Raw genomic sequence first — 128,600 nt, 5'->3', positions numbered from 1 at the left:
TCTCCAAATTCAGCAGGTACTATTTCCTTAGCCAATCTAATGGCAGCAGTCCCAAGCCGATCTTTACGAGAGGATATAGGGTCATAAAAAAATTCTTTTTACTTTTGAGTAGATAAAAGATTCATCATTTATTAAATAAGCTTATTAACTTATAAAAAAGCATATTTTAAAAAGGCATAACAAATCGTATATTAAATTTTATTTAATAGTGTATTTATGATTATTTTTTAAATAATTTTTCGTGTCAAAATACATATTAATAATATTTTATTATTTTTTAAAAATTATTTAAATCAGCACATCAAAATAATTTGAAAATACTAAAAACATATTAATTTGAAGTTAATAAAACAAAATTAATTTTTTTTAAAATAACTTTTTAAACGCAGAAACAAATAGGCCCTAAAGTAATATGATATTTAAAAGATATGATAATAATTATTTTTGAAAATATGTTTTTTAAAATATATTAAAATAATATTGTTTATTTTTTTAAAAAATTTAAGATGGCATATCATAACAATAAAAAAAATATTATAAAAAATAATTTTAAATAAAAAATTTTAAATATTTTAAAAAATATAATTTCAACAACTTTTCTAACTGCCAATAAATACGGTGAAGCATAGAAAGGACAGTCAACACGGACCCTTGTTGACAAAGATCATTCGAAATATCCAGTGTTCAGCAGTACAGCTTTTTTGTATCTAAAAAAATATATATATAATCATCACAACCCAGCAATCATAGCAAGAGCAGATGGAAAACAAATGACCTACCAGCGAACTGTTTCCAATTGGTTGAAGCGGATGGTTTGGGTAATAATTTATTGGTTTCCGACAAGGAAGAGGTAAGAAGACCCCGGTCAAGAGTGGTCATGGACATAAAACCCTAAAGTTCATGGATTTTTGAGAGGCTGGCCCGAATCAATTAGGTATCGTTTGCACACAGAAGAATTGAATATTCCCTAAAGCGCATGATGCAATCTATGGCTGTGGGCCTGTCTCCATGGGCAATACACTTCTACATTTCAACATGACCACTATTCTCCGGGTTGCCAAGTCGTCAAGAAATTTCTTTTAGATGATCGTTGGATACTTGAATGTATGGGATTCTATACATCCACTCATCCAGTTGATGTCGATCATCGTGTGGTAAATTCGTTCAAGAGTTTCGTGCTATGTGGCAAGATTCAAGAAAAAGTGTTAGATTCCCTGATGTTGTATCGAACCGAAGTACAGAGTATCTTCCATGCCTTCCCCATTCAAGCTTTTCGAGGCTTGAACTCAACTTTTACATGTTCTGAGGGGGGGAAGACATCGTTTCGGTGTGTATTCTTGTTTAACAACTAAAATCACCTGAAATTATTTCAAATGGCTTAAAATTGCATCCCTGTGTCATCTAAACGTGAAGCAGGAGAATAATGATGAAAACAAAAGATTGAGAAACCAATAACCTTATTTGGATAATAACTTTTGCAAAAAAAGAAACAACAATATTATTTTTTGCCTCGTAAAATTGTTCAAGGTGGGTGCACTTGAACCTCCGATTTATTTCAAATGTCAATGCTAGCTTTGATAATTACTATTTAAAAATCAATATAGAAGAGTTGAAACCTTCAAATTTAGGCGTGTTTTTTTTTTAATAGCTCTGTTCTCATTACCATAATGCCAGGTACCTTGGTAAAGCACAGCACAAGGCAGCCCACTTCGACATGAGTTCTCCCTTTCAAAACCAATGGCACTAACTGTGGTATCGGTACTGAAATGCAGGTTTGTGTCTTGTAGTGTGTGTCTATATATATATATATATATATATATTTGAAAATATATGACATGTCAGAATCAAGAAAAAACATTAATTTAATATATTTTTTAAATAAAAACATGCTCATAAAACACACGAATAAAAAAAACGATAACAATTCCAGACACTTGCGAAATTTCTCCCACGTTCGGTTCAGTGGTTACCATCTCTGTGGATTATATTAAAATAGCCCCACAGGCAGGTCCTTGTTAAAAATAAAACAAAATAAATATGAATGGGGACGGCGACGGCGACGGTCTCTCCCTCTCTCTCCAGCCAGAGCGTGGCCCTATATGCCCTGCACCGCAGCTGAAAACAATAATGTCTGTATGACAACTTGCAGCACCACCTGCCCCCTTTTGTCCAAAGCACCAATTTTTCCAACCATGCGTCTCTCAGCCTGATTCCATGATGCCTCTCTGGGGTTTGAAAAATAAATGCCTTGGTGGCAGTTACAAAAGTATCTGATTCCTTTCTATTTTTCACCGAGCATATGGTAAACAATCACTCTATATGTTAAATAAATAAATATATATATATATATAAACACTTTTTTAAAATATTTTAAGAAATTCTATTTGTAGTTTTGCTAAAAATCATCTATCACCTTTAGCCGGTACTGTATGTTTGCCTGCTGGTTTGGATATGATATTATAAAATGGCAGATGCACTCGCTGTCACAACAAGACCTCTGTCTTAGGATTCTGTGGATGTCATTACAAACTAGCCCCTGATGCGGACAAATATTTAGGAAAAATCTTTCTGGGCAAGAACCACAAGTTGTGTTATCTCTTGGATCTTGACATTCTAGCACAGTATAGCTTCGATTTGACATGAACGAGAAATCTGTTCTGGGACCAGGATGACGCCGTTTGCTATGTAGAGCTTCGAAGAACCAGCGAGTTCTTGGAGGAAGTCCTTGCAAAGGTAATCTAAAGTAGCCGTGTGAAATATTTTTTAGAAAATATTATATTGAGGTATTATTTAAGAGTTCGTGTTTTTAAATTTAGATAATTATTTTCCATAGTATTATAATTTTATTGATTAAATAATTATAAAAATATATTAAAAAATAATATAAATTATATTTATTATTGAAGTTTTATATAGTGGTTAATATCAAAATTTCAAGAATTATTCGAAATTTATGTGAGATACCCGAATATTCATGGTTAACAAATACATATATATATATATATATATATATATATATATATATAAGAAGAAGAAGAAGAAGCTAACCTCCCTTGAAACAAGATTAAAAAAAGCAGAAAAGAGTGGAAACTAGGCAGCAATCATAGAGAGATCTATTCCACGGTTACTGCCACCTGGTATGGGCATAAACAAGCATGCTTCTCCCTCTCATGCTACTCTCTTTTAAAATCGATTAGACACCAGACTCCAAAGCTCTATCCTCCAATGATCACTCATGTCAACCCAGTAGTCGTCGGGGACACAATAGTGATTTCACCTCCTTCCAGTGAAGTCCCTGTCCCCGTAAGTAAATTATCTGTATCTATTTGCTATAAAACATTAAAAATAATGTTCTTTAAAAAGATACATTTTAAACAAAGGCTGGAGACTGATTCATTAATCGTGCGTGTGCGTGAATCAACTGGGATTATAGCAGAGCATAAGCTTGCAAGATCATGAAGGCTGGAGACTGGTTCATGATTCATTTACCCGTAAAAAACAAAGACAGAGACACGTCCTTTTTGCTCCCTTAATTTCGTTTCCTGCTTCTCGTATCAGCAGCTAGCGTGGACTTTCTCTATCTTTTATTAATTTCCAGATCCACCAAAAGCCAAAGAAACAATACAAACCGAAACTAATTAACAAACTGGACACAAACAAACACGCGGAAAACAAAACTATAATCGAATGGCTGAAGATGAAAAGGAGCATCAGCAGCCATCTTCCCGCCCGATCACCATAACACTCCCTCCACGTTCCTTCACCGAAACTTTCCTGTCCAGTTGCCCTCCTGGTTCCATGGGATTCAGTCCAGGTCCTATGACTCTTCTCTCTGGGTTCTTCTCCGACTCCGACGACTGCAAGTCCTTCTCTCAGCTTCTTTCCGGCGCCACGGCCTCCCCTAATTTCAAACCGACCGATGACAAGAGCTCCGCCGGCGACTTTAGCAGGCCAGGAAACTTGTCGATCGTCCCTCCCTCGCCGATGTTCACGATGCCGCTGGGGCTCTGTCCGGTGGCTCTTCCTGATTCACCGGGGTTCGGGCTCTTCTCTCCTGAGGTAATCGAGTGCTTATATGATGGTTGCATCAGTTATATATTAACTCTTCTGTTTTCGTAGTTTACTTTAGCTTGAGAAAGTTTCGGTCTTTTTCTTGTTTTACACTATTTTTTATTTTCATTTTTATTTTTGATTATTAGAAAGAAATAAATCTTTTTGACATTTTAAGTTTATCTGACAAAGTCTTTCGTTGTCTTTAAGATAGACATTTTGTTTGCTTGGAGATTTTTTTTGTTTTCTTACCTTTGGTAATAGCTCAGGTGTTTATTAGTCACATGGATTAGTTTCCATGAGGATTCTTTGCAGAAGGAATATTAAATATTTTTCAGCTTCAAAGTGATTTATTTGCTCGCAGTTTCTATTATTAATGCTTTCAAGAATTAAGATTGCAATGTGGTAAAGGTTTGTATTTTATTAATTTATTTCCCCCCTCCATCATTAATACGCCACCGCTTGTAATTGAAAGCCTGTATTTTTATTGTCTAGCTTTACCTGTATTCTTACGATTTTTGAGATGTCTGCAGGGCTTTGGAATGATGCACCAGCAGGCACTAGCACAGGTCACGGCACAGGCTGCACAAGCCAATTCAAATATGCATGTTCAAAAGGAGTATTCGACACCGGCGATGTCTTCGACACAGTTTTTGACCTCTATCAATAATTCAGCGGCGCAGCAGCAGCAAATGGCAGGCTCAGTAACGGATTCTAGAGTGACATTGCAGGAACTGTCGGACACTCCTCACTCTGATCGGAGATCGGAATCTTCTTCTTTGGCTGTTGACAAGCCCACTGATGATGGATACAACTGGAGGAAATACGGGCAGAAACAGGTGAAAGGAAGCGAATTTCCTAGAAGTTATTATAAATGTACACATCCTAATTGTCCTGTCAAGAAAAAAGTTGAGCGATCACTTGATGGTCAAGTAACTGAAATTATCTACAAGGGGCAACACAATCATGAACCACCACAACCCAATAAGCGTGGAAAGGAAGGGATAAACGGCAATTCAAACAGTCAGGGGAATTTTGAAATAGCTACCCTTCAAAGTGGAAATGTCAGAAAAACGAGAGATATGAAGGATCAGGAATCCAGTCAAGCTACACCTGAACATGTATCTGGGATGAGTGATTCTGAGGAAGTTAGTGACACTGAAACTGGTGGTCAGATTGATGAAAAGAGAAGGTAATTTTGGGCATGCAAATTTAGTGTGCTTATACTTGGACGACTAGAGTATAACTAATTAATGAAATAGCTCATGTCATGTGCAGAAGAACTACAGAGGTTAGAGTGACAGAACCAGCTTCTTCACACAGGACTGTGACAGAGTCTAGAATCGTTGTGCAGACAACCAGTGAAGTTGATCTCTTAGATGATGGCTATAGATGGCGCAAGTATGGGCAGAAAGTTGTCAAGGGCAATCTTTATCCAAGGTGGTTCCTTAACTCCATAAGACTGTAGTTTGTATTGATAAAATCCTTGCCTTTGGTCATATTATTGGTTATTGTGCTTGTTTACTCATTCATTTTGGCCATTTGCTGTTTTTGGACTTGCACTTAAATGTTGTGCAGGCGCAAGCTCTTGGTTCTTGATAGAGCTCCTTTCAGTGTGGGGGAAAAAATAGGCACACGTATTTTATTCCTTGTTAACATCATTGCTGTGCACAGCTCTACTAGAGTTGGAAAGGGATATAGAGTTTGGAAAGGGGTAAAGAGTGTGTCTTGGGGTTACCATTGAAAAACGTTAAAATGTGAAACGTGCTCTAAAGCTGTTTATTCCTCGATAGCGATCCACAAGCTGCATCCTTAATAGCTTTGCTGGACAAAGGTAGTTCCTGTAGATTTGGTTTCAGAAATTTGTTAGAAGGGCCTGTATGTGCTATTTTGCTGCTAGTGTAATTGCTGAATTCTTAGGTTGTCGTTGTTGATTCTGCAAATGGAAAATGTATCTCCATTTTATAATGTATGGTTTCTATCTCTAAAATATGTGTGCGGCACTTGCACTTTGGATGTCTATGGAATATTTTTAACCCATCTTTGCCTTCGGTTTTCATTTCTGTACAATCTACAGGAGTTACTATAAATGCACAACCCCAGGATGCAAAGTCCGCAAACATGTCGAGAGGGCTGCAGCCGACCCTCGAGCCGTTATTACAACCTATGAGGGCAAACATAATCACGATGTACCAGCAGCTAAAAATAGCAGCCACGTCACAGTCAATGGTAATGCATCTCAGTTGAAACCACAAACTCTGGAGAAGCGTGCATCAAACAACAGCAACAATCAACAGCCTATAGCACGTCTGCCGTTAAAATAAGAGCAGATAACATAGCTCATCTGAGTCCGTATCATAGCAGGAAGATAACAACAAACGTTTGCTACGTACCGGGGAATGGTTGCAAGTTATCTTTTTCTCGGATTTTCATGCTTTGGCCTTTATTTTGATGAAGGCCGCCCCCATGTCACCCAGCTGCGAATATACAAAAGATATACATAGGGAGAAGTTAATATGAAGCGAGCTTTCTTATTATATGTAAAAAAAACAGTTCAACGGAAATATGAAAGAAATGTTTCATGTGATAGTTGACCACTTCAGCCTTTGGAATTTCATGTTTGACAGTCTCTCTTTCCCGCTTTTACGTTGATACACGAATTCCTATATCCACTCTGCATCTCTTACTGCTGGTTTAACTTGATGTTTTCCCCAAGTTTGGCGAAAAAGTTGTTCAGTTCTTAAAGGTTAAGACCGTTCTTGAAGTCAGTTCTGGTTAGCAGTAGCTTCGAATCCATGTCCACTCTGTTACATACGTTACTCGGTGAACAAAATGTTTCGATCCGGCTCAGCCCGTAACACGAGACCGCTTGCTCATGAATGTTTTATGGGATCCCTCTATTATTAACGATATTAAGAAGGTTCATACTTCAGTTGACGCATCATGGACGAGGCGTGTCCCCAAGAACATTAGTGAAGAAACAAATAATTTCAACTTCCCATTTAATACCCGTAAAGTTTGGTACAGATGTAGTTGTGATGATAGCACTCTTGAGCCCTTGGACATCATTAACTGTCATCAGATTTTGTCTGAAGTAAAAATCACTGAAGGCACGACCCCTGTTTCTTTCCCTCTTCCCCTCATCAAGTAGTGGGTCCATTAGAAAACTAGGGGCCCGGACCCCATGTTCTTACAGAGATTCCACTCTTCATGTTGTAAAGATGAAACGTCATGTCAGCAGAAACCCCCAAAGAAGCCTTTGCGGACTTTGTGTTAGTCGTAGATAAGCAGTGGGCTCGAGAAAGCAACTGATCCAAGCAAATGGCTTCTTATGCTTTCGTGTAATGGAGTGGGAAATCGAGCCCATGAAATGGACTCACATGTTTCCCGGATCATTGGTCTTGTCTCGGTCGAGCCCAGACCTGCAGGGTCAACCTGATTGCTTGGGTTGGTCAAGTTAGAGAGCAGATCCAGGAACCCGCTTGCGTCCCTGTTGTGGAGATATTGATTGATTCCTTTGGAAAGGTACTTCCACTTCTCAGTATGTTGCCGCATTGGATCAAGCATAGTACAAAATATTGACCGAGCTGGAGGGTATGTTTATTTTGTGCAAAAATAATTAAAAAAAAAAAGGAGTTTGAAGTTATTTTTTATTATTTAGATGCATACAAAAATATTTTTCTCTATAATAAATTATTTTTACATCCCTGGTTTTAAAATAATGGTTATTTTAATAAAATAAAATAAAAATAATAGTAGCGATGAGGCGAAACAGTTGCTGTTGATGTTGTATTAGCAGCAATATAGTGTTATGTTTAGATTGTAATAAAATGATGGTTTTATAGTTATAAAATATCCTCTCTCTTTTTTTTTCCCACGCAAAGTATTGTTTAAGGGTTGATTAAGGAATATTTTTCTTACTTGTTATTTACTCTCTTTATATATATATATATTTGTATTCAACTGATAAAAAGAAAGTTTGGTGTGAGATAAAAAGAGTCCAAGACCATGTCTTTTCGCTGTCGCTTCCAGGACCACCTTTGGGGAAAAGGCAGAGCTCCAGAAAGGAGAAGAAAGTAGGGATTGAACATGTACAGATGGTGGTGAAAGAAATAGCTCTTCTTTCTCCTCCTCCTCGCTCGGCCAGGGCCGGTAGGGATCGATGAACAAATACACTGTTAAATTTGTGACATCGTAAAGCAACCGAAAATGTGAGGTACAAGCTTCGCGCTTTCCTTCTTTCTTTCTTGTCCCAATTAACCTCCCCTCTTGCACCCAGATGAAGCAACTTCTTCTCCGTCGTTATCCTTTGGATTTGGATTGGGTCTTTTTCAACCGGAAGATCTATTTTACGTGCGAGAAAACACATTCAATGTAGATGCTGACTTGAGCCGGTGAAAATTTTTCTGTGAGACTTAAGTTTGTCTTGGAAACCGATGCCTGCTTGAGTCGACTAAAATGGCTGCATCGATCCCGGTAGAGAAACTTCAAAACAAAATGTCGCTGGAATAAATTAACAAAGAGAGACAGTGCTTTTCTTGAATTATAATTCGGGATTTGTGTTTGGTACCTTGATGTAATTTATTTTTTAAAAATGTTTTTTATTTTAAAATATTGTATTTATTTTCAATAGTAATATAGAAAAAAAATTATCAAAACAAAAAAATTTAATATCCTGTAAATTTCTCTTTTATGTGGCCATCGTTTTCAGCCCTTAATTGTGGCAAAATATTTTCATTCAGCCGCAGCCTTGTGTGAAAACAATCAACTCTGTGTTTATTTCATTTAAATAAAATTGGGATCAAATTTTATGAATAGAATATATTATTTCTGAGAAAATTTTATTTTAAATAAATTGATCCTGTCCGATTAATCAGAATTTAATAAAATCACGAATACCAGGATTTATTTTTTTAAAAAAAAGAGGTTTATGCAAAAGGAAAGCGAAAGCCCTTAGGTGGCACTTATATCCTCACCATGTCACGACGGATAGCGATCAGATCGTGCCCTAGAAAAGTTGGAAAATAAAGGAGAGAGAAAACATTAGAATGATCACTCACGGGCCACGTCCTTTTATTTTGTCACATTAAAGCGATGCTTGCCTTAATAAATTACGGTCAACATTACATTGGCACGATTGAATAAATCTCAGATCACGAGTCACAGCTTGCTGTGATTTAGTGGGAGGAAAATACATAAAGTTCCTTCGCAGTATTCGTTCCTCGTCTTTTCCCTCTCTTTTCTTCCAGCATACCACCCTCATATTCCTCTTCTCCACGGAATCAAAACAAACAATACGTCAAATATTCTATAATAATTAAAAAGCACCGGCGTTCAAATTGCTCCCAGATCTATGAAAGCGAATAGTGTCCACCTCAGCGTTGTTATTTTGAACGCCCAGCTACCCTCTGACAGTACTGTACCTACAAAACCTAATTTCGAAAAAAATAAAAAACAAAAACAAACTAGATAAAAACAAACAGAATATAAATCGGGTTAGCAATTTCATGAATTTATTACTCGCAATTTAATAATCTAATAAGAGGATTGAAATTAAAATCGCAATAGTCAAGAATGAAACATTAAATTTAAGTATCAGGGAGATAAATTATTTAATACAAACAGACTTGTGTTCTACATGTTACATGACGAAGAAACAATGTACAGATTTTAGCATGGAATCAATTTTCACGTGAGACAAGGAAGGCCCCACTGTACCTAACGCTCACCGCATTCATGTTTTCCTGATAAATATTAAATCGATAACAAAAGGTTCCACGACTCGCGTGTGAAGCACAGCCCTGCACCCAGTCCGGTTCCATCTTCCCCGGCGCGTGGCTCAAATATTATATACATGTCCTTGGCCTTCTAGGACTGGTTTGTAATTGTTTTTTAAATAGCATTTCATAGAAATTTAATTTTTAAAACATAATTTATTTATTTTTACGAAATGAACGCGCAGCCAGAGTTTGTTCACTCATGTTCATTCTTAACCGTCAGATCCTTTTTGGAACAAATATATCACCGTTATAGCGTTCTTTCAATATCATCTCGCCATTACCATCAAGTACTGTCAGCTGTGACCTGTCCTCCTGTTGAGTTGAATTAGAAAATTCTCTTCGGGGTCAACCTCGGGTTTTACAGTGGGTGGATACGGTACCGTATTTGTGGGGCGCTGTGCTGCGAAGAGGAGAGAGAGAGAGAGAGAGAGAGGTGTCTTTTGAGGAACGACAGATTGGATCCAAAGAAATTAACGCACTTGATCAACCCCTTCCTCTTCACTCCAACACACTGTCAATTAATTCAACGTAAACGCCCTTTTCAATTCCTTATTTTATTCTCTCTTTTTCATGATTTACGTGTTAATTATTAATGCTGCAAGAATAATTGTTTTTTTCTATCGAATTCTGATAGCATGCAGCTAGGATGTCCGTACGTGCTCATTGGACTCTGTTTCCTTGCCCCATAAATCTTCTTTCTTCCCTGCCCTACTCTTGCCTTTCCACTGTTCCCCAATCGTTCCGGCCTTTGTTCAGGTACATGGAAGGACTTTTGTCTCTGTCACGGTGGAGGCTGATAAAATCACAAAAACACTCAACGATCTCAGCTGTGGCGATCGATGAGGTATTCTCCGACGCTGTTCATCTTATGCTCAAGTTTATATGTTTAGGATTTTATCCATACGTATCTAGAATAACCTATATAGTTATTTATAATATTGTTTGAACTTAGCTCTATTTGTCGTCATGCGTGCAAAGCATTTTTACTCCGATCGAGTAATTCTTTTAAGAGGACTGTGCATTTAATTCAGTTAATTAATTGCAATGGACAATATTGAGATACAGCATGTGAGAAATCTGATAAAAGTTGATGTCTTGAATTGAAATATATATGAAAAATTGGATATAGAGGTGAGGATATAAAAAACCTTCATTAATTTCCATCTGCTTGGGATTCAAATCCCATAAAAAGATTTTTGTTTGATTTCTTTAATAAATATACAAGTTAGTAAATGAATGAATCTGTTTAATTTGGATGAAATTAAAAAAAAAAAATTATCCCGAGCAGAAAAAAACTCTTAACCTTGGATTATAATTATAACAGTATAAGTAATTATCCAAGCTTAATCTTATATCCAAGCAAGCATAAATATTATAGTGAATATCATCGAACAATCTTAAGATTGTGTTTAGCTTAAAAATATAGTTTTTTTTTCAAAAATAAAACATCATTTAAATACAAATCACGCTTTTAAAATCTAAAAAACATGTTTTTTATTAAAAAAACACAAACTAATTCCCATCCAAACACACACTTAATCAATGACTAGGATGTGAAAATTGACACGGAATACTCTTGCAATCCGAATATAAAAAAAGAAAATTGTGAAGGGAAATGTGGCCATGGACATGATTTTTTAAAATATGTGCGTGTAAATTCCACACATACGTGTTGTATGTGCACACTTTATGCAACAGTGCTGCCCATACACCCTGCACAGGATGCTCGGACCATCTTCCAAAAACACAATCAAGTAGCATCAGATTAAAGTTGACCCCTGATCCTACGTGGAGACAACAATGATGACTGTGATGATGACCATCACGAGCCCATTGTATCAATATCACACCAATATATATATATATCACACTAATCTTGCTGGTCACCACTGCGAGCCTCTTAATCACAGACCACAAAGTGTTCCAGTAGATAGAACTTGATATACTGTGTTTGTAACTGTATTTTTAAAATATTTTTTATTTTAAAACATATTAAAATAATATTTTTAAAAAAATTATTTTTAAACTTAATCCCCATTTGGACTATAATCCAAAATGAGAGCAGAGAATGCTGATAGTGCTTATATGTATGCTCGGCCACACAAAATAATCTTCTCTCCGTATTTAATTACCTGCGATTAGCCTATGTATATTTTACTTCGCTCATCAAGTCCAATACCTGACAAGAAAATGCCAATTGCATCTTCCAAGCTTTGCAGAACCCTAAAAATAATACCTGCTGTAAACACCATTCCCCACGAGCCTGTTCCGTTTAAATGTATATTAAGTGTTTTTAAAGTGTATTTTTATTTAAAAATTTATTAAAATAATATTTTCATTTTATAAATTTTATTTTTGATGTTAATATAGTAAAAAAATCTAAAATAAAAAAATAACTTGAAGGAAAAAAAAAATCTAAAGTAAAATAAACTGGCTATGTATCTCTCTCTGACTGTTGGGTCGCTCTCCTTCCTCTTTGCCATCGCTGGCTGGGAGCCCCACATTGTCTTCGCAAGTATTATTAATCATGAATTATTTTATTAAAAAACTAAAAGAGATAGTTGAAATACTGTAGCAATTTCTGCTGTAACTCAAGACACACATGTACTGAATTACAATTAAAAGGTGTTTAGGAGGATAGTGATTCTTGTTTTTGAAAGTATTTTTTATTTTAAAATATATTAAAATAATATATATTTTTTATTTTTAAAAAATTATTTTAGATATTAAAACATCAAAATATCCCAAAATATTAAAAATATATTAATTTTAAATAAAAAATTTTAATTTTTTTAAAAAGTACTTTCCAATCAACCACGGTATTAATCAGCCTGAAATCTACCACGTTATTTGTCTTTTCATTTTCATCATATTTTGTGTTTAGTTCGTTCATGATTGAACCTAATGGTTTTCTTCCATTCACTTTGCATGCGATTCTTGTAGTGCTGGAAAAGAAATTATGTCGCTTGGTTTAGAAAAAATAAATTCAATTTTACTAATTTAAAATAATTAAAGTTTTAAGAATTAAAACAAAACTTGCTAAATCAAGAATTGTTGTGCACAAAAATGAGAAATTTGGGAAAAAGTGGCCAATATGTGCAACACAAGTGTCGTCTTGTGGAAGGAGGTCGCCGCATTTGAGCGGGCATGTATAGCAGCCTTCAACGTCTGTTTCAGCCCTTTCTTGTTGTCGTTTGAATCGCCTCGTCATGCTCTATCTCCGCAAGCAGTGTGTAGGTGGCAGAGCTGCAGCTTGGCTTCCACAAATCACCTTTTTCTTACTTTAATCTATTTACCTTTTCTTTATCCTCACTAGATCTCTACGTCTAGCACTATATAAAAACCAAAGTGGGCTGCCAAATTGTTTTATTTTCAAATAAAATATATATTAGCTATCATGATTTTGGTTAATGTTTATACCAACCATTTTTTTCTACCATTTAGCCCTTTGATAATTTTTCTTTTTAAAGATTGATTTCATGATTTTTTTTTTTTTCTCGGAAGAAAAATTGACCCTGTTTTGTGAATTTATCGGGTTCTCACCAGTTTACTCTTGTATTATTGTTTTTTTTTAATATTATTTTTTTATTTTATTCTCTAATATTAAACTAATTAAAAATTATGGTTAATATTTTTTTTTTCTGATTTTTTATTTACAAGGTAATCTTGGTCTCGTGATACTGGTTGCAGTTTTGCAAGGCTTGGCTAGATTAACTTGGGTTTTTTTAAAAAAAATATATTTTTTAATTTCATCATTTAACACTACATTAGTTAAGTTTTAGATTTCATGATTTTTTTTTGTTTTCTACGAGGTCATCTTGATCCAATGACATGTGCTATGGGTTTGGTAGAATAATTTATGTTCATTCAAATCTTTTTTTTATCATTTTTATTTTAAATTATTATTTTTTTTCAACTTCACAGTCCAATAATAGGTTATCTAGAAACCGAGCCTTGTTAGTTTTTTAAAATTTGCTTTCCATAAGATTATCCCATTATTATGATCCATGTCGTGGGTTTGACGATATAACCCAATTTGATTTTGATTTTTTTGTAATGTTTTTAAAAGTAAAATGTTTTTTTTTTTCTCTTTAATTCTTCAACACAAGGCTAGTTTGAGTTGGACTTCTTTAATGTTTTTCAATTTGCCTATTGATTTGCTTTTTATAATGTTATCGTATTCTCACAACATGTAGGTTAATCCAAGTTAATTTAATATATCTTCGTGACAATATTTACATATCAAAATGTTATATAACATGTCATTGTCTATGTATTTAAAAAATATGTTGATAATATGTATTGGAGTTTTATCTCGTTTGAGCTGGTGGTGAATTGGACCTCGTAAATGCTCTTCAATTTGCTATTCAATTTGTTTTCTAAAAAATTATAATATTTTTATAACTTGGATTACAAATTTCATAACTTAATCAAAGATATCCACGTTCAATCTAGTATACTACTATTTTAATATTTTTATATATATATATATAATATCATTCAATAAAATAGCTATCTTCACATGTATAAAAATCATGTCATCGGATAAATATCACATTTTTACCTCATAATTGTTTTTTATCCGACCCAGAAAGCGGTGCGGAACAGGTATCCAGTTGCTTCGAAGTCCACGGGGCTGAAACGTGCTGCTGTTCATTATCTATTCTAATTTTTCTCTGGTCACAACTGTGAAGCAAAGCAACCATATCATATAGCCTTTTTGACTTTTTGCGCAGCGCTTTTCAATTAACCCTATACCATCCATCCCTCATATTCGACTGCTTCCATCTTTGTCCCACCCCTCTTACTGAATACTGAACATGATTGGTAGTTAAACTCTATCTTTCATGTCTCTTTTTTAATTGGAAGCGGTAGCTAACACAATAATCTTATTTTTTGTTCAATAATTGCTCCTTGCTAGGCGACACCGTAGAACAGAACAGAGAAAAGGGATAAAAAAACATCGCCACACTGGGATCTTGTCACTTGTAAAGCTCACCCACCCATGGCACATGCCACCTTCAAGCTTCGTTTTCCTCCAGGAATCAACCACTCCATTTATAGTGGTATGAAAAAAAGAACAAGGTCAATAAATACAGTAGGTATTTGTCTTAATTACTCCAGATGAGTTACCAGCCAAAAAGCATGCCAAGATGGCGATGATGGATACAGGAGCTTTAAAAGGAAGAAATGCCATTGAAGAAGTGGGGTTTGAGGGGAGGGTTCTCTGTTCCCTCCATTTGTCTCTCAACGTGCTATTCCTTTCCACGAAAGAAGTCTTTAATTAAGAAGGCGCAATTCTACGTCGATGTGGGCCTTCTTCCCTGCCAGTTTTTTTCCATAAAAAAAAAAAAAAAACTTGTATAAGTTCACAAGTAAATACAAAAAAAATCCATAACAGAGAAAATATTAGTAAATAGCTACAAGAAGATAAGGTGCAATGGGGTGTTACTGTTCAATACTGGAAAGGGAAGAGAGGTTGGTGGCAATTACAAAAGTGAAACCAAACAACTGTCTGTTGCACTGGCCTGTTACACATGATTCGGCCAGAGAAAAGGTAACGCTAGAAACAGGGAAAAAGTAAAAGGGAGGTTGCAAGGTAATTATGGCACGAAAAGAAATCCAGACCCCAATGTTGTTTCTTTCTCTCTCCCCTACAGTCACATGTCTTCTTTTTTTTTTTGCCCAAAGTGAAAAGCTTTGCTTCAATATACAAAACAAACAAAGAAAAACCCAAATCCTAAGCCAGGCCAAGCCACACTCTTTTTCTCTCTTCTCTTCTTAATTTTTCTTATACATCTCTTTCAATTCCATGACCTTAGGCCATGAATGATTGAGTGAACTTGACAAAGGTTTCCTCCCTGTCTATCGACTCTATCCCTCTCCACCACCCAGCACACCATACTAGTCATATCTCCAACCTCCAGCTCCTTTTCTGGTTTCCTTTTCTCTCCGCATTTCCTCTCTTTGTTTGGCTAGTCTCATGAGAATGATGGCCATGTGTTAACCTTTGCTCTGGTAGGTAATGCAGTGGAATGAGAGATTTTAAAGTAGCCTTTTTTACCAGGATAATGAGGGAAAGTGAAAGAAAATAAGTAAAACTTAAGCCACTGCCCCTGCTTTCTCGTTCATTTTTACTCTTTTATCTTGAATAGATATATTTTTGTGTTGGGCTGCTTCAGTTGGCTAGAAAATGAGAAAACATGGATGGCAGCTTCCTTATCACCCTCTTCAGGTACTATTTTTTTTTTTAATTATTTTTCTTTTTATTGTGTTATTTTTCAGTGTTCTGCATCTTTATTGGTTGAAAGTTTTGATCTTGAGTGGTGGATGTGAAGGTGGTGGCTGTTGCTGTATTTCTGGCACTGGGGTTTGCTTTTTATGTGTTCTTTGCTCCCTTTGTGGGGAGGAAGTTATTTCAATACATAGCGATGGGAATCTACACTCCTCTTGTAAGCGAATTCACACTTTTCCGTACAGTATTTTTTTTTCTCCTTGCATATTTTAGCGGGTACTTTCATTATTTTTAGCGGGTTTAACAACCGAGATCTGTTTTCCTCTTCTTGGTTCAAAAGCTCCCAGCTTTATTTTCTCTAATTCGATTTCCTTATGCGTTTCTGTTTTCAGGGATTCTTCTATCTATAGATCCTTTCAAACATACTGTCACTTTAGTTGATAAATGTGATTGAGTTGATTGTTGTCTGGTCCCTGTGTTTGTTACCTAAAACCATAACAAATGAACTACAAATTTGATCCCTTAAAGATCAAAATTTTGGCACTAGTTGGAACAAAAGCACTGTGCCATTTGTTTCTCTTTAAATGCTAGCCCTTGGCATATGCCTGTGTTAACAAATCGGGGATATTTGATACAGCATGCTATTAATTGTGGTCTTCCAATGAAAGCAGTATAAAGCCAGTCCTTGCAATTTTCTATTTAGACTGTAATTGCTTAATCACTGGCCTCTCCTCTCTCTCCCTTTTTTATTTGTGATTTTCACAAACTGTCAAAACCCCTCCAAAGCATGCATTTTATTTTTAAGAAGAGAGTCAAAAGACTTTCTGGATTAACATGGAACTCAAAATAACCATTAATTAATTTCAGTATTCTACCCTTTCATGGTCTTGGGAATCCATGAAAACATATCACCATTATGTCACTTGCAGAATATGAATGGTGTCTATGTATAACAAATGTGTTATTGCTAAGTACTGAATAGACAGCTAACAAGCTTTCTATTCCGCCAACACACATAGGGGTGATGATACTGAAAGCAGTTAGTTACCAAAATACAGAATTGGGTTAGATTTTATTAGTGCATGCTATGCATTTTCAGGCTACCTAATTCCGTGTTTAACAATCAACTTCTCTTACATGATTCGCTGTATGCCTTTGGATTGAGATATTTCCTTCTGATTAAATTCTGGATGAGAAGTTAATATGGAGTAGCTATGGCATCAATATATTTTTATATATGAGATGCTAGCCCATGCTAGTCAAATAGATATCCTTGGACCTGGTGATATATTCGGAACACTTTACATTTGGCTGTTAATGTGCTCTCTTAACGATAATTCATTTGCCAGAGGAAAAAAATAGCAGGCTTATATTTCGGTCATGCTATGGTTCTAAATTTCATTTGAGCAAATCATGACATGAGCCAGCCATTTTAAGCATAGAAATTGCATCTTCTAGTCTTGTTTATTAGTGACGACTAATACAGGTCAATGTAAATGCAACATACGTGTACTTCACAACCACTGTTTCTTATGCTGGTTTCATTAGATGCATGCTCTCTGCTTCTCCTCTAGTTGGCACTTCAATAACTGCTCCTCTGCTTTTCAGATTACCTGTGCCTTTGGTCTATATATTTGGTGTGCAGCTGCTGATCCTGCGGACCCTGGAGTGTTTAGATCAAAAAAGTATCTCAAGATTCCAGACAGTGAAAAGCATAACCCACAGAAGGATTCAAAACTCGGTGGAGGGTCAACTTCATCAATACTTGATGCAAATGCTTCTACAGTTGTAGGAAATTCTCTGGAAAAAGAGGTGGTGGGTGCAGAATCAACTAAGAAAGAGCCCAAGACTCAAATTGATAAGGTGTCATCAGGGAATTCATCTTGTTTCCAGTGGGTTTTCTTTCCTTGTGCTTTTATCTGTAATCGCTGCAGTTCGAGTGATGAATCTTCTGAGCTACAGATGAGCGAAGATGGCATGTTCTATTGCAGTTTGTGTGAAGTTGAGGTTGGTAGGAGTGCTTGAAGTCAATAGATTTTTCACTTATTTTTAAATTGTCCAGTAGAGTTAATAAATATGCACTGACTTGGTTGAAATGAATAGCTTGACACTCAAGAATTATTGTTCTAATAATGTAAGCATATGCTTGCAATTTTTAAGTATTTCTGAGGATGTTTATTTTTATAGAGAAACCATTTTGATACATTCAACCTGCAAAAAGCTAACAGCCATTGCACACATCTTGAGTTCAATCTAAAGTTCAACTGTACTACTTGTGTTTACAGTTCATGAAAGTTTCTGCTTATGAAATTATAATCCTGTCCAGGTTTTCAAGTACAGCAAGCACTGTAGAGTATGTGACAAATGTGTTGATCGTTTTGATCATCACTGCAGGGTATGGGAGGTCTTGTTTTTTGGAAAATTTTCTTTTTCATCTTATAATCCTTATGCTCATTTGGTCCCTGACATTTGCAGTGGCTTAACAACTGCATAGGCAAGAAGAACTACAGACAGTTTTTCACACTTATGGTTTCTGCTCTCCTCCTGGTAAGCCCAAGCCTCCACATTCTGCCTTACCTGGAATCTTCAGATGGTCAGACTGCATCAATAAACTGTAATCCCAGCTTCTGAAGGTCAATAGGATTTTCCATGTCCTATTTCTTAAAATCTTTCCATTCTTCCCTATGCAAGTGTCTTTGTTCCCAATCATGCGAAGCGAACCAAAAAAATTCATCCTGAGTCCATATGATGCTGTTGCCTTCTGTAGTTCATAATTTATCCATGCATGACACAATCTTTTGAAAGCTCTTTCAGTTGAGTCCAAGACAGATGGATATTTTTTTTTCCATTGGTTACTTTGCTTCATTGCTTGAATATCACGTTCCATTGGCCTCTGGCTTTACTGTTTGTGCTTAAATAGTTTCCCAATGATGTCTGAGATTCTTGAATCATTCCTGGTATTAAACAAGTTTTCACTTCCTGAACTTTCTACCATGATTCCCACAAGCAACCTCCCATCACTGAAGATTTCCCAGAGTAAGCGTTTCATTTTCAAGCCATTTTCAATTTAATTGACTATTGACAGGTATATACATGGTTTGTGTACCTTGGGCTTGAGATTGCAGCTTATTCTACAATGGTCCACTGGAATCCTTGTACTTATCTGCTGTTTTCTTGAACGGAGGCGATTCTCTATTGATATCTCTGTTAAACTGGGGAGCAGTTTCTCTTTGGCCCCTTTTGTTATTGTGGTGGTGAGTGCTCTAATGTTGTTATATGTACCGCTTCATTTCTTTGCATTAAACTAATAGAATGTGTACATAAATGTAGTTGGCCTGCACCATCTTGGCTATGATTGCAACCCTACCTCTTGCCCAGCTTTTCTTCTTTCATATCCTCCTTATAAAAAAGGTAATGATGCCTGTCATTTTATCTTCAAATTGCGCTTTCTGCTATTTTTTATTATTAAATGAAAAAATATAATATTGATAAAGCTTTTTTTAATTTTTTTTCCTTTTTGTATTTTCCGGGCAGATGAGCCTTATACATTTATTTTGGTACCTTTCACTGTTGTTTTGGTCTCATGCAGTTTTATGCCAAGTTGTCAGGTATAATAACATAATTTCTGCACACGTCACAGGGAATCAGCACTTATGATTACATAATAGCTCTAAGGGAGCAGGAACAAGAGCAACAAGGTGTTGATGGTCAGCAGAGTGCGCAAATGTCTCCAGCCAGTTCACTTACTGGATTAAGCAGTGCAAGCTCATTTTCTACTTTTCACCGGGGTGCTTGGTGCACACCACCTCGCCTCTTTCTGGAAGATCAGGTACCTATCACTAATCAATATTTCTACTAGGTGTATTGTGTGATCGTGAATCTGTATATTATAAGAGGGGCGGTAACTTCAGCATGTGTTTTATTTTTTAGATTTTTTCTGCTGCCTTTTTTTAACGGTTTGCACTTAGGCACGAGTTTACACTTTTAACAACACTGCTAAACTTCTTGATGCTGCTGTAACACTCCCTGTTCTTTCAGTTTGATGTTGTTCCTCCAGAGACTGGATCTGTCAGCTCATTAGGAAAGAAGACTATTGGAGAAGAACCAATCAAGAAAAAGAACCCGGCAGCAGTAAAGATCAGTCCTTGGACTTTGGCCAGATTAAACGCAGAAGAAGTTTCAAGAGCTGCAGCAGAGGCGAGAAAGAAGTCGAAAATCCTGCAGCCCGTGACAAGAAGGGAACCCCCTTTTGGGCTAGACATGGATAGCAGCTTTGGCAGCAGTGGCCGTCGGATGGTCCCAAGGACTGACAGCAATAGAAGGAGAGCTAGTAAGCGAATACGCATTCCAGCTGACCTACCCATGGAGTCTGCAACTAAGGCTTCAGGTATAGCTCCTGACAAGGGTTTCACTGAGACATCAACAAGCTTGGCTCCTCTCCAGCTTGAGGCCCGTAGCGCTTTCCAAACAAGCAGAGCAATGTCAAACTCAGCTGGGGTTGTTGCTTCTTCTCCTGAGAGCAGTTTAGACTCCCCAGATATCCACCCTTTTCGGGTTTCCTCATCTGGAGAGTCGAGACGTCTCATGGGTCTATCAGTGGGTGGTCCTGTTTCTCACAATTTATTTCCACTTTCAAGGTCTACCAGTGATGGCTATGAAGCTTCTGGCGGGGAAGATAGTGACAGGGTTTCTTCCAGGATTGCTCAAAGGTCTAATAACTGGAGTAACCTTCTCTTCCGAGCTGATCAGGATGAGAGTGTCTTTAGATTGAAAGCATCATCTTCATCCAGCCAGGCACAATAGAAAACTTTGACAATGACTCATTGAAGTTGGTTTCGCTTTGGTTTCTCCGTGGGGAAAAGTTCAGCATTCTTTCATTTTTGGGCCAAGAAATAACTGGCCACTCACTTCGCCTATTGACTTTGTATTTTGCTTTGGATTCTGGATTCAAGGCCCCAGGAGAAGACATGACACTGCTGCAAAAAGGTCGTTGAACTTGCTTGTTTCTCTTAGCCACACCGTAGCTTCATGCGCTCTCATTGCAACGGTCGGTCCCTGGCTGTTGCATTTGGTACCAAAACTTTAATCTTGTATTGTTTATAATACTTGATTTGTATTCTATTGGAAGGGTTTGTTGGAAATGGACTCTCATGGATGGTTTCTATTGAAGATTTTACTTTGAACATACACAGACTAACAGTGTACTGTTTCCGGGGTTCTGTCAATGGATCCAGCAAGGAGGAAAAGCTCACAGTGCCAATTAAAAAACAATTGCAAATGCATCCTAAGTCAAAAAGCTTCAATCCTTTCCACTTCATTTTATTGTATACGCTGGATTGTCTGATTGTCTTGTGTTGGTTCAGGTACAACTTATAAACTACTGATTAACGGGTACCAAATCTAGGTGGAAGGGTATGCCAGCTACTAATTCATGTATTCCGGTATTAACAATGCCAAAGCTGAAAACTTGCTGCTTCCGATTGGTACTTTGTTACCTAGTCCTGCAGCTTGTTCCATAGCTTTGGTTTTGTGGTTTGGATTTATTTATTTATTTTCTTGAAAAATATTAATTTTTTTTAATGTTTTTGATATGTTGATATTAATTTTTTTTTTTGAAAAACAACATTTAAATACATTTTTCATTGAAATGACCTTCTGGTGAAGCGGCTTTGTTTTCTCAACAACCACAAAAATAACTTTCCAAAGACCGTTTTGTTTGGCCTTGAAAATTTTTGAGTGCTAATTATTAATATTTTACGTTTCTAAAAACAAAAAAATGAAAAATGAAAATGATACTAAGCAATCCCTCGGCTGTCAAAACTCTATGAAGTTATGAACTGCAGGTCTTGCGGCTAGAATTTCCAACACCAGACTTATTCCATGCATGTCACTGCCAGACTGAATAGTAGTGATTAGAGTATATGATAGCACTGACATCGTGAGTCCGATTGTACCCGGTGAAGGCATAATATTATAGCTCCATGTGTCTAAAAGAAGAAACTTCATCGCAATCTCTGCGAGCTTTAATTTTCTATGGAACAGATTTGACAAAACTATTTGAATCGGAACAGAGTTAGGGCAATTCAATTTCCAATAAAAAAGGCGGGGGACTCAATGAGTTTCTAGGTTTGCACGTACCTTTTTTTTTTTTTTTTTTCCCCCAATTCAGATGCTTGAACGATTCGCAAATGACAGCAAGACATCTTAAGATTCAGTTTCAACATTAACTGTAGTCTGTAGTACACCAAAGCTAACATACTGTACAATAGTAAATGCAATGTTTTATTACGAGAACTGAAAAGGCCCACCAACCTCCATGAAAAACTGTCCAAAACTGAATCAAACTGGCTACCTATGTCACTATCAAGCCACAAGCAAAGACAAACCTAAAAAACTCACCTACAATCTCTATTCCTAGCTCCTAACATATTTGGGGGGGGGGGGGGGGACAAATCTAACGAATGCCACCACAGATGAAGCTTCAGGAATCAGAAGGTCATAGCAATCAGGAGATAAAATCTGAACTATTTCAATCACCAATCCCACCAAACGCAATGCTGCCAATGGTTAACCACTTTACAATTGAAACCACTTAAAAATCCTAAAAAATATAGTGAAAAAGCTTTAAGCCACACCTTGTTCCTTAACTGCGTTTGTGATTCGACAAGACATTGATACATCTGAGTCTCAGGGAAATGATACATACATCTTTCAAGTTTATGTAGATCAAATCTATCAATATCCCACCGGTATGATGGGTTTTGATTAAAAAAAAGAGGCCAAAAACCATTTTCCAAACAGCAACACAGCATGCACGGAGTGCAAGTACTACACAATTCTGAGCAATCTGAGCACCGGCAATCAAGGAGTAAAAACATCAATTAGAAAAAGGAGTTGCAGCGACAGGATATGTAGCAGGCAGTAAATGTTTTCTACTCAACTTGCGTTCAAACTTCACAAATTTCCTTCTCGAACTAATGCTTCCAATTCTGTTTCTTCTCAATTTTATGGCTCAATATCACGAATTCTTTTTCCGAACGTGATTTCTCAACCCCTTTTTAAAATTCCATGTTTTACTGGCTTTTTTTAAAAAAATTCAAATATACTGATTCATGTGTCATTGACAAGTCAATATGCATCTTTAAAGTTTCATGCAAACTAATTTCATCTTTTTAACCACAGTGTTCAATTTATAGGTTATCTAAAAGTGCACCATCTACAGACTACAATCTGGTTTGCAGTATTATTATGTTTCCCTACTGAGCTCTTAGGGTTGTGAATTCACCAATTGCAGAAAGAAGAACACAGTTTAATTAGTATTTCCTGTGTGAAAATTTCAAGCAGTGGCTGCATCCGAAATCCACACTCAGGTCAATTTTTCGAGTCCTATTCAACTAAAAATGGACCTGTTCATTCTCCATCATAGATTTAGCCAAACCAAATATATGTGAAAAGAAGAGCTATAATAATATCCATTCATAAACACCAGCAACTCAAATCTTATTTCAGATGATGGTACACACAAGTTTCATATTCATTGCAGTATCTACATAGAACTGAGTTCAAATACACAAGTACAGACTAGGATAAGCTAGAAAAGAACAGCCAACAAAACATGTATAGCAAACAAAAGGGATTACGAGGTCGCTAACCTTAGTACTGCATTTCATATATAAGCAACAGAAACAAAATGAGGGGTCTTTCCATCATCAAAAGGCAAGCTAACATAGTCACCAGCAAACTCCTCAGCAATCTCCAAAACAAGTTCTCCGTGCACAGCCTTGCAATCCATGTAAAGAACAGCGAACGCCGCGATATTGTAAAGCTGCAACACCATTTGGAGTGCTGAAGTCACCACAATTCGAACAACAAAAGGCCAAATCTTCCATGCACTATCAATATTACCAACATGCAAACCTTCCCAAGGAAATGATCTGGCAATTACCAACAAGCCAGAGAAAAACCCAAAAAATAAAACCATAGACAAAGCCACTCCCTTCATTCGTTTCATTAAGCAGTCACTCCTTCTCAACGGCTCAAGACCCCAACTTGATTCGGCAACCACAATCACCTGAGCTAAAATCCACTTCAATTGCAAATGAAGCAATACGAAGACCAAAACAACCCCAAGAATCACAAGAAAAACAATAAAATAAGGCGAAGAGACATTAATTTCAAATCCAGGAAGCCGAATTCCATTTATAACAAAAAACAACAACAACACAAAAGGGAGAAGGACCCCCAACAAGATAATTTCAACAAAAGAGCCAGTGATCAAAAGGGGAAAGAAAGAAGTGAAAGCAGATTTGATTGAAGACCAAAGCTTTACAGGTCTACCGTAGAATCCATGAATAACACTGTAGGTGATGGAACCTAGAGCAAAAGTTGAGAAAGTGATGGTAAAGAGTGAAACGAGAAGAGAGAGGATAATGAAATTTGTAGTGAAAAGATTTGATGGGTCATCTTGATAAAATGTACGAGAGAGGAGGGTTTTGGAGCCTCGAGTGGAGAATTGAGAGATGATGTTTTGTATGGCGGGGTAGACAGAAAGAAAGAAAGAAGGAGGGAGGATGAAGAGGACAGAGAGAGCCAAGAAATGGCGGGAGTGAGCGTTTATTATACGTTGTGATTCTGATAAGACAGAGCAAAGGTTTGCTGCTGATCCCATGGTGGGGATGAAGGGGGAGGGTGGTCGTGGTGGCGGTCTCGTTTTATGGGACGAAGAGATGGATTTGTTCTGTCTCTTTTTTCGTGTCTGGAGAGATCGAACAGTTAAAAGACGGGAAGTTATTTCCGGTCTTTTACTTTGTCTGTGTGCTGCTTACTTGGTGGTTCAGGCTTGAGATTGGAGATTGGAGACAGCAGCACAAACCATTTGATCGCCAAAATTTTTCTTGTTCGTGATTAGACGGCTAAAACCAATCAAACTAGATTGGCATCAGGGGACGGGGACGTTTTAAGAGTTAATAATTACTACAGAATTTTAAGGGGTCTCCCTCGCTATATATGAAAAAAAAAAAAGGCAATTACTATAGTAAGTTGAAGATATTGCTAGTATAATTGGAAAATCTCAAATCTATAACTTGAAGCTGGTAATAGCGGTTTTTCCACGGAGTCATCATAAAATACGTCCAAATTTTTTATTAAGATTTGATTGCATATAAGCACAGTCAACAAATTAATTTGAATAACAAGTTCATGATGCTATTTCATAATAAAATATTAAGTTATTGGATTGAAGGAATCCACCAATTTTGACATTGATTGTGTGATTGGATAACTCAGTCAAATTTATTTAAGATACACGTCAACTAGAAGGCTTGATTCGTTACAAGAAGTTAACCTACTGGAAATAATCCAATTCCTATAGCAATGAGGTTGAAGATCCTCTTATGGAGACGACGCTTTGCTCAAAATTGATGGGAATGAATGTTCTTGGTTCATCATGTAGCAGTGCTGACTATAAAATCTGCAAAAACAGCTTCTGTTGTTAATTATCACTAAAAAGTATGAAGACTCCCATAAATTAACAAACATGTGGAAAGAAATAAGCCTTAGAAACCGTGTTGTTTTTGTAGGGAGATCCAGAAGGTCGAAAATTAAGGTTGTTTACCTAGTCAACTTGCATGAAACCGAGAATAAACGAGTCAATTTCACCACCATCTCAGAAGGCTCGCCAGTCATAAACACAGACATAAGACTAAATCTATTTTCAGATCACTGAAGCTTAAGCTATCCGTTCAAGAACCGATGTCAATAATGACAAGGAGAGGGTTTATTTTAAGATGTGGAAGATAGGGAACAAACAAGTTTTCCAATTGGATCCTCGACATTAAATTAACAGGAAACGAGGATCTATGTGTCTTGTTTTGATGCCAAGTTTTGTCATAATATAATTTTAATGAGGAGAGTAGGGATTGTTTGTCTTTTCTGTTGTGCCGTGCTTTTTAAAACTTTGATTTTTTATTTTGTTTTAATTTTTGTTTATGTATTTAAATTATTTTAATGTAATGATGTTAAAATAAATTTTTAAAAATAAAAAAATATTATTTTTATATATTTTTAAATAATAAATACTTATTCTTACACTGTTAAATACTATTTTAATCAAGTGATGTTTAACAAGTAAGTTATTCAAATTGATTTTTTTTTTCGTGATCAAACATTTTTTTTCCCCAAGAAAACCGTGGAAAATATTTTGTATTATATAATCGAACACAAACCTTGTTAAAATTTCCAAAAAAATTAAAAGCTCGAGACTCGAAATAACTATATCAAGTATGCGATGCTTGAAGAGTTATACCACTTGAATGAAAACTGTTCCTAGACTTGTGTTCTTGCAAACTAAAAGAGGGCGAAAGAGTGAAGTCATGAATCTAGCAGTTTGGGGCTACCTGGAATCTAACAAGCAAGAAAAAAAGAAAAGGACTTGAACCTCTCCACACAAAAATACTCAAATTTAATGATCGAAGAGATGAAATTTGCTGAATACAAGCACTTGAATGTTCATAGTTCTAAGGAAGAAAATCATGGATTAAAAAATTAAGTTATAAAGAGACTAAAACAGAATTTATCGCTATCCTTTTCTTCTTTAACTTTTTTTTTTTTAAAAATCTTTGACTTGTAAATGGTAAGAGATCAATGAAGAGTAAAGTCTTAAACTTTGATATAAATTTTTGGATGAAATGATTTCTAGAGGGCAATGATTTGCCCACCAAATGCTCTTCTTGAAGGATAAAATTTAACAATCCCTAATCAAGAAACACCGTGAGTATGATTTGCCTAGCTACATAATCATTACTAATCAATGATAACATGATAGAATCAGAAGGATGTGACTGCCTTTCTCTCCTTTAGAACAAGTATGTTTTTTTTTTTTTTGGAAAAACCTCGGTTTAGTTATAAATCTGTACATTCATTCTCAATTGAATCCTAATTTATAAATTTTACCAATTTGATCACAATTTTTTTTTTTAAAAAACTCCTCAATTAATGTTCATCGACATTCTCATCAAATTTCCTCAAATTGATGTTGATTTGGTGCATAAATATACACATTAGACCAACATTATTAATGTTTATTAATTTTTCCTTCATTTTTTCCTGAAATTAGGTCCTTTTATTTAGTGTATATAAAACATGCATATGAAATTTAACCTATTATAAGAACTTGACAAAAGGATGCAATTGAGAATGTATGGGATCTAATCGATAAGATTTATAGGTTTGAAATGCAATTGGAAATGGGTATATAGTTTGGGGACTAAATTCAGATTCCCAATTTTTTTTTTTTAACGGCTTTCACGTAACGCCCATCCAATACAAGCGCAGGTTGCAGCTAAAAAAGCTCCAATGGTGGCATCTTCAACTGCACACCTTAGAAAAAATGCCAGCATCCTGCATCTATGACACACACACGCTTTTGAATCACCATCCCATTCACGCCAAGAACCCACCGACTCTTCTCTTTCAGTATCAGAATCCCTCACTATTAATTCCCTCCAATTACAACAATCATTTTGCAAGTTCCCGGGTTTTTTTCACCATCCGATCTGTCTTTTCCATGTTTCTCTTATTGCCCTATAAATCGAAATCTAAGTTTTGTTTCTTTAAGTTACATTGCTCGGCAATTTTGTTAATTCAAGATCCAATATAGTGGCACTGTGTATACATTGAGTCTTGTTTCTTTATATTGTCGAGTCTATAAAAATATCGATCAAATGGAGGTTTCTAGCGGAGTTTCTCCTAGAATGAGTTTGCATCAGCTACAAAAGGAGGGATCTGAAGAAACCCATTTCCAAAATTTTGAGCTTGGTTCATTTGATTATAATGATAGCCGTAATCTTCAGTTCTATTCAACGAGTGCATTGGAGATCTTGAGAGAAACAGCGAGGATTCTCCGATGTAATTCATGGTCGTTTATGACAATTGCTGCTTTGCTTATTTGTCCAGTATCTGCCATTCTTTTGTCAAATGTATTGGTTGACCAGTCTATTGTTAAGAGATTGAGTACTAGGCTTTTGTTAGTTGCAAAATCTAGTGGACTTCCATTGAGGCCTCTTATCAAACAGCTGTGTCATCGTTTTGCCGAGATGGCTGTTTCGTCTGCAACGTGTTTCCCGTTGTTTATTACCTTGTCTTTGTTATCAAGAGCTGCGGTGGTTTATTCTGTAGATTGCACATACTCGAGGAAAGATGTTGATGGTTCAAAGTTTTTGGCGATGATAAGTAAAATTTGGAGGAGGATTGTTTCGACGTATTTGTGGTCGTGTATGGTGATTGTCGGTTGTCTCACGTTATTCTTTGTTCTTCTTGTAGCTGTTTGTAGCACATTTTTGGTGCTTGGGTTTTGGCCGGAGTTAAATCTGTATGCTGCGATGATAGTGGGGCTAGTTTTCTCGGTTATTTTTGCCAATGCGATTATTGTTTGCAATATTGCTGTTGTGATCTCTGTGTTGGTGGATGTTTCAGGGCCGCAGGCACTGCTCCGGTCCAGTGTTTTAATTAGGGGGCAGACTCAGGTGGGTCTTTTAATATTTCTTGGATCAACAATTGGGATGGCATTTATAGAAGGTTTGTTTGAGCATAGAGTCAAGACATTGAGTTATGGAGACGGGTCTTCCAGGATTTGGGAAGGTCCTCTCTTGGTTATTATGTATTCATTTGTGGTGCTTATTGATTTGATGATGAGTGCAGTTTTCTACTATAGTTGTAGATCTCATGGCATGGAAGCCTCGGATGGCGAATGCCTGTCAATTTAGGAACAGTTACTGTTTCTGCCGAATCTGTGGGCATTCCATGACGTGATCTTGTAAATCGATTGACATTGTAGAGTTTTCTCCAGTTGGTGAAGGCAGGACTTGTATGAGAACTCTCTACTGATATGGAAGTCGCATGGAACTTCACTTGCCATTACCATGCAAAGATTATGGCTGTTGCTAAACTCAGATGAATCTCTAGTTTTCTGTAGAAATGTTACTGGAATGCGGAACATCACATTCTTGGTATTCTGCAAGAGATAAAATAAAATTCAAAACAGGTATGTGAATTTTGATGGGTACAGTATAGTTGTAAAACAGGTAATCCTTTAAAAATGATAGCAATATTTTCCTTTCATCTGGTGGAAATCCATTTCCTATTAGCTTCTTCTTTTATTTTTTCAGCTACCTTTTGTCCTTTGCATATGATGTCCTCAATCATGGATGATCAAATTTGTCTAGACGTATTCAACTGCAACTATGAATTTGTTAATATTTGAGTTCTATAAATTAATTTATTCATTGTATTGGATGTAGTTTGCCAGTTATATGCATTCTTTTCCGCACAAGGACATTGCGCGCATAAGTTTAAAATGTTGGAAATGCCTGATTTTGATTTTGATTTCTTTTGGCCTGTTTCCCAAGTCGTTGAGAAAGTGTGTAATTTCATATACTTGTAATCATTGTAGCATTCATATGGGCAGTTAGAGATATAATAATTCCGTTTCCCGGGCCTTTCACTTTGAAATCCTTACATATAGCTATTGTCACTCTTGTTGGTTGCTGGAAAATTTAGGGGAAAGGATTTCAAAGTATGCTTCTCAGGTTTTCTTTTTTAATAATGGATATCCCTTATCATCTTGAGATGCATGCTGGAAAGCAAAACATCTCTTAAAGAGAAAATCACAGTTTTTTTTGCTTGTAAGAGACACACCTTCAATTTGAAAACCATTCTACTTACTTATGAACAACCCTATGGGATTGATTTTTTGTTCATGTAGTTTCATTGCCTCAATCACCAGAATTTTGAGAATTGTCATTTATGCTGTGAATATCACCAAAATTTCATCCAGGTGGAAGCACGATGATTGAATTCAATATGTCACACTTCTTCTCGAATATGTTCACCACAGTACCTTTATTACAAGTATCCAAACTATTTTGTTCTTGTTGAAGATAAGCTGGTGCTTATGCTGCACATGAGGCTTTTGCCGAACATTGGGTTCTCTAACACCTCGATCCTTGTTTCAACATTAAGGAAGTCTACTAGTCTCTAATTCTTATGCCCTTTAGATGATTTGTTGTTGTGCCAATTCTAAGAATCAGGTCTTTACTTCCAGGAGCTTCACTGTTATTGTTGCACAATCTCACAGGTATTTCAGTGCTTGTTGACCCTTCAGGCTCAGTTCAGATGCCAATACTTCCATTACGGGATTTTCCTTCTCTGAAAACTAGCGATATAAGTGAGAAAAGATGATTTCTCGCGTCTAGATAGTCTATATACAGAAAGCAAGGAAATAATACAATACAATACAATTCAGCTGGTAGCAAACTTCGATCTTAAGTGTTGCAACAAATTTTGATGTTAAGTGTTGCAAGTCATACCAACAAGATTGATTTGTTCTTGTTGAACAAAGGTTGATGCTTCTCGTTGCCTCATAGTTTGCTGGAGTTCTTGAGGGTTCACATTAATGGTAGGAGGTCCTGGATCATTATTGGTAGCTATTTGTTTCCTATTATCCTCAGATAATGCCTGCTGCTAGAAGGTCCTGGAAAACGAACCTCATGTTTTCATGGTGGCAGGGGTAATGCGGAAAGCAAGGCCAAAGGAGCTTAGCATTAAAATCAGTGTGATAGAGGGGCAGAAACTACGGTGAAATTTGATTTAAAAAAAAATGTTAGTATTGTGAAATATTGGAATCTCTTCTCTAGGTGCCGCTTGAATTTTGAGGTTCAGTTCTAATTTCTAATCTAACAGCGTAACGAACACAGGACGCCCTGCGGAAGACATGTCGTTCATAAATAAAAGATAAAAAAAAACCCTCCATACTATAATGTGTAAAATAAATGACATGCCATTCATGTGCTCATTCTCTGCACCTTAAACGAATAAAATTTATGAATCAGATAAATGTTTTTGTTCAGGAGGCCTTCGTCTTTTCGCCTAAGTTTAGGTTTTTTTTTTTTTTTTTTCTTTTTCCAATTTAGCCAAACGTCTCTTTCCCTATTTTTGGTTTATAAAACAGTTTTTTTTAATACAATCTTGTTTTTAAAAAAAAAAATTATTTTTTTAAATGATTTTTAATTTTTTTTAGATATTTTAATGTTGATATAAAAAATAAATTTTAAAAATAAAAAAAAAATTATTTTAATATATTTTTAAATAAAAAACCAAAAAAATCTCTAAAATACAAAAACACTTTAAATTACATTATTTTAAAAACAATCTCTGCCAAGATCACAAACACTGTCAGAAACTAACAGCGGGTAGTGTTATGACGTAGGCTGAGCTTTCCCTTGTAAAATAATGTAATTTAATAATTTGCAAGCGAAAAAAACAATCTATAATATTTCTTCTTTTCGGTTGTAGCTGTGGCAGTGCTTGGAAAGAACTGAATGCCCATCACCGTATAAGGAGTAAGAACCCCAAACAGCTACCTAAGATTCCTCAACTTTTTGTCAGCGTTTTATATATGAACAAAACCTAAACCTTGGAAAAGGTGAGCAATTTAGTTATTTAACACACATAATTCGTATTTTCTCTTGGCTTGACATCGGACTAATTGTTTAACTCCTTTTTCTTTGTTCATTATACTAATCATTAATATTCAACTCTATTGCATAATTTTTTTTCCCTGTCTAGCAACATGTGTGCGTAAAGTTGAATATGCGGTTATTTGAGTTTGTGCAGTTAAACTGCTCGACAAAAAGCCTAAACGAAAAATTTGCTTGTTTCCTCTTTGATTGAAATGCTTTAGGTCAACCTTTTATATATATATATATATATATATATATATATATATATGCAAGTTTGCATAAGAAGAGTGGCTTCTCTAGTAGGACGTCTAATGAGCTTGGAAATATTTTGTAACAGGGATAATAATGGACAGCTACATACAGGAAAAGATCCATAAATTTGAGGAATTTGTCGATGGCCATTTGAAACCACAGCTTGTTCGCGCTATTGCTGAACGGTATGGATAAATGTTTTCTTTTTTTGCTTATTTTCTTTTAATTATGGCTGCCACCTCGTTTTACCATTATTCTTATTAATAAGTTCTGCTACTGCTATTGTAATCTCAAAGTTTTCTACTTTTTAAGTGAGAATGAATGGGAAAAGAAGCTTAAAAAAATTTCAGTATAGCTTACATCAAATGCTTAGCATGTTGTCTTTGATTTGCTGGATCGAGAGTTCACATGTTGTCTTTAATTTGTTGTCTTTAATTTACTCTATGTTGAATGCTGGCTTTGTTGGATGCTTGTTAAATGTTTTCCATGTTCTTATTTTGCAGGGACAAGGTTTTTGAGCAACAAAAGATTTTGTATCCTTTTGTTTCTGTTCATGTTTACTTTGAAAATAAATAAATAGCGGGTAGTCAATACCCAACTGCTTATAATCAAAATGTCATTGTGCACCTTGGACATTGAACGTTTTTTAATTCAATTTTACAGCTCATTTAATGATCCTTGATAGCATCAATGTTTTCTTGACTATTTACTTCTAGCTCAGATTTGCGAAGGAATATAGAGAACTTAGAGAAGAACAGTGTAACTAATCTCAGAACATTGGTCAACCTTGGCTCTGAAGTGTACATGCAAGCTGATGTGTAAGTGCTTGTTGCCTTGAAGTACTCTAGTTTCTATCAGTAGCTGCATGATTTATCTTTCTTTGATCTCCATATGTCTTTTACATATTAGGCCAGATACACAAAGCATATTTGTGGATGTTGGACTTGGATTCCACGTGGAGTTTACCTGGACTGAAGCTTTGAATTTCATAGCGCTTAGGGAGGAAAAAATAGCAAGGTATGCAATTTTTCTTTGGTTAATCAAAGCTTTCTCTTAGCCTTTACCTAACAATATTTTCATTGCCACCAAAATTTTCATGCCACATTACTTACCAAGCATCGGAAAATATGTCAATGCACATGTTATGGTTAAATATAAAATATTTTGCGCAGAAAAAATGCTCCCTGAATAACAAGACAACTTGCCGATGGCAGAGTTGAGAGAAGAAATCCTTGCTGGTTACTTTCATTATGTGTAATCTAGAAGTAGTTCTTAATATGGCAAACCTTATTAGTCATTACATATTCTGTCATGGTAGTACCAAAATGCAAAGAAAAAAATAAATAAAAGCTTGTCATGCAAGTTCCTACATCTGAACATGGTCTACCTTATTTATCTCTAGACTCCCTTACAATAACTAAGAGAGGACACGGAACTAAATCCTGAATTGATAGCATATATTGAGATCTCGAAGTGCCTCTGAGGCAGAAGTTAGCAGTGCTTGTCAGATTATTCTTCTCTTTGATCATCTTGCTTGGCCTCAGCTACAGTACGAGGGAGGGTAGAGGATGTTTAGGGGTGTTTCCCTTTTGCTTGACACATGGTCAGGTATAAGGACAAATTTAGGGGGTGGCCAGGGGTGGTCCTGGCTCTCCCAAAGTTTGAAAAATTTTCAAAAGCCCCCCCCCCCACATTTATAAAAAAATTTTAGGCACTTTTATGAAATTCCCCCTCCCCTCAAAATCAGAATTGTATGTTATGCCTCCCTACAGTTTGCCAAGTCTAGATTCGTCCCTGATCATGTGGACAACTTGTTAGCATTAATTATGATGAACCCTTGGGCGGGGATGCTGGAACAGGGCTACTTTTCATTGTGATCGAATTCTGAAAGTTCAATAATGGAATGAATGATCTTAAAGGCTTTTGCTTAATACTGTAGGGTATGCCATAGGCCCCATCAATTACATGGACTGCACTTGCATCTTCCCTTCAGTTTCTTGTCTGCACATCTAATGTCTTTGCATTCATCACTCTTGCCATTGTGTTTGGCTGTATCACCACTCTTGAAATTTTCAAGTCCCGGGAATATTTAGGGGTGTTCTGTATTCATTCTCTATAAGGAAAGGGTGTTCTATTCAAAACCTGAATGATTCTCTGAATTTGATTCTGCAGACAAATAGAGGAGTACACTCGCTTAATATCATCTATTAAAGCCAGGATCAAATTGGTAAGTTTTGTTTTAATGAAGGCTCATTTTGTTCTAAGTTCTTGCTGTTTAGGAAAAAAAAATCTCTCCTTTTTTCTCAAAGCATCTGAATGCTGCTAGGAACGACTTTTAGTAGGTCCTTAGTCCTATATGAGTTTTTCTCTTTCTCAAGTAGAAAGGGGCTTCAGGACGTGAATTCTATTCTTATTAACATACAAGGTGAGGTATGAAGAACATTTCATTAACTATATAATAGCTTTCACCGGTGAACCACGAGCTTTTCTTGGGTGAGAGTTTTAACCAGACATATCCATGGTGAAAGCACTTGGTACTATGACTTATTTCTTAGCATTTCTTGATATTTTCTGGGATTTGAGAACATCATTGGTTGCGTGCAGGTCTGTGAGGGGATTCGAGAGTTGCTCCAACTGCCGGCAGAGAAAGCTTTACCACAGCGTGTTTTTTAATATTTATGAGTTAAAAGTGTACTGCAACCACTTACCCTCCTTCATAATTTGCACTCGGGAAAGTGATGGCCAGGAGAGTGAAAAAAAGAATCTTGCTCTTTGATGTAGAGGATAATAGTTTGGCGTTGATGCATTTCTGATACTTCACTTCTGTAAGATGTCCCTTTTGCAGTGTTGCTGAATTTACTTTGAACTGCTAAACCATAAAGTAGAAGTAGATATAATTTGGTACTTTTATTTGCCAGCAGGAATGCTGTAACACCCATGTTGTAATTAAGGAATACAAAGAAGTCACATAATTATATAGTTTTTTTTGTTTTTTGGAAAATTAACAGTATTAAAAAAAAAAAAAAGAATTGAGAAACTAGCACAAGCTAAAAAAATATTTTGAAAAATAGCATAACTGTGATACAGTTGCCAAGTATAGTATTGTTGAAAAAACACACTTGGGAATTGGGTATTTTAAGTTGTCAAAATGAATAGAATGAAAGGAAGGAAAGAAAGAATCAGATTTTAGATAGCTTGTTGAGAACATAAAGGAATGCTATCAGTGGCTGGAGTGATATGTAAAAAGTGGTTTTTATTTTTGAAAATATATATTTTTTTAAAAAATTATTTTTAATACAAATAATTTATAATAGTTCAAAAACATCTTAAAAAAATTAATTTACAGCTAGAAAAAAAAAAAAAAAAACTAAACAGACCAAATGCAAACATCATCTGCCATCACCTTCTATCATGCACGAGCCAGCCTAGTTTCGGGCCAGCAGTGAGAGTTTAGTGGACATTTAGGAAGTATTGGGAAAATAAGCTTCTATAAAGCTTTGATTTTAAAAATAAAAAAAAATATTATTTTACTATATTTTAATATAAAAAATATTTTAAAAAACCACCTAATAACTTTATTAGCCGGCTATTTATCCTGTGAACAAAATTTTAACTCCCCCGAATTCCGTTGGATCTGGGTAAAAAAAAACAAAGTCATTTATTGCAAGCCCAAACCCAGGCTGCAAAATTAAGCTCGTCTCTGTTGTTAATTCTGGAGTCAGAATTTTATCGTTCAAGAAACCACGTAAAACTACCAGGTAAAAAGGAGTGTGGCTGGCGTCTTCTATGCACTTAAAAAAATGAATGAATAAAAACATTTCCTTTTTCTTCTTGGTTACGTGTTTATGTCTGTATATAGGTGTAACTGCCAAACTGAGCCTTGACTGATTCCACCTGAGATAGGGTTTTGTTTGTGAGGTTAGATGTCAATGAGAGAAAAAATGCCTCTGTATGCAGCCAAGTGAACATAGTAGGCTGGAGGCACTTGTGTTTCTTTTCCATTACACATATAAGCAGCTGGAGATCGTTTGATGCAGCACTGTGGATCTTCTTGAGTTTTGATTCCAGAAGGGAGACATTGTTTAGTGCTTGAGCTGGCTCATACTGAGGGCCAATTATGGTGTTCTTGTTAAGGAAGATGCCTAATTGTTCACACCTTTGAGATAGCCGGTTTATGAATTTTGGAATGTTGGACTTCTGATCAAGGGTGACTCCAAAACTTATCAGTGCCCATCTTTGGATTCTAGTTCCTCAAAGACATAGCTATCCAGTAGGTTCCACTGGCGATCATGGCGAGAAGGAATGGGATCTCACGACATAGCTATCCGGAAGTTTCTTTTTTTGTTTTGTCTATAGCTATGATTCATTCACACCATGTTGATTCTTACCTTCGGCTTTCCCTTTTCCCTGAACTTTTGTTATCATGATTAGTGGTGATGGCCAGCAGGGATGTGGTTGGGGGCCATTCATGCACTTGGGAAGGCAGGCCTTTCCAATTCTTTGAAGGATAAAACATTGTTGGAATGTGGCGATGGGACAATGTCATTTGAGTGGAGCCGAGGATAATTCAAACTTTCTTTTTATTACTATTATAAATTCTGACCACTAGTGGTGGTGGTTTTGTCAGATAAAATCAGAAGATTGGACGAGCAATCACAATTTCCAAATTACAACGAGTCAGACATGTGGCACCATCAAAATTCCCTGTTTAATGTTGAGCCTTTACGCCACAAGACTCTCAACAGAGGCTATGGGCAAGGCAGGCCACCTAGGTAGGTGACAAATAAAGAGAGCAGGGCATGTAGAGCCAACAGTATAAAACGAATCCATGTAACATCGAAGAACCGATGATGTAAGCTTCGGTTGTTAGCACATGGTTTGGACGATCAATCTCAAGAAAGTTCAGGGGCAGAAGAGGATAGCCGGAGGAGCTTGGGGTTTTGATACGGGGGCCCAAATAGGGCACATATGTATTGTACATATCGTATTGAACTTGAGGAGGGAGGGGGGTTTCTTCTTTTCTTGTAAAGGGGGCTTAAAAATTGAAGTTTTTCCAATCAAGTGTGCCCTGCTCAAGAAACATTTAGTCAAATGAAATGAGAGTAATGCAGAGAACAATCTCTTAAAAGAGGATTATTCAAACACCCTCCAGGTCCGCTAATCAGTGAGATGTATTCACGCATTTTTCATGAGTTTAATCAACAGTTCATAATTCCCACCAAGGATCATATGATGTTTTTGTTCTTTTTTTTCTTGTGAAAAAGGAGAGAGAAATCATCGCAACCAAAACGATCAAATTATCAACAAACAAAGAATTGAAACCCTCCAAGATGGCTCGTTTTGTACCATCATGCGGTGAAAGTAATCCCAACATATGCCTGCCATGCCAGTTAATGTCTCAGAATCTGTCACATGAATATCTGCATTTCTATTCTGTGTTCCCAGGTGTTCCTTTTTATCCTCGCATGAATAACTACCATCACCTCTTTTGAATCATGTACCTTCGCCCAAAACAACTCTGTTAGCATTATAGACACTTTGAATACGCTCTCTAGCCACTAATTTAGAGTTGAACTTGGTTATAAATAGAAACATCTTAAAGTCTCTCTCTCTCTGTTTCTCTCGCACTCTCTTTCTCTAGCTAAAGTTGTAAGTCAAGCCTGCAACGCTCTGTGAACATGATTTAGGTAAATGGAAGGGAACTAAACTTTTGACATTCTGCACAAAGGCTAGGAGAAGTCTTGGATCATCACATTAACTGAAGTTAATAAGGTTCTTTATCTTCCTAATTAGTGATGGTTAGTTAACCTCTCGAATGGTTTAAAAATCAGGTTTATGGGTATTGCAGAAGCACTAGGTGTGCTCAAGGATAGTGGAAAGAGAGGACCAACCCTGGATTTGAATCCTAATTTTTATTGTAATTAATTAGAGTACCAAAATGAAAGTACAGCGTAATTACACAAGTGATTAAACCACATAGCTTATTTATGGAGGCGAGGCAAGCAACCTCCTTCTAGCAGTGCTGTTTGCCCTGCTTTAGATTCTTGTACATTGGGAACACAATTCAATAATCCAAGCTTGACACTTAATTGGAATTTGTTTGATTATTGTTCTTTGCAATGGAGCATGAACCACAATGCAGCAATGCTGGCCTACAATTGTCACTTATTTTGATGCTAAATGAAATATTAAGAATTCTGCCTAAGTTGCTACAAAAATAGTAGTAACACAATTAGCTTATACTATGACCAATATCCCTAATTATTATTGAAGCAGATAGGTGGAAGATCGAGCGAACTCCAGAGAGACAATTCACCATCTTCCTTGCTCAAAGAAGAGGAAGAAGATGAGGACCCCTTTTCTGTTGGTGTCTGTGGAATCTCGACTTCTTCTTGCACCTCCTCTTTGGCATCCTTTCCCATGTCATCTCTTCTCTTTTCCTCCTCGTTGTTATTACTATTGATCCCAAGGTTAGATGGCAACTCATACCCACCATTTGCCACCGCTGGCATTCCTGGTCTGAATGCCAGCCTTAAACATTCGGATACCCCATTGTTGGCATAAAGAGAAGCTGAGAACTTCCGTTCGTGCGTCCACCGCTTCATGATCTCTCTTATCATTGGTGGCTCATCCCCATGATGTTCCTGCTCCATTGGCTCCATCATCTCCTGTGCTATATCAAATGGAGAATGGTAGAAAGATGATCCTAATGCATCATCAAATTGAAAATCAATCAGCCCCATATCAATCTTTTCTTCTCCTCTCCCTTCTTCCTGTCCACCTTGACCACTTCCATCAACATTACTCCAACTATCATCCGCTTCAAATGTGCTTGTGCTCCCATGATCTTCTGTAATATAACGTGATTCAAAGAAACCACTCGTGTGATCGCTGATAGTCATAGTATCAGCAGTGCTATTAGCTGTATCACTATTTTCAACAATGCTGATATCTCCAGGCATTTCGAAGAAATGGTCGAACTGGTTTTCCTGTTCTCTGGCTTCTTGCTCCTGTTGGTTAACAGGGAAAGTAGTGGTCTGTGTCAATGAATTGTGTCTAGCTTTAATCCTAAGTAACAGGAGGTTGACAATCTTTGGGGGAAGAGCTGGCTTTGAATGAGAAGACGGGGAGCAAGGCCAGAGATTTGTCCGAGTATTAGCTCCATGGAGCAAGCAAGCTGCCTCGTCATAAGCTCTTGCGGCTTCCTCAGCAGTATCATAAGTCCCCAACCACGCTCTAATCTTCTGAATTGTGTCTTTTATCTCTGCCACCCATCGGCCTGACGGCCGCTGCCTCACCCCAAGGTATCGTTTTCGAGCTCTCCGAACTCCATGGAGTGATTCAGCCTCCTCCATCATTTGGTCCCAACCCACGTTCCCATCATTGCTTACCCTCTCTTCTTCACCCTCACCTGCCTCTCTCTTCCACTCCATATTCCTGATCTGACGATTGTTTTCTAGTTTACACTCTTGCTGTTTTGTTTAAATACGGTGTTCTGGTTGATGGAGCTTGCACGTAAGCTCGTTTTTATCTGGTTGATAAATTGAGGGCAAGGTTGTTTGGTCATTGCATTTTTTTATCCTAGTCTCTATACGCTTATCCCGCTTTTGAGGCCAATACGAAGCAAGCACTTCAAATACCCTGGCTATATTTCCTAGACCTGTAATGGAGATTACCCGGCCATGGCATTTTCTCTGCTGCTGCACTTTTCAACAAGTGAATTCTAGCATTATGTATTTTTGTTGGTTAGTCTCCAGACTATCAACGAGGTACAATTCTTCATGCTTGAGCTCAAACTAACGCCATTCCTTCACTGGTTAATTGTTTAGTGCACTGGAGGACATTTCTATGTTCTTTGTCAGATTTCTCTGCCAAAAGAACTTGGGCATAAACAGTTTCAGGCAAGGTTACGAGCTCTTAGGGCAGTTTGGCGCTAAGAAAAGGATCTCTGCAGTAATTCTTTCTAAGTAGGTTTAGAAGCAAAGAACACGATGAATTTGAGGAACTGGGAGTAGGAAAGGATACAGTATGCTTCTGGTAATTCTTCATGAATCGGGGGACAAGATAAACTGTAACATTCAGTCTCTCAGTAAACTCCATCTAGTACCCCATTTCTCAGCCCAAAGTGTACTTAAGTACCTAAATGTCTCTTGGGTTATGCTATACATTAGCTAATTGATTGCCAGGTGTGCAAAACCACATGTACTGTTTATCCCAGATGAACTTCAAGGCCAAAATGCCTCTAGTTTTCACAGCCGAATAACAATCTCCCACTTCGCATATGGCCTAAAGCTCCTAGATTCAGTTCCAGACTTTGATAAATCATGAAGAAAATAGTGAGAGAATGGTTTTGAGAGTAAAAAAGTGGAAATATGATTGCATGTGGGAGCATCCACTAAAACAATCACTCATCAGCAAATCAAAACCATTTCATCATCAAATCACCCAAAAAGATCACCCACATGGGCGGTGCATAGTGTAGCTTTGAGAGGGCCATCTCTCCACCCCCAGCACCGGATAAAAAAAAGGGAAAAAGGAAAAAGAAAGTTTAAAAAATGCAATATCAGGCCCTAAAGTTCAGCTATTTTTCATTTTGATCCCTTTAGAATTTTTTGTTTTATCACGTGACGAAACCATCCACCAGCCATTGGTCTCCTCTGCCTTCCAGGATGACTTCTAACACTTGTAAAGCCACTCCGATAAGGATCTTCCATGACATAGAATGATACTATACCAGTGTTTGATCTCCCAAAAAAAAAAGGCTTACTGGACTTGATGCTTGCATTAAACCAACCATCCTTCTAATATAATTATTTGGTACTCGACTTTCTACAACTAGAAGCCTTTTGCCACACTGATATCATTCTCAAAACAAAAACACGGAAAATCAAAAGGCTGATAATTTAACTGAAAAATCCATGTTGCAGGGACCTGTATCATTCATTTTATATTTCAACTTCTCTTCAATTTCGTAGATACCAAAAATTTCCAGCCAGGCGATATTAGACGAGTACTTAATTTAATAATGGTGTAGATTTGACTAAAAGTACAGTTTTAAAGTGAAAAATAACCTCCTACATGCACTGAAAATAATAACCAGTACCAACTTTTTAAAAATAAACATGTTTTCTACTGCCATTTCTCTGTGCTTCTGGTTTTTCTCCTATTTTTCTAGCTCACTGACCAATGGCGAGTAAAATGTAAAGGAGGGGAGCTAGCTATTAGATGAAAATAGTCAGTTGAAACAAGTATCTAGGATGTCATTGCAATAAATTGGAAAGCATGTACACGAATAATACAAGCATGCGTACACTAATATGCACTCACATGTACATCGGATGTGTTTTTCAAGGCACTTGCTATTTCACTTGAAAAAATGAAAGATAAATCTAGGGTAGCATATGGAAATGGTGGTTGATAATAGAAACCAACACTACTATTCAGCTCAATAGTCAATACAGTGCAAAGACAACCTCACATTGCCGTTTCAGCAGATGATATAAGCGGTCTGTTGAGACTGTCACTGTCTGCAGAGTACTGAATCGGCATTAGAGCCGGGTCCTGATAGGTGGTGGCCAATTTATCAAAAAATTCAGACATCAAAGCATCATTTTGATCTTCCCTGTCCTTCTTTATCAATATCTGAAAACACATATCCAGGTCAGTATTTGGGTTGAACATTGGACGCAGAAGAAATCATAAGTACACTTGGGGAAAGAGTGGCGGAGAGGGGATAAAAGGATGAAAGCATAAGGATTGATATCCCCTTGGCCATGGTGTGCAGTAATAAAATTGGAATATCAACATACCTCAGCCGGATAAGATTTAAAAATGGGGAGGAAGCGTTTCCTGCAGTACTCATTAAACAGAAGCGTGAGAACTGGAAGAGGTAAGACTAAGGTTGATGCGAGAGAGAGCTTCTTCAGAGAAAAAATTCCCACTGCAATCGCATGCATGAGTACCAGAGAAAATATCACCAAATTGTGTACAATAGGCCAAAACTTCCCTGCAGTTTCGTGCTTGGGAGCATATACATTTATGAACTGCATCATAAATTTGCAGAGTATTAAACTTATTCCAGAAACTGTAAAACTAGCACTAACATAAAAATATTTAAAATCGAGCAGCGCAGAAATAAAAACTGTAAAAATCACGGTCCCTTCCTAACTGTTCACAGCCTAAAATCTCTTAAACACTGTTCATGCAACTGTTTACAGTCCCAAACATCTCCTGAAGAACAGTCCCCAAAGCGATCATACATCATAATGAAAGAGGAAAATTTACACAAACTCACGCTTGCAGCTACCCACACTTTCATTATGATTATTCTATTCCCTATATCTTCTTTAAACAGGCATGAGCTAAGACCACAGTGGACTCTTACTAGCTGATACTGCTCACCACATTTTTTCAGTGGTAATCTTTGCTGATATAAAAAGGGAATGCGCCTTCTTCATATCTCCCTATTTACCAAAAGAATTACATTGAGCAGGTAGATATAACTGAGAACCTTGTATTGTTACTCATTCTGTAAACATTTTAGTGTTTCCACACTTTAACTGTCTTTGACAATGATAAAATTCTGAAACTACATAACAACAAAACAACCTACCCTGATATGATATATTTTGATGTCATGAAATTATAAAAAGCATGAAAAAAAAAAAAAAAGGAAAAGAAACCTGGTTACGGAAGATGATGTATGCAAGACAGAAGTACACCAGAAGGAAGGGCAGAATGACGGGAGCTAAGAAGAAATATGCAATACCAAGAAGTCCAAAGAAAAGAATCCTGGGAATGTCCCTGTGATAAGGAATAGATGGAACTTCAATTTCATCATCTGTACTTTCAGCACAACACTTCGTCATTAGACTGCAAATTAGAGGGATTATGCGAAAAAGTTCCGATGAAGTGCTTGTCCATCCAGATGTGACAACATAAGCAATGAAAAATGATGCCTACAAAAAATAAAAATTACACATTCTTGTTATATGCCACAGCAATTTTTCAATCAGAAAATCATCTAGCTGTCATGAATCTCATAAGTGGCTATTTCACTCCTCATAGTGGAAGGCCAACAAATATTTTTGGGATGATTACAAAAATCCTCCTATAGTTTGATTTCAATTTCACTTTCCCTCCATACCTTCATAAATTACACTTTCCATCATGTAGTTTATATGTTTAATAACAGTTTACATCCTCAACAGTGCATTTTTATTTGAATTTTTTTATTAATCCAGGATGTAAAGTGTAATTTATGAGAGTATGGAGGCAAAGTGAAGTTTAGATCAAACTATAGGAGGGTTTTTATATTTTATCCCAATATTTTTAAGTTGTCGGCCCTTGAAGAAGCTTTATTAAGCACTCCAGTTGACAAAATGCTCTTAGATTATCTCCTTCCACTTCAAAAAAATTCATTTGGTTTTTTATTGTCTTTTCAGCATTGAGAAAAGGAGTGGAGAACAATGCAAGATATAATTGATAGAAAGAATGAGTTTTCAGCAAACGTGTCAGGTTTCTCTACTACCAAAAACACACACAAGCTCACACACTCCTCTCTCTCATATCAAATTGAAAATTTTGTTATAAAATCTCAGTAACATATATTCACCTGTGCTGGAACAACAACAGCCAGTTTTGCAGGAATATTCTTGGGATCAAGAACAATGGAAATCTGATTTAACACGGAACCGGAAAATACAGTGGCGAAGAAGATGTTCCATACTGTGAACCAGAGTACTTTGTTGCATGCACTCCTCTCTATCTCGCTATGAGAAATGTATCCTTGAATGGAGGAGAGGAACTCCATGATGGGGGGCACAATCTTAAGGAACAACTGAAGAATCAGACTAGGAAGATATCCTGTAACGATTTGACTGACAAATGCTCTGCAAGATTCACAAAATTTAGTGTCTTGCAAAAATCCAGCTATAACAGAGTAATTCTTATTAATAACCTCAGTGCTATGTGTCAGAAGAAAAACATTTTTTCTAATCTGGAATGAAATAGCAGTTGAAACAATTCTATTTGTTTGGCACATTTCAGATATGATTGGACTTCGGAAGGGTCCCACTGGAAAGAGCTGATGCAGTTCATCAAGAAAGTACTTTTCTTCCAAGATCATGAAAAACGAACTTAATGCACTTATTATTGATAATCTAGCGGCAGCATATAACACCAAATGCCACGTCAACAATAAAAGCATCCAATGTATAAAAAAAGGGTTCCGCTATGTCAATTGAGGATATCCCTGGAGAAACTACATATGAAAAATTCCAAATTATTTCATTGATGTTGTTCAGCATAAATCCTTAAAATTCATAATCATGGTGCAATCCTATCAAATTGACATTCATGAAATGCATACGAGAAGCAAGCACCCCAGGATATACTCTTAACATACGAGTCACCATTCTTTGTTGACAGTACCAATTTCAATTTATAGTGGGAGAAAAGTAGAAGGCAAGAGAGAGTGGGGAAGGGTTTTCAAGTAAAATAGCAGCAACAGAAGCAGCGATGATAATTGAAATGTCAAGGATGATATGATGGAAACTCTGGTAATACAAGGACTTGAGATCATTACTTACATGGTTAGAATGCTTTTGAGGAATGGAAACCAAACTTCCAGCTGACTCAGGTTAGTAAGACCTTGTACAACTACAACAGGAATAAGGAACAAAATTGTAAGAAGAATACACGCAACTACAACCAAAAGCTTAGAAATCCATCTTCCCATGAATGATGAAGAAAAAAAAGGCCAAAAGACATCATTTGGTTGAGGAGCTTCTTCTGTGAGCCAATGTGTGGGGTTGGTTGATTGTTGCTGGTGGAAAACAGTGGAAGCACCATACCGAGTCTTGAAGGACACAAAGGCAGCATGAGTGTCCTTTTACAAGAGAAACAACATAAATTAATAGCATTCACCGCACAATACCAAAACTGTTAAAAAATAGACAATCAAATGAACTAATCAGAAAGCATGGAAATCAATGGCAAAAATACACATCTGGGCATCAGCCTGATTTTAGTACTGTAATGCTACAACCATTTTGATCGATCAAAAACACTATTTACCAAGATACATGCCAAAGCATTCTGCAACTTGCACATCTTTGAATGTTACTAAATTTGATGCTCGTGATGCACAACCAAATTTAAAGGATTTGAACACCTTCATGTATGTTTGATGGTTATTTGAATTGTTGAATAAGATATAACTTTGATAATTAAAGAATGCAAATGGAATTTAAATACAACAGAAAGGATAAAAGTGAAAATTGCACCACATACTTTTGCCAATGATACCTCAGATTGCTCCAATCTCGCATTCTGCTCTAAGTCTTCTAACCTCTTCCCATAATGATCCAAACGATCAACCTTTTTTTCAAACAATCCAACTTGCTTATACTTCTGCTCAGATGGTTCTGATTGCAAGTGAAGAAGCCTCCTGTATAATTGCTTTGCATCATTCTGAACCCACAAGAAAAACAAAGGAAATAAATGTGAAGTAATCTAAGGGCAGTGGTGTTTCACTGATTATCCATTCCAGTTTTTAATCTAATGGCTAAATTACTCATCAAAGAACAGCTCACTTTTTTTCTCTTGCCATCACTCTGGGACGTGACCAGAATTTGGTACCTGGTTTCTTGGAATAACACTGAGCAGCTTTACAATTCTCATTAATTTTGTGATTCCAGAAATGTAACAATCAAAGAGAACCAGTAGGAATTTTATGTAGCACATCTCATGTTTCCAAAAAAGAAAATGGTGTATCAAATTCAAATATCAACTATTATGCCAGGTGCAGTTTTGAAAGGAATTTATCATTACAATCTGACCCAGGATACTAGCAGCAGGTTTTCTACAATTTTGAAGAATAATTAACCACCAAGAAAAAGCTTCATAGCTACTTTCCCTAGAAAAATAGTATTTTTTCAGCAGTTTTGTAACACTGATGTGCATAAAATTAGTCTGATTCCAAAAGTTGAATAATTCTTAATTCAAGGTTAAACTGATTTTCAATTGAGATCTTTATATGTATGTATAAGGTAAAGTGTACAAGCCATTTAGCAATTATCAGCTGCTAACAGGGAGTTAGAATCCACATGATTCAAGGGAACCAACTTTCACAAAAATTGTAGTTTGCAGGGATTTTATAATAAAAACAATCTCATTTCAACAAATCCTTAAGAAATTCTCATCGTAGATCTATATGCAATAAATGATTGAACAACCCCACCCCCCACCATCCAAAAAAAAAAAAACTCAGTCTTCGTTCCATTACTCTTTTTTTATGTCCAACGCAAAGGTAACAGAAGTCTTGGACTTATGACCAAATAGATTACAGGTTCTAAGACTGAAAGCTTGCTAATTCAAGGAAGAAAAAAAGAGCAGAAAGGCGGAACCTTCTACAAATTTCCCTCTCACAACCCTCACTTTGTTTTGGTTTTACAACTGTAATGATGATCTTATCTGCCTACCACTGTTATAATCCACCTCCCACGTCTGTAAGTGCAAGGTCTCATCTTAGGGCCTTAATATAAAGACACCATGATCATATAGTTTTCCTTTTGGCAACTGCTTTTGGAATCAGACTAATAAACCATATCTCAAAACCAGTTAACTAACATCCCAGGACCTTTTCCTATCAAGACAGACCACAAACACTCCAAATCAAGCTGCCCTGTGACATGCAACTCAGCAAAACACTAGAACCGTGTATTTTTCCCAAGAGCTCAATATATAAAACAAAAGAAAGATAAAAAATTAATTATAAACAATGGTGACAAAGAAAAGGACACGTTACTTACAATGAGGCTCTGAACCTTGCTAGTTCGGCGAACAACTATATGTGACAGATATGTGGTAGGGTAATACTCGGTAAAGAAACCCTCGACACTGTCACTGACACTGCTTCCAGCTGAGACAGGGATATTGCGAACTAAGATGGTGAAGTGATGTGGCTGAGGTTTGGATGAATAAAAATACGCAATCCTTTTTGAAGAAATATAGTTATATTCCTACATAATCAAATAAACATCAGCAGCTGCTTATGTATCAAGAAATAACTTATTAATATGTTTTGTCAGTTAATTAAGCAAGAGAATTATGATTGACACCCTGCTAAATAATAAACAGTTTCCTTCCCATATGAACAATAAATATGGATCTACATCAAAATATATATCTGATTATCACCTGACCATCAAAATGGAAAACTTACAGTCACAGAACCAGGAAAAAGACTTTGGAGGTAATCATATTCTGCTAAAATAAGAGTAGACAATAACCTATAACTGCATAAATTGGAACTTACATGATAAAGTAGATAGCAGATGAAAATAGTGATAGCATATACAGAAGAGAAGTGAATCCATAACCTGTAAAAATGGACAAAGTGAGTGAGTTTCTCTACCCACTACACGCTAACTTACATAATAGAGTAGATGGCAGATGAAAAAAGTGCAATATGTACAGCAGAGAAGTGAATCAATAACCTGCCAAAATGGCCAAGATGCGTGAGCTTCTCTACACAGCACACACTATCCTTAACATAAGAATACTACACTGCCTGATACTGTGAGCATTGGACGAAGTTAATTCATTTCCAGACACTCACCAGGGCATAATATGTGAATATTTTAATGGGAAAGTGAACCATCTCACTCGGACTTACTTCAAATTAACTATGCATGTGAGTTATGTATCATTTTTAGCAAGTGGATTCTTAATTTTGGTTGAAAACCATTTTCCATTACAAATGGAAGCCCAAATAAGCTAACACCATTTGGACACAATGAGCAACATTTTCTAATGTAATCAATATATAAACCAATTACTGATGAGAAGCAAGAACAAATATGTTTCTTAGAGTCATCAATTAAGCAAATCATTAGAATCAAAAGATAGCTAAAAGCCATAAAAAGAGTTTCAAATTAGTATTCTAAGCATCAAAGCCACAGTAACATTGCTAAAAATTATATAAAAGCTTCACCAAGTCTTGCAACTGAATATAAATGTGAGTGGTGAAGTTTCCAGAATTAAGGTTTCAGCAAAGGGTTGCTACTACATATGTTCAAAATGAGAAATGAAGTTCAAAATTGAGTTTTACAACTAAGAACTAAAATAAAAGTGGATAGTGAAATAGGAACTGCACGAATAAAAAGAAGCAGCAGTTAAGAGCAAATATAAATTTAGAAGCAATCCTGAGCCTCAGGGGATTAAGAATATTCACATGATAAATTTAGCATGTTAACATTTCTTGATTAAATTGAATGTTGGTGCTGATTCAAGTTAGAACCAAATCTGCAGACGGAACCTACCACTTTGAGCCTCGATTTACATTTGAAATGGTGAATACATCCAGAGAATTACTATACAAATCTTCGAAGTCAATTTGATGAAGCTCAGTCCCCGAACAGTTCACTGGAAGAAGAATAAATACCCCTATTATCCCAGCGAATGAAAATACTTTCAAACTGCAGTATTCAGATAAAGCAAGAACAAATAAGGCTTTGTTTAATGGCGAATAAAAGGCTTCATCAAGCAGGACTATAATTACCAGAAAGTTATAGTTCGCATATACACCACGGCGTCCAAGCCTGAAGAAGACAACATTTCCTCTTCCGATAGTTTCCATGCCTTGGGCAACCAGCCAGTAGATGGTATTAGCCTTTCAAGGTTGAAACGGCTTCTCCGTTTAGAATTCCCTTCCACCAGCAAGCGCGGTATATAAACTTCATAATAACTTGGTTGTTTCTTCAGTATAGAGTACAGTACAACGAATAGAACACATAGAGCAGAGTTTATCCCCACTGATGTTAGAATAGCGGAAACGAGCATTTCAGCATACCAATCTCAAAACCTCCAAAAACATGAACCAACTCCTAAACTGCAGCAGGAACAGGACAAATATTTAACATCCCTGAACGGATTGCACTCTACTTACAATTAAGAAATGATAATCACTTTACATCTTGTTACTTCAAATTAATCAACTGCTTCTCTCACTCTCAGTAGAAGCTAACAACGATTGAGAAAAATCTAATGCAAAGCTCAATTAATTTGATTTATTTCTATATGTTAGTCAAGAGGTAAAAGATGATGCTCCAGAAAAGAAAAGGAAGGAGAAAGAAAGAAAGAACCTAGAAAATAGAAAGCAAGAAAAATGTCAGTGGAGAAAATTCACACCTCGTACGGTTTGGATTTGGCTGCTTGTAAGAGAAGCGAGATGCTCTGCTGAATCAAACAACAACTCTAATGTGTGGTGCTATCGAAAGTTCGCAGCAATTGAGCAGAGACTAGTAGAGGTAGAATTTGGTACTGTTTTGCAGAGAACGTAAGTGGGATGGCTCAGCCGTGCATTTAATAAAGGTACTGAGCTTTCTTATTTTAGTTTGCTGCTTGACTAATTACCGGTAATACCCCTGGTTGTATCATGTTATTTCAGAACGGCAAATAAGAGAGCAGGGATGATTTGGGGATTTACGGGGGAAAAGGAAGGAACGGTTGGTAATCAACGTCTTTGAAAATGACACTATTTACTCCATGTGCAGCGTATAATTTCCCTTATACTCTGGTAGCAAACTATCCCACCCGACACTCTTTTGGAGTGTCGTTGTTAAGCAGCCACGTGTTTCTTTAATAGTAAAATACGCTGTTATAAGACTGGACAGGTTGATTCAATGACCTGTAGCCTGTAATTTCATGTCTAATCACTTTTTTTTTATTAAATAAACTCAAAATAATATTATTTTAATAAAAATAAATAAAACTACCAGTCAATGTACAAGTTGACTTTACCTCTTCACACCCGGCATCTAGGATCGGATCTTGTAGTTATGAAATTAATGAGGTGGCAAGCGCTACGTTATGGGTTTATTTTTTAATTTTATAAAGATTAAATACTTAAGAGTATTGGGTTAGGGTATAAGATTGAATTTAAGAGCATTGAGTCTAGTCATGATCCGATAATAATATTAATAATAATATTTAATTTGTATGTACAAATTTCTATATTTTTTAATTTTTTAAAAAAATATGATTTTTCTTTGATAATAATAATAGTTTTTTAAAATTCATTAATGATAATAATAATAATAATAATAATTTTTAATTTTATCATTCAGATTAAATCTATGATTATTTTTCAATATTGATAATAATTTTTTTAAAATTTATTAATTATTTTATTAATAATATTAATTATAATACAAATAATAATATTTTTAATATTAATACTGTTAATTATAATAAAAACAATGATATTTATAACACAAATAATAATATTTTGTATAATAATACTTTGAATTGTAATAAAAATAATAATTATTATAATACAAATAATTATATTTAGAAACCTAAGACCCAAAAACCTTGAGTCTTAACACTGGACCTCTTAGCCTCGGGTCTTGATGCAGGACCCAAGGCTAATGGGTCCTAACACAAGATCCAAAAGAATTATAATAAAAATAATAATATTTTTTATATCAATACTTTGAATGATCAAATAAAAATTATTATTATTATTATTATTATTAAGAGCAATAATTTATAATTTTATTGTTCAAATCAAATATACGGTTGTTTTTTAATATTAATAATATTTTTTAAAAAAATTATTAATTATTATATTAACTATAATAAAAATAATAACATTATAATACATATTTATCATATTAACAATAATATTAAAGTTCTTTGGCCCAGTTTTATAGTAATAATATTTTAAAAAAAATATATAATGATAATAAAAAAAAACAACAACAATAATAATTGTTATTTTTTTATTTTTTTTTCAAATTTGTTATTCCTCTTTACATGGTCTGCAAACCCCAAGCGCCGGTCAACAGATGAAGGTAAATCTAGGCACGCGGTCTTCAAACCCAGGCACTCGAGTCTATCACCCAGACGCGCGAGGCTGCACCCCTAGGCACACAAGTTGCAAACCCAGGCAAGCGCATCTAGATTTATAGCCATGTATGTGGATCTGGCCATAACATTCAGGACAGGACAACCTCAATACCAGGTGCTTACAGCTCCACGTGGATCACAGGTCTTGCTCTGGCATCAAGGCTTGTCAACCTTAACACCTGGAGTCTACATATTGAGGTCTTTAACCTTGCAAAACTAGAAGGGACCATTTCTTCCCAACCTTCACAATCTATTTACTTATTATTTGTGTATATCTAATCCTGGGCACGAAGTAGGTTACCTTCCAATTGGGTCTGGCTAACGATAAAACATTTTTTTTTTAATTTTCGATTAATTTGAGATTTTTATTTTATTTTAGTAAAATAAGGTGGGGATTTTAAACCCTTTTGGATCTACATCGCTCAATTCAAAACTGTTATTATTTTTGTACAGGACAGGGGTCGGTAGTGATTGATGATAGTTTTGTGTTGATTAGCTGTTTGGTAGTTTAAGTGTGCCCATGGTTAGTTTATTGCCTCTGGTGGCCGTAATTGGCTCCTCGAGTCCTCTGGCATATGTACTGGGTACGACTGAACTCCATCGGGGGGGACTAGGGTTTGGTTGGTTGAGGTCCATGTTGGAGCCCCGTCTGCAGTGGACACGCAGTGCATAATTCGGGTTTCCTTCATGATTGATGGAAGAACAGAGTGGAGGAGGAAAAAATGTAAGGAAGCGATCAAGCTCCTCATTTTGCTTTAATCTATTTCTATTGCCCAAGTAAATTATCTGCCCAGCAGAAATGTATCGCGAACCCAAGATCGTTAAAAAAGCCTTTTCACCTTGAATTGGCAGAGGGTCTGCAAAATCGAAGCATCATATCGTCAGATTTTATAAACTATGCATTCGACAACAGGAAAAAAAAAAAAATACACGATTTAGTTCAAGTCGGCACTATTTTGTAAATCAATAATATTTCCATTACTCTTCTTTGTGAATAATAAATTTCATATTTTGTGGCTTCTGAAACTTGTATCAAAAGGTCAAAAATGGTCACATGTATATTAAAATTACTTTTAATCGAATTACATGCAGGATATGCAAAACTCAAAATTCTCTCTTTTCTGATAGCTTTTAAATATATTTACTGAGATGACATTGAAATTTTCCAAAGTACCACGCATCGATTATTTATTAGAGAGTTTATTACCAATAATATTTTATAGCTTAATGTTCTTATAAATATTTTTCAAACCAACTCAATTAGCGGACCTTAAAGAAAGCCTCAATTGTGACCAGAATAGAAAAGAGAAGGAAAGCCTAGAAAATTGGAAAGTCAACGAGCTTTTTAAAAGTGGGTCACGTGGCACATTCATCGCTGCACATTCCCACATCTGGATAGCCAGGCCATTGTCGCACTCATTAACATTGCCATAAATGGTGTTCATTGACGCCCGTTGAGTGTTGAAGTTGGCTGTTAAGATCAGTGCTTTTAAAAAAAAATACTGATTTCGTGATATTGTTGGGTTTTTTCTCTTTTTTTGCGGGATGAAATGGTGTTGTGAGCTCTAATGTTATTGGCAGTATCAGAGACAATAACTGGAATCTGGTGCAGCAAAAGGTTTTAACACCATCAAGTTGTCAAGATTGTTAGCAGTTGCTCAGGAATCTTGCCTAGGTTTTCAATACCTGTGTTACTGTCTAGGCTCTAGATGGAGATGCTGCAAGCAGTTCTTCTCTGGACAAGTGCATACTTTTGTTCTGTACAGTCATTTTGCCTTTCTCGAGGCGAGGCTGAACATTTCAGATAAATTTTCATTTTGCAGGACTTCAATATTTTAAAAGCATTCACCATGTCAGCATCGCATCTTTCTGCAACCACGGATTCAATTGCCCAGGATTTAGAAGCAAAAAATCCATCTGAAGCCGTTTTAATCCATCTAAAGAACCCATCATCTTCTCCTTGATCCCTCAGGATTAAGGAACAAGCCATCATGAATCTCTCAGATCTTCTGACTCAGTTCAGGCTCTTTTCTACATCGATTCCCAAGGCAAAAACTGCATGACTTTAGACCAAGGTGCTGGATGCCTCGTCGTTTCTTATTATCCAAAAACAGATGCAACCGACCCCAGCTGCATCGGAGACCATTTCCAATATGGGCAAGTTCGTTGATAGCCTCTATGTTAGGTCTGCCAAGATTTTGTCTCAAGGTTCTGGATGCACGGGGGAGCTGTCTATCTGCTGCTTGCATCCATGCTTCCAAAGAACTCTCTTTTTTTTGTTGCGGAAATGCATTTATCATTTCTTCAATCGATTTGGCTTAATGCTTCGTGTATGGGTTACATTATCATCCATCAAGTTGGAGAACTGATTTTTTTCCCCTTGGTGTTAATTGAAGCATGCCGTTCAAGTTGGAATGTACACCGGGGTGTTTTCCTTAACCGGCAGAAAGTCCATTACCGCCGGGGAATGTATTCCTTGGACGTGTCTGCATGACGAAATGATAGTGTTTTTAAGTGTCGGTGCAGGGACTGGCTCCCCGGACTCTGATTGCTTTACCTGTGCGTGATCACATGAACGAAATAGGAATCTGATGTTCAAGTGAGAGACCAAAAATTAGTATCTTAAATAGTTTGTTTCGGGTGCCTCGTTATAATTTATCAAATATTTGTATGCCATTAAATTACTCATAACTACTTAGAATCAAATTGAATTTAATTTTTGAACTTTGATTTTTTTTTTTTTGTTGAGTATCATTTATTATTTTTGTGGTAAAAAATAGGCTTCTCGGTCTAGGATTTTTATTTCTCTCGTTAACTTTTTTTCCCACTTATATTATGTATTTCCATAGCATGAGTCGTATTTTTAAACCATTATTTATGATCAAAATTAATAAAAAATAACTATTTTATTAAACAAATAATAATTTAAAGTATACAAATAAAAAATTAAAGTTCAGATCAAGTCCGTTGACACAGAATCAAAGATAATTATGAATAATTTAGTTCGTGTTTTTTAAAGAAGTATGAGAAGATTTAGTGTGTAAATTAGCTATTTGACATGCATTTCATTTCATTACGGGTTAGATTTATTTTTCAATAAAAAGAAGAAGAACATACTAACTTTTTTGATACTCTTATTATATAAAAAATTTCAAAATATAAATTAAAAAACTTATGTATGTATTTAATTAAATAAATCAAGAATAATTTATGTAAATAAATAAATAAAATTAATGATAAATAAAATCAAACTTAAAAAATTAAGAGATACATATCTATCAAGATATTTGATCATGTTACATGAGTTATACCCGGTTATGCTCAATAAATTTATTTATTGAAATTAAATTTTTATTCAATCAAATAATAATAAAAATAAATAAATATATATATAATTGATTTCATAAAAAAAAAATTATTATGCTAGATTATAAATATGAACCTAATTTGCTAGAAATTTGCGATTTGCTAGCCAAAATTTGCCATAGGTTTTAGATCAAAACACTAGAAATTGGGTGTCCAAATGGGCTCTTGTACTGATTTTGGAGTAATTAATCACGAGTTTTAAAAAAAATTAATTTTTTTTATATTTTTAAATGATTTTAATATGTTAATGTTAAAAATAATTTTTTAAAAAATAAAAAAAATAATTTTAATATATATATTTTTTAAATAAACCATTATTATTATCACACTACCAAACATTTTCTTGTAACTCGAATGAAACACTTTCTAAAACTCCACTCTTTACAAAAATAATTAAATAAATAAAAACAAAACCTCCCATAATAAAGCAACAGACAATAGGGCAAACGGTGCGTTTTGGTTTTCTATTTCCGGTTTTTTTGGGGCAGCAGCCACGGACAAAGCTGAAGGTGTCTCACATAAAATTCAAGAGATTTCCATTTCTAAATTTGCGGTCAATCCGTTTTGCGGGCACCTACCTTCGCTCAACCAACTCTCATCTCAATTCCAGATAATCAGCGAGCAATTAATTACCTGTAAGTAATCGTAACATTTTTACGAAACTTTTTTCTTCGTGGTCTTACTCGTCGAGAACAGAATTGAATTTGACATCTAGATCTAGGTAGGTCGCTTCGCGATTCAAACCGGACCAATTTTTCTTTCCGTGCAAAATCATGAGTGAAGTCTTCGAAGGATACGAGCGTCAGTACTGCGAGCTCTCTGCCAATCTCTCTCTAAAATGCAACTCTACTTCTCTTCTTCCCGATGGAGGTATCTACAATTCCCTCTAAATAAACTCTCCACCCTTCTTTTTTTTAATTAACTACATAATTATCAATTACTTGAAAATCGCAGTGGAAAAGAACGCGAAGGTCAATGAGGTTAAATCTGGACTGGATGATTGTGATGTTCTGGTATGCTGTTCATTAGTTTCTGTCTTGCATTTTAGTTTTAGCTGATTATTATGCGGTTTTGAATTTTCTAATTTCGTGGGGGGTTTGGTTTGGGTAGATTAGGAAAATGGACCTTGAAGCTAGGAGTTTGCAGCCGAGTGTGAAGGCTATGTTTCTGGCCAAGTTGAGGGAATATAAGTCTGATCTGAATAAGTTGAAGAGGGAATTTAAAAGGATAACGTCCGGTGATGTTAGTCATGCTTCCCGTGAAGAGTTGTTGGAGGCTGGAATGGCTGATGCGCATTCGGTATGCATTTCTTCTTTTGATTACAATAGTGAAACAACACCTTTTCTGTTTAGCAGAACTTGCCTTTAGATTATTTGTCTACTTATGGGTCTTCGATTGCATGGTGTTACTTTCACTCTTTTTTTTAGTCTCTTTATTGATTTGGTTTTGTTGAACCAATGCATAGTTTTCCCTTGCGCGAGTGTTTTCTCAGCCTACTTTCTCTTGGCTGTGTGTTGTAGATTAGATTTTCAACTCTCTGTTTTTTTTTCTTCTCGAGCGAGGTTCTGATTTTTATGTTTGCTGGAGTTGAGGATGAATTTGTTATTAATTCTGCCGTGCGCTACTGTTTAGACTACTGAGCCAGTACTGTTTGCTTTGGTCGTAAGTATTTGTCTGCTATAAGTAGACTTTGTAGCAGGAGTGCCTTGTGCTTAGTGGGCTTCTGAAATGAAAAATCATCCTGTTTTCCTTTAGTGAAATGACTCTAAACACGTTAGGATAGAGGTTAAAACACAAATGTAATTTGTGTTGGTCAATCCCTAACATTCATCCCAGGATTTTTAGAGTTTCACTTGATGTATTTCAAATGATTTCTCTCCTTAGACATCTCGGTGTTATGTCTAGAAGATGATTGGAGGGTTCATTGGATATCTTATTGTTCGAGTGATTACAAAATGCATTTGATCAAGAATTTTTGGTAATTGGTCAAATACCGGCACAGGTTTCTACTGATCAAAGGGAAAGATTGACTATGTCAGTAGAGAGATTAAATCAGTCCAGCGATAGAATTAAGGAGAGCAGAAGAGCCATGCTAGAGACAGAAGAGCTTGGTGTCTCAGTTCTTGAAGATTTGCATCAACAGCGCCAGACGCTCCTGCATGCTCATAACAAGGTATTGCATCTAATCTTTTCCCCTCTAAATGGACAAGCTCCTTGGTGATATTAGTTAATGATCCATGGATCCAATGCGTGCACAAATTCATCAGAACTATCGAGTTTGTTGTATTACGAATCATGTATTGTTCCTTTTCCAGCTTCATGGAGTAGATGATGCTATTGACAAGAGTAAGAAAGTCCTATCTTCCATGTCAAGAAGAATGACCAGAAACAAGTGGATCGTTGGCGCAGTAATCGCTGCTCTTGTTGTAGCAATCATTTTTATTATCTTTTTTAAGACTTCTTATCATTAATAAACACTTGAAATTATTGGTCGTAAATTTGTTACAGTTGGTGGTCTCCGGTGCCTGTTAAATTCACTCCACTGTTATTCGTGCACGTGTGTATAAAGAATTTGTCAGTCGAATTCTAAGCATCTGCCGATTGTAATTGTGCCGTCACTGTATGTGAAAATCCTGTGTTCATCTGCCGGTTGTAATTGTGCCATTACTATGTATATGAAAATCCTGTGCTTGTATGTTTAGCTTTTCGTCCTTATTGGTTTTTTTGCATTCAAAACGTAATTATTCACTTAATTATTTTTATTTATGGTATAATTTGCTTTGATAAAGTCACCTTCAGGCAAAAAACACTTGATGACGAGCATCAAGTCTCTTGCATAAATTGCTACAGTAGAGTTTCAAATGAAGAAATTACAGGTTATACGCAGATATACATCGTTATTATTATTTTGTTTTTCCAGTGATGAAATCTTCTAGTTGAATGTATGGGTTCAACTACAGCAAGAACAAATGCACATGCGTCTTCTTCTGAATTCAAGCCTTCAAAGTTCAAAGTGCTCGTGAAGGCTATAACCACACAAAACAAGGCCCATTGGGCCAGCATAATTTCTAGCGCAGGCCGAGGCTGCAGGTTGGTATAGGAATCGAGACTCTCTGCAACTATCACGAGATTCAACCACGTGGACCAACTGCGGCCTGATCAAATTTTCCCTCGCTAATTTTTCACACACCCAAGTATTCCTGGACCCACCGCACCAAAAATCATAAAAACCCCGCAGGCAGATTTGTTTACATAGATAATTATATTTGACCGGGAATATACTTGTTGTTGTTTGTTAAAATATTTTTTTATTTAAAAAAATATATTAATAATATTTTTTTATTTTTAAAATTAATATATCAAAATAATTTAAAAATATAAAATATATACTAATTAAAAAAATATTTTTGAAACCTGCTGTTAAACACGCACGAAAAGAAAAATCAGAATCGCAAAGCGAACTTTCCTTGTTACGCCGAGAATTTGTGAGCGTTTTTCTCTCTTAATCCACACTCTCGCAACTTGTTCGACCATGTTACTGACTCAATAATAATCAAAATTCATTTCCCTCTTTTGTTTATTTATAACGATATTACATAGAGTGAGTGAGTGATCGAAGACTCAGAGGTAGTAGCTTCTAATCATGGATTCTCTCACCCCGGTTTCTCCATCTATTGTTCTCCCTGTCCCTCTACGACGTCGTCGAGTCTTAACTCCATCATCTTTCTCCGCTCATAACCAAATGCTTCAGCAAGATTAGCGTAAGATTGGTCGTCGACGTGGCATGGAATCATTCGAAGTTGCTAGGCATTGAGTTATTTCATCTCTTTTTTGGTGGCGGTAAGTTGGTAACAATAGGGACTGGGATCTCACCCAGAATAATTGGAGTGGTATGGCAACTTGCACTTTCTGTGCAGTGTATAGATCTGATTCGTTATTAAGGCTAGTCAACTTGCCTGTTTTAGAATAAAAATAACAATTTGCTGAAAATTTACTATCAATTTGCGAAACCCTTATGAACTGAAGTTTGAATTGTAAAGAAAAAAGAAAAAAAGAAAAAAAAAAGCTGGATCTTGACAAGCTCCAAACACTGCTGCTCCTTGTATGGATGTATTATTCAATGCACGGTTGAAAGGTAGAATCATAAATAATAATTCATCTCAGATGAATCTTGTTTCTTAAGGCTCCTCTTGCACTTTCCATCTGTTATGGCTGCGCTCTTATCTTATCTAAAGGCATTAACGTTACCTTTCCATTCCAGCCAGAAGTTGTCGAGAGAAAAAAATTGTTTAATTTTAATATTAATGTTGCTGGCCGTGGTCTATATACTACAAGATGCATGCCCACGCGTTGCCACATGTTTATAAAATAAATATATTTAATAGTATTATAATTGTGAATCGGCGCTAGATTAGTAATAGAAACTAAAGATATGATGAGACTAATATTTCATGACGGGAAAAAAAGTTGTGTCGGTGATCAAAACTTAGAAACTAAACAAAATAATTTATAGCAATCTTTAATGTTTTGGGAGGAAAGATACATTGTTTTCGCCACATGATTTAGCTTTTCTGTTAATAAAAAGCAAAAAAAATTACAAAGCTAAATTTTCTACCAATTTAATATTAAAAAAAACCAACAAAGATAATTTCAAAAGAAAAAAAACCTATAAGAAAAAACATTGTAGCAATTGATAATGTTTTATGAGGAAAACTACAGTATTTTCTCCAATAAAATAAAATAAAAAACCATTTAGATAAATACTGTAGCAATCCTTAGTGTTTTGTAAGAAAAACTATAACGTTTTCCCTATATGATTTAACTTTATTGTAATTATAATTCTTAACCAACTTAATATTTTAAAAAAATAAACAAAGATAATTTTGGAAAAAATAATAAAAAAATTATATGGGAAAACACTGCAATAATTCACAGTGTTTTAAAGAAAAAAAATTATAAAGCTAAATTCTTAATCGGCTCAATATTAAAAAATAATTAAATCGACAAAGATAATTTTAGAAAAAAAAATATTAAAAGAAAACATAAAAAAAGGGAAAAAATCATGTTGGAAACACTGTAGCAATTCACAATGTTTTGTGATGAAAGCTACAGTGCTTCCCCACATGATTTAACATTATTTATAATGATTTTTAATAGTAATTTTCAACAATGTTTTGTGAGGAAAGCTACGGTGCTTTCCTCACATGATTGAGCTTTATTATAAAGTTAAATTCTAACCAACTCAATATTAAAAAAAAAATCAACGAAGATAATTTTAAAAAAAATATTACAAAAAAGAAAACACACAAAAGAAACTGGAAAAAAACCATGTAATGAAAAATTGTATCAATCCATAGTGTTTTGTGAGGAAAAACTTGTATTTATTTGTAATTGCAATTATTAACCAGCTTAATATTTAAAAAATAAAACTGACAAAGATATTTTTAGAAAAAAAAAACATAACAAAACAGAAAAAAACCACATGAGAAAAAACACTGTAGCAATCCATAGTAATTTGCGAGGAAAGTTACAATGCTTTCCTCACATATTGTAACTGTAATTTTTAACCAGCTCAATATTAAAAAAAAAAAGAAGATAATTTCGGAGAAAATAAAAACAAAAACAAAGAAAACCATGCGGAGAAACACTGTAACAATCAACAATGTTTTAAAGAAAAAAAATTACAAAACTAAATTCTTAATCAGCTCAATATAAAAAAAATTTAATAAATATAATTTTAAAAAAATAAAAAAATAAAATAGAAAAACTAATTGGAAAAACACCGTAACAATCCACAATATTTTAAAGGAAAAAAATTACAAAGCAGAATTTTTAATCAGTTCAATATTTAAAAAGTAAAATCAATAAAGAAAACATTTTAAAAGAAAATTAAACAGAAAAAAAAAAAAAAAAAAAAAAAAGCAAAGTTGGAAAAAAAAAAAGAAAGCAATTTTGAAAAAAAAAGGAGAAAAAACAAAAAAAAAAGGGAAAGTTGAAAAAAAAAGAAGGAAAGCACTGTGGATTACTGTTGTAATCCACAGTGTATTACAACAGTGCTTTGTGTGTGGGGAACAGTAATTGCCCCACACCATTTAGATATCGTTAATTATTAATTAATTATTACATCCATGTTTTCACACGTGAATGAAGGAAAGGTATTGGGCTCAACCCCAAACCCTAAAATTAATTGTTTTCTTTAGTGATAGAATGGGTACGAAGATGGGTTGATTCCATACCCGACCGGGAACATCGCACTCAGAAGACCCCTCCCCCCAAACATCTGGAGGGATCCCCACCGGGATCAAAGCCAAGGGTACTTTATCGAGTGGAGCCCACCAAAGGCCAGTAAAAATAATTCGAACCCAAGATCGAGTGGAACGAGCGCCTCCTTCGGGGGCATCTTACAATTAATTTATCAAAACACTACTACCGTCCAAATCCAAACCCCTAAAATCCCAATTAAAAAAAATTAGTTTCATAATATTTATTATTCGCACTGCTGCTAGATCTTTAAAAACCGACACGGTCCTCACCGCCCCCACTGCGGCCCGTATTTTGATCTGAGAATATAAAACGAGACACCGAAGGGGGGTGATCGAGGAAAGAAAGAGGAAAAAAAAAAAGAGCAGAGGGAAGCGAACGTTACATTTTCTGTTGGAAAAGTAAAAAGCGGAATAACGGATACAAACCTCCGCCTTTCTTTACAGAATTCCCTCCACTTCCAATTTCCCTCTCCATTTCCCACTCTAAAATAAATTTCATCCACCCGCATTCAAAGCAGTATTAACAAAACCAGAATCACTCTTCTTCTTTTCCGATCCTGATCCCGATCTTCCTTCTCATGAGCTCCGAGACTCCATCCTCCGTCGCCGACACTTCCGCGGCTGGAATTTCTTCTTCATCGTCGTTGTCTTCGTCGTCTTCGACGGCAGGCAAGCAGAAGGAGAAGGCGAGAGTGAGCAGGACGTCTTTGATACTGTGGCACGCCCATCAAAACGACGCCGCTGCCGTCCGGAAGCTTCTAGAGGAAGATCCATCTCTCGTTAGTGCTAGGGATTACGATAAACGGACTCCACTCCACGTGGCATCTCTCCATGGATGGATCGATGTCACTAAGTGCTTGATTGAGTTTGGCGCCGATGTCAACGCCCAAGATCGCTGGAAAAACACGGTATCGTCGTCGTCGTCGTCGTCATCTTTCCCTGCTCTCTTGGATGCCGTTTCATTTGCCTGTTTTGTGTCTTTTTGATATGCATGGGAGTGCGCTTGTGGTGGTTGCAGTTGATAAGTTGTCATGTAAATTTGGATTTTCTGTCATTGCAGCCACTAGCTGATGCGGAAGGAGCTAAAAAGCACAGCATGATTGAACTCTTAAAATCATACGGTGGCTTGTCATATGTGAGTACAGTCCTTCTCCAATCCTTTATTGACACATGTTTCTTTGTCTCATTGATGATAAAATAAAGAATTTTGTTTCTTGGGGATATATGTTTATTCTACAATCAGTGATGAATTAACCAAGGAACGTGCTAGCCATGTTTTCCTGTTTTCACCATAACTAGTGTTAGCATTTGTAGCTTTGGAGGTTTCTTGCTGGATATTTTTAACGTATTGTTTCAGTTCATAGCATCCAACATTCGGGATTTGGGCGTTTTAGATAGCCACTGCTAATATGATCTATCATATTCGGCAGCATACTATTGTATAAACCTATTGGTACAATGAAATTATGTAGCTCTTGATTGTTGGGCATTTATTGGTGGATTAATTGCAAGCTAATTACTTGACTCCATGTAATAGAAGGGGAAAGCTTTTACCCTTTGCTTTATCACTCAAGTAACGACCAGCCTAGCAATTCCCAGCAAGACTGGCGTGTAATGAGTGCTACTCTGTGTTGGCATTGGTTATTGACTGTTTTTTGGTTATCTGGTTCTTTTCATCAGCTGTAACTAATGTGTAGTGACCCACTGTGGCAATTTGTTTGATAATTCAATGTTCCTTCTCAATACTCCAATGCCGTATGCTTTGTGCTTTGCTGTCATATACTTTATACAAATATAATTGCACATCACTCATTCTGTGTCTTTTAATTGCCTGTATTAGAGCTAACTTCGTTTATTCAAATTGCAGGGACAAAATGGAAGCCATTTTGAACCAAAGCCTGTTCCACCCCCCCTAACAAATAAGTGTGACTGGGAAATTGAACCTTCTGAGCTGGACTTCTCTAACTCAAACATTATTGGAAAGGTTTGATTCTATTTCTCAGGATCAATTATACAAATAATAGAATGTCTAAAGTTGACAAACTATTTTATTAATAAGTTTGAGTATAACTGAGAAATCATTATTTGATGTTTTTGGATGGTCAATCCTGTCAAGTTTTTAGTGGACATTATAAAACTGTTCCGTGTGTAGAAGTTCTGCAGCAGTTTGATACATGTTAGAGTTTGTGTCTTTTAAACAGTGCCTTTTATTATGATAAAATTACCTTTTTCGTTCTAATCTTGCATTATATATGCATAGCCATCTCTCAACAAGCAATTGAAGTTTAAGCTTTTATTTGACTTGAATAAAGGGAATAACTTTTTCGGCTAGATGATCTCAAGTAAGTTTTGGTTAATATGTTTTCCTTTTCCATTTTACACTGTTGGTGTTTATTTTTGCATCTGACATCTTTGCTTCATTCTAATGTCAAATGTTTGAATTTTAGGGCACGACTTTCAGGTTCTTGGTTTATTTTCTCCAAATATATCTTCTAATTGTAGCTTATTTTGTTAGGGATCTTTTGGTGAGATTTTGAAAGCATCTTGGCGTGGAACACCAGTAGCTGTTAAACGCATTCTTCCATCCCTCTCAGACGATAGATTGGTGATGTAAGTCCTTTCTTTGTAACATTTTCCTATTGTTGAATTGCGTGTGTGTATTACAGTTGCATTTCCCTTGTGTTTGTTAAACATTTTTTCCTTGTGAATAAAAACTTTGGGTGATTTATAACATGAATTTTGATCTCATACCAAAACAAAAGATGGCATCAACATCAACAATCAGGCTTAATATGTGAACTTCTTACTTTGACCAATAATTTATTTGTTTCCTATTTGCTTATGCTATATGCTACAAACCATATCATAGCAGTGAATCAGAAACAGGTAGAAGATAGGATTGATGTATTTTTTCACTCAGAAAGGATGAAGTTTATTCTAGATTCTATAGTTTCTTCTGATATTGACAAACCTCCACTTTCTATTGAAATTCAAAGAGAATTTCACTCAAATGGGGACAATATTTCAATATCTTGATCAATCTGGTGCCTTTTGTTGCTGCAATACACTTTCTTTTTCTCTAGTTTTTTATACTGTCAATTTGTTAACTCTTCTTTCACTTTACTGGTTCAGTCAGGACTTCAGGCATGAGGTTAATTTGCTAGTCAAGCTTCGTCATCCTAATATAGTCCAATTTCTGGGAGCAGTCACTGAGAGGAAGCCTCTTATGTTAATTACTGAATATCTGCGAGGGGTATATGACTTAATATCTGTTTGTTATTCCAAATTTTGGATTCTCTTTGAAAATGGTTTTTTTTTTTTAATCACTGATTAACTTTCTAAGCCAATCTTAATCTATTCATGTGGTGACACAGGGTGATCTTCATCAGTACCTCAAGGAAAAGGGCGCGCTAAGTCCATCAACAGCCATAAACTTTGCGTTGGACATGGCCAGGTACATAAAAGCTTCTATACTTCTGTATTTGCTATGGGGGAAGGAGCACCTTTCTACCCATTTATCTGGTTTGTTGTAGCTGCTAGACCATGCTTTCATTTTATAGGTGTGCATGAATACCTAAAAGAGCTCATCTCCCAGGGAAGCTAATACCTTTGCTGTTAGAATCCAATTCATTGGGTTTTCAGAAAATAGGGGAGTTTGTGAATTGACAAGGGTAGTAACATGACTCAAGCATAGCAGAACCTCTCCATTTTCTGAGTTGTACCAGTAAATTGTCTAGTATTTATTCTTTCATTGATAACATTAGTTTTTCATTCAACTGTTCAAAATTGTTGGATGAGATTCTCTTATAATTTTTTTAATATAAGATCATTTTAGTGAAGCTAATTACAATTAATTGAATTATCATTCTTTTTCAAATATTTTATCGATCAAGGAAGCTATGCTTGTCATATAATTTCCAATCAAAGCCCCCTTTTCTCTTTCTATGTCTTCTTGGTTTAGGCCTCTTGTAATCAATTGTTCTACTCACTAGAAGATGCTTTTTGGACCTGTGAGTGACAGTTTAGAGTCTTTTGAATAAAATTGTGTGTCTTCTCTTTGAGAATTGCCCATTATATAGGTAGAATTTACAAGCTAAGAATGGAAATAATACAACAGGAAATAATACAGGTTGATACAGGAAATAATATAGGCTGATTTTCAGCCCTTAGAAATAGCTAACCTACAACTAATATATCACAATAAAGGAAAGAATAAATAGACAGAATCTACTGGCATTAAATGTGTAGGTATAGGTATTTCCTTTGACATCCCCTCTCAAATTGATGTTGGTAAATCGATAAGCATCAATTTGCCAATGAGGAAATGATGGTGCTGACGGGGCATGGATTTGTTGAAGATATCTGCAATCTATAGAGTGGTGGAGATATGTGGAAGGGTGATAATCTGATGATCATATGCTTCCCTGGTTGAGTGACAGTCAATCTCAATGTGCTTGGTGCGTTCGTGATAGACAGGGTTGGCTGCAATTTGGATGGCACTAGTGTTGTCAGCATGAAGTGGAGTAGGATGAACTGGACAAAAACCGAGTTTTGTGAGGAGACCATGCAACCAAATGATCTCAGAGCAAGCAGCAGACATGGCTCGATACTCCGCTTCAGTAGATGATTTGGAGACGTGGTCTTGTTTCTTGCATTTCCATGAGATAAGGGCATCACCAAGAAACATACACCAGCTAGTAGTAGATTTCCTGGTGTCAGGGCAACCGGCCTGATCAACATCACTATAGGCTTGTAGTTGAAGTGAAAAACCTGTAGGGAAAAATAAGTCACGACTAGGAGTGCCAAGAATGTAGCGAATTATACGGCGGATAGCAGATAGATGGAGATGCCTTGGTGCTTGCATGAATTTGCTGACAGTGTAAACAACATAAGAAATGTTTGGTCGAGTAATAGTTAGATAGATAAGACTACCAACTAGCTTCCAATAGGTAGTAGGATCATCAAGAAGCTCCCCTTCGTCACGGCGATATTTTCACATTAAGCTCCATGGGAGTGTCAACCGAAGTAGTGTTGGTGAGGCCGGCTAACTGAACTAGTTCCTGACTATACTTGTGTTGATGTAGGAAGAGACCGTGAGGTTGATAATGCACTTCCAAGCCCAAAAACTAGGTGAGTTGACCAAAGTCTTTCATGTGGAATGTAGAATGCAACAAAGTCTGAATCGCAGGGATTGCCTCCAAGTCAAAGCCAGTGATGACGATATCATCTACATAAACAAGGAGGACAACGATACCCATGGATGTCTTTTGTAGAAAGAGAAAGGAGTCATACTGACTTTGAGTGAAGGAGAAACCCAGCAACGTGGATCGAAACTTGTCAAACCATACTCTCGGTGCTTGCTTCAAACCATACAAAGAATGTTTCAGTTTGCAAACATCATTAGATGAGGAAGTGGACATACCAGAAGGAAGTTTCAGGTAAACGTCTTCCTTGAGATCACCATGAAGGAAGGCGTTCTTGACATCCATTTGATGTAAGGGCCAAGATTGAGATGCAGCAAGGGCGAGTATAGTTCGGACAGTGGTCATTTTGGCGATTGGTGCAAAGGTCTCATCATAGTCAAGACTATATTCCTATTTGTTGTCAAGTGCCAATAACCGAGCCTTATAACGATCGATAGACCCATCAGAACGATGCTTGATACCAAACATAAATTTACTGCCAAGGGGATTCACAAATGATGGGCATGGAACAACATCCCAGGTTTGGTTTTCTTCAAGTGCGAGAGGTTCAGTTTCAATGGCTTTTCGCCTACACTCATGCTCCATTACTTGTTTATAAGGTGAAGGAAGAAAAGTGGCTGTGAAGGATGAGGGAGGAGAGTACCCATGCCTATCAGGGGGTCTACGAACCCGAGTACTTTGTCGATGAGAGGAAGTTGCAGTTGCTGGAACAGGAGCAGTAGTCGGAGAAGGAACTTGAAGGGGCTTGGGAGGGTCTGGAGGCTGGTGGGAAGTAGTAGATGAACGTCTTTGATATACTACGAGAGGCTTAGAAGGGACTGGAGCTGCAGAAGAGTCAGTAAACATAGGCAAAACATAAAATGAAGGAGGAACATGATCCTGATGCATGGAAAAGAAATATTGGTTTTCTAGAAAGATCACATTCCTAGAAATTGAAATGCGACGCAGATTTGGGTCATAGTAAAGAAAACCTTTCTGGTGTACTGAATATCCTAGGAAAGCACATTGAATTGCGACCAAACAACCTGATGCAAGGAGTGTCATGGTTCAATGTAGGGGAAGGCAATCTGTTTATGAGGTGGACAACAGTGGAGAGAGCTTCACAACCAAAGGTACGAAGGTTGGAATAAGTTGAAGGATGACCAAACAACCTGATGCAAGGAGTGTCATGGTTCAATGTAGGGGAAGGCAATCTGTTTATGAGGTGGACAACAGTGGAGAGAGCTTCACACCAAAAACAAGAAGATGTGGACGACTCTAAGAGGAGAGTACGAATAACATCAAGAAGATGTCGATTCTTTCTTTTAGCCACCCTATTTTGTTGAGGTGTTGAAGGGCAAGAGCGTTGAGAAATGATGCCATGATGTTGTAAGAAGTCCTGAAACAAATGAGACATATACTCACCCCCATTGTCAGAACGAAGGATTTTGATTTGGGCTGAAAATTGGGTCTGGATATGTGCATGAAAAATCTTAAAAACATAAAATACTTCGTCTTTAGAATGAAGGAAATAAATTCATGTGAAACGGCTATAGTTGTCAATAAAAGTGACAGTATTTGTAATTAGCATGAGAAGTGACTGGTGCCATACCCCACACATCACTATGTATCAAATCGAAAGGTTGGACTACGTGTGGTGTGTGAATAGGAAAGGGCAGAGTTTTACTTTTGCTAAGCTTGCAAGAATTGCAATCAAACTGAACAACACTAAGAGATGGTGAATCTTTATTTCCAAGAAAACCAGATTTCAATAAATCATGAAGAACATTAGAGTTTGGATGTCCGAGACGTTTATGCCATGCTTGGTAATCAACATAAGCAGAATTACAAGTGACAAACGGCAAAGAAAAAGGAGACAAAGGAAATTGAAGAGGAAAAAGACGTCCCACTTTAAGCCCCCTCACGATCATCCTCCCTGACTGTTGATCCTGCACAACACAACCAGATTTGGAAAATTCCAATTTACAATCATTTTCAACCAACTGACCGACAGACACAAGATTGGTGGTAAGACCAGGTGATACAAAAAATCAGTGAGAGAGGGAGAAACATCACCAGTGGCCGTGATAGGTAAATGACTACCATCAGCAGTATGAATTTTGAGATTTCCAAAATATTCATTGACATTAGGAAGAGAAGCAATATTGTTTGTCATATGATTGGAAGCTGCGGAATCAAAATACCAAGGAGATGATGTAGAAAGATTTTTACCTGAGAGTCCCAAAGCTAAAATTGCAGAAATGATCATTTGTTGAATCATGGCGGGAGTCACGAATTGGAAAGGAGGAGGAGCACTTTGTGTTAGAGGTGAAGAGCCAACTGAGACAGTATATGTTGTCTCTGTTTTCTTGGGAGGTCAAGTAGGGCATTCTTTGATGATATGGCCATCTTTTTTGCAGTAGTTGCAGAATTTTCGGGTATAATTTGCATCATAATGGCCAAATCCCTTGCAACAAAAACACTGAATAGTGCTCATATCCCTGCCTCTTAGCTTATCATGTGCTACATAGGCCAAAGGAATAGATGTAGACCGTCGTTGTTCCATGGTGGTTTGAGTGAGAAGGCGTTGTTCTTCGTGAAGGAGGTCACTGAGGCATGTATCCAAGGAGGGAACAAATTCTCGGTTCATCAGGTTGGATCTGGTGCCTTCAAATTCAGGTCTTAGTTTCATTAGAAACTGATCCGGTTAAGTAGTTTCATGAATAGTTTGAACAGAGCTAAGACCTTCGGATGGTAAGCCAGCATGCACCATATCAGTGTATTCAGTCCAAAGATTAGTGAATCTAGAGTAAAAATCAGAGATTGAAAGACTATCATGTTGAAGAGTGCTCAATTCATGTTCAAGCTGAAACCGACGAGCAGTGTTTTGTTGGCTGTAGATTTTCTTCAAGTAAGTCCACATCTGAGCTGCAGTCTGAGAGGATCGAAGATTCAAGATGATGTTAGGCTCGACAAATCCTAAGATCCAAGCCATAATTTGAGTGTCCTTGACTTCCCACTTGGCGTGCTGGTTTATGTCTTTGATTTTGTCAGGAGCTGGGTTACTTCCATCAACATGTCCCCACAGCTCCTTACCTTTGACAAAAATCTTGAAATGAAACGCCCAAGCAGAGTAGTTCTTGTCATTGAAACAAATCATAGAAATATCAAACTTATTTGAAGACATGAGGTCAAGAGAACTTTGATCAAGAATAACCGAGACTAAGAAACTTGATAGCAAATAATAATTTAGAGTTGTAGCTCTGATACCATGACAGTTTAGAATCTTTTGAATAAAATTGTATGTTATGTAGGTAGAATTTACAAGCTAAGAATGGAAATAATACAACAGGAAATAATACAGGCTGATACAGGAAATAATATAGACTGATTTTCAGCCCTTAGAAATAGCTAACCTACAACTAATATATCCCAATAAAGGAAAGAATAAATAGACAGAATCTTCTAGCATTAAATGTGTAGGTATAGGTATTTCCTTTGACAGTGAGGGCAAAATGGTCCTATTCACATCACATGTGCCTTCTCTTGGTGACACTTTAATAATAGGAGTATTTTGTTCAGGTCCAACTACCTGAATGTTCCTAGTTTTTCAGTCATATTTTTCAAGAAAGAAGAATGAGAATAATTGAAGAATCCTACAAGTATCATTGTACTTGAATGTGAAGAAATGTATTCCTTTGTTAACTTCCCTTGTTTTCCACGCATAGCTGCTTTGTGAAACATGCACAAGCCATGTAGCTTTGTGCAAATAGTATTGCAGTATTTCATTTATTTGGGAAAATGAAGCATTAGAAAATTTGAAGTATTTTGAAGCTTTGTCTCAGAAACTTTTATCCAAGTTATGGATGCAACCGTAGTGGCTTTAACTGTCATGCTAATCTGAGTTCTGTTTATCTTATATGACCAGAGGCATGGCATGTCTTCACAATGAACCAAATGTCATTGTTCACAGAGACCTAAAACCAAGGTGAGTGAGTACAATTTTTTTACGAAATCATTTGGACATATAATTATGCCTTATAGCTCTTCAGCTAATATTTCCATGCTTTAACTGACGCCTTCCTATTTGAAGAACTCTTGGCTAACAGACTTAGCTTTTCCTGACATGCAAAATGCATTTCTTAGATGTTTGAGCCCTTCTAGTATCGAGAATATGTAGTTGATAGTCACAGCACCTGCCCTTTTTTACCTGTTAATATTTGTTCTCTAAATCTCAGGAATGTTCTTTTAGTCAACTCCAATGCAGACCATTTGAAAGTTGGAGATTTTGGTCTAAGCAAGCTCATCAAGGTTCAAAACTCTCATGATGTGTACAAAATGACTGGCGAGACAGGAAGTTGTGAGTGTCTCTTGCATTTGTTTTTTTTTTATATATAAAATATGATCTTATGCTTACTTCTTTCTTTCTTCCTTTTTTTTTAACAAACAAAAGACCGGTATATGGCTCCTGAAGTTTTCAAGCACCGGAAATATGATAAAAAAGTAGATGTTTTCTCCTTCGCAATGATACTATACGAGGTAATTGTGATTCTGTTGAGTATAAAAATTAGAAATTTTGTATTCAAAACAAGTTGTGATGCATTATGTTCTTCGTTGCAGATGCTTGAAGGGGAACCGCCTTTTTCGAATTTTGAGCCTTATGAAGCAGCCAAGTACGTGGCAGAAGGGCATAGACCGACATTTCGTTCCAAAGGATTCAATGTCTTCGAACTCAGAGAGTATGTCAGATTTAAGATGTTCTAAGTTCATTGGTTTTGTTTTTTAAATATTTCCTGTCTAGGAAGGTCTACAGAAGTTCCACATCCTGTACCATTCCATAACATACTCCGCATCTGAAATGAACCCCACCTCCTACGTAGCATTAAATTTCATAATGGGAAGTTAATTTGCATCTGGCAAGAATTATTTTTTATAACTACTGATGGTAAATGTATGTGAGGGAAAGCGAAGTTGAAATTGGTAGGCATCTTCTAAAGCCAGTAAACCAAACTGCACTGCTAGATAGACAACAACTGATAAGCCATATCTAATTTGTCAAATGAAAAAAGGAACGAGTTCCATGGTTTCAAGTATGTGACAGTTACCTGAGATGTTAAGTTTTCTTGGCTTAGCTTAAAGTAAATAGGAAAGAAGCTATTGATATAGTTATGAAATTGGGTATCCTGTGTCTAATAATTATCAAATCTTTCAGCATCATTCCTTATCTTGAACTGCCCTTCGGTTGTTCAACAACCAAAATATCAGTCCATTTCAATGCTCTGCCTTCTTCAGCGGAGGTGTCTGAACCTTTGATTGCTAATTATTTTACTGTTCAATGTTTTTAGATTGACAGATCAGTGTTGGGCCGCTGACATGAATAGAAGACCTACTTTCTTGGAAATTCTTAAGAGACTTGAAAAGATCAAGGAAAACTTACCGACAGATCATCACTGGCATATATTCAATCCATGACGAGGAGCACGATGAGAAGGTCAAATATTCTGGCCTTCAACTATTCCTGCCATTCATATTCTGTACTCATGACTTGCGCCAGTGTTGTGGATAGATTTTGCTAAGAAGACATTAGAATCAGCGATACTCCATGTCCAAAGATTTTTAAAGCTTCTAGGTTGTGTTTCTTGTGCAAGTTGTAAATGCTAGACTTCGTTATCGCATTGAAATTCATGTTCTTTTGGTGGATTAATTCTGCTGTAGTAGGTTAACCTGATTTTTGCGTGTGAACAAGCTAAAATAATTTAATGAAATTTTGTGTTTGAAACTCTCTTTTGAGTGTCAAGATTTGAATTGAATTTTAAATGAAATTTAATCTCTAAAAATACTATAAAATTAAACTAGAGGTCAGTTCCCTTAATTGTAATAAGATAAATGTAATGAGGGTAATATAAAAAACAAAATTATTTGAATTTTATTTCTTTCAAATACATGAATTTAATTTATTTATTTATTAAATTCAAATCAAAATATTATAATTTAGAATTGATAACAACCTATAAAGCTTTTTTTCAACTTTTTTAACAGTATGCTTAGAACCAAATTATTTGTGCAATTAAATTCAATTTCATATATGATTTAAATTTAATTGATAATATATTATAACTCTTATGTTTGTAATAAAATATTAAACTATATAATTGAATTCAATTATAATGTTTGGAATATATATAGAATTGAATTGAATTGAATTATCAATCTTAATTATTTTACTCCTGATTTAGAAATCATTTTTTTTATATAAATCATTTTTTTTTCTTACAAGGACCCTTATATTTATTTAAAATGATATAAAATGTAGGCATTTAAAAAAGATATAAATAAAATAAATAACAAACTAACACAAACGACATTACCAAAGCATGGTTCTTTTTTATATCCAAAAAACATTATAATAAAATTAGGAAGGAATACAAGTCATTCAACTGCTTCAAAAAACAATTTAATCCCTCTAATCACAATTTACTCACTACTGCAAATATCTTTGTCGACTTCTAAACTCCATGAAAGGAAAAAAAAAAAAAAACAAGCATTGCTCTCTGTGAGACAGTGGAAGTAGAGTGATTCAAATGGAGGTTGTCTTGCCGTTCAATATGAAGAGATATAAAAGATTGGTTTAAGGGAGGGTGTAGGTTGGTAATTAGAAACCCAAGATCAATCCGTCGAGGATTTTGTCTCGGCAAAACAAGTCGGTCTCACTGTCTCAGTATAGATTTTCTAGCTTTCTTGTCATTGACAGTATAATACTTGTTGTTTCTGTTACCTTTTTTTTTTTTTTTTGTGTGAAAACAACCCGTAAGATATTCAACTAACCACGAACTCCTAAGGAAGTTGAAAATACACAAATAAAGAATGCGGTATGTGTAATATAATGCAAGTTCTTGGATTTTTCATGTCTTCATACTTGAAATGAACGGTGGAGCTACAGGAAATCACGTGTTAAAAAATAATAAAAATTATATTTTATGATTTTATTTAATTGTTGATGGTTTTAAATTAAAATAATTTTTTAATATATATTAAAATTATAATGATCAAATGATTATAAATTTAAATTTTATTATTTTTATTTAATAAAAATTACATGTAAAATAATATAAATATGTAAATTTTAAATTAAAAAACCTTGAATGATGACCGCTTATCTGGCCGAGTAAGTTTAGATTTGCTAGTAACTACAATATAGTTCCCGACATATAATCAATAGTTACTATACTTCGTTTATGAAGGTATTTGAAAATATAATAATGATTATTTTTTAAAATGTTTTTAGTTTAGAAATGTATCAAGATAAAAAAATATTTTTAACATCAACATATTAAAATTATTTAAAAAAATCAAAAAATATATTAATTTAAAGTAAAAAAATTCAAAAAATTCAAAAACACTTTTACAACATAAAAATAAACAAAATTATAACTTTCACATATGCTTGGCCATTGGCCAATGATTCGAACCACATAACTAAAGAATTTATATCATCATCCCACTCGGGTCAAGCAAAGTTACCAAGCGCAAGTCTGCAAGGACTGTAGGTTTTGACTAGCAATCTACAAGCATTACAAAGAAATGCTTCCCTTGTATCCGAAAAACTGTAATTGCACACAAGATGGCTCGAAAGTCGTGAATAGCTGGTTAAAGTCGTATTGTAATTCTTTCTCAAAAGTATTACCCCCTTCACCCCCACCGGATTGCCAAGCATTTGAGTGTAAAAACATTTTACAAGGGGGAAAGGATGAGATAACTGTTTATCAAATATATAAAATTAAATGAGCTTCTTTTTCTGGAAAAAGGTCTTCAAGTGCCACACTTGCAAGCCTGCCACTGATAAACATACAATAATCGAAAGAAAACTCAACCAGGCCATCTTTACATTAGTAGATGTGTTCAGACCTTGCATTTCGTCTTCTCTGCAACAAACATCAAGCATGTTAGAAAGTGTTTGATGTCCAGATAAACTACAATCCTGCAAGAAATAGCATATTTAAGCTTATTAGCTCTCATAATTGTTGGAGAAAACAGATAAATCTTCACCTTTCACGGAGATAATTCATTTCCTCTTGAATGGAAATGACTGTGTCATACATTTTCTTCAGCTCCATTTCCATAACCTGGTGTTTAAGATTGATGCAAACGGATAAGAATCTTTCATTGTTTCAAGCCTGGCACTTTCAAATATAAAACTAACGTGGAATTGGTAAAACAACACAGCACACAATAGGCGTCAATGATTTTACAGGAGAGTGCTGTTATAAAACAATAGACAACAAGTACTGGAGACTGTCTTTGTCTCAGTCTGCAAATCACTAATTATGGATGCTAAGCAGCTGCAAACAGCAAATCACTGATAGTCTAACTCAAAGCTAAGAGCTAAAGCGTGGAAGATTCCATGGTTTCAGAAGAAAAACAGCATGTCTCTCGCTTCTAGGTTAAGATCATCTCCCATCGCCAGTTTTTTCCCCTCGTAGAACCCCTTTTATGAAATTTAGATGCTATGCTATAGATTACATAACCCTTAAAAATGAAAATACAAAACGGGAAAGAGCCTTCAACTTCAAACCCTGGGGAAAGGATGAAAGGGTGCTTGAAAGTCAGCTATTAGAGGTGGCAAGGATTGCTGTTGGGGCAGGGGATACAAAAAGCACGAGCCCGGCATATAGAAGAAGGTTCTATTACGGGGCATGTATCCTTTTCTTTTTTTCAGCTAATTCACAAGGTTTGCAGCTTTCAACTTGCTGAACTAAAAGACAATTTCTATGGCGCATCCTTTTAGACAATCCCTCCAAGACCTTTCTTTTAAAACTGTAATTCCCGCTCCTCATCTGTTACTATAAATAATGATCTCTGATCTAACACATAAATTATCAATTAACCATGCCATTCCTGCATACGTCATAGTTTTTTGATAAGCCATTCTAAACACATCATTTGAAGCTAGTATTGCTCTTAGTAGCCTAGTTGCTATCACATGAGAATCCAATTCGAGTTCCTACAACACTCAGTGATACACTGCTTACGAAAATGAAAGGCTGCCATGTCAGGGTTAAGCAAATCAAACAGCCACCATAGACTGGTTCTACGGATAAAGCCCAACTTTTCTGCTACAGTTAATTATTTCTCTGCTATCGTTAATTCTTTCTTGCATGTATGTGGATCAGAGCTACAGCTATGTGGCTCTATAGATTAGGTTCCCTAGGCGCCTAAAACGACATCTCTTTATTCTTAGACATCATCTAATCTTACAGTAGGCGATCACAATCCATCTGATAACCTTCAATAAGAACTAAAATAGGAGATTTCCCCTGATCTATCCACTAAACCCAACTGCATATTAGCCTTGAACTCAACATCTTTGTCCCCTTCATTATAGCACACCTAATACTTAATCATAGTATATGATAATTAAGACTATTAACACAAAAACCAAATAAAAACAGCCTCAAATCCAGACATTAAAATCAGGGCAAAAAATAGATAGATTAATAAATAAAGCAAGTTGACTTACATCCACAGAGCCTTTCTTGGCAACATTAGACCAATCCTTAGCAGCCACACCAGTCTTCCAGTCAAAATCAACAGTCAGAATCACAGTTGGCTTATGATCCGCCGCCCAAAAACACGCCATGTAATCCCCTGCTTCCGCCGCCGTGAAAGCAAACTGCCCCGATTCCACACGCTCTGAATAATGATAACTATTCCCATAACTCGATGTCACCTAAGAAAAACACAAATTACAAACTTTAAAATAGCCAAAAAAAAATCGAGAAGAGAAATCATGGGTCCTTTTCAATATCTTACCCTGACAGTGAGTTTATGTGATTCTGGAAAGGGCTGGCTATCATGGGGGTTAACAATGCTGTACTTTCCAACAGTCATAGAATTGCTTTTGATGTCTTCTGCTATGCATTTCGTGTGTCCTGACTCTAGCTCGAAACGGAGTGATTTTGATGGAGATGATAAAAGCCCAATTACAGTAATTATTACAAGGAGATAAAGGTTGAGTCTTGGGGTAATCATGGTGGTGAATTACGAGCTGAGTCTTCTTCTTCTTTTTTTCGTTTGTTGAGAGTTTCAGTTTTTGGTTTTAGAGTTGTTTTTTCGGTTTACGTTTGGTGTTTTGAAATGAATGGGGACCGGTTTTGCTAATAGAAGGAGGAGGAGGAGGTCAGACCAGCAATTGAATTATTGACAGCTGGTAGTATTTGATTGGTAGGGACACGTATTTTTTTTTTATAAAAAAAGATACGGAGTTGTCTAGTTTAGTTTAGTACACTGAGACTGGGAGGATATACAGAGTGTATAGTGTGTTTATAATTTTTTAAAAATATATCAAAATAATATTTTTTATTTTTTAAAAAGTATTTTTAATATTAGCAAATTAAAATAATCTTAAAAAAATAATTTTAAAAAGAAAAAAAATTAAAATTTTAAAAAATATAATTTCAACCGCATTTTCAGACACGACTTTAAACATGACACGCACTATACTATATGTCGTATTATTATTAATGTTTTGAAAATAAGTTGATTGATGGTGTGTTTTTTTTAAAAATCAACTACATGGATTATATGCGTAAGTGGTTTAAATAAGTTGATTTTTTTAATTAGATGTTAGACAAATAAGCAATGATAATATATTAACTATATTTTTTTATAAAAAAAAGCGGCTACAGTAATTTTTTTTAAAAAAAGATGAAAAATATTGTAGTTTAGTTTTCAGACAATTAAATATAAAAGAACAAAATTAGATAAAAAATGAATAACAAAAAAATTAAGCAGTGATAATATATGAACTAGATTTTTTTTAAAAAAAGAAACGGCTACAGTAACTTAAAAAAAATTAAAAAAAAAAATATTGTAGCTCAGTTTTCAGACAATTAAATATAAAAGAACAAAATTCGATAAAAAATGGATAACAAAAAAAATTAAGCAATGATAATATATGAACTAGATTTTTTAAAAAAAAGAAGCGGCTATAGTAACTTAAAAAACTCTTTTTTTTTCAAAAAATGAAAAATATTATAGTTCAGTTTTCAGACAATTAAATATAAAAGAACAAAATTGAATAAAAATTGGATAATAAAAAAATTAAGCAATGATAATATATGAACTAGATTTTTTAAAAAGGCTACAGTAATTTTTTTAAAAAAAAAATTTCCAAAAGATGAAAAATATTATAGTTCAGTTTTCAGACAATTAAATATAAAAAAACAAAATTGAATAAAAAATAAATAATAAAAAAATTAATTCAAGTCAATTCAAGTTAAAATAACAAATATATAGTCTGGGAAATAAGGGACTAGCCAACTTGAAAAACTCAAGGTCCATATCACAATGATAACTTGATAGAAAATAAAATAAAAACCATAAAACCTTTTTTGTAAAAAAAAAAAAAACACAATATTGAATGCTGAAATAAGAGAAAAAAAAAGTAATATATATATCAACATGCATTAACTTTTTAAACCCATAACTTGGATCATTAAACCAAAAGTACCTTGCATGGAAAAAACACAAAACTCAATCCCCAACTAATCAAACGTTAAATGATAAAATTAGAAAAAAAAATCAAATTACACAAAAAGATCCAAAACCAAATATAACAATTAAATGAATAAAAAATATAATAAAATATAAAATAAATTAGAGGACAACTATAATTTTTTGGTTGAATGGTGAAATTAAAGAGAAGATATCTTTAATAATAGAGAGAAAAAAAAACAATAAGGGTTAAATTGAAAAAAATAATATATCATAAATTTGAAACAACGAATGAAATTGAAAACAAATATAGGTTGTATAAAAAAGTTAAGGAAAAAAATTAAAAATCAAATAAATAAGGATCAAAATAAAAAAAAATCAAAAATCAAGATTGAATGATAAAATTAAAAATTAAAAAAAACTAAAAAAACTAAAAAATAAAAAAAATAAGGATTGGAGTTCAACTATCAATAACCAAAAGTAAAACTCTAAATTTTTGAATGGATAACATTATTTTAGAGGGGAGGAGAAAAAAATACCTCACTAACAACAACTCGTCCCACAACTGTTGTCACGTGTCACTTTAAAGAAAAAGAAGACATGATCGAACGACATGATAAAAGGGTGATTTTGGTCATCGCGAGGCTCCACATGTGCTGCTAGAAGTTCATGGGTGCTTGACATTCTCCAACAATTTATTTTATTTAAATAATATTTTATGTTAATCAGAAGACTTAATTGTCCTTACTGACATGATAAAAACATGTTGAAAAGACTACAAAACCCTTGACCACGAACTTTGCTTTCCTGTCTTCAAGAGGTAAATAAGATATATCAACTGTGCTTGGAGATGTAAAGAGACAAAAAAAAGTTTATAGATGCAAGCTTTAAAACATCTTGGTTTTAATGGCATTTTAATATTTTTACAGCGCTTCAAAATAGAGAATATACACTCATTCGCAATCAATCTTCTAATAACTAATAAATTATGAGAAAATATTAAAATACCCCCAGTATCAAGGACGAATATTTTTTAAAAAAGGATAAAAACATAATTACATTTTTATGCTACAATGTTTTTGCCTTCTATTTCAGTGCTTTTTTTACTCCCTGTTATTGGTAAATGGAAAGCCCTTAGCCATGACTTTGAGTGTTTTTGTAAATTGTGTTTTTTAAAAAAAAATTAAAAAAATATTTTTTATTTTTGCTTAAAATACTTTTTTTTATATTTTTGATGTGTTGATGTCAAAAATAATTATTTTTTTTATAAATAAAACCACACTATATTTGATGCACGCTCTTTGTTGCAGGGCCATTGTTTTTTTTAAAAAATAATATTCAAGTGTCAGAATGAGGTAGAAAAACAAAATAGAAAAACACTAGTCACAAAAAACTTGCAACGCTAGTAATCATTGCTAGGCCAACACGAGGTATTCCACCAAACCAACAGCTCAAATTACAAGACTTGAATAACTCTATAAAAAAATAAAAAGAATTATAAAATCTTTTTTTTAAATAAAATATGTCTCGGGTTATTAGACTCGAAGCACCTAATATGAGAAAACCATTAACTCCAATTCCTAATCAATCAATGTTGAATGATAAAATTTTTTAAAAAAATTTTAACTATATAAAAGGACTCAAAACAATATAAATTAAAATATTAAGGATCAAAATTAAAATACAACATAAATCTTATATTTAACTGAAAGGTGAAATTAAAAAAAAATCAATTTAGTAAAAACAAAATGAAATTAAAAAGAATAAAAATTAAAATTTACATGAAAAATAAAAGCAATGATGTAATTAAAAGGTAAAATTGAAAAAAATAATATTTTTATAAAAAAATAAAAAATAGAAATTAAAATAATGAAAATTAAATTATAAAATATAATACCATAAATTTGAATTAAAGTATGAAATTAAAAAATATCAAAACTTAAAAAAAACTTAGGAATAAAAATTAGAAATTCTAGAACTCATTAAAAAATATAATATCTTGCAAACCAAGATTTGTTACAGTGTAACGGGCATCACGGTGAATAAAAAATGTGAGCGTATGCATATGCTACGTTTTATTTTAGTTTTATTGTACGACACAATGTAGAATTAATCTCTCTTTTCCCTTCAAACTCTTCTTTTTCTCTGGCTTTTCATTTATTTCCTTTTCTTTTCCTTTTTCTCTCTCCAGTTATTTGTGTCGTGCTTCCGATTCCGAAAACCGATTCTCATCAAAGACCGTTCGATTTATCACAATCGAGACTGGAGATGCAGACTTGCAGTGGCATGGGATGATAATTAAAGGTTAAAACGGGATAATAAGTAAAGGGCAAGAACAAGTTGATTTATCAAAATAATTTTAAAATACTAAAATAAAAATAATTTAAAATAATTTTTTTTATAATTTACGCCAACAATATTTTGACTTTATTGTCGAACACCCTCTTTTACTTGGTCTATTCAAATAATAGAGTGTGTTTGATGCTGTATTGTAAAGTATTTTTTCCTCTTGAAGATAGATTGATTTTTTTAAAAGATTTTTTTATATTAATAAAGCACTGAAAAAATTAATCTACTATTTTTTCATATTTAATATACTCTAAAAACAGAGTTTCACGAAAATAAATCCTATTATTATCTAAAAATCTATTTAATTACTTTTTTCTGCTCTAATCTTTAATTCGTCTTACTCAACCAGCAACGTGAAAGCAAAACAGCCAGCCAATTAGCACGGTGTGGCTAAAAGACGCGTTCGAATATCCATTAACAGATGGAGAGAGTTTTATTAACCGATTAACACAAAATTATCTAATAATCCCTGTATTTTCAGCATTATTCTAGAAAAAAAAAATATTACTTAACCTTAGCCGTCGGATTTCTCGAACTTGCATATCTTCTAAGAACTTGATCACATTCCAAATTCTCTGGCAAGAAAGTTTCTTTATATATTCTGTCAATTCCTCTCCCGGGGAAAAAAAACCTCTTTTCGAGTTTGGTTTTTGAGATATAAGTAATTTTAATTGGTCCGCTTCTTAAGAGGACATTCTTCCTCGTGCTTTCCCTCTCTTAACACTATTTTCCCTCCCTCTCTCCCTTGTTCAAAGATTTTGTCAACTCGTGATCTTCCTATCCTTGTTTTTGACTGTATTAAATAACAATGTGGATCCTTTTTTGTTGATCTGAAAATCCAATTAAAATCTTAGTGTTATTGTTTTATTGTAAATGAAGAGGCGGCGATGAGGAGAGCAAGAGAGAAATGGAGGTTGCTAGATCTGAGAGTGGAGTAAGGAGCGAGAAAATAGCAGCGCCGGTGGCTCCAGTCATTGCTAGAACTAAGCGATTACAAGTTTGGTTTATCAGGGTTTGTTCCAGTATTCTTTTATGGACCTGTTTGGTTCAGCTTCTTACGGTTGGAGAGTTATGGCACCACAGCTTTATCAATATCATCGCCCCCTCCGTTAAACATCCTCCTCTTCCCCTCCTTCCCCTTAGTAAGTCTGAAAAGAAAATTATTTTTTTTTTGTCTTTATTTTTGTAGGGATTTATTTTTAATATTTAAATTATTGAAAAAAAAGGAACGTTGAAATTCTGAATTCTTATCGGGACATGGCAATTTGTGATCTTGGTTTATAAGAAGACGAGGACATTTGGGATTACTAAGAGTGGGACTAGTGTATATATCATAAGTTGTAAGGTTTGGTGATTTGTTTATCTGCAATTTGGTTTTGGCTAAGTTGTTGATTCTTTTAGGTAGCCAAGTCAATTATTCAGTAAAAAGGGAAAAACAACACTGCATTTCCGTGGGGTTTGGAGATTAATTTCTGTTGTCTGAAAGGTTAAAGTATGAATTGTTAAAACATCTAGTTTGGTTATATTTTGAATTAATCCCAATCCCTGTAGCATTCATTCTACGTGTGGATTGCTGGTTTATGGTGGTACACATAATCTTAAGTTATGTCGATGATGTAAGAGTTTTGGAATTGTTAATCAATAAAAGTTTATTTTTTGGACCTCAACCTGTCTTGAATTTTTTTTTTTCTAAAGTTCAAGTGATAAAGGTTCAGTCACGATTCTTGCTTCTCTGGGAGCTCTCGTGAGTGGTTTCATCCAGAAGTTACATCTTGGCAGTCCTTTCATAACTCTTAGCTTTCTCCTGTGACTGATTCTAGCTTCTGAATCAAAGTTCTTGAGTTGGTGGTTCATCATATACATCTCAAACACCTTCTGTTTGAGTTTTACATGCATCTGCATTTGCTATGATGATTTCTTTTTTGAAGAAAAACATTTCTGGAAAAATACTAAAAAAGTTCTGTTTTAAATTGTGGTGGGACATTTTTCATGTGCAGTTAAAGCTTTAACATATAGAATCTCTCAAAAGTCCAAGTCTTCTTTTATGGACGCCATTAGGATCTTTCTGTCTATCTCTGTAAATAAGACCTTAAGAGCTGCAACTTTTTGCAGGAAACTATACAAGCAATGGTTATCTTAAAGTGTCCTGCAATGGTGGCTTGAATCAAATGCGATCCGCGGTTTGTACTTCTTCTTTTACTACTTGCCGTAATTGTTCTTCAGGTCACTAACCTGGCTAGTATGGAATTTCAGATCTGTGACATGGTGGCTGTCGCCAGGCTTTTGAATCTCACTTTGGTTGTTCCAGAACTTGATAAAACATCTTTCTGGGCTGACAATAGGTATTTTTTTCTGTTATTGGCATGCTTTGACATTTTCTTCTTTCACAGTTATTTAATATTAACTACGCAGATTCTTTCTGCAGTACTTTTGAGGACATATTTGATGTGAAACATTTCATTGAGTCACTAAGAGATGAAATTCGAATTGTCAGAAGGCTTCCTAAGAGATTTAGTAGTAAATATGGATACAAAGTATTTGAGATGCCCCCGGTTAGCTGGTCCAGCGAAGAATACTACCTGCAACAGGTTTAAATATTTTTACTAGCTTCTATCAGTGGAAAATATGTTTATATCAGGCATTATTTAACAATTGTTTAAAAATTAGTAGATAATCATGCAAGCTCTTTATCTTAAAGCTGGGTCGTTAGATATTGAAATTTAGCTCCAATTTGGCTAGTCAGATCAGCAGTTGACCTGAGAGAGCATCGCTTAAAGTTGATTCTATGTAAGGGTCAACTATCTTTAGAGTGAATGTTCTGATTCTCTCACAAGTTTTGGTATGATCTTTTGGGGATTTGCTAGAGCTGTCATGAATATCAACTTTATGCAACTTAGTAACTTTCTGAGGAGTTCACAATTAGTTAAAGACTATAGTTTGCTGGAGATCATCTCCTCATCTCCCAGTTGCATACAGAGATTCCCCAGATACAGGATTTGCATGTCCTGAATTATATTGTATAAGTGGATGATGAATTGAAACGGCCATCTTCATATTGTAATTTTTTTGTGTGTGTTATATGCTTGTAAAGTTACAGCAGATGGTGTGGAATTATTAATCAAACCAACTGGGTAAATGAGCTCTTAGAAAATCAATTGCAGAGGATGAAAGAACAAAATGAAGAGATTTGAGTAGACTGAATATGGTAATTAGAAGACTCGGTTGATTCTTGTACTGAAGAATAATAGGCACAACAATGCCACCGCTGAAACTCTTGTGTAATAATGAATTAGGGATTTGGTTCTGATATATAAACTTTTAAAAGTATTGTTTCATTTATTTATCTTGAGGTTCAAGGATTTCAAAGTACTTTTAAGCTATGGGATAGTAAGATAAAGTAGCCTTTAGCTGAATGTATGAGTTATGATGCTGTTTCTACTTTCTCTTAGTAATACTTCTTGTTTAATGACTTTGAACTGGTAATGCAGATCTTGCCACTTTTCAGTGAGCAAAAGGTGTTGCACTTCAATAAAACAGATGCACGATTGGCAAACAACGGGGTTTCAATTGATCTTCAGAAAGTCAGGTGCCGTGTTACTTTCCAGGCACTGAAATTCACTCCAGAGATTGAATCTTTGGGGTACAAATTGGTTCGTGTTCTACACGAAAGGGGGCCTTTTGTGGCTTTGCATATGAGATATGAGATGGACATGTTGGCTTTCTCAGGTTGTACCCATGGCTGCACCAAGGAAGAAGCCGAGGAGCTCAAGCAGTTAAGGTTTGTTGTATTTGAAAATTGCCATTTCTTTTTTTCATTTTCGGTATATAGTTAATGATCCAACTAAAAGTCTTGTTCTAAAATAAACTAACAGTCTTCAATCTTCATCATTCTTATCCTGCTTGAGGTCTGCCCTCATTCAGTAGCTGCTAGTAGATACATAAGTTGAGAAAGAGAATCAGTAAATTGTAGTCATTGCTAAATATTTGACAAAATAACTACTTTAGAATCACCGTAAGAAAGGATGCCAACTTTGAGGCAATCCATTATTTTCATCTCTTTTGTAGAGATGTATAATAAATTTTTTTATTGCATTTTCACATTCCGTTTAGGTATGCATACCCTTGGTGGAGAGAGAAAGAGATAGTTTCTGAAGAGAGGAGATCACAAGGTTTGTGCCCATTGACTCCTGAGGAGACAGCGTTGATTTTGCAAGCATTGGGTTTTGACAAGGACACACAGATATATATTGCAGCTGGTGAGATATATGGCAGTGAGCGGAGACTTGCGGTATTAAGAGCTGCTTATCCAAGGATTGTGAGTTATTAACCATTCTCTCTGTTGTGTTATTCAAACACTAGCAGGTCTGGCTAATGCTTTGCAACAATCGGAAATGTCTCGAAGAATATTGGTCAGTACATGTTGAATCCCATCTCATTGATTGTTGCTTGTGGTCCATTTGCCAATGGGCCCAGCATGCAACCTGATGGGTTTGAATCTAAAGTAGCAGAGCAGTTGGGTCTTTTGGATTTTTATTAGAGCGATGAACAAGAGAGGACCTCTTTTAGGGCCCTATCAAATGGTTTAAGCTGACTTTGGAATATGCATGTCCACAATAGCTAATTCCAAATTATTGAAACTAGTTAGTTATCATTTTGATTGCATGTTGGCATGTTTCTTCTTGATCTCAATGCCAAAGGTTATTTCAGGTGAGAAAGGAAATGCTATTAGATTCAGGGGAGCTGCAGCAATTCCAGAACCATTCATCACAAATGGCTGCACTCGATTTCATGGTCTCAATAGCCAGTGACACTTTCATCCCCACCTATGACGGAAACATGGCAAAAGTTGTGGAAGGTCACCGCAGGTACAAACACCGTTTCTCTCATTCAGTGTTTATCTTGTATCAATTTACCATGGAAAAAAGTCATCATTTGAAGCATCTTGGAGAGTTCTTGATTAGTTTTTTGTGCAGGTATCTTGGGTTTAAGAAGACTATCCTGCTAGACCGAAAAAGACTTGTGGAGTTACTGGATTTGCATCAGAATGGGACACTTACATGGAATGAGTTTGTATTTGCTGTTCGATCAGCACATGAGAAGAGGATGGGGCAGCCAACTCGACGTAGGGTTATTGCAGATAAACCAAAAGAGGAAGATTATTTTTACGCAAACCCTCAAGAGTGCCTTTGTGAGGGAACAAGCTGTGATGATTTATTAGGACCTGGTAATTCAAGTTCAGTTCCGTGATTGCAACACATCCAAGCACACCGAGATGGTGTTCTACTTAATTTTTCAAAAGCAGTGTGGTGCACATACCGTGTGACTTCCATCAATCCCTAATTGACCAACGTATACACACCTTAGAGATTTGCAAGGAACGGCAGACCAGAATCCTTTGAGTGCCCATTTAGGCTATCAAAGGCTACGCTCTTCAATTTTTTCTGTTGATATATTTGTTCATTTCTTCTCCTGCTAAAAAGTTTGTTCGGGAATGCCATATAATCCCACAGTTAAAAGTTACACCTGTAGCCATTTCTCCGATGCAATGCTTCAGAACAATGTCTGTGAACTAACAGAAACAATTTTCAGGATAGGCCCAGGAAAACGGTGAAGCAAGAGTAGTGTAAATGATAGAAAAAACGGATCCTTTTCTTGCCTAATGCAAAGTGAAATATACAGAAACGCCGACCTCAACTTTGCACGCAAATTTCAGAACCTAGGCATACAAATGCCTTTCCGTTTCCTTGAACTCTCGTTATATCAACTGTTTCTAAAAACATAGAGGGTGAATGATACATGCAGCAAGAGAATTTAGGGCAGCAGAAACTATCTGAGTGCATTACCTGGATATGAATGCAACTAACGTGCGTGCCGGCTACCGAGGGCGTTTTTTCTTGAGAACTTCATGAAGGGCGTCCAGAAAGTAATGGCCTCAATTTCTTGACATATGATGCCGTTTTCTACTTGGACTCCCAAAATATGATTTCACCTTGCTCCCCAACTAGACCAAGATCCTTCAGCCTCCTCTCCTGGTAATATTCCAACTCATCTAATTCTGATTGTCTCTGCTTGAAAATCCCCTCGATTTGCTGCAGCACCTTCTTTTCCCCTGCTCTTATTCCAACTGCAATCTCAAGCCTTGGGTTGAGTTCTTCTCCTTTTAGCTTCTCATCCTACATATCACACTTGTATTTATTTACTTCACATTTTTCGCTATTAATTAAACATCAGAAGAAGCTATCTATTTTAGAATTTGGAAAGTATAACTGCAATGGAACAGGGGAAAAGGAAAGGCCCTGTGTGCCAAGAGAAGTAGATTGCTCTGAATCATCTGAAAAAGGAACTTAATCTAATTCTTTCTTGATCAAATTATGCATTAGACTAGCTTTATTTGAGCTCAAAATCCTAGAAGCATCGTCTCAAAGATGAACATAACTTGTAACCAAGGAAAAAAATATGAGTATAGCTTAAGTTGTTCCATAATGCTCAGTTGCATTACTACTTAAGGATACTATGATAGAATCTCAAAGATTCTCTCATAGGAAGCACATTGAAATAAACATAAACAGGTGTCAGCAAACTTGTGTCGTGAGCCATCACAAGCTCTGTTGCCTATAGTTATGCAGATATTTGTATAATGATTTATTCAAGCTTAACTTGGTGACCTTGTTAAATGTTCATGTAAGATATGCAAACACTGCTTTCTATATTGAAGCCAAGCACATAACATGGACCACATAATAACAAATATCTTATCGGCTTGGATGAAAAATCACCTCTTCAATGGTGGTATGATATCCAGAAAGAGCAGATTTGCAAGCATCTCTGACCACTCTGCATATGAGCTCCTCATTGGCACGGCTTACCGGCAATTCAAGATGGCCCCATATAGTGTTTCTGAAAATAGATTCCAAGAGGAAAGAATCGGTACCCCCAAGTGCTACCAGCCTCAGATATGGAAGCAATGTTGGTGGAAGAGGATTGCCTAGAACAATGTCAAAATCTGCTAACTCGCCCAGACCATTTGTCTCGGCAATATCAAGCTTGTCACCGAAAAATGGGTCTGACTCGGATATCTGAAGTGTCAAGGTATACATATTGCGGTCAGACTTTGCTTCTATGAATCCATAGTCCACAGCCAACTCAGCATTGCTCATGTTTAAATTATATTGGATAAGTACCTGCAGAACATCCCTCCAACTTAGTCATAATCGATAACAATATTGACAGGATCACAAATCAATGATACGATTAGGTCTTTTTTCTACTAAACTCTCGAGGAGTTGTGGGTTCCTAGTGTTTATGTGGAGACTCCTTTAGCTAATTCCTCATGCATTTTTAATTATTTTCACTGTTTTAAAACCCTCCAATTCTGTTTAACCCCCTTCCCACATAGATGTAGATATAGATAAATGCTTTAAAGTTTTGCAAGGATGTCATCGAAAATACACATTCAGATTCATTGCAAGCTAAGGATACACGCAAAGTGATCAATGTCTCTAAAACCTTTCTAAAACACACTTTTTAAACCTTCAGCAGAAGTATTTGTTGGTGTACTTCACCTGCTCACCGGCCTTGAGTGAAATGGGGGACCGCAAAGAAAATATGAGATCTCTGGAGAAAAGACCTGCTCCTTTAATCTCATAAACACCATCTTCTATGGTAATGTCTGGGCTGTGGTTGACCTGATCCAAGAGCCAGGATTAGAGAAAATTACACTTTAAGGAGGAGGGAAATCATAATAAATTAGCCAGGACATGTTGAAATTGGATTTTCTTTTTCTTTTTATTGGTGAATAAAGCCTGTGTATAGAAGGTTGAGGCTTTAACATTCTCGAAAACTTTTTAGGGCAACAAGAGCTGCAAACTTCTGAGCGGTATATTTTCTTCACTATTTCCCTGTGATGATTGGGATTCATGTATCAACATTGCTTAGTTATGCTGGGCTAAAATCAGAACGCTGTGTGCAAGTAAGATTCCGTGAAGTAAACTAACCGCATGCCTTAATCATACATTCTGAATTGCTCAGTGAAAGGGTTAAGTTTCTATTTGCTGAAGTATAAAACAGGCTCCAACCTAACAGAGTTCTTTTCTAGTAAAATACGGGCACTGAAAAAAAATTGAGGCCATTTCCAGAAGATCTCTTCGTTATTTCAAGCAAAACCAGCAACTAGTACACCACAAGTATTATGTACATTGTACGCTTTAACTAGCTACTGAAAACTGACTCGAAGAAAAAGAAGAAAGAGCTTACCAAGTCTGCCAGGGGGATCAAAACAAGGTTTTGACCACGAAGACGTGAAAAAGACCTTGATCTGAGAATCCCAAATGCCCAAGAGAAGTCATCCAACGTTACAGGGGAGGGAAAGAGCTGCTTATGAGGGATAAGGATTTCTTCTTCTACTTTCAGAAATTCACGCTGCAGATAGCTTTTCACACCCAATGTCGTGCTCAATAGCTGGGTTCCTGCACTTGAAATCAAGAAAATCACGACGATTGGTGACGAAGACAAAACAACAGCGAATAAAAAATGACAAATCTAGCATTAGAAAAAAAAAATCATAAGAGTATCTATGCATAGCATAACAAAATGCCAGATAGGAGTGTTGATTGTACCTCGAATTTCATCTAATCTTACACGGAACTAAACAGTTGAATTTACAATACATATGAAGCGTCCTAAATTCCAAGTTCTTGATATGGAACACGCAACTCTTATCATGTATATACACATGATCAAGATGAAGCTAACCAAAGTATCAATAAATAGTCTCATTTTTTATTCCCAAACTATAATTAGCAAGCTCTAAAGACTAATATAGCACTAATTCGATAGTAGTTAAGACGATATACGATTATAAACTAACGTAAAGACCACACTAACCTTGAAGTTCAGCAAGCTCCTCTTCTGACCTGCACTGGAATCCATTAAAACCACATTTTATCAACCCCAAAATCTCAATTCAAAAAACCATTTAGTTAGTTCAATAAGAAAACTCCGAAGCAATGATAGCCAAACCCAACCCACCAAAATATAGTGGAATTAGTACTTTCGGGAAGGACATCCAAATAAGGCCTCCAAGTCGAGTCCTCCTTTAACTTCTCTCTTATCAAGAAAAGAGCGACGGATACCCAAGGCTTCACTCCACCGCACACATTCCCTATCTCAGAAGCAGCGACTACATCCGGGTTTATCCAAAGCTTCTTTGGTATCTCCAAAACAACTTCATTTCTTGAAATATCTCTCTGTGCTACCAGCCCCAGGCCTTGAGGCACCAAACCAGGCCTTGCAGGAGTCTTGGCTGACACCACATCTTGATCACTCAGCCACTGCCAGAATGTTTGCACTGCAGCTGCAGCAGCTGCTGGTGGTGGTGACTGAAAAGAGGTTATAGAGAGTGGTTTCTTGAAATGAAGAGACGGGTTCTTGGTGAAGAAAGTGGAGTTTTTGAAGGGTTTTGAAGAGGAGAGTGAGAGGGTGAAGTGTGTGGCCATTAGGACAGTCGAGAGTACTTCCTTCAGTTAATGGGATAACGAGAAAAACCGAGTTTGTTCTGTTGGCGTTTTTTATACCTAGTGGTTGATCATAGTCGAGGGTTTGAAACGGTGTGTCGTTTAACTGCATGAGAGACGTATCAATTGCTTAAGAAATGAGACCACATGTCGTTTTCTTTCTTTGGTAAACTAATATTAGTGAAATTACACTTCAGTATATATTTTAATCCTTCTTATACCGTATGTTTTATCTGATAAAGTATAGGGTTTGATTAGGAACCTAAGGGGCATATACGTAATTACCAAATACATCAAAAGTAAACTTGCTTCGTGAACAGCAAGGCTATTGGACACGTGCCAAATTTTATCTGGGAGGACACTTTGCACGTGCTTTATGTCCACTTGCTTTGCATTCAGGGGCATTTGTTGTATAATAATGGATGTGAAGACGATTTTCCTTGATTTTTTCCTTTTGATTTATTTTATATTCCAACATGTTTTTTCTCCCTTTTTCATGCAACAGATTTTTAAACAAATTACTATTATAAGGTAACCTCTCGAAATTTGCATACAAAAATGAAAAAGACGGAAAAAGACAAGTTGCCTGGAATCCAAGAAATGAAAACAAGATGAAGAAATTGAACAAATATTAGAATAATTTACGGGACGGTATTCCGTATCATGAACACCTTAAATAACGGATGGCATAGCAAACCAAGAAAAAAAAAAACTGTACCCTAATAAGTTGATTGATTTGATTATTGCATGCCCTTTTCGTAAGTATACGTTTTTTATTAATTGTTTTTTTTTTATGCTGATTTTTTTTTCTTGGATGAGTTTTTCTGAAAGAAATTTGAAGCCTCCGACTCCGTTTCCTAGATTAGAGAAAAATAAAATAAAATATTTGTAATTAGGTTTACAAATTCTCAGTGCCAGGCGGCCCGGGCCCGCACTAATAATTGTAGATTGGCAGGTATTAGAAAAATCAGGGATTTTTGTTTTGCAGATTTCTCTTTTCTTTTATTTATTTATTTATTTTTTAAATTTAGAAGAACAAATTTAGAGGTGGGAATTTTCTTTGTTCTTCTTTTTGAATGGTTAGTGGTTTTATGAAATGAAACTAAGAAAAAAAATGACAGCACTTTTCAACTTTGATTGATTGCGAGTGCGGTACAAGTAGAAAATGATGAAAATTCAGGTGTTTTTATTTCTTGAAAAATAATTTTTAAAAAATAATTTTTTAAATTTTTTTATATTTATTTGCTATTAAAAAAAGTTAATGAACGGAAAATATTTTCCGGTTAATGAAAAATACTTTATAATCAAAGAAAAATTTATCTTAGTTTTTAAAAAAGTGTTTACCTTTTATTTTGGGAGGAAAATACTTTTTGGAAGTTGTAAAATATTTAGAAATGTCATATTATTTGCTGATTATATTAAATTTAATCCTCAAACTTTTGATTGCTATATATATTTTGTTTTGAATATTTGTTTTTCAATTTTATCCATTAAAATTTAATTTTTATATTAATTTTATTCTTTATTTTTATAATTTTTTTCTTATTTTTTTTATTAAATTTTTTATCTATCAAATGTGATCCTTATTTTTTTTATTGTTACTTATTTTATTTGAAATAATTTATGAAATGTTAATTATTATTATTTTAATTTCTTCATCAATTTTTTAATTTTTTAAATTTGATCTCTATTATTTTAATTATTATTTATTTTATTTGAGATAATTTATGAAATTATATATATTTTTTAATTTTATTCTCATTCAATTTTTTAATTTATAAGATTTGTTTCTCATTATTTTAATAAATTTTAAAAAAATAAAATATTAATAAGTTATTTTTCAACTCATTTTTCATGACATAACCAAACACTGAAAAATATTTTTAATTTATTTTTTATTATACTACTAAACATAAAAAAAATAATTTATTTTTTTTAGAATTTTCTTTTTAAAAAACCTATTTTTCATCAAATCTTAAAAAACAAAATATTACCCTCCAAAACGTGATTACCGAAACCTTGAAAAAGTGTGCCCATCTAAAAGAAAAGTAGGAAATTACCCATCACATCGTCACAATTCACAATAAGTGGGCTGAGAAGCCGAAAACAAACGGCCTCCGGTCCTGTATCAGCCGACCTAGAGAGAGAGAGAGAGAGAGACTCCAGTTCATGTGCAATGTATGTTCTTAGAGAGGGTAGATGGAAGATCTATATGATCTTGGGGTTCCCTTTATTTATTCCATCCACATTGCACCGTGCGTTCTGAATTAAGGATCCAGTTGACAATTTTGTTATTTTTTAAAGAAAAGAGAAAGAGAGAAGAAGAAACAAGACAAATTACTGACACCGCACCCTGCTGTCCGGAGGCACAGCCATACTTGACTGGAAAAGGAGCAGGGAAGGGAAGCACAGTCTTCAAGGGAAGGGGATGCTACTTACTCACCCTTTTGTCCAAACAAGTCCATTCAAAGGCAATATTAAATTTACAGTACCAACCCTTTCTCTCTCGCCAGCCCCTCAACGTTTACATCTTTTTTGCACGTTCTCCCTGTTGTTATATAGCTTTTACCTCCGAGACAAAGTTTTTGAAAGAAGGAAACTGCTAGTCGATTTGGCTGCTTCCACGTCAAAAAGGTGTCAACAAAGTTCTGTTTTGAACCATAAAGAAACCAGCCACTCTAAAGTTTAATACAGACAGAGATTGCGAAGGAATCTATCCAGATAGAGTCTGTATATTTAATAGAACGCCACGCATGGGCGTTGAAACATATAATATTTTCCGGGGCTTTTGCAAAAAGAATACTATATATCCTTTAAATATTAATACATATTGCCCGTAAATTTCAATAACCAAGAATTGGAAATTGACAGGGTAAAGAACTAGAAAATAAAATACTGCAACATGTTTTTTTTATGAATTGTTCATTCAATTAATTTCAAATAAATTGTAGCTTACTCATACGAATAATAGCGTGTTTGGCAGTGTGGTAGCGGTTGCTTTTCAAATAGCTTTTCGTGCCGAAATATACTAATAATGTTTTTTTATTTTTTAAAAATTATTTTTGACATCAGCACATCAAAACGATCCAAAAAATACAAATCAAATTTAATTTTAACAAAAAAAAAAAAAAATTTAAATTTTAGACAAAAACACCGTTTGAAATACAATGCCAAACAGTGTCTAAAATAGAACTAAAGCTGCTAAAAGACCCGCCACCCACTCCTCAGTTTTTTCTTTCATTTGAAAATTCTTGACAAGGAAAGGAGAAAATTCAACAACTAATTACAGGATTACCTGATGATATAGACCTCTAAGGAGTTATATATATATATATATATATATATATATATATATATATATATAACTCCTTAGAGGTCTATAACATCAGTTTAATATCTGATGAAACCTCCCACCCATCAAAGCTGCTTCAATGTCATTTTCTAGTTTCTTGATCTAATCAAGAGCATCCCTTCAAACATCCATAACATAGATTCTTATTACAAACGGTTGGCCAGGTCCTCATAGTTTACTCTCGCAAGATCAAGCATCGATACTAATTACCAGCTACTACTAATCAAACACCGTTTCAAATAAACTGTTGCTGCTGCTACGTGCTATACATACAAAGCCAGAAAGATGAAGTTTGGGAAAGAGTTCCGCGTCCAAATGGTGCCTGAATGGCAAGAAGCATACATGGACTATGATTTTCTCAAGACCCTTTTGAAAGAGGTACAGAGTTTCCAGCTAAGAACCAGGCCACCCGCAGCCAATCCATTAGGCCTAAAAAGAAAGCTCTCGCTGTATAGAGCTTTCAGTGGCCTGACACAAAGGACTAGTGACTACACCCCTAAGAGCTCTTCTCCTGATATTGAAAAACAACCTATTTTGGTGAATTCTGTGAACCTCGATGGATCTCAAATCTACCAGACTTCATTTCTTATGCCTACTGTCGACGGAGGAGAATATGAGCTTTTGTTTTTCAGGAGGCTTGATGACGAGTTCAATAAAGTGGACAAGTTTTACAGGTCTAAAGTGGAAGAGGTATTGAAAGAGGCTGCAATGTTGAATAAGCAAATGGATGCTTTGATTGCTTTCAGGATAAAAGTGGACAATCCCACTGGGTGGTCTGATAGAACTGCAGATATGACTCGCCTTGCTTCAGATGTTGCAGCTTCTACTGCTGCATTGGCAGCTTCCACTCCATCTGGAGTTAGATCAAGCAGTAAGTTCCCCTAATTGTGACTACATCTATTACCAGTGAGCCTTCAAAAGCATTTTTTTTTTTGTAATTTCAATAATCTTTCTTAAATTTACTAATTTATTTGAAAATCCTTCCGCTTAATGTGCAGGAAGAGGTCTACAGGTAATGGATGTGATTGATGAAGGGCAAAGCATGCACGAGCGATCAAATGAATCAAACCATGATGAAGTAGAGAAGGAAAGCGATAACACTGACCAGAAGGAAGAACAGAAGCCAAAGAGCATGATCAGAACCTTTAGGCCAGCTCCACTGGAGATCCTAAACAACGTGAAGATTAACAACACACTGGCAACACCTCGCTCAACCATAAAAAACTTCCTTAAAGTTCCCCAACAAACCGAACTGAGATTCACAAGGGAAAATCTTAGGAAAGTCGAAGAACAACTCAAGCGTGCTTTTGTTGAATTTTACCACAAGCTTCGCCTTCTTAAGAGTTACAACTTCTTGAATACGTTGGCATTTTCAAAAATTATGAAGAAGTACGATAAGGTATATAAATCATCCCTCGAGAATCCAGATTTTGTCTCCCATAACTTATATTTTAATCCACAGGAGAGTTTGAAATTTTTCCCGTATTCGCTTTGCATAATTCTGGCAGATTACCACAAGAAATGCAACTAAATATTACATGAAAATGGTGGACAGCTCCTACTTTGGAAGCTCTGATGAGGTGAGCTTAGGTTCCGTTTCATAATGTTGAAGGATACGTTCAATAAATATGCTTTTACTCCAAGTACATTTGTTTATCGAGGATTCATTCTGTTGATCAATGCCTTATTTAACTTGCATTATACATTCCATCACAGGTTACCAAGCTTATGGAAAGGGTTGAGGCAACGTTCATTAAGCATTTCTCAAACTCAAATCGCAGTAAAGGCATGCGCGTCTTAAGACCAAAAGCGAAAAAAGAGAGACATAGAACAACATTTTATATGGGTAAGATACTACCTAGGATTTGGTTTGCCTCATGATTTCACGCAATTTAGTGTAAAAAGGCTGCCTTCTTTAGATTTCTAGATCTTTTCAGGGTTGTTATTGACTAGTTGCTAACTTTGAGAAAATTTTAGGTTTCTTTTCTGGCTGCACAGTCGCTCTGCTGATAGCCCTTGTTTTAATCGTGCATGTCCGCAAAATCATGAATGAGGAAGGAAGAATCTTATACATGGAAACAATGTTTCCTCTTTACAGGTAACACTATTTTTCTTACAGCATAGGGTCTCCAATTACTTTCTACTTCTGTCACTCAATTCAACCTGAACAACCTTATCCCAAAATTTCGTTTGACAACCTATGTTTGCAGTTTGTTTGGATTGATTGTTCTACACCTGCTCATGTATGCTGCTAATATATACTTTTGGAGGCGCTACCGAGTGAATTACTCCTTCATTTTTGGTTTCAAACAAGGAACCGAACTGGGCTACAGACAAGTGCTTCTTTTCAGTTTTGGAATTGCGGTACTAGCTCTATGCAGTGTGCTCTTAAACCTTGACATGGAGATGGACCCTAAAACGAAAGATTACAAGGCGTTCACTGAACTTCTCCCTCTGAATGTGCTAATAGTAAGATTCTTACAAATACTCGTTTTCCCCCCCTTTATTCTCTCTCGTTTTCACCTTCCATTTTTCTCGATTAAACTGATATTTTGCTTTCCCTGCAGTTCCTCCTCATCATATTGCTCTTGCCATTCAACATGTTTTATCGCTCGGCGCGCTTCTTCCTCCTCACATGTGTCTTTCACTGTATTGCTGCTCCTCTCTACAAGGTGAAAATTGGTGGCAGACAATCACAAAATATAGATATGGAAGCTGGATTTTTCGTACTAATTTTCTTGTAAATTTTTTCTTCTGCAGGTAACGCTCCCAGATTTCTTCTTGGCAGACCAACTAACTAGCCAGGTGAGTTATCAGCCTAGGCTGTACTTCGGTAGTTCAAAACCCTGTTTTTCAGAAGTAATAGAAAGCATCATTATATTGATGCAGGTTCAATCTCTTAGAAGCCTGGAGTTCTACATTTGCTATTATGGCTGGGGAGACTATAAACACAGACAGAACACTTGCAGAGGCAACACCATCTTCAGAACTTTCTCATTCATTGTTGCTGTGATTCCGTACTGGTCTCGCCTTCTTCAGGTTTGCAAGCAGCTAGCCTGGTTGTCTGTGTGTCTAACATGCCTAGCTTTTTAAAACTTTCAAACACAATCTTTTGATTGAAACGTGGAAGCAGCGACCACCAATAGAAATCACTTATCAACAAGTTTTCCTCCTTGTTTCAGTGCCTCCGACGCCTATTTGAAGAGAAAGATCCAATGCAAGGATATAATGGATTGAAGTATTTTTTGACAATAGTAGCTGTTTGCTTGAGGACAGCTTACAGCCTTAACAAAGGAGTTGGTTGGAGAGCAATAGCATGGGTTTTCTCAGGCATTGCAACAATATTTAGCACGTATTGGGATCTTGTTTTTGACTGGGGGCTACTCCAGCGTCATTCTAAGAATCGATGGCTGAGAGACAAACTCCTTGTCCCTCACAGATCTGTGTATTTTGGAGCCATGGTACGTAGCTAAAGGAAAGAAGAGCAGAAAGGGAAAGAAAGAGACCTAAATTTGATAAATATCAACTTTGTCATAAAATTAAATCGCTCCTAACAGTGACCTTCACTTGATTTACAGGTCTTGAATGTACTGCTGAGATTTGCTTGGCTGCAAACGGTATTGGACTTCGGGATTACTTCCCTGCACAAAGAAACCACGATTGCCCTTGTGGCCAGCCTTGAGATCTTTCGCCGCGGCATGTGGAATTTCTTTAGGTAACAAAAATCTTACGTGTATGTGAAAAATTCAAAATCCGTAATTAACAAGAATCTCTAAGTCTTTTGGTTGGCTTGTCGGTCAGGTTGGAAAATGAACATTTGAACAACGTAGGAAAATATCGCGCGTTCAAGTCTGTGCCTTTACCTTTCAACTACGTAGAAGATGATGACAGCGATGACTGAGCTACGCTGCAACATTTGACAAGGAAGAAAACAAGATGAAGCATAATAAGAAAATAAATCTAGCGGTGGCAGAGGGATCTAGATTGCATTTCTTGTAAAAAGGTTACAAAAATAGGTCTGGATTCAAATGTGGCCGTATTCTTTGATTTACTTTTTAATGAAGTCCAAGATTGTAAAGCAATGCCATCCATGTTTGTCAAAGTGACATTTTATCCATTTTATATACAAGCGGACCAATTCTTTCCGTGTCGGAAACTGTACGGATAGTACATTTAGCGAGTCGCATGCAAAGGTACTTGTCATTTTACACAAACGGAAGCGCTGATAAATTCAAATCATGAAGGCTCTTCTTTCCACGAACCTTCAGCTAGCTACGGTAACTTTTCACTCATCTTCAAATTCGTGTCCTCTCTTTTACATCTCCCTTTCATACCCTTCCTAATAAACATCTGAAAAACCCTTTGCCAGGGCTCGAGAGATTCGTTGAAGTGGATTCTCATGTCATGATTCTTCAAGGCATTGATAAACTTTGAACCCTTTTCATATCTTGCTCTTTGAAATGTACCACAAGAGAAGATGAACTCCGAAGCCCTTTCATATCCTCGAGGAGCCTTAAAGAACAAATTAAATCTACTCAATTACTGCTTTTCAATTTGTAAAAACAATTTTTCATCTTGACCACTTTTCAGGTGAACTGTTTCTTCAAATTGCCGCGAGTATATGTGGTTAGGGTAGCTTAATCCCGCTTATTTTAGAAAAGGTGCCATCCCCATCAAGGAAATCAAGAGGTGTTGGCAGGGCACATCATCCTCAAAGCAATATCATTTCCTCATGGAAGTAATGTCGAATACAATGATTGCTCATCTTCATGACCAGTCATTCTTGTTGATCAACAGAATAAAGTCGTATTTGATGCTTAGTCATCCTTGTCAGCATCGGTATCATAGCAAGTGAAAGGAAGAGGGACTGACTTGAATGCTCGATACTTGCCAACGTTGTTCAAGTGCTCATTCTCCAACCTGATGGAATTTGAAACGTTTCTCAAAACACGAATTACACATTAAAAATCACTGGAGAAGACTTCACTTAAGACAATGTTTTAGCCCGCTAAGGTGTCAAGACTTGTATCATTGTATTCTACAGGCAACTTCCAGTACCACGGTGCTTCAGCGACAGACAGGTGTTGGGACAGGTTAGAGGAACACAGGAGAGCTCCAATGATTTAGAGTTTAATACTTGATCCCAAGTAAATGGAGTTGGCTACTAAAATTAGTTTTTTTATCCAGAGCCATATCGATTAGTGAATATATGATACATGAACTCGACGGATGCCTATCATAATATCAAGAGTGACAGTTACCTGAAGAAGCTCCAAATACCGCGGCGGATGATCTCTAGGCATGAAATTGTAGTTAACGCGGCCATTTTGTGAATACTCTGCAAATTAAATTCTATGACCAATTGCATCCAAGCAAGCCTCAGAACTACATTCATTATCTGTGATGAACCCTCATTAACATTTTGGATCAGTAGCAAGTCAGAAACTGCAAAATTATGCCACATGTTTTAGTACTTGACCTTACCATAGCTGCAAAGTATACACTTTTATGTGAAATCACAAGTTTGTCTCTCAAAAAAAGCATTCTTTGATTTTCTTCTCAAAAGCCCCCAATCTACTGCAATATCCCAGTATGTGTTCACAATTACCGCAGCAGCTGAGCTGATCAATGCAAATACCATCCATGTCCTTCCCTTCTTTAGTTCATAAGCGGTTCTAATTAGAACTGCAATAATCGTCAAGAAGTATTTCAAACCATTATATCCGTGCACTGCATCTTTCTCTTCACACAATCGACGGAGACACTACAAATTATATGCATCATATGTCAGTATATTTTCTAATAGCTAGTGATTCATTTAAGAAGGCTACTTCCAACGTTTTTTCTTGTCATTTTGAATTTTAATAAAGGACTGAAATGGAATTGAAGTAAGAAGTTTAGTCAATAGAAAGGTCTTTGTCCTCGTTTTGTGCATTGGTGCATGGGCAGAGGGTATTCATAGTGCTTTTTGTTTGCACTGTGATTATGCAAACACAAGGTGAATGGTTAATTGGATTTGCTGCACCTCTGGTGTTTAAATCAAAGATATCACGGTTAGCAATTGCAACTAAAAAGTAAGAGCCCTCAGTTCTCTATTGCTAGTAATGTTCTAGTTTCACCAATCCCACCAACTCCAGAACAGCATGTTTTCTTTTCTGAGTTAGCCCAGGTGACTGGCTGGGAATTCGAAACACGGAACTGAAACAGAACAGTAGTCAATTGCACAATTTTATCTTGAGCAGGCAAGTTACAAAAATTATTAGAATGGATATTCTTAAGAGTGAACAATCACACAATGAAAAATATTTGTTGTGCAATGGCCCACTTTGATCATGAAAAAATTAGGACCTTTCCCGGTCAAAGCTGCAGCTGAGACATCATTGAAATGCTAAATTTATAGTAATCAGGAGTCTTTTCTAGTTGTCCCAGCTGCAAAACTGACATATTTAATGTGAAAATCTCATTCTATTAACTTAGTGAACTCTTATAATCCTCTCAAATCAACTGATGCCAGAACAAATGTATTTCAAGGGACTCATTGGTCCATGCACACTTTTCTCAAATGTTTGATTTGATACTTTATCACCATTAATACCATCGAAAATTATATCATAGGATGCGGCCAAAGTTTGGACATGAGAAACGAGTAGAGAAAAGAAGCGTTACCTGCAGAAAGCGGAGCCAGAATGGAACTACAGCAACAACAAAATAGAAAGCATTATAGGCACCATGGCTATGACATTTGTTTTGCCTCCTGGAGTATTCCCCTAAACCATAATAGCAAATGTACAACTCGATACTTCTTATTGCTTGGACCTGAGGGGTCAAACAGAGGAAAACACTACCATCAAAATGTAAGAACTGTAACCTTTACTCATCGTTGCATGAAATTTTTCTGTTAGACATTAACCTGGCTGGTAACGTGGTCTGCCAAGAAAAAATCTGCAAGTCTAACCTGCGAACGTTTTCTGTCAAGAAACTTTTCCATCTCACCTTAGTTATATCATCTATTTATTGATGTATAAAGCCTTTTAACTTTGTTTACCTTGTAAAGCGGCGCACAAATACAGCGAAACAAACATTGAACAAAGAAGAAACGACTTGAACGATATATGATGTTGAAAGGGCAGAAGATGATGGCAAGAACAACCTATATACAGAAATACGTGTATGGAGTTATACAAACTTTAAGTCTTCAAACTATTATCCCATTTACAATGAAACCATAGTGTAATGCAAAATATCAAGTAATTTCCAAGGAGCAGTAGTTTGTCCACTACATCTCGTGTAGAACATTTTAATAAAAGAGGCTGTAGCTTCTAGTAGAATCTTACGGTGACTAAGCCCAAAGGAACGAGTTCGGTGATTGTTTTGTAATTTGAAGCTTTAGAACCCAAATCCAAGTGTAAATTTGCCAGGAAGCTGGATAGTGCAAGTACTGCAAGACCAGTGCCCAAAAGGAAAACGTCTCGATGTCCTAGCTCAGTTCCTTGCTTGAAACCAAATATAAATGGGTAATTGACCCGATACTGCCTCCAGAAGTATATGTTTGCCGAATAAATGAGTATATGCAGGACTATAAAAGCAAATAAGCTGCATAAAAACATAGCCTGGCTAAATATTTCTTGAAAAATTTCATCTGATCGGTTAAAAATGTAAATCTTCATGGAGGTTTATGGCTCACTTGCCTGTAAAGTGGGAAAATGTTGACCATGAATGAGGCACCTTCAGCCTTATCCATAAGCTTTCGAGCTTGTATTCTCAAAACAACAGCAATCAGAAGTGCAATTGAGCAACCAGAAAAGAATCCTGAAAATAACAGCAAGAAATCTGAATAAATCAGTGCAGGCCACAGAACCATGACACCTAGTCCAAGATGTTACCCCAACCTTGCAAATGCATTACAAACTCAATGTCATCTTGGTACATAGGTATGATGTGACATCTTTCAGTTACTACTGTTACTTGCCTGAAAAGAATGTTACACTGTGCTTTTCCCTTTTTGCTTTTGGCCGCAAAGAGTCCATACCTTCCCTCCGATTTGAGTTCGCAAAATGCTTGATGAAGGCAGCCTCCACCCTTTCAAGGAGACCGTTCACCTATAATAACTCAAAGATCATCAACTAGTTTGCCAGCACCCCCCCCCCCCATTAAATAGTTTTCCAGATTGTTGGACAAGAAAAGATCTTATAGAGAGAGACTTTACTATATTCAGAATTTGAACTGGGAGAACACTGATTTAATTGAAATGTAGCTCAAGTGCAGGGGAAATATTTTGTTCATTGTCAATGTGTACAACTGGAAGATGGATGAATTGCGAATAAATCATTAAGCAGAGAAATTTAAGCAAGAATATAGTTTAAAACTGCTGAGAATATGTTTCCCGCCTCCCGCTTTCCAATCCCCTTAAATAGAACAAAGAAAAAGAAAAATGCAGAACGAAATGCTTCCTCTTGACCTGTGGTCAATGTAGGTTGATAAGTACTTGGAAATGTGGAAATGTAAGAGAAGATTAAATCCTTTTAGGTAAAATTCTTGACCTTTTCATACTTCTTCATGATCTTTGAAAATGCTGCAAGGTTCATATAACTGGTTCGACCATTTGCAAAACAAATAAACACACAATAAGTACAAAAACATCATTCAAGAGTAGAATTTGTGCAAATCATTGAAAAACTTCCACCTGTAGTGCTTTAGAAGAAGAAGTTTCTGGTAGAATTCGATTAGTGCACCTCTCAGTCGCTCTTCAACTTTCTTCAGTTCCTCTTTCTTGAAGCTCAGCTCTTCTTCTTTTGAGTCCTTAAAGACATCTTTTATGGTTGCTAGTGGAGATTTAAAAGTCTTATTAATCTTCACGTGCTCAAGGATTTTCAAAGGATCTTTGTTGTAGTCAGTGAGGTTGTCCTTCTCTTGGTGAGCATTACCATGATCTTTGGCTTGCACTTCAATTACTTCTGGCCCACGAGTAGACTCTTCTTGGTTACAATCAGTTCTTCTATCCAGTTCACTGGTCAATTCCATATGCTCCCTTCCTGCATATTGGCACAAAATTAGAAATCTAAACTTCTCAAGGGTAGGAAGTTATTTTAACTATGATCACAGGATCAGAGATGCATCACCACTCTGTTCATAAGAGGATTTCTCCAGCTGAAAATCGTTACTAATCTCAACTCCGTGTTCAACATTCATATCCTCCACTCCTGCAAATAATATTGCACATAATACGCACTTGAGGTCTTAGCCTAGCGGTGGAAGGAGCTTGTTCCCTTTCTCTGCACCAAGATTTAAATTTTACTGTGCATGTCTGTCACCCCCGCGGTGCCTTACATGCTCATTGGGTTTGCAGGATGTTCAGTGGGCCGTGGGATTAGTCGTGGTGCGCGCAAGTTAGCCCGGACATCCACGTAAATAAATAAATAAAATATTGCACATAATACACACTTGAGGTCTTGGCTCAGCGGTTGAAGGGACTTGTTCCCTTCCTCTGCATCCTGGGTTCAAACCTCACCGTGCACGCCTGTCACCCCCACGGTGCCTTACATGCTCACTGGGTTTGCAGGATGTTCAGTGAGCCGTGGGATTAGTCGTGGTGCGCGCAAGCTGGCCCGGACACCCACGTAAATAAATAAAAAAAATATTGCACATAATACTGAACTACATACCTTATTAGAATTATATTTGAATTTGCGTAGTGTCATAATGATTTGAGTCACATATATAACTCAGATATAATTTCAAATCGAAGATCACAATATCTTGGTCCATTGATAAACTCAGTCAAGATTTTAAACTCGGGCTACCAAATATCCTTCAGTTATTAGCTACTTCTCAAATTCTGCTCTTTAACCAACTTAAAACAACTAAAATAATTCTGGTTTGTTTTTCTGATCTCTCAAAGGCTTCTTTGAAACTCAACTACCACTGTGTATGTGCTCTTATACCTGAAGTTGCATCTCTGCTTGGACTCTCCAAGGGGTTTGTGGTAGCGACGCCAGTTGTATCACTTTTCCTCGCATCAGAGCCGTCAAAATGAGGGTTATCCACCTTGATCCGCAAGGCAATCAAGGCATCCATTTGCTTATTTAGCAAAAATGCTTCATCCTTCATCTCTTCGGACTTATCCTTGTAAAATGTGTTAACGTTGTTGAGTTCTTCATCAAGTTTCTTGAAGAACCTCGCCTCTATTTCGCCTCCTCCTTCAGACTCCCTCAGGAACTCAGTCTTATAATATAACTTTCTAGAACCCTCTTCAGGTGACGCGTTAACATCTATTACTTGGTCCCCAATGTCGCCTTTACTGGAGAGATTGGTAGATTGCAGGTTTAGTCCACCGAAGTGTTTATGCGAAGTTAATTTGTGCTGCATTGCTGCTCTCAAAGGTTTCGAGGGCTGCCTGCTTTGCTTGTACTGCAAGATCTCTCCCAATATTCTTTTAAGACCATTATAATCCATATAAGCACCTGTCCATTCTGGCACCTTTTGTTGCTTGAAATGCTTTCCGAACTTCATCTTTCGCTGATCTCTTCCAAATTCACCTTCACTTTCTTAATTATCTGTATTCGAAATTCAGCAAAACAGATTTAGGAAGAAGAAGAAGAAGAAACTCTCTGAATTTATCTCTTAGCTTTAGATTGGATAAACATAAATTAGTGAAGAATTACAAACTGATTCGACATTAACAATTGAAACACATTCGTTGATTACTCCAACAAACAATCATGATAAGCTAGCTAGCCAAAATAGTTTCTGAAAATAAAAATAAAAACAGTAGAGAGAGAGAGAGAGAGAGATTGAATACTTTTAATTGATAATTACCTTTCTATCTTTTGATGAAACAAGAATGAAGCCGGATGGAATTTTCCAGACTCAGCATCGACACTGCCATTGAAGATTTCTTAAGTGTGTACATCTCTATCTCGATCTCTCTCTTCATGCAGAGGTGCCATCTTATAAGGTGCCCTATAAAAGCTGCTGCCCTCTGTTACACGCAAGTTAGTTATGCTAAAAAAATCCGATGCTCCAAATAGCAATGCACTCGTCTTGTTTCAAGCGATCAGACCCGTGATTTTGAAATACAGTGGACGCAACTTCACATGATTGGCTAAAACCAAAGCGGAGAATGTATGAAGCATACATATGGAACAGAACCCCATAGTATATTATTATATTATTTCGGTGCAGTATGATTTCCGCTAATGGCTTGACACGTGTATTTCGCGGCTCGCTAAGAATGTGAAACGTCTCTTAATGGTTAGAGTGTGTTTGGCATTGCGGTAGCTATTGTGGTTGTGGTTTGAAAAAAGTTGTTTTATAAAAAGTACTTTTAATTGAGGTTGGTTTGAAAAAATAGGTGTTTGGTTAAAACTGTGGTTAAAATTGAGTTTGAATAAAAAGTAGTTTAATGTGTTTGGTTAAGAATGTTTTTAAAATTGAGGTTTTAAATATATATTAATATTGATGGTTTTAAATTTAAATATTGTAAATTTAATTACTTCTATTACATCATGGAATAAATAATATTTTATATAAAATATTTTTATTATTTCATTAAATTATATATATAATTTCATTACATACAAAATTTATCCGATAAGAACTACAGTTTTCATAATTTTTTGAGTGTGTAATAAAATTAGATAAAATATTATCAGATATAAAATTGATATTATAGTGCGAGTGAATTTAATTCACTCTATACTACTTTTTTGAGAAAAAAATATTGTTCACGTCACATTTAATTAACTCTAAACTATTTTTTTTTAAAAAAAAAAAATTAATAAAATTAACACATTGCAAAAAAAAAAAAAAGAACAGTGCAAGTGAATTGCACTGTTCACGTGAACAGTGCAATTCACTTGCACTACGTTATTTTTTAATATGAACAGTGTGCCATGTACACTGTTCACGCTAATTGCACTGTTCAATGAACAGTGCAATTAGCTGTACAGTGCATGAAAAGTATGAAATTTTAGCTTTTCATTTATTGCGTTTTTGACGCAAAATTTATGTGGGCCCCATACACAGTAAATCACGTTTTTTTGTTACCAAACGACTGCTGACTGCGTTTTCAATAAAACGCAGCCGCAGCCGCAGAGCCAAACGGGCTCTAAGAGGGAGAGCGGTGCTGCAGTCCGGAGCATTTTACACAACTGGGACCGCTTTTTTCGACCGTTTTGCTCTGAGGAGAAATACATGTAAGAGATTGGGATAACTCCAGTCAATCTTCTTAGATGCAGCAGCTGCCTTGCATGTGTTGTATGGTGTGTACAGGATTATATCTCCCTTGACTTGTGTGTGTGTATTATTATTATTATTATTATTTAACTGCGAATGTTAAAATTATCTTACACGTATCTAGATTAATATTCAGAAATCATGAAATTAATGACCATATAAATTTTGAGTAGCCCTAAAATTTATAGCTTTCAAATTATTACTAGATTTATTATAATGTGTGCTAGGTCAATCCTACACATTTCTATTATGTACTAACTGTTATCGATATATTCTTATTTTTTTGGCTTTATTTTTACCTTCTATGTGCTTGTTTGTGCTATTATTATTATACATGCATAAAGCTAAAACATATGAGAAAATCATTATTCATCAAAACTTATTGCACTGTGGATTGTAAAAGTACTAAAAACGGGCACTGTTTACCAAGATTTATTACACTGTGGATTGCATAATTTATGGGAGCATTGTATGTTACAGCCTCATGCGCATACACTTGGCGCAAAGGGCAGTCCATTCCTAGCCATAAAAGTTCCAAGGCTGCAGGGGGAAGGGTTGCACCCCAAGTTGCGAACCTTTGAGGCTTAGGTTGTCATGCCCTGGTGCTGGGGCCACACCCATGAGCTGGCTCACCCAAGCACTTTTAAGCGCCACATGGTGCTTGGTTCTGGTTGCTAGGGAAGGGTCGCCCTATCACCATGTGGCGTTAGGGCAATGCAAGACCCATTGAGCTGGGGTATGACGGCAAATCGAAGACAATCGGGCTCTTTGCCATGACCTAAATGTGTCGGTTCACCCCAAGCCAGCCTCATCGCCACTTAGCGCTCGATTGGGGTTAGCGTGCCCTGGCTCACCCAAGCACTCCCAAGCACCACTTGGCGCTCGATTCTGATTGCTAGGGAAGGGTCACCATAAGAGCTCAGTTTTGATTGCTAGGAAAGGGTCGCCCTAGCACCACTTGGCGCTAGGGCAGACCAGGCATCAGATATTCGCTTTCTATTGTTATTATAATATTATTACTTATAATAAAAATAGTATTATTTGTTTTATAATTATTTTTTATTATTAAAAGTATTAATATTAAAAATTATATTATTCGTGTTATGGTTATTTTTATTTTTATTATAATTATAATTAAAAGTCTGTGGGTCTGGACGCGTTCACGCCCAACACCACGTTAGGACGAGTCCACGCCCACCCATCCACACCCACCCTGAAGTTGGGTTTGGATGCGTCCCTGCCAAACTCCAAGTTGGATCTTTCCTCACAAAACACTATTGATTGCTAAAAATTATTCTATTTAATCTGTAAGTTTTTGATCACCAATATAACTTTTTTTTCATCATAGAATATTAGCTCAATCACACCTTTAATTTATATTACTTTTTTAATATTAATTGATAATTATAACACTATCAAACATATTTATTTCATAGTTTGCAGTAGCATGTGGGCATATCTTCCCATAATGTATATTTATTGTAGCTAATAAGAAAATTGGGCGACGCGGGAAACTTTCTTGCCTTCTCGGTCTTGAGTCCAGCCCAGCCCTGCCTTTAAGAATCATCAACTCTCAACATCCTTGCAAGGTTTGTGCGTTGTGAACAGTCAGCGGTGACATCAAATCGCTCTTTAAGAAACTAATCACTTTCAATTTTAAAAGTGTTTGGAATTGTCAAGATTTTAGATTTTAGAAGACGAAAAACACGGTATAAAAGTGTGCAAAATTTTTGGATATGGAATGCTTCCACTTTAAATATGAACATTACCAAAATATTAAAAGATCCAATACTTTTCTTATTATTAAGCTAGGCCCTAGATCCCCACTCCAAATAACATTAGTTCATGTCCCAATTTGTACTATAAATAAGCCCACATGTCTGGTTAGATTAATTATTCCAGCTATGTGTCATCATTAAAACGTGGGGGCCTGCCTCTGTTTCTTCTCCTTCCTTCCTTCCATCTGCAGCCAAAGACATAAAAAAGAAAAACAAGAATATGCAGTAACGACTAGATCAGAGATCGGAGAGCCAAAATTGCCCAGTCTGGATTTTTGGCGGGGTCGAACTGGTATTCCGCCACCATATCTGTGTTGTGCCGTGTCGACAGGGGTACATTTGGGAAAACCGAAGAGTCCAAGCACCACAGATGAAAGCACACACTTAACTCAAGAGCTACATACATGTTCAAAAAAGAAAAGAAATAAATGCACATGCATTCTGCGACCAAAATAGCTCCAATTACCTGATGAGAAATAAGATATGCAAAGGTCTCAACTCAACAACTTAAATCCAGAGAGCTTTTATAAACCATAACCAACTGTGTTACACCTAACTATCCTTTAGAGGAATTTCAAGTTCTTAACAGCTACATGAATTTCAACCATGGAAATAGAAATTTAAATTCTTAGCTATATAGGCTATCAAAGGAAGCCATTTCATAGCCAGTTTACTTGACCAGATTGTTTAATTAATTATTTCGCTCGCCATTCTTCCCCCGGTCACCACTGCAACAGTAGAAGTGCGGCAGCTTAACTTGTCCACAGCTCCTGCAATCAAACAATCAATTGCAGCACATCACTTACAAGGCATTGGCATACTGTGCTTATAGGTGAATATTTATGGAGCTGGAATCAAACACAAATGCCATACTCGCAGTAGTTATGAGAATTAACAATGGGTTTGAAATTGAATGATGGATAGATAGTATATGAGATTAAAAGGCAACTAAAAATAACAGAAGTCAAAACTGAATTTATTCATTGTTATGTCCTTGTTCAAGGCTTCACTGTACAGAATTGTTTCAACTTTGTTTAATCACTTTATAAGACACTCCTTTTGTTTGAGATCACGGACATATAACATGATTAGTATAGCTCAGATCCCTTATGACTCATTTATCTATTAACCCATAAGTTAAAATGCAAAAGCGAGAAACCACAATTCTTTCTTAGTTGCTGGATGAGCAACTTGTACTGTTAACTATTTCATTTCAATCTCTACATTTATCTTTTCAGATTTTTATAATACAAGACTGTCAAGATTTTGCTTCATATAATGATTTCCATAAATTGCCAACAACATTGGCAAATCCTTACTTGCAGCGAATAATCACTGGTATTGGTTTCAAAGCCTTTGGCCCATTTCGTATACCTCTCTTATGGGGAGTAACCTGCATGACGATAAAGATTTAAGAATCACTACTGTACATTGAAAGAAAAAAACAAAACATGAGCATCAAAAGAAAATCAAAACCAATTTAATGAAACATAAAAAACACACTAAAACAGATTTCGGTGTTTAAAGCACCATATTCATGCATACGAGCAGTTACTGTCAACCTGATAATGGATATATAATGAGTTATTCATCAACAGACCTCACAACTGAAAGAAACTATACAAAATAAATTATCAAACAGCTGGGAAAATGAAATGCCTGTGGAAAAACCTCTACAGGCCAAAACATTAGATATGATTGCTGAAAGCAAAATCCCCAATAAAAAAGGGACAATATCTGACAATATCCAGGTCAACCTCATCACACTCTAAATACAGAACCAAACCAGTTATTGCAGCAAAATCCCCTAATATCCTTATCACATCAAATATGAAACCAAACCATAAGGAAATAAAGCAAGAGAAACAGCCATTTTCTTCTCAGTAATCATTAATTTCTCTGGCAGACTTCCGACTCATTTCAACTAGCAAAACCTAATATGTAGTTCAGTAATGCTATAGTGCAGAGAGGTTTTCCTGCAGGATTAAATTTTAGATGTGTTGGGTCATCAGTTTCCGATCGCTCTTTTTACAGATAGATGAAAACGCAAGTAGTGGGTTTCTTCCCTAATGTTATACCTCGTGCTTTATGTTCTTTAATAAGTTCTAAATTTGGGCCTTTCAAGGACAAGGAAAAAAAACTGCAGAACTTAAAATTCAGTCTTAAAATAAAACAATCTAAAATGGCAGCTCCGAATCCTCTGAATGGTTCTAATCAGACAGCAGTCTGTATATAAAGTTAATACACGAATGACCAGTTTCCGAAAACTAAAACAATAAGCATACGAAGTACCGTCGCACTAATATTTCAAAATTCAATGATAAAAAAGAAAGAATTCTTAGGCTTTCAAGTCAGATAGGCAACCATTCTAAAACCCTAAACCCTAATTATCACAAAAATAATCACAGGTAGTTTAAACCAAAATCCTAAACATCAAAGAACACGTAAAAAAAATAAATCAATAAAGGCATAGTCACCGGAAAAAAGCAATCAAATGCTTAATGCTAAGAAACAGAAATGGAGCGAATAACTTTACCTTCCTTTTAGGAACAGCCATGAGTTCCATGGACCCACCAAAAGAAAAACCCGGCAACCCGAACCCAGAATTGCTACTGTTGCTGCTGGTGTCTTGGTTTGCATCGAACTCGGGTAAAGTCAATTGTGGAGACGCAATATAGCTTTCTAAGGCGCCATCCAAAGGCCGAGCCATGGCTGGAATATGGGCCCACCTCCTGATTCCTGATCTGCACCCACTGTTGCCGCCGGCAGCGCATTTTAGCATTCCCAGTCTCAACGCCATTGTTGCACGAAAGTAAAGTGATAAAAACCTTTCAGTTCTGCTTGTTGTTCAAGAGCGAGCAGCGGAGATTTATTAAAAAATTTATACGGCGTCGTTTCTTCTTCTTCTCTGTTTTTTCTCTCCTTTTATTCTAGGCCATGTTAGTTTTCATAATATTAAATTTCTTCTCTTTGTTTTTTTTTTTTAGAATTGATATTCAATTTCTTTTTCTTTTTTTTTTTTATTTATGTGGGTGTCCAGGTTAGCTTGCGCGCACCACGACTAATCCCACGACTCACTAGACATCCTGCAAACCCAGTGAGCATGTAAGGCACCGCGGGGGTGATAGGCGTGTACGGCGAGGTTTAAACTCAGGATGCAAAGGAAGGAAACAAGTCTCTTCAAACACTGAGTGAAGACCTCAAGTGCTGATATTCAATTTCTTGGTCATACATGTGAATGAGCATTCTGGTAATTCGAATAAAATTTTTTCAATTCATAAAATTTTTTTCCAAAATTTCCAACCTAAATTTTATTTTTTTATTTTTTGAATTAGGTTCTTCCAGATTATATTTAAGAAAACTCAAAAAAAAAAAAAACAAATCCTATTTTTTTTGAAATAATTTGGTCTTTTTTACCCAATAAACTTTAGATAGTTTGAGCTATAGACAATTTACTTGTATATTAATTAAAAAATATCTCAAGTGATTTAGGGTACCTCGGAATTGTTCTCCCTTTACTCGATTTTTTTGAAATTTATTTTAGAGAATTACCTGATTTGTCCATTCTCTTAGAATTTTCAAACAAAAAAAAAACTGAATTATCTCAAAAAAAAAAAAAAAAAAGAGCAGTACTAGCGCCTAGTCACACTTTAAATGATAAATTTTTGAAATGTATTGAAAAAGTGTAATAAATTATTACAACCAAAAGAAAAGACATAAAAAGAAATATAAATCCCCTGTTTAAACACTTTATAACTAACAAAAACAAACTCGTTGGATTTGAGCTCAAATCAAGAAACTCAATTCAAGCGTATTTTCATTAATTTACTCTAATATCATTTCAAGTATTTTAAGCGGTTTTTCAATAATTTTTTTAAAAAATGCTTACTAAATGAGGGGCATTCAAATACCGGCTGACACAAGAAAACACAAAAATACTTATGGAGATTGGTGTACTTTGGCTCCCAGGAGACTATATGTGACCTTGAATATTGTTACTTTATTTATGTATATTCAAGGAGAGCAATGCATATTTTGGTCGCTTCTTGAAAAGGAATTTTATTCACTACAAAATATAGATTGTGCAAGTATAGATACATATTTTGATGCTAATTGAGCTAGAGATGTACATCATAAGTGGTTTATTTTTTTATTATTTTACGTTTTTTATCGTAACACTTGAACTTTGTGAAGTATTATGTTTAAGATTTTTATTATAGAATTTGAATTTTCTAATTGAGATAATTAATTTAACTATATTATAATAATAAAGTAACATGTGAAATTGTTATAATATGATTTTACAAAACATATAGAGATAAATATATTTTTCATTAAAGAGAAGTTAGAAAATAAATTTGTGGAGTTGCCTAAAATCAAATCCAAGATCAATTGATTAATATAGTGTATACTTAAAGTTTTCAAATGAGTTAGGTATGTATGATATTTATGTATTTATGCACCAATTTAAAAGGGAGTGTTAATATTTCTTTATTTCCAGGATAGAAATATAAAGTTAATTTTCTTATTAATGGATCCTTGATTTTATATACAATTAATTTCCCAATTTAGTTAGGATATATGTGTGTGTTTGTGTTCTAATTTTTTTTCCATGTCAAACATGAAAAATTACAACCAAAGAACAAGAATAAAATAAAATTCAACAAACAAGTTTTTCCCTCCACGTTGAATGCTATAGGTCCGTTTTAAACTTGTGAAATTTCATAAAATATTTTATTAACAATAATTTAATTACAATATTTTCCGGTTGTTTCAACCATCACAACAATCATCATCTCACCATGATCATCTTATCTATCACCACCGCTATTCAAACTAAAAAGCCTAGCAAGCTCAAACCACATATCATCCAACCATTACCATCTCTTTTATTATTATTATTTTCTTTTTCATCATGATTATTTCATCGTCATCTCTTTAATTAATACCATAATCTTACCATCATATTATATATATATATATATATATCATTGCTATTGAAAATTTTTTTATATAAAAATATTCTATAAAAAAATAAATTTTAAGCCAAACATCAAAAACAATTTTACACAAAAAGTATTTTATAGTAAAATATTTTCCACAAAACAAACCAACCTTTAAAACCAAATAATTTTCCTCAGGACGACTTCCTTGAGATGTTCCTAGTTTGGGTTGGATGCTAATTTCGGTCTGCCCTTTTTGACCTTTTCACCATCTGCCGACTACGTGGCGAATGTGTAAATAAATACGTTTAAGTTTTACCCTGCGGAAAACGAAATGAACCTCTCTTTCTATATAGCTATATAGCATAGCACCCTCTTTCAAAAGAGACAACCCTCTCCCCGACCTTCTCTTCGCAGTGAGGTGAAAATCGAAACTTCAGAGATGCAGAATTGAATTGAATTGAATGGATCTGAATTCTTCCACAAGGAGGCGATCACCACCGTCGGAGGACACAGATCAACAGCTAGCCCAAAACTCAAAAATGCAAGCGAAGAGATTTGGATCCAATGGGATCACGTTCACCCAGATCTTTACTTATTGCTTGGTAGCTTTGCCAATAATTTTCGCAATATCATTGATCTTTAGACACCCGTCGTCTGATCGAACGATGGGGTTCGCGGATGCTAGAGTTCTTGAAAACAGAGAAGTCAAGCAGAATGCCACGCCAATTGGAGCAGGCGGTGAGTTCACATTTTGGAAATTGAGTTTTTAATTTAAACCATTTCGAGGTTTCTTAATTGCCAGGATTGTTTGATTTATTCGAATTCATGACTTGGGACCTGGTTTGAAAACTGTCGTGCTAGCTTTAGTGATCCGTGATTTGATACATTGGATGATTGCATTATTGTTTTTTTAATTGTAACTATAGCTATCTAATTGATTAGGAAAAAAACGCGGTTTCTAACTGTAATTGCGTAAGTGAAGGATCTGAATTTACCTTCTTTGTCAAAGCAAGAACGCCCTGGTCTTTTTTTCGTGGACCACAGCTCTCTTCTACCATTACTGTTACTGCTGCATTTCAAATTGAAGATTTAATATCCGTGTTGAAAGTCTACGCATATATTATTTAGTTTACTACCCAGAAAGGATCGGAATTATATGTCTTGCTGAGTTGTTATAACTTCCCTTTTCTTCTCTGATCGTTAGGCTCGGAGGGCGTTTTGTTTCAGCACGCTGACAAGTATAATGGCAAACTGCTTGGAGGACTTCTTGCGGATGGGTTTGACGAAGCTGCTTGCACGAGTAGGTACAGTTCATTTTTATATCGCAAAATTTCTCTCCATAAGCCTTCATCATATCTCATTTCGAGACTCAGAAGCTACGAGGATCTTCATAAACGTTGTGGACCAAACACTCAATCCTACAATAAAGCCCTGGAACAACTCAAGTCTGGCAACAAAATAGGTTTGACTGACTGTAATTATATTGTGTGGATATCTTTTAGCGGCTTGGGCAACAGGATATTATCCCTAGCTTCAACATTTCTTTATGCTCTCCTGACAAATAGAGTCCTGCTCGTTGACCAAGGAAAGGACATGGCAGATCTCCTCTGTGATCCGTTTCCTGATAAATCTTGGTTGCTGCCCAGGGACTTCCCTCTCATTGATCAATTCGACAGCTTTAATCAGAATTCTCCTCACTGTCATGGGAATATGCTAAAGAATAATGCCATAAACTCTTCAGCAATGTCAAAACCATCATATTTATACCTCCATTTAGTTCATGATTATGGCGATCATGATAAGCTTTTCTTCTGTGATGGAGAACAGTCTTTTCTTGAAAATGTCCCTTGGTTGATCATGAAAACAGATAACTACTATGTTCCTTCACTTTTCTTGATTCCATCTTTCGAGAAAGAACTGAGCAACTTGTTTCCTGAGAAAGGAACTGTTTTCCACCACCTCGGACGGTACCTTTTCCACCCTTCAAATCATGTGTGGGGACTAATAACAAGGTATTATCGAACTTACTTAGCCAAGGCTGATGAGAGAATTGGCATTCAGATAAGAACTTTTGATTCAAGACGTGGCCCCTTTAAACACGTCATGGATCAAATTTTAGCTTGTACTTTGAGAGAGAAGTTATTGCCTGCAGTAGACATGCAAGGCTCCGTTGTCAATCCTTCTGAAAATGCCAAATTGAAGGCGGTTCTGGTGACATCCTTGCTTTCAGGGTATTCTGAAGATTTAAGGAACATGTACTGGGAACATCCAACTATGACTGGGGAAGTCGTTGGAGTCTACCAGCCTAGCCATGAGGAGTTTCAACAAACAGAAAAGCAGATGCACAACAGAAAAGCCTGGGCAGAAATGTACCTTCTCAGTTTGACTGATGTCTTGGTCACAAGTGCATGGTCAACATTTGGCTATGTGGCTCAAGGTCTTGGAGGTTTGAGGCCATGGATCCTGTACAAGACTGAAAATGATACAGCCCCCGATCCCCCTTGTCGCCGGGCCATGTCGACGGAACCTTGTTTTCATGCTCCTCCCTTTTATGACTGCAAGGCTAAGAAAGGAATTGATACAGGTACACTTGTTCCTCATGTGAGACACTGCGAGGATATCAGCTGGGGTCTAAAGGTGGTTGATGATCATGATGACTTATAGTTTCGGTTGTTGTTTTTCATTAGTTCACCAATTTTGCATAGAGTTTTAGATGTAGAATGTAATGAATTATGCTCGGAGAGCTTTGATGTGATTTTCTTGCTGTGAAGTACCTCTTAACAAGGCGAGTAAAGGTGTATGTGTTAAAAGGCAGACTTCCTTTCATCAATGACCCACCGTTCAACTGAAATTAGTGTCTTTATCCCTCATAAGAGGTATTTAATTTGCATTTTTTTATTGTTTTTGTAATTTAGGAGAGTCGACCCCCACAGTGAACAGCATGCCAGTGAGTTTTCCGTTTAACAAAATTTCCGTACTTCCATCGATACTCAAACATTGTTATTATCCACGTCGCTTACAAATTTTCATGGGGTACGAGATTTAGATGGTGAGTGTCTTTGGATTTATTTAAAGCACGTTGGTATGCAAATTTATGTTTCCAAGACAAAAAAATTGCAATGCGAGTAACAAGGATTCCCAAGGCGAGGGAGAGATCCGAGGTTGTTGCAAGGGATCGGTGAATATACAAAAGCAGATTCGCATGCTCTTAAGAATCCGCACTACAGTGGCAGGCATTATTTGTTTTCATTGACTTCTTTAACTAGCTTTTATGTAAGAAGAACATTTGCCAAAACAGCAGCATGCTCTCTTAGTTCGACACAAGAAAAACGTACGACTGACCGCTATCGATGGAGATTTTGGGCTCAGGTAGAGATCACCCTCACCGCATGCATTAGCATTGTAATTTATGGAAACTACAATTGATAGTAACCCCTGCTATCCCGGTGAGAATTAACACGGCAAAGCTCTTCTCCAGCATACCTGCTCTTGGCCCCGTCCCACTGTCCTCCCAACACCCAAAAAAAAAAGAAAATATTCTGGCCTCAATGACACATGCAAAGAGGTTGATATGTCACAAAATCACTAGATATCGTCTTCGCAATGATACTTTTGGGTTCTACCTGCCCACTCATCGCCTCTGGCTGGGCTTCAGGCCGGCAAGTGCACAGAGAATGACCCGTCTTCTTCATCTTAATAAATTCATTTCATTAGTCACATAAAAAGCGAAAGAGCCATTATGTTCACAGCAACAAAAAGTGTCTAAACACAAATTTAATATCGCACAAGCCACTGGTCCAAGACTTCTCCATCAGAAAGGCAGCTCGATCAATTCTTCCTCCCTTCACACAATATTACGTGATACCCATGTCTGCACCAATTTAGAACTAGTCATGGTATAGAAGCTAGCAAATTTGCATGCAATCAGAGTTTAACGAAAGACAATCCTGAATCTTAAACCAGGAAAATGTAGCGAAGAGAAAATCTACGAAAACACACCAGCACCAATGCAAGATCACAATGTTATGTCACAGGCACAACTATAAAATCAAAGGATGGTGACAAAAATAGCATATGCTGTTGGCAGCAGGGGAAATATCAGAACATAATCAGGATTATAGCAAGGTAGCATCATTTTTGTCAATGGAATACTGTGCAGTAAGTTAAATCCTGATTGTTTCATGGACAATTTGGACATGAATGTGAACGCTTCTCTCTCCTAGGATCCTTCTTGTTACATGGAATCATGTGTTGAGGTAAACATGATTTCCAAGTGTTTGGTGCAACTATATGACTTTCCATATTTAGTCACATTCTCGACTAGTTTTGAATGTGATTCTCCTTTTAATAGATAGAAAAAAACGAAAGGGATTATTTGTCCAACATGAAACTTTCACGACATGCATGAATATCAGTATTGCTATTTATTCTCGAAATTCTGTCATGCTTTGTGGTGAAGGATAATTTGCATATGAAGGCATAGAGTCACAGCAGCGGAGCAAACTGCAGTCAAAATGATTCTAGAAATGGAGATGATTGGATAATCAGAAAAGTTTATTACATACGTTGACTTGAATGGTGCACTTGTAGCTCCAATTTGAGTGGCAAATGCCACATCTTGAAAGGGACCCGCCATCTTTCCTCGAGGGAACCATCCAAGGTCTCCGCCTTTCTTTCCTGATGGACACTCTGAGTACTCGGAAGCCAACTGGAATAAAAAAGGATAAAATATTACACAAATTCAATTTCAGGAAAGCAACAGGCTATACAGGCAATAACCAAACTACCAAAGCAACACCAAAGATTCCTTTAGATATTTTGCATAACCAGAAGTTCAAGCCAAATATATCCAATTTTCCGCTTGCAATTTATCATATCAGAAGAAAATTGATCCAGATTTAAAAAAAACAGCCTCTTCGCTATAGAAAGAAAGGAAAATGTTGGAATATCCTCAACAGGGTAAAACATTGCTCTAATTTCTGTTGATACTCGATGCATATTCAGAAAACAAAGTCTTGCAAGAAAAGGATCATAACTAGTGAGTTTACCTTTGCAAACTCAGCTGGAGGAACCTTGTCACCATTGCTTAGCCAACCATCCTGCAACTTCTGGTATGCCTCATTGATCTTGCCTTGCTTCTCACATAATATATGCCTCGCTGAAATAAAAAATTAAAGGCAATTTAAGAATCTCAGAAACTGGAGGACTGATAGATCACGTGTAGGGTATATAATAACTGAAAATGTGTCCCCTTGAACAAAGCCAAGCTCATGTTGACAAGTAAAACATGAAACAGGTACATAGTTTGATGCATAGTGTATAAGCATTCCATCCTGAGCACAAATTTCTAATCCAGGGAATCCAAAATTTATCTTCTACGATCAAGTTTCTGAACAACGGTCTTCAAACAATAACATTGAAAAATACAACTTTCTAATGGATTGTAAGAGATCAAATTTCACTTTTAAACCAAATAGAAAAATAAAAATAAAAAACCCACTAGTAGAGCATACAACAAAAACCTTTGACATAAGTGCAAGTGCCGAGCCCATCTGAAGCCTTTCCAGATTTTCCTTTCCCCTTGGAAGCATTTTCATCACTCCCACCCCCTGCCTGCTTTCCCTTCCCCTTTCCCTTCGCTCCAGCGTCTTTTTGCTTCGAGTCCTTTCCCATTTTAGCTTACAATCCTAAACCAATGATCGATCATGAGATACAGGACTCGTTACATAAAAATAAAAAAACTAAAGAACAGTATCTAAAACAAAAATTAAATAGCAGTAAATTAAAACCACAGTATTTAATAATAGATGTGCAAATTGACAACCCCCAAGTTCAAAAAAGAAAGAAAGAAGGAATTTAGCCAGTAATAGTAAGACCCCGTGTGGAAATTATATGCAACGAGTATCAAATCTTGCCGATCAATACACAGAATCTCACGCAATCATAACGGCATGACATCCAAAATTAGAAGACAATCATGAAAATTGAAAAACAAAAACCAAGACTTCAAAACTTTTGATTACAGTTATTAATACTCTATTAAAAGAACATGAACCCAACTGATTATTAGACGACTTCTACTACGCCTGACCTGAGTTCTGATTTCTGAGTTCTACCTTGGAATGGGGAGTAGGTAAGTTCGGGGCTTCGGGAAGGAAAGTAACCACAAACTTGGAGATAATAACAAGTTTGTCCGCGTTGAATCAGTTGGTGAACCAGGCAGCCCAAAGTCAGTATAATAGAAGAGGCCTTTTTTGTTAATGTAATTAAAGGGCCCATGCGACTATTCACCGATCCATATTTTATTCTCTCCCGGTCTACTAGAAATGTTATAAATTAAATTCTTGCTTCTCGTCACGTGTCATTTATTTTTTTAAATAAAACATTATATATATAATTTTTTTAATATATTTTGTAAGTGAAAATAATTTTTTTAATGTATATATGTAATTAAATAAATAAAAAACAATGTATGTAAATAAAAAAAAACCATAAACAATAACTAAAAAAAAAAATAATTAAACATATAAAGGTAGAAAGATAAAAAATCTACCTAATAAACTAGAAACAAAAAATCTACTCCAAAGATTTGTTTTTTTCATGATATTTAAAGGTAAAAAACACACAATATAAATTTTCTTCATTAAATTGAACAATTTGAAACAAATAACTACTATTTTAATGATCTAAATTGATATCGATAATATTTTTTTTTTATCATCATAATCCAACAATCTCTCTATCTTTCTTTTAACTAGGAAACCAAAACAATAAAAATAAATTTTTATATTAAAATTGATTTAAAAAAATATTAAGACATTGAAATCATATAATTTATGTTATTTTTAAAGTTTCAATAACCAAATTGTATCCTTTCCAAAAATTTAGCACACCATCCATGTCTTGCATTTTTTTTTTATTCTGGTTCCTTTTCTTTGAATTTCACTAAACTACAAAATCAAAAGTAATTGGCATTAAATTAGAGTTAAATTACTTCAAATAAAATTTAAAAACCAAAATAAATTATATATAAAAATAAAACAAAGCTATTTACACTGATTTGATTTGTGTGTGCATGAACAATACTAGCTCCTGTAGTAAAACACCCCCACGCTGTTATAGGTAATCATTGCCAAATGAGAGATTGTTCTTTTCATTGCTATAATAAAAAATTAATTACAAGCAGAACTTTTTAGTCAGTACTTTACAAAGAGATTGAACTTGTTGCTGTCTATGTATGAAGATGTTTAAAAAAGAAAAGAAAAGAAAAATCTATAACATTGTATAGGAATAATTTCTGAAGACATGCAAATAGATTAGCTTTCTTGCCGAAAGCGAAAGGATACAGTGAAAGGGCCTAAGAAAAAGGAAAAAAAGAAGATTGCACAATAGTCTGAAGTTACCGTTCTCGAGAAGGAAGAACAAAATATCTCTAAGAAGAACAATGATAAAATTTATATTAAAGAACAAATGTGCAGCAGAAACATCATTCTCTGATGTAACTTACACTTTTTATGCCTGAGAAGAGGTAGCGAAATGCAGGGAAAAATGTGATTTTTACAGATCAAAAACCAAGAACATAATACCCTGTTTTTTTTTTTTCGAGTGCTTTTGCTCCATGACCAATTTATGGCTCAAGTTCACCACGCGCACCTACACAGGCTACTGATCATATGGAAATTCACTTCTTGGCCACAGTGACTCAAAACTTCCTCGTCGCTTGCGAAACAGGCTGTCAACATTTTATTTGTCCTTGCTTCTACAAACAGACACCACTCAATCTCCACCACTCCTCTCCTGCCATGGAAGTCACACTATCATCAGCAGCTTCAGCTTCAACACTGAAAAACGCTAACGTCTCTGCAATTTCCATCACTCAAAAATTAAACACCTCGATCCTAACATGGCCTTCTTCTACAAATCCCAAAGTGCTACATCTTTATGTCCCCAAGAATCCTGTCCGAAGAATCAACACCCTTCTGTCTCTCACTCGTTGCTCCACAAAACCAGACACCAACACAAACAACGAAACTGACCAAAATTCTACCCCTGAATCCAATTCAAATCCAGAGCCCCAATACCCATCAACACCCATTTCTTCAAATGATTCGCTGCCCTCCAATTCTTTGCCATCACAGTCATTATCTAGGGGATTGGTGTTTGATTTGGGTCCCTCAAATTCATGGGACGGCGAAGAAATTGGGTCACCGGTGGTGAAAAGATTCTTGAGTGACGAGGAAGAGAGATGGTACATGTGGTACCATGGGAATTCTAGTCAAAACTCAGGCTCAGCAGATTCAATAGGACTAGCAGTTTCAAGCAATGGAATTCACTGGGAAAGAGGGGTAGGGCCGGTTAGCTCCAGCGGTGATGTGGGTTCGGTTATGAAGTGTGGTCAAGATTGGTGGGCGTTTGATACAATGAGCATTAGGCCTGGTGAAGTGGTTGTAATGTCAAGTTCAAAAGTCAGAGCTTCAAGTGCTGTTTACTGGCTTTACTACTCTGGTTTTAGTTCTGAGAAGGTGGATTATACGGATGATGATTCCTTGGAGTTCAGTTTAGAAAACCCAGAAAGGTTTTGCCTTGATAATGTAAATAATGGGAATTTTGATAAAGGGAAGATCTTTAAGTCTCTGCCTGGTTTGGCAATGAGTCAGGATGGGAGGCATTGGGCTAGAATTGAAGGGGAACATCACAGTGGAGCTCTGTTTGATGTGGGGTCTGACAGAGAGTGGGATTCTTTGTTTATTGCTGGTCCACGGGTTGTTTTTCATGGTAATAGTGATCTTAGAATGTATTATCACTCGTTTGATGTGGAAAGTGGGCAATTTGGTATTGGGATAGCAAGGTCAAGAGATGGGATCAATTGGATGAAGTTGGGGAAGATAATTGGAGGAGGAAAAATTAGCTCTTTTGATGAGTTTGGTGCAATAAATGCATGTGTTGTGAGGAACAAGAAGGATGGGAGGTATTTGATGGCTTATGAGGGTGTCGCTGCTGGTGGAAAGAGGAGTATTGGATTGGCAGTGTCTCCTGATGGATTAAAAGATTGGAGGAGATTTCAAGACGAGGCGGTGCTGGAGTCACCGGTGAAAGATGGATGGGATAACAAGGGAGTTGGATCTCCCTGTCTGGTTCAAATGGACGGGGAAGTTGATGAATGGAGGTTGTATTACAGAGGAGTTGGCAATGAGGGAAGGACTGGAATTGGAATGGCAATTTCTCAAGGAAATGATGTTAGTAGTTTTAGACGATGGACAGGATTCCATTTATAAGAAAATCTGATCTAGGTGATTTCGTTTTCTTTTGTTTACTTGTTATCATCATCATCTAGATCCATTGTAGTTTGCTCATGTGCACGAAGCTATTATAATCTGAGTTTAAGTATATTAATTTGTTTTTCTCACCATTCCTACAAGCATGATAATCTGCGGTCATTTGAAATACGGGTTTAGATGCTCCAAGTATATATTCAGTATGTTTGATGATGATTTAGAATATTTTTTAATTAAAAATATATTAAAATAAATATTTTTTATATTTTTAATATCAATATACATTAAAATAATCTAAAAACATTTAAAAAAATTATTTTAAGTAAAAATAACTTAAAATTTAAGGAAACACATAATTTTTTTTTAAATTAATTTTTATTTAGAAATATATTAAAATATATTATTATTATTTTTATTTAAAATAATTTTTAATGTCAAAATAATTTAAAAATATAAAAATTATAATTTTAAATAAAAAATTAAATTTTCTTAAAATGCCCCTTTCAATTTAATATCTAGGAAGGCCCATATCCACCGAACTTGCATCTATTTTCTTGTGGATGTGTTTTTTGTTTGCAATCATGATCCCGGTCCAATGGGCTTCGAGTCTACATGGCTTCACTAAGGAGTTCTTTTGACGGCCAGTATGTTCATACTTCAGACACCTGGAGACATGTTAAAGTTTTTGCGGGTGGTTATTTTTTCATAAAAGGTTATGTTTTATATGCTTGATTTATTTATTTTTGTTTTATCTCTATTTTCCAAAATTTTAGAGTATTTTTTTGTAAAATAAAGAGAAATAATCTTTGACATGGAAAATAAAATAAAATGCAATGCCCCTGGCCACCAAGATTTCCAAGCCATAGGGCGAACCGTTACCTGTTACCACATACAGTGATTGTATGCATAAAAGAAAAGGAAAGATGTTGAAAATATTGTTGTTATTATTATCATTTCAAGCATGAATATTTCTAAAACAATTGCTAATACTGCCCAAAAAAATATGAACTTATTCAAAAATATAGTCATGGAAGAACTGGATAGTTTTGCAAATATTATGTAATTTTATTTGAAGAAAAAAAATAATAATTAAAAGAAGAAAATATATAGAAAGTGAAGTGCCAAAATGTTCTTTAAAAAAACCACAACAAACACGAGCACCGGAAAACGCGAAGAAAGAGATCGAGCAGATCGTAATTAAGAGGTAGAGGCATTTAACAAATATATGTGCAGACATTGAATGGCGGCAGTAAGATTAGATGGCATAGCATATGCAGACATTATTGCGATAATCAATAATAGCTTAACGGGAAAATATTATTGCCGTCGAGACACCATATCTGTTAATATAGTGTCCACCAAGTGGCTTCTACGTCCAGGGAGAGATCCTTCAGTGAATTCAATGGCGGCAACAAATGGCTCGTCATCTGTGTTTGCGCATTCCCTTTATCCGGTGGTTTTTCTTTTTGTTTCTGCACTTTTATTTAGCTCATGTCTTCCCTTTTTGTTGCTCTGTTTTCGGTTGTTGTTTTTCCTCAGCCTCTGTTTTGTGCTCCCTTCTCCATGTAGATTCCCACTTAATCAGTGTTTTAATTGATCTCGGCTTATGAAAAAAACAAATTGAAAAAATTACAGATAGATGCTTGACTCGCGTGGAAAAATAATAATCACAATATTACGATGCGTGTAGATAAAGAAGACAACCTTGGGACATGAATTAATGACTTGCTCCGTGAAATTCTCAGACGGTCGATGTTGGGTTGCCCCATACCGGTCATCTGGCTGAGATACTCGGGGGGCACTGCTCCCTGCCTGAAGGAGCGAGACACTGTGATAAGAGACCAAGTGATGCGACACCTCCATTTATTAATGCATTTTCAAAACACAGACAAAGATTGTGTTTTCGCAGATATACAAGATGGCGTCAGGTAAAGACAACTAATAATCCAATCTTTATTTGGAAGGCATGAGAAATCGGGGGGGATGATTAATTAAAAAAAAAAAAAAGGGGTTCTGGTGTCTAGGATCAATTCATGTATTTTTCTTGTTTAGGGTTAATTATAAATATTTAAAAACATTACCATGTGAAATAATAATTATCTAAGGTATTAAATTAATATCATTGATTTTTATTTAACAATGTTTATTTTCTATATTTTTTTATCATAATTTAAATATAAATAAAGTCTAATAAATACATTCCGATAATTCTTAATGTGTGCCCTAAGGTTTAAGAAGCCTATTTTTTGCGCAAATCAAGAAACTCATTTCCCTATAATATGGTAATTGGGTTCATTGATAATAGATAAAAACCATAGCTGATCAATCAACTTAAATTTTATAATATTAAAGTTGTAACTAGTAGTATTCTATAAATTATAGTTTGAGTCATTAATTAATATGCCATGTTATCGGTCTATGTTAGCAAACTCAAAAAATCATCAATTATGTCAAACTTTTTATTTAGAACAACTACTAACATGAAAAATTAAATGGAGACAAACACTTCTTAAAAAGCAAAATTACTGAGCATTCTAAAATTTCTTACATAAGAATGATATAAAATTATTCTTGATATTTTACTTAAGAATTTAAATTTTTAAGTTAATATAATTTCTTATATGATTTTAAGCACTAATAACATTATTCTTGATATTTCATGTAATAAATGCATGACATCATCATCTTTATGCAGGGATGATATCGGTTTTTTTTTTTTAAAAAAAAATTAAATTTAAATTAACAAAGTTACAGAAGATTGCTCAGTTGTAAGAGGAGCAATCTTGCTGACACCAGCTTCTTCTTCTCTTTTTAGCCACATCAGCCTCCATAATCTTTATGCCGAGCGCCACCCCCCCCCACCCCCCAAGACCCTAGGTAACCTTGTTTTCTCTTCCATCTTTCCTCTTGAAATAACCCAATTTTAAATTTTCCAAAAAAAAATTAAATGTTATTTTATTTCTATTTTTATGCATAAAAATTCGAAAAATAAAGAAAAAGTTAAAAATTCAAAAATATATTTTTCTCGAGTCAACCACCTTTTTCCATGAAAACTGAGTCCATCCAGTCAATACGAGTCAAACCATGTCGACCAAGGTAAAAAATAAGTTTTAGGTCATTTTCGGGTCAAAACCGTCACTTTCAGTCAAAGCCGAGTCCACCGAATCAATACGAGTCAAACCATATCAACCGGGGTAAAAAATAAATTTCAGGTCAAAACCGTCAATAATAAATCCAAGTCTTACAATGATTATGATTTAATTCAATAAGATAGAGATTTTCTTATAAAAAAAAATTTGTCTTCAACCTTAGACGAAAATAATGAATAAATATATGACCTAGAAAAACAATCAATTAACAATGCAGCTTACCTAATGTGGGGTGTACTATGGATGATGCGTTTTCTCTTGCATAACTAGTTCCCTTATCCAAATCTTTCGCAGAGCATTAGGTTTTTTAATGACCATAATACTAGGTGTCAACTCATGAACCTTCAAATAATAACTTTATGATTAAACTCAAAACCCTCCAGTTTAATTCCAGGAGGCAGCTTCGTCATTCAACGTCGTGCCTGTCACGACATATATATAGGTAAGACAAAAACTAGCTATTGCATCTAAAGAACAATTTACTTGAACCCGATGGATATTGACCTGGATCTAAATGGATGAGTATTTTTTTTTTAAGATAATTACATTACTTGAATAATAATGGATACAATATGAATATTGCCAAACTTGACATAAAACTCTTCCAGACCTTACCTAAAATATATATTTATATTATATAAATACATTTGTATATTATATAGATATATTTGTAAAACATTTAGATTTTTTTAATATAATATGATATATAAATATCTTAATATCGACATAAAACACACACATATATATGTGTGTGGGTGTGTGTATATATTATTGAATAATGAATAATAATCAAATAATAAATACTAGAATATCAATAAATAATTTATAAATATCTGATTTTTTTACTTGATAAATAATAAATAAAATATAAAACCTATTATAATCCCTAATTTCTCTTCCGATCTGCGAGGAAGGAGCTCAAAGTGGGGGTAGCATTGTTTAAATGCGACCTATATATATATATATATATATATATATATATATATATATCAGCGAAATAGTCAGCTAGCTAGGCAACCCTTACACAAAATCCTAGCCTAAAAAACTATGCAATATTTTATCACAAAATTCGGAACCCACAAAGAAATTCCTGGATCAAGTAAATATATGAGCACACTTTAGTTTCAATCCCTAGCTAGCAGCATTCAAATTAACAGACAGAACATCTAAGGAACCTTTATTTATAAAGATCTAATGTTACACTCGATGCAATGAAATTAACCATATTACGAGTCCCTCAATCAAATCCTACAACTAGGCTCCTTTTCTTCTTCTTTCTTCTTCTTCTTCTTTATAGTACTAGAACTATTTATAAAAGTAGCTATTAGTGTAGATGATCAAAATACAGATGACCCAGTTTGAGAAGCATCAACCAGATTGAGTAAGCTATTCCAATAAATATCTTCAAGATTACCAGCGTAGTTATCATTAATATTCTCTCCAGAACAGGTCGGGTTGCGGTCCAGAGAATTACACACTAAAATTTCCGAAAATCCATCAATGATAGGTGCGTTTTCATTCGTTGAAGAGTCAACAAACCACTCATTATGATCGCTGGCATACGGGCTTATATCATGAATTGCCATGGAACTGTCCAAATTTCGTTTCACTTGTGCTGGTTCTTTGAGTTTCTCAAAGCACTCCAACTGGTTTCCCCTATCAAACTCACTGGCCGTAGTCCCACTGTTGCATGTAGCATTATTTGTGGCAAAAGCTAGTGTGGTGGTTGGATTTTTCTGAACTCCAATGAGTGGGATGGCTAATGCATTTTCTGAGAAATTCAAAGTGGATGTTGGAGACTCGAGAGAGTCACTGCTGCCTACCGAGAACATGCTGAAAACGACCCCTTGCCATGCTTTGAGTACATCGAGACACCGTGGTCTTTCTGTTGGAGCTGCACTACCTTTGTCGGAGACTTGAGCTGAAACTGCAGAGCCTAGAAGGTTTTTGGGAGGATTAGGTACACTTAACTTTGACTCACGGACCAATCTGGCTTCGGCCTCTAGTCGAGCACTCTCCCATTGAGCCATGTGGCTTAAATTGGCAGAACCCTTGGAATGGCCACTTCCGGAGCCGAAAGAATCAGCTTTTGGCTTGTGGGTCACAGGATCAATGCCCATTTTGTCTAATCTTTTCTTAAGATGTGTGTTCCAGTAATTCTTGATCTCGTTATCGGTTCTTTTCGGCAAGTGTGTAGCAATGGCTGACCACCTGTATAAAACAAGACGTACGGTCATCTTCACGTACAAAGCATCATGCGTGTCATTGTCTCAACCTAGAGTTTATAATACTTGGTACGTAGTGATTTGTATGATACGAAGAATATAGTTTTATATCAAAACATCCTCTCGAATTTAGGTATGTATTAAAATAATATATATTCTTATTTTTTTATATTAAAACATTAAAATAATTTTAAAATATGTATAAAAATTAATTTTAAACAATTTGTTTTTCTCAATTTTAAGAGTATGATTTTCAACGCATTCACACCATCATGTGCCTTTCCTGATCTGAGAGCGGACACAAAATCCGGAAACCAAAGATCATCGAAGGAATAATAATACCAAAGTGGAAACCATGAGATGAGACCACATATATGAGAGTGTGACCGTCAATTTCAAGATCCTATATATCACCGCAAGGAACTACCATCTCACCTGTTTCCAAGAAGAGCATGCAGCTGAATGATTGATTGTTCTTCCTGCAAATTAAACTTTCCTCTCTTGATATCTGGCCGAAGGTAGTTGGTCCACCTGAGTCTACAGCTCTTCCCGCATCTCTGAAGTCCTACACACACACACACACCAAAAAACAAAAGGAAGGGATAACAATCAAGCTATCGTTTAATAAAGACTAGGGCACCAAGTGAATAAATAATTGGGAGTAAATAAAGGGTTTGTTAATGTAAATCACCAGCTTTGGCAGGCAAGGCTCGCCAGCTTCCATGGCCATGCTCTTCGATGTAAGCCAAAAGCTTCTGGTCTTCTTCAGGAGTCCATGGCCCTTTCTTCAGTCCCACCTTCTCAAAGCATTGAGACTTAACCATATCTCAGACCAACGGAGAGAGAAAGAGAGAGACAAACTATAACGTGGAAAGTAAGGAGAAATATCAGGGGAGGACAAGTGAGTTAGAAAAATCATTATGCAGAATATATAGGCGCGCTGGTAATTTAATAAATATTATCGGCATGGATCCGTACAAATCCACCTTGAACATACTAGCGATGTAACCAGGTATTTTAACCTAATTCTCAAATTATTTTTCTTACATACCCAGGTTTAACGAAGCACCTTGAATGTGAAAAACGAACTGAAAATGTGAGCAGCTTTAGCGAGAGAAATATTTAATTATCAACGGACAGCAGTTATTTCTTTGCCTTGTCAGCCAGTCATGTTTGCGGTCCCTCTATCTCCACATGTCCGACCGAACTATTCATGATTTATTTTTCCAAGGCCGTTCATTGGGCAGTTGATAGTATTAAAACTCCCAAAGCTATTCTTTATAAACCATAAATGATTTCTTTTTATAAGATGAAATAATAAATACTACTGCTTCAATTGCACATGAATACCCCCCCAAAAGAAATTAATTACATATGAAATATTCGATCAAATCCTCGCCAACTTGATCCTCATCTATCGTATATGTACCATCCATACTATTTCTACGTTCTTGACAGTCTATTTTTCTCTCAGTAGAGTGTTTCAGCCGCTGATGTTGTGGTAAAAGATTATCGACTTCTGGTCGCCGGAAAGAAAAATTCTTAATTTTACTTATCGAGTAGCTGGAGAGTGAAACGGAAAAGAAAAATTAAGCAAACGAATTGACACGATCTCAACTGCAACTTGAGATTCTTTGTTCGCACATTACATCACACACACACATAATAGCATAAATTATACATCGGTGGGATATATATGACAGGTTCCGCTTTTTAGAGAAGCCGGAACCATAATTATCAAATCCAATCTGAAAATTAATCTTGAATAGAAGGCTAGGTTTTAATTAGGGTTTATAAGTCAATCCGTATCATGTCGGGTCAATTTAAAAAATTTAAAAAATATATATTTAAATTTTTAATATTTTATATGAAAAAATTAAAAAAAAAATTCATGTGAATATAGGTTATACATATTGTAAATAATAAAGTTTAAAAGTATATTTTTTAAAAAATTATCCCAGATTGAAAAGATATTATGTTATACTTTTAAGTTGAAGGTTTAAACCTAATTTTTTTTTTATCCCACATTAAAAAAACATAATTTTTTTCTTGTGAACATAAAATATATATACTAAAAGGCTTCAAATCTCATATTGAAAAGATATTAGGTTATCTTTTTAAATTGAAGTATTTAAACTAAAAAATTTTTTTTATCGCACATTGAAAAAATATATATAATTGTTTTCTTGTAAATATAAAATATATATACGAAAGAATTTAAAATCTAACATTAAAAAAAATAATTTTTTTCTTAGAAATATTAAGTATATATATTAAAAGGTTTCAAATTAATCACACATTAAAAAAATATGATTTTTTTTTTGGAAATATAGTATATACACACACACTAAAAAGTTTTAAATTTCACATTAAAAAAAATAAAATATATTTTTAATATTTATATAATGAATTTTAAAAAATATTAATAACCATCTACAAAACTAAAAATTGAGGCTGGGAGGGCGGCGCGTTCCAACCGGGGAAACTCCCTTGCCCGTGATCTTGAATACGTCCTTTTGTGGGTTATGGAGCTAGCTACACCGCAAGTTTTATATAGTAAACACACTCCCAAATAATAACACCTTAAATCTTGCACATGTACCATTAAAATTTAAAGGCAATTCGCTCGCATGCTGGATGGAAAACTTCAAATATACTAAAATTCAGTTCAAATCAACCTGTTGATGATAATATATAATCTTGCACGTGTACCATTAGATACATATTT

At 35.6% G+C, this 128,600-nt stretch overlaps 19 protein-coding genes across 31 annotated transcripts; 10 read left to right on the top strand and 9 right to left on the bottom strand.

Moving 5' to 3' along the window:
• Nucleotides 1–3,362: 3,362 nt before the first annotated feature.
• Nucleotides 3,363–6,639, top strand: LOC118062514 (probable WRKY transcription factor 3). 3 transcript variants are annotated; one of them, XR_004689762.2, is made up of 5 exons: nucleotides 3,363–4,059; nucleotides 4,584–5,242; nucleotides 5,329–5,490; nucleotides 5,629–5,884; nucleotides 6,128–6,254. XR_004689762.2 is itself a non-coding variant. In XM_073410784.1 (4 exons), exons 1-4 carry the CDS (start codon nucleotides 3,688–3,690, stop codon nucleotides 5,792–5,794), a joined length of 1,359 nt encoding a protein of 452 aa, XP_073266885.1. In that variant the 5' UTR covers nucleotides 3,363–3,687; the 3' UTR covers nucleotides 5,795–6,066. The 3 variants fall into 3 exon arrangements, 2 of the variants coding, with proteins under 2 accessions (XP_073266885.1, XP_034932192.1); XM_073410784.1 differs by lacking the exon at nucleotides 6,128–6,254 and having other exon boundaries at nucleotides 5,629–6,066; XM_035076301.2 differs by lacking the exon at nucleotides 5,629–5,884 and having other exon boundaries at nucleotides 3,364–4,059; nucleotides 6,128–6,639.
• Nucleotides 6,640–15,255: 8,616 nt separating this feature from the next.
• LOC118062512 (probable protein S-acyltransferase 22) lies at nucleotides 15,256–21,250 on the top strand. Of its 2 annotated transcripts, XM_035076299.2 has the most exons (10): nucleotides 15,256–15,848; nucleotides 15,986–16,065; nucleotides 16,169–16,282; nucleotides 17,674–18,072; nucleotides 18,392–18,460; nucleotides 18,541–18,612; nucleotides 19,191–19,319; nucleotides 19,396–19,476; nucleotides 19,706–19,894; nucleotides 20,104–21,250. In XM_035076299.2, the coding sequence occupies exons 2-10, from the start codon at nucleotides 16,024–16,026 to the stop codon at nucleotides 20,866–20,868; spliced, it is 1,860 nt and encodes a 619-aa protein (XP_034932190.1). In that variant the 5' UTR covers nucleotides 15,256–15,848; nucleotides 15,986–16,023; the 3' UTR covers nucleotides 20,869–21,250. The 2 variants fall into 2 exon arrangements, with proteins under 2 accessions (XP_034932190.1, XP_073266811.1); XM_073410710.1 differs by having other exon boundaries at nucleotides 15,256–16,065.
• A 2,276-nt stretch (nucleotides 21,251–23,526) lies between these two features.
• On the bottom strand, nucleotides 23,527–25,061 carry LOC118062513 (uncharacterized). Its single transcript, XM_035076300.2, has one exon. It carries the CDS (start codon nucleotides 24,731–24,733, stop codon nucleotides 23,732–23,734), a length of 1,002 nt encoding a protein of 333 aa, XP_034932191.1. The 5' UTR covers nucleotides 24,734–25,061; the 3' UTR covers nucleotides 23,527–23,731.
• A 2,315-nt stretch (nucleotides 25,062–27,376) lies between these two features.
• On the top strand, nucleotides 27,377–29,350 carry LOC118062495 (uncharacterized). The gene has a single exon (XM_035076269.2). The coding sequence runs from the start codon at nucleotides 27,786–27,788 to the stop codon at nucleotides 28,824–28,826; it is 1,041 nt and encodes a 346-aa protein (XP_034932160.1). The 5' UTR covers nucleotides 27,377–27,785; the 3' UTR covers nucleotides 28,827–29,350.
• Nucleotides 29,351–31,304: 1,954 nt separating this feature from the next.
• LOC118062496 (uncharacterized) lies at nucleotides 31,305–34,861 on the top strand. Its single transcript, XM_073411197.1, has 8 exons — nucleotides 31,305–31,323; nucleotides 31,414–31,543; nucleotides 31,918–32,017; nucleotides 32,336–32,365; nucleotides 32,549–32,650; nucleotides 32,742–32,849; nucleotides 34,005–34,059; nucleotides 34,437–34,861. Exons 3-8 carry the CDS (start codon nucleotides 31,926–31,928, stop codon nucleotides 34,503–34,505), a joined length of 456 nt encoding a protein of 151 aa, XP_073267298.1. The 5' UTR covers nucleotides 31,305–31,323; nucleotides 31,414–31,543; nucleotides 31,918–31,925; the 3' UTR covers nucleotides 34,506–34,861.
• Nucleotides 34,862–38,089: 3,228 nt separating this feature from the next.
• Nucleotides 38,090–40,939, bottom strand: LOC118062334 (uncharacterized). The gene has a single exon (XM_035076033.2). The coding sequence runs from the start codon at nucleotides 39,263–39,265 to the stop codon at nucleotides 38,090–38,092; it is 1,176 nt and encodes a 391-aa protein (XP_034931924.1). The 5' UTR covers nucleotides 39,266–40,939.
• A 132-nt stretch (nucleotides 40,940–41,071) lies between these two features.
• LOC118062348 (CSC1-like protein At1g69450) lies at nucleotides 41,072–49,189 on the bottom strand. 4 transcript variants are annotated; one of them, XM_073410939.1, is made up of 12 exons: nucleotides 49,026–49,189; nucleotides 48,809–48,878; nucleotides 48,397–48,726; nucleotides 48,158–48,313; nucleotides 47,152–47,215; nucleotides 46,646–46,855; nucleotides 45,126–45,305; nucleotides 44,423–44,721; nucleotides 43,447–43,723; nucleotides 42,515–42,790; nucleotides 41,642–41,875; nucleotides 41,072–41,474 (listed from the first exon to the last, which is right to left on the bottom strand). In XM_073410939.1, exons 3-12 carry the CDS (start codon nucleotides 48,675–48,677, stop codon nucleotides 41,307–41,309), a joined length of 2,145 nt encoding a protein of 714 aa, XP_073267040.1. In that variant the 5' UTR covers nucleotides 48,678–48,726; nucleotides 48,809–48,878; nucleotides 49,026–49,189; the 3' UTR covers nucleotides 41,072–41,306. The 4 variants fall into 4 exon arrangements, with proteins under 4 accessions (XP_073267040.1, XP_034931944.1, XP_034931945.1 ...); XM_035076053.2 differs by lacking the exon at nucleotides 48,809–48,878; XM_035076054.2 differs by lacking the exon at nucleotides 48,809–48,878 and having other exon boundaries at nucleotides 45,141–45,305.
• Nucleotides 49,190–54,595: 5,406 nt separating this feature from the next.
• On the top strand, nucleotides 54,596–56,814 carry LOC118062509 (vesicle transport v-SNARE 12). Of its 3 annotated transcripts, none has more exons than XM_035076295.2 (6): nucleotides 54,596–54,748; nucleotides 54,839–54,983; nucleotides 55,068–55,126; nucleotides 55,224–55,412; nucleotides 56,116–56,286; nucleotides 56,429–56,814. In XM_035076295.2, exons 2-6 carry the CDS (start codon nucleotides 54,887–54,889, stop codon nucleotides 56,582–56,584), a joined length of 672 nt encoding a protein of 223 aa, XP_034932186.1. In that variant the 5' UTR covers nucleotides 54,596–54,748; nucleotides 54,839–54,886; the 3' UTR covers nucleotides 56,585–56,814. The 3 variants fall into 3 exon arrangements, with proteins under 3 accessions (XP_034932186.1, XP_034932185.1, XP_034932184.1); XM_035076294.2 differs by having other exon boundaries at nucleotides 54,600–54,748; nucleotides 54,835–54,983; XM_035076293.2 differs by having other exon boundaries at nucleotides 54,602–54,748; nucleotides 54,829–54,983.
• A 3,756-nt stretch (nucleotides 56,815–60,570) lies between these two features.
• Nucleotides 60,571–71,343, top strand: LOC118062355 (serine/threonine-protein kinase VIK). Its single transcript, XM_035076062.2, has 11 exons — nucleotides 60,571–61,284; nucleotides 61,437–61,511; nucleotides 62,244–62,360; nucleotides 62,892–62,986; nucleotides 63,509–63,629; nucleotides 63,751–63,830; nucleotides 69,488–69,547; nucleotides 69,798–69,919; nucleotides 70,013–70,098; nucleotides 70,180–70,298; nucleotides 70,905–71,343. The coding sequence occupies exons 1-11, from the start codon at nucleotides 60,955–60,957 to the stop codon at nucleotides 71,029–71,031; spliced, it is 1,332 nt and encodes a 443-aa protein (XP_034931953.1). The 5' UTR covers nucleotides 60,571–60,954; the 3' UTR covers nucleotides 71,032–71,343.
• Nucleotides 71,344–73,021: 1,678 nt separating this feature from the next.
• LOC118062530 (transmembrane emp24 domain-containing protein p24delta9) lies at nucleotides 73,022–75,702 on the bottom strand. Of its 2 annotated transcripts, none has more exons than XM_035076325.2 (4): nucleotides 75,370–75,702; nucleotides 75,077–75,286; nucleotides 73,606–73,682; nucleotides 73,022–73,476 (listed from the first exon to the last, which is right to left on the bottom strand). In XM_035076325.2, the coding sequence occupies exons 1-4, from the start codon at nucleotides 75,586–75,588 to the stop codon at nucleotides 73,446–73,448; spliced, it is 537 nt and encodes a 178-aa protein (XP_034932216.1). In that variant the 5' UTR covers nucleotides 75,589–75,702; the 3' UTR covers nucleotides 73,022–73,445. The 2 variants fall into 2 exon arrangements, with proteins under 2 accessions (XP_034932216.1, XP_034932214.1); XM_035076323.2 differs by having other exon boundaries at nucleotides 73,022–73,481; nucleotides 75,370–75,701.
• A 4,184-nt stretch (nucleotides 75,703–79,886) lies between these two features.
• On the top strand, nucleotides 79,887–84,921 carry LOC118062349 (rhamnogalacturonan I rhamnosyltransferase 1). Its single transcript, XM_035076055.2, has 8 exons — nucleotides 79,887–80,543; nucleotides 81,514–81,581; nucleotides 81,655–81,743; nucleotides 81,827–81,989; nucleotides 82,890–83,179; nucleotides 83,512–83,716; nucleotides 84,109–84,266; nucleotides 84,375–84,921. The coding sequence occupies exons 1-8, from the start codon at nucleotides 80,309–80,311 to the stop codon at nucleotides 84,646–84,648; spliced, it is 1,482 nt and encodes a 493-aa protein (XP_034931946.1). The 5' UTR covers nucleotides 79,887–80,308; the 3' UTR covers nucleotides 84,649–84,921.
• A 108-nt stretch (nucleotides 84,922–85,029) lies between these two features.
• On the bottom strand, nucleotides 85,030–88,944 carry LOC118062350 (fructose-bisphosphate aldolase-lysine N-methyltransferase, chloroplastic). Of its 2 annotated transcripts, none has more exons than XM_035076056.2 (6): nucleotides 88,429–88,944; nucleotides 88,285–88,313; nucleotides 87,655–87,866; nucleotides 86,964–87,086; nucleotides 86,178–86,582; nucleotides 85,030–85,574 (listed from the first exon to the last, which is right to left on the bottom strand). In XM_035076056.2, the coding sequence occupies exons 1-6, from the start codon at nucleotides 88,893–88,895 to the stop codon at nucleotides 85,362–85,364; spliced, it is 1,449 nt and encodes a 482-aa protein (XP_034931947.1). In that variant the 5' UTR covers nucleotides 88,896–88,944; the 3' UTR covers nucleotides 85,030–85,361. The 2 variants fall into 2 exon arrangements, with proteins under 2 accessions (XP_034931947.1, XP_073267086.1); XM_073410985.1 differs by having other exon boundaries at nucleotides 86,178–86,477.
• Nucleotides 88,945–92,310: 3,366 nt separating this feature from the next.
• LOC118062507 (phosphate transporter PHO1 homolog 3) lies at nucleotides 92,311–96,421 on the top strand. Its single transcript, XM_035076292.2, has 12 exons — nucleotides 92,311–93,136; nucleotides 93,264–93,664; nucleotides 93,774–93,845; nucleotides 93,982–94,111; nucleotides 94,243–94,363; nucleotides 94,476–94,734; nucleotides 94,833–94,937; nucleotides 95,026–95,070; nucleotides 95,155–95,304; nucleotides 95,448–95,726; nucleotides 95,844–95,980; nucleotides 96,067–96,421. Exons 1-12 carry the CDS (start codon nucleotides 92,551–92,553, stop codon nucleotides 96,164–96,166), a joined length of 2,385 nt encoding a protein of 794 aa, XP_034932183.1. The 5' UTR covers nucleotides 92,311–92,550; the 3' UTR covers nucleotides 96,167–96,421.
• Nucleotides 96,422–96,809: 388 nt separating this feature from the next.
• Nucleotides 96,810–103,231, bottom strand: LOC118062333 (phosphate transporter PHO1 homolog 10-like). The gene is given in 14 exon segments (XM_073410894.1): nucleotides 96,810–97,185; nucleotides 97,527–97,663; nucleotides 97,750–97,803; nucleotides 97,805–98,029; nucleotides 98,932–99,081; nucleotides 99,176–99,220; nucleotides 99,311–99,415; nucleotides 99,600–99,858; nucleotides 99,954–100,074; nucleotides 100,235–100,364; nucleotides 100,713–100,854; nucleotides 100,949–101,344; nucleotides 102,185–102,818; nucleotides 103,081–103,231. Coding segments are annotated over 13 exon segments (2,457 nt in total). The 5' UTR covers nucleotides 102,775–102,818; nucleotides 103,081–103,231; the 3' UTR covers nucleotides 96,810–97,082.
• A 3,540-nt stretch (nucleotides 103,232–106,771) lies between these two features.
• LOC118062529 (uncharacterized) lies at nucleotides 106,772–109,137 on the bottom strand. Its single transcript, XM_035076322.2, has 3 exons — nucleotides 108,814–109,137; nucleotides 107,597–107,670; nucleotides 106,772–107,047 (listed from the first exon to the last, which is right to left on the bottom strand). Exons 1-3 carry the CDS (start codon nucleotides 109,075–109,077, stop codon nucleotides 106,969–106,971), a joined length of 417 nt encoding a protein of 138 aa, XP_034932213.1. The 5' UTR covers nucleotides 109,078–109,137; the 3' UTR covers nucleotides 106,772–106,968.
• Nucleotides 109,138–111,582: 2,445 nt separating this feature from the next.
• On the top strand, nucleotides 111,583–114,037 carry LOC118062346 (galactoside 2-alpha-L-fucosyltransferase). The gene is made up of 2 exons (XM_035076047.2): nucleotides 111,583–111,961; nucleotides 112,428–114,037. Exons 1-2 carry the CDS (start codon nucleotides 111,685–111,687, stop codon nucleotides 113,885–113,887), a joined length of 1,737 nt encoding a protein of 578 aa, XP_034931938.1. The 5' UTR covers nucleotides 111,583–111,684; the 3' UTR covers nucleotides 113,888–114,037.
• Nucleotides 114,038–114,750: 713 nt separating this feature from the next.
• LOC118062347 (uncharacterized) lies at nucleotides 114,751–117,451 on the bottom strand. 3 transcript variants are annotated; one of them, XM_073410997.1, is made up of 5 exons: nucleotides 117,315–117,451; nucleotides 116,746–116,910; nucleotides 116,272–116,381; nucleotides 115,789–115,931; nucleotides 114,751–115,094 (listed from the first exon to the last, which is right to left on the bottom strand). In XM_073410997.1, the coding sequence occupies exons 2-5, from the start codon at nucleotides 116,894–116,896 to the stop codon at nucleotides 115,052–115,054; spliced, it is 447 nt and encodes a 148-aa protein (XP_073267098.1). In that variant the 5' UTR covers nucleotides 116,897–116,910; nucleotides 117,315–117,451; the 3' UTR covers nucleotides 114,751–115,051. The 3 variants fall into 3 exon arrangements, with proteins under 3 accessions (XP_073267098.1, XP_073267099.1, XP_034931943.1); XM_073410998.1 differs by having other exon boundaries at nucleotides 117,340–117,440; XM_035076052.2 differs by having other exon boundaries at nucleotides 117,284–117,434.
• A 1,384-nt stretch (nucleotides 117,452–118,835) lies between these two features.
• On the top strand, nucleotides 118,836–120,632 carry LOC118062503 (uncharacterized). The gene has a single exon (XM_035076281.2). The coding sequence runs from the start codon at nucleotides 118,897–118,899 to the stop codon at nucleotides 120,496–120,498; it is 1,602 nt and encodes a 533-aa protein (XP_034932172.1). The 5' UTR covers nucleotides 118,836–118,896; the 3' UTR covers nucleotides 120,499–120,632.
• A 4,026-nt stretch (nucleotides 120,633–124,658) lies between these two features.
• Nucleotides 124,659–126,929, bottom strand: LOC118062488 (transcription factor MYB106). Its single transcript, XM_035076263.2, has 3 exons — nucleotides 126,564–126,929; nucleotides 126,308–126,437; nucleotides 124,659–125,858 (listed from the first exon to the last, which is right to left on the bottom strand). The coding sequence occupies exons 1-3, from the start codon at nucleotides 126,694–126,696 to the stop codon at nucleotides 124,985–124,987; spliced, it is 1,137 nt and encodes a 378-aa protein (XP_034932154.1). The 5' UTR covers nucleotides 126,697–126,929; the 3' UTR covers nucleotides 124,659–124,984.
• Between the last annotated feature and the right edge of the window lie 1,671 nt (nucleotides 126,930–128,600).

The sequence above is a fragment of the Populus alba genome, chromosome 8 (genome assembly GCF_005239225.2).
Source record: "Populus alba chromosome 8, ASM523922v2, whole genome shotgun sequence".
NCBI classification, from domain to species: domain Eukaryota; kingdom Viridiplantae; phylum Streptophyta; class Magnoliopsida; order Malpighiales; family Salicaceae; genus Populus; species Populus alba.
This window is presented reverse-complemented; position numbering and strand designations above follow the sequence as displayed.

Coding starts and splice junctions, on each gene's coding strand:
- LOC118062530 (XM_035076323.2), bottom strand. CDS start 75,588: ATGATTACCCCAAGACTCAACCTTTATCTCCTTGTAATAATTACTGTA. Junction 75,287..75,369: donor CACATAAACTCACTGTCAGG/GTAAGATATTGA, acceptor TGTTTTTCTTAG/GTGACATCGAGTTATGGGAA. Junction 73,683..75,076: donor CCAAGAAAGGCTCTGTGGAT/GTAAGTCAACTT, acceptor CTTAAACACCAG/GTTATGGAAATGGAGCTGAA.
- LOC118062334 (XM_035076033.2), bottom strand. CDS start 39,265: ATGGAGTGGAAGAGAGAGGCAGGTGAGGGTGAAGAAGAGAGGGTAAGC.
- LOC118062349 (XM_035076055.2), top strand. CDS start 80,309: ATGGAGGTTGCTAGATCTGAGAGTGGAGTAAGGAGCGAGAAAATAGCA. Junction 80,544..81,513: donor TCTTCCCCTCCTTCCCCTTA/GTAAGTCTGAAA, acceptor AACTTTTTGCAG/GAAACTATACAAGCAATGGT. Junction 83,180..83,511: donor GAGGAGCTCAAGCAGTTAAG/GTTTGTTGTATT, acceptor CATTCCGTTTAG/GTATGCATACCCTTGGTGGA.
- LOC118062509 (XM_035076295.2), top strand. CDS start 54,887: ATGAGTGAAGTCTTCGAAGGATACGAGCGTCAGTACTGCGAGCTCTCT. Junction 54,984..55,067: donor TTCTCTTCTTCCCGATGGAG/GTATCTACAATT, acceptor TGAAAATCGCAG/TGGAAAAGAACGCGAAGGTC. Junction 55,413..56,115: donor GAATGGCTGATGCGCATTCG/GTATGCATTTCT, acceptor ATACCGGCACAG/GTTTCTACTGATCAAAGGGA.
- LOC118062488 (XM_035076263.2), bottom strand. CDS start 126,696: ATGGTTAAGTCTCAATGCTTTGAGAAGGTGGGACTGAAGAAAGGGCCA. Junction 126,438..126,563: donor AGCCTTGCCTGCCAAAGCTG/GTGATTTACATT, acceptor GTGTGTGTGTAG/GACTTCAGAGATGCGGGAAG. Junction 125,859..126,307: donor CATGCTCTTCTTGGAAACAG/GTGAGATGGTAG, acceptor TGTTTTATACAG/GTGGTCAGCCATTGCTACAC.
- LOC118062503 (XM_035076281.2), top strand. CDS start 118,897: ATGGAAATTCACTTCTTGGCCACAGTGACTCAAAACTTCCTCGTCGCT.
- LOC118062496 (XM_073411197.1), top strand. CDS start 31,926: ATGGACAGCTACATACAGGAAAAGATCCATAAATTTGAGGAATTTGTC. Junction 32,850..34,004: donor AGGGAGGAAAAAATAGCAAG/GTATGCAATTTT, acceptor TTGATTCTGCAG/ACAAATAGAGGAGTACACTC. Junction 34,060..34,436: donor TTAAAGCCAGGATCAAATTG/GTAAGTTTTGTT, acceptor GGTTGCGTGCAG/GTCTGTGAGGGGATTCGAGA.
- LOC118062513 (XM_035076300.2), bottom strand. CDS start 24,733: ATGGGATCAGCAGCAAACCTTTGCTCTGTCTTATCAGAATCACAACGT.
- LOC118062514 (XM_035076301.2), top strand. CDS start 3,688: ATGGCTGAAGATGAAAAGGAGCATCAGCAGCCATCTTCCCGCCCGATC. Junction 4,060..4,583: donor TCGGGCTCTTCTCTCCTGAG/GTAATCGAGTGC, acceptor AGATGTCTGCAG/GGCTTTGGAATGATGCACCA. Junction 5,491..6,127: donor AAGGGCAATCTTTATCCAAG/GTGGTTCCTTAA, acceptor TACAATCTACAG/GAGTTACTATAAATGCACAA.
- LOC118062529 (XM_035076322.2), bottom strand. CDS start 109,077: ATGGCGTTGAGACTGGGAATGCTAAAATGCGCTGCCGGCGGCAACAGT. Junction 107,671..108,813: donor TGGCTGTTCCTAAAAGGAAG/GTAAAGTTATTC, acceptor ATCGTCATGCAG/GTTACTCCCCATAAGAGAGG. Junction 107,048..107,596: donor CCAGTGATTATTCGCTGCAA/GTAAGGATTTGC, acceptor GTTTGATTGCAG/GAGCTGTGGACAAGTTAAGC.
- LOC118062347 (XM_073410997.1), bottom strand. CDS start 116,896: ATGGGAAAGGACTCGAAGCAAAAAGACGCTGGAGCGAAGGGAAAGGGG. Junction 116,382..116,745: donor CACTTGCACTTATGTCAAAG/GTTTTTGTTGTA, acceptor TTTTTATTTCAG/CGAGGCATATATTATGTGAG. Junction 115,932..116,271: donor CTCCAGCTGAGTTTGCAAAG/GTAAACTCACTA, acceptor TTTTTATTCCAG/TTGGCTTCCGAGTACTCAGA.
- LOC118062512 (XM_035076299.2), top strand. CDS start 16,024: ATGAGAAAACATGGATGGCAGCTTCCTTATCACCCTCTTCAG. Junction 16,283..17,673: donor TGGGAATCTACACTCCTCTT/GTAAGCGAATTC, acceptor TCTGCTTTTCAG/ATTACCTGTGCCTTTGGTCT. Junction 19,895..20,103: donor GCCTCTTTCTGGAAGATCAG/GTACCTATCACT, acceptor CTGTTCTTTCAG/TTTGATGTTGTTCCTCCAGA.
- LOC118062346 (XM_035076047.2), top strand. CDS start 111,685: ATGGATCTGAATTCTTCCACAAGGAGGCGATCACCACCGTCGGAGGAC. Junction 111,962..112,427: donor CACGCCAATTGGAGCAGGCG/GTGAGTTCACAT, acceptor TCTGATCGTTAG/GCTCGGAGGGCGTTTTGTTT.
- LOC118062507 (XM_035076292.2), top strand. CDS start 92,551: ATGAAGTTTGGGAAAGAGTTCCGCGTCCAAATGGTGCCTGAATGGCAA. Junction 95,071..95,154: donor CAGACCAACTAACTAGCCAG/GTGAGTTATCAG, acceptor ATATTGATGCAG/GTTCAATCTCTTAGAAGCCT. Junction 95,305..95,447: donor ACTGGTCTCGCCTTCTTCAG/GTTTGCAAGCAG, acceptor TCCTTGTTTCAG/TGCCTCCGACGCCTATTTGA.
- LOC118062348 (XM_073410939.1), bottom strand. CDS start 48,677: ATGCTCGTTTCCGCTATTCTAACATCAGTGGGGATAAACTCTGCTCTA. Junction 46,856..47,151: donor TCTGCTATCTACTTTATCAT/GTAAGTTCCAAT, acceptor TTGATTATGTAG/GAATATAACTATATTTCTTC. Junction 44,722..45,125: donor CTGAGGTATCATTGGCAAAA/GTATGTGGTGCA, acceptor CTCTTGTAAAAG/GACACTCATGCTGCCTTTGT.
- LOC118062350 (XM_035076056.2), bottom strand. CDS start 88,895: ATGGCCACACACTTCACCCTCTCACTCTCCTCTTCAAAACCCTTCAAA. Junction 88,314..88,428: donor ACTAATTCCACTATATTTTG/GTGGGTTGGGTT, acceptor ATTCCAGTGCAG/GTCAGAAGAGGAGCTTGCTG. Junction 87,087..87,654: donor TGATCCCCCTGGCAGACTTG/GTAAGCTCTTTC, acceptor CTCTTGGATCAG/GTCAACCACAGCCCAGACAT.
- LOC118062495 (XM_035076269.2), top strand. CDS start 27,786: ATGGAGGTTTCTAGCGGAGTTTCTCCTAGAATGAGTTTGCATCAGCTA.
- LOC118062355 (XM_035076062.2), top strand. CDS start 60,955: ATGAGCTCCGAGACTCCATCCTCCGTCGCCGACACTTCCGCGGCTGGA. Junction 61,285..61,436: donor AAGATCGCTGGAAAAACACG/GTATCGTCGTCG, acceptor CTGTCATTGCAG/CCACTAGCTGATGCGGAAGG. Junction 63,630..63,750: donor TTACTGAATATCTGCGAGGG/GTATATGACTTA, acceptor GTGGTGACACAG/GGTGATCTTCATCAGTACCT.